This window comes from Erinaceus europaeus, chromosome 17 (assembly GCF_950295315.1).
Source record: "Erinaceus europaeus chromosome 17, mEriEur2.1, whole genome shotgun sequence".
Classification (NCBI taxonomy): Eukaryota; Metazoa; Chordata; class Mammalia; order Eulipotyphla; family Erinaceidae; genus Erinaceus; species Erinaceus europaeus.
The window spans coordinates 60753311-60885418 of record NC_080178.1 but is presented as its reverse complement, the minus strand read 5'-3'; the positions used below and the strand labels follow the sequence as shown (position 1 = coordinate 60885418).

The 132108-nt window shown below is 46.9% G+C and overlaps 3 protein-coding genes across 17 annotated transcripts in view; all 3 read right to left on the bottom strand.

Moving 5' to 3' along the window:
* Positions 1-28990: 28990 nt before the first annotated feature.
* Positions 28991-38464, bottom strand: LRRC32 (leucine rich repeat containing 32). 2 transcript variants are annotated; one of them, XM_007520221.3, is made up of 3 exons: positions 37534-38464; positions 34607-34697; positions 28991-32682 (listed from the first exon to the last, which is right to left on the bottom strand). In XM_007520221.3, the coding sequence occupies exons 2-3, from the start codon at positions 34691-34693 to the stop codon at positions 30769-30771; spliced, it is 2001 nt and encodes a 666-aa protein (XP_007520283.1). In that variant the 5' UTR covers positions 34694-34697; positions 37534-38464; the 3' UTR covers positions 28991-30768. The 2 variants fall into 2 exon arrangements, with proteins under 2 accessions (XP_007520283.1, XP_016042394.1); XM_016186908.2 differs by having other exon boundaries at positions 38277-38464.
* Positions 38465-48580: 10116 nt separating this feature from the next.
* LOC103111037 (guanylate cyclase D-like) lies at positions 48581-87653 on the bottom strand. The gene is made up of 19 exons (XM_007520256.2): positions 87646-87653; positions 86803-87380; positions 84612-84872; positions 83744-84115; positions 83011-83095; positions 82322-82418; positions 82110-82238; positions 80704-80784; positions 77764-77940; positions 77388-77544; positions 77090-77239; positions 72098-72246; positions 67446-67609; positions 66846-67038; positions 62003-62177; positions 59871-59969; positions 56359-56453; positions 53835-53920; positions 48581-48891 (listed from the first exon to the last, which is right to left on the bottom strand). The coding sequence occupies exons 1-19, from the start codon at positions 87651-87653 to the stop codon at positions 48792-48794; spliced, it is 3156 nt and encodes a 1051-aa protein (XP_007520318.2). The 3' UTR covers positions 48581-48791.
* Positions 87654-103332: 15679 nt separating this feature from the next.
* The window catches only part of DLG2 (discs large MAGUK scaffold protein 2), a 1912587-nt gene continuing 1883811 nt past the window's right edge, over positions 103333-132108 (bottom strand). For all 14 annotated transcript variants that reach the window (XM_060176807.1, XM_060176791.1, XM_060176792.1 and 11 more), the window contains 6 exons: positions 125121-125171; positions 124060-124161; positions 118466-118638; positions 115264-115373; positions 109416-109507; positions 103333-107950 (listed from right to left, as the gene is read on the bottom strand). In XM_060176807.1, coding sequence (XP_060032790.1) covers positions 107844-107950; positions 109416-109507; positions 115264-115373; positions 118466-118638; positions 124060-124161; positions 125121-125171 — 635 coding nt within the window. In that variant the 3' untranslated portion in view covers positions 103333-107843. The remainder of the gene's footprint in view (positions 107951-109415; positions 109508-115263; positions 115374-118465; positions 118639-124059; positions 124162-125120; positions 125172-132108) is intronic.

Here is a 132108-nt window from a genome sequence, read left to right as displayed (position 1 = left end):
TGGGCTCACAGCAGTGTTTCTGAAGGTGTCTTTCGAGTACTCAGGTGGAGCCCAGGGCCCAGGAACACAGGAACATCCCTCTGACTTTGTCAGTTTTCAGGTCCAGGAAACCATGTTCATGGGACACAATGACTATGGTTAGGGCTCAGAAGCTCTGAATACCTCAAGATGGAATAAATAAATAAATAAATAAATAAATAAACATTTTTTTTAAAAGAAGAAGAGAAAGGAAAAAGAAGGATGGCTGAAGGAATATCTCACTGGGTAGAGGGCTTTGCCATGTGTAAGCCTGAGGCTCCAGTCCTGGCACCACAAGAGAGTGCCATGGCCCTGGGGGCAGCTCTGGTGTTTCTCTGTCTGAATGAGAAAATACAGCAGTTAAATTGCATGAAGGCTTCATCTTATCCAAACTTCAACCAGGAAAGGGCAACAAGGGTACGTCTAAGCGTGGCATAGCTGCCACCACTGCACTCACAGCCCGCAGTGTCACACAGACGCAGGTATGCCTCACACCTCACACATGGTATAGAGCTCCACACACACTCATGTGGACACACACACAGGCACACAGGCCTTCCTCCTTGGCACTCAACTCATTTGCCTGCATTGAGACAAACCTGCAGAGCACAGACTCACTCTAGCTTGCACAGGTGTGTGGCTCAAGATGCGTGCGCAAACACATATTCATGCAAACAGTGCAAACAGGTGATCTGTATATCACCTTCACCACACACTTTAAAAAAATCATCTTATCTGGAGGTCAGTGGTTGCTAGCACAGTTGTTGATACTTGGGTACCATTTCTTATCTCCCCATCACAGGTGTCTGCAGAGCCTCCTCACCTCCAACTGAGGTCTTTTTCCACCATCGTGAGCCAGAATCCACATAGTCAATGACTGCCACCTCTCCAGATTCAAAGGAGGTCTCGAAACTTTACATCAGGCTCAGCCTGACGCTGTTGACTGGCTACGGAAGAAGGGCAAATGCTAGAAGAAGAAGAAGTGCCCTCTTGACACCCTCCCTTCCCTTCCTCTTGCAGAGTCCTTCACAAGTCTGTGAATAAACAGGTCCACATCCTCAACATCATTGTGAAAAGCCCATACACAGACACACTGCGTGTGTGTGCCCGTACAGTCACTAGCCCAAGTGTCCTCTGTTCACACATATGAATGCGTAAGAACAGCAGACACAGACCCACACACATCTGCCTGTTCAGGCTCCAGCCACACATTCCAGTCATCCCCATACATGTGCAAATGGCTGTGCACACACAAACTCACCAGTGCTGCGGGCCAAGTGTGTACACTATTGCTTCTAGCACCAAGGTCACTGAGCAAACTGCAGATGGGTAGCCACACAGACACCTTGCTCTGCCTCACCCAAAAAGCCCAGCCCCTGAGTGTGTGGAAGGGTGGCCCAGCCACCCCCTGCAGGGGCACAGTGGAAAGTATGACCCAAGTTGACTTTTGCAGTAAGAGCAGAGGTGAGGGTTTTTTCCACGCTATTAGCTCACCTTGTCTGGGGGTGATGAGGACTGACAGGGCTGGTCCATCTGCTGCCAGCTCCTCAACCGTCCAGGACCATCAGAAGACCCCTGAGTCCTTAGTTCAGAATGTGGGGAGCTCACTTGTGCCTGTGCCTCACATGCTGGTCCCTGAGTGGGGCAGGGGGAGTAGAGAGGAGCTGGCCTTGCACTATGTCAGTGGGCTCATGGGGTGGAATGGTCAGTGGGAGACTCCAGTCAGTTCTCTCAAAATTTGTTTGCTTGATGGCTGATGTGCTGCATAAGGTTTCAAATCACCTGTGTGCTAAGCACACCTTATCCATTCACTTACTGCTGCTTCTTTCATTTCTAAAGGATTATATTGTTTGGACTGAAATTCAGTTTATTGTACTAATTTATTCCTTTATTTGATGGGACAGAGAGAAGTTGAGAGAGGAGGGGGAAATAGAGAGGGAGATAGACTGAGGCACCTGCAGTGCTTGCTTCACCGCTTGTGCAGCTTCCCCTCTGGGGAGTGGGGTCTTGAACCTGGGTCCTTGCACGTGGTAAATGTGCTCTTAACTTGGTGTGCCACCACTGGCCCCCAGGTTATTGTGTTTATAACCTCTTTGCAAAGATTTTCTTATTTATTTATTTATTTATTTTTAATTGGGGGGTTAATGTTTTACACTTAACAGTAAATACAATAGTTTGTACTTGCATAACATTTCCCAGTTTTCCACATAACAATACAACCTCCACTGGGCCCTCTGCCATCATGTTCTGGGACCTGAATCCTCTCCCTCCCCACCCCCACACCCCAGAGTCTTTTCTTTAATGCAATGCACCAACTCCTTTCCAAGTTCTGCTGAGTGTTTTCTCTTCTGATCTTGTTTTTCAACTTCTGCCTGAGAGTGAGATCATCCCATATTCATCCTTCTGTTTCTGACTTATTTCGCTTAACATGATTTCTTCAAGCTCCATCCAAGATGGGCTGAAAAATGTGAGATTACCATTTTTAATAGCTGAGTAGTATTCCATTGTGTAAAGATACCACACCTTGCTCAGCCACTCATCTGTTGTTGGACACCTGGGTTGCTTCCAGGTTGGCTATTACAAATTGTGCTGCAGGAATTTCACATAGTCAAAAGCTAAGCTCCCCAAGATAGTTTAGCTTGATAATGGCACTTGGTATCTGTTATTGGAGGAGGGATTTCTGAGAGCATCTTGGAAGTCCTTTCATATGTCAGGCTTTCTGGGCCCACTTGACATCACTACCAAGTGTCCTGCATCTCTGGAGTCCCTTCTATCTTGTTCTGTGATCTCAGCCATGCCCTTCCTTCTCCTTGGGCCTACACCTTCTCATAAAGAAAAAGCTGAACCTGAGGGTCTTGCTACCATTTTTAATGAGACCTTGGAGCTTCTTGTAGCCTTGACCTCTAGTGTGATTGGCCTGAGTTATGGGCATCAGAGAGGTTGCTCACTCTACTAGGAGGGGCCCAGCCCTGCTCAGAAATTAGAGGTATGATACTCACCCATAGTACTTTGGTGCCTCTTCCTAAAGCTTGACATTTCTGAGTCCTGTCCCCAGTCTCAGGGTGAGGGGCCTAGAAGGCTGGGGGTGGGTTGGTGGGTGAGGAGCAGGGAGCTCAGAGCTGCAGAGGGTGGGGCCCACCTCACTCTCCTTTCCTGGTAATACACTCGCTAACCTCATTTCCTTTTTTCTGAAGGGAAATGCCATTGACATCACACCACTGGATTGTGTCTGAACCCAGATGAGAACTCGTGACTCAGGCGGGCAAGAGAAATACACACACCAGCTGAGTGCAAATTTGTCCAGGGATAATTTGGAGAACCCTTGATTGGGAGAACTTGAGCAAAGTCACTGTTCAGTGATCAGAACTAAAATTTGAGGTGAACTGAATAGCACATCCACTAACCAGAGAGAAATTGACAACCACTTTGTCTTTCCTTTGCCATCTTTGTGGTTATCGCTGGAGTTCTGTGCCTGCACTTCTCCACCATTCTTGAGGAACGTTCTCCTCCTGGCAGAGCTGCAGAGCCCCAGTCCAGAAAGGGACCACAGGTCCTGGTCCCCAGCCAGAGAGGAGAGCTAGGCCCAGATGCAAACTCTGCCTTGCAGTCCTGGAGGTACCTAACCTGTCCTCTTCCATCTTTTCTTTGTTTAATGTGTCTCTGGGGAAAGAACCCACAGCCTCAAGCAGGCACAACACTGAGCAACCTTCCTCAGCCTGGCTTTTACATTTACTTATTTTTGTTTGTTTGTTTATTTGTTTTTGAGTGAGACAGAGAGAAAGGAGAGCAGCAGAGATAGCCCATAAAGCTCCTTTGAGGTTGGTCACTCATAAAGCTCCCATGTGATGCCAGGGCTTGAACCCAGGACCTCATATGTGGTGAGGCATGTGCTTCACTGGGTGAGCTGTCTCCCCATTCCCATCTGAATAATGGCACCGATACCCCCCAGTTGTCTCACCAGAAACTGATGTCGGTGTGAACTCTTCCCACCAGCACAGCAGCTACCACCTCCTCTAGTCTGTTCTCAGGCTCACACCAGCTCTGGGCTTCTCTCTCAAGGCCCTGCCCAGTCTCTGCTCAGGTGTCTTCTAATCTCTCCAGCCTCCTGAGTGACTTTACCAAAACAGAGTCCAAGACAGATCTGCCCTTTGCCTTCCTCAGTGCAGACATGACTTGCCACCCCCAAGTTGTTGACTCTTGCTCAGGCTCACCCTCCCCAGGAAGCCCCTCCGTGGAGCACTCAGGATCTGCCCCCATCGCCACCTTGGAAAGAATTGAACTCTTAAAGTCTTCCCCCTTCCTTCTTAACAGTAGCAGAGACAGTCTATGATGGAAATTTTCAGGTGCTCACAGAAATGGAGAGAATGGTACAAAAAACCCTACCTCGAACTCCAGGTCTTACCAATTCAGTGCCATCTCACATCATTTGCCCTCAACTTCTTCCCACTGGATTACTAAAAGCAAATCCAAAACATCAAGTCACCTGACCTGTGAATACTGCTGTATGTACTTCTAAAAAAAGAGCATGCCTGAGTGTCACTAGCACACTTTTATTAAAAAGATGATACCTATTTTTGGTTTTTCTGTGTTGAGGGAAGGCCAGATAGATGCAAAGACTTTGTTGATGTCTTGTATTATTGTTATCTCCTAGTTTTTATTTATTTATTATATTTTTTTTTATAAAAAGGAAACACTGACAAGAACCATAGAATAAGAGGGGTACAACCCCACACAATTCCCACCACCAGAACTCCATATCCCATCCCCTCCCCTGATAGCCTTCCTATTCTTTATCCCTCTGGAAGCATGGACCAAGGGACATTATGGGGTGCAGAAGGTGGAAGGTCTGACTTCTGTAATTGCTTCCCCGCTGAACATGGGCATTGACAGGCTGATCCATACTCCCAGCCTGTCTCTCTCCCTAGTGGGGTGGGGTTCTGGGGATACAGGTCTCCAGGACATATTGGTGGGGTTGTCTGCGCAGGGAAGTCTGGTTGGCATCACAGTAGCATCTGGAACCTGGTGGCTGAAAGGAGAATTAACATATAAAGCCAAACAAATTGTTGACTAATCATGAACCTAAATCTGGATTAGTGCCGATGAAGATTTGGGGGTCTCTGTTTTTAATGCACTTGATGTGTTTCAATCTATTACTGTTCCAATCCTCGTTATCACCTAGATTGCCCCTCTTCTGGCTATGGACACCTATTTAATTGACTCTCTGTCCTTTTGACCTGACCCTAGCAGCTCTTACTCGTTTCCTGAGTTTCTGGTGTGACAAGATATTTGGGTTTGTCTTGACTATTACCTACTCAGATCTGGAACTTGTTATCTTTCAAAGCAGCCTGGGCTCTGTTAGTGAGAGACGGTGTTCAGAGACCACAGACGTGGGTGCACAGTGCTGTTTGATTGCTCTTTGCTTTTTGGTCTGTTTGTGTACAAACCTGGGAAATGTACTTTTCTTCTTAGGAAAAATATATGTCAAGAGTTTATACTGATATTTTGAATAATCCCTAAGCTTATAGGACTCATACTTAATTGGGATTACTGTCAATTTTCTATTTGTATCTCTTTTCTCTGATACTAAATATCTTGTTTCTTAATAATGTCGGTATGATCATTGGTTTGATTTCTCCTACTATATTATAAAAACTTCAGAATAATTACACTAGTAGTATTACTAACAAGGTGACAAATGAAAATGCTACTTAATTTGCTTGTGGCACCTTTACCTTTAGATTGTAGTACCTATTTCTTATGTATTGCCAAATCTTTAGGTCTCTAAATCACTTGAAACTTGAAAAAATGTAACTCTGTATGCTAAAATCATAAATTCAATACACAGGCTTACTGATTTGGGGGCCTTGGAAATTGCCTTTGACTTCTATTTTGATATCGTATTGTCTTATTTTCATGTAAAGAATTTGCTTAGGTTGAGGATGGGTGGTGGTGCACCTGGTAGAGCACACATGTTACAATGTGTAAGAGCCAGGGTTCGAGTCCCCACTTCCCACCTGCAGGGGGAAAACTTTGTGAGTGGTGAAGCAGTACTGCAGGTGTCTCTCCTCTGTCTCTATCTCCCCTAACCTCAATTCCTGGCAGTCTCTAGTCAGTCAATAAATAAAGACACTTAAAAAAATTAAAAATAAAAAAGGAATTTGCCTAGGTCTAAAGGTGCTATATAAAATGAGTAGTATTAACTGAGAAATATTATGCATTTACAAACTATTATATTTACTGTTGAATGTAAAATATGAATCCCCCAATAAAGGAAAAAAAATAAAAATAAATAAAATGATTAGTATTTGGAGAAATCTAATTTCCGCCCCATGTTTTGTTTTACCTTATATCTTCCTTTCTCTAATTAAAAGTTTTTTTAAAAGAAAATTAAGACCAGTGTTTAAATTTTACTTTTGATATTTTAATTGCTTTTAAAATTAAAAACCAGGCACACCCCCTCCCCCTTTTCTTTAACAAGTAGGCTACACATTTTCCTTTACTTTGCTTTTCACTTCACACTGCACCCTGGAAACTAGATCTTTACGGCATCTAGAGATTCTCCCTGTGCTCTTTTCTAGCTGTGTTCACACACCAGGGGGGCAGATAATTCCTACCGGCGGGAATTTGATGGGTGTCTAGCTTTTTACAATTACAAATCATGCCTCCATGAATAGCTTTGCACATATACCTTGTTTTCTTTTTGATAGTGTATCCCTGGGATGAAGTCTTAGAAGTGGGATGGCTGGGTCAGTGGGTCTATTGCTAGATTCCTAGATTGTTTCCAGAGTTTTTTTTGTTTTTAATAACCAATAAATTCTTCCATGTTCATTTGTATCCACATTCTGGATTTTCTCCACCCTAAGACTGATTCCTGGAAGTGGAGCTCCTAGAATCCCAGCAGAATTCAAAGCTCAGGGCTGGGTTTTGGCTGCCTTCAGAGGGTCTGTTAAACTTTATCCCCATGACTTCCCGGTGCACTGAACCTGGCCTGGTTCTCAGAGCTTGTGATCTTAAATAAAGACACGTGTGCACCTGAAGGACTGAGCTGGATGGGACAGAGCCCCTTCAGGATCTCCTGACATTGGTCCCCGTGCACCTTGCCCTCCTGATGCTGTGGACAGATAAATGGGGAGAGATAAGAGGCATTTCGCTCTGGCAAGGTCCAGCCTGGAGGTGGGAGTGGGGGTCAGGCAGGCAGCCATGCTGAGTGGATGTGGTCTCTGTTTTGGGAGCGCTTTCAGAGCAGTGGAGTGGACAGCTGGGGTAGAACTTCCTGTCCTGAGAAGGGCTCCATTCACAGATGGAGGGATTCAGGAAAGCTGCCTATCAATTGCTTTAGTTAGTAGAATAAGCAAGTCTTAATAGCTAGAAGAAGTTGGGTTCTTTAAGCCAGTTGGCAGATCTTTAAAGCTTATCCGATAGGCAGTGAGTCAGAGGAGTGACGGTGTGGGCTCCGCATTAAGGGCAATCCCTTGGCTGCTGTGTTGAATGAGATTATAGATGGGAACCACAGACTAAGGCCAACACTCAGGCAAGAGACTATGAAGAAGCCAAAGACGTCATAGGGGCAGGAAGGAGGGATCAAGACAAAAGAGGGGGCTGGAGACAGTTTATGAGGTAGAACATACACTCATACACTTCACTGTGCTCAAGGACCCAGGTTCTTGTCCCCAGCACCACATGGGTGTTTCTCCTCTGTTCAATGGGAAGGGGGGAAATATCTACCGAGAGCAGTGGAACCATGCAGGTACAATGTCCCGTCACCAAAAGACGAGAGATACAGGTATGTGGTTGACACTCAAAAGAGAGAATTCTTCCTGTAGGCTACAGAGTCTTAGACTGGAATTAAAACACCCTGGGTCTCTGTATCTGTATCAGCTCCACTCTTATAAGCCTTCCAGGGTGTTTAGATCATCTTCCTTATGTTCGCAAACCTCTGTGGACCCTGAGACTAAAATGTCAGCATGGTCTTTATAAAGGGAATGGAAAGAAAACAAGGCTGAGAAGAAAGAGCAGCTGGGGCTCAGGTCTCAGGCAAAATCTCGCCAGTCAGTCCTACAGCTCCCATGTCAGCAGGGTGGCCTGAGTGCAGGCCAGAGGTCGGCTTCAGGGAGGTGGGAATTGTCTGTGGTTCAAGAAATGGAGGGGAAAGAATGCAGAGCTTCCACAGAGCGGTGGAGAAGTCATCAGCCCTGGCTGGCAGCCCAGAGGTTTTGCAACTGCTCCCTGGACTAGAACATCAGAATCGAGCTGGTGTGGGTGCTACAGAGACTGGAGGATTCTAGGAGTTGGGGGTACCTCTGGCTGCAGGTGAGAGCAAATCCTGCCCTCTACCTGCCTTTCTCATGGAATATGCAGGTGTGCAAGGACAGTACTGGCGCCTGCAGAGACTCCTGCTGCACCAGAAACACAGGCTAGTCTATGTCCTCTGGTCCTTAGCCAGCTTGCTCTGTGGTATCATGATGGCTGTCTCTGTCCTTGGGCTAATGACAGCTGCAGAAAGTAGGAGAGTCCATGTATCTGTTCCCTAGGGAAATTCAGGAGAGGACCTCACTCCAATCTGGGACTGTATATTCTTCCAGTTAGAAGGGGGAAACATAGACGGTGTTTAAACTCACTGACAGTCTTGGTGATTGATTTTGCACAATTAGGATCCTGTGTTCAACCTGGAGGTGGGGAGAAGATGGAAGCAGAACTTGGGGTCCTGCAAAGAAGGAAGAAGAGAGTCAAGATGGGATGAAGAACCAACATCCAAGTTACCAGGAACCTCTGCTCCCCTCAACTCATCTGAGAGCCCACCAGGACAGGAATTCGTGGCGTTTGAAGTCAAGGATGCTCAGAGAGGTAGGTTAGCTTGTCTGGGTCACACAGTGGGTAAATGGCAGAGACTGAATGGAAAAAGACAAATACTGGAGCCAGGAGATGACTCACTCATATTTTGCCATGCCCTCAAGACCGAATGAGAGCACCTGCCTGGGAGACTTCATAAGTCAGGGAGCAGTCTCTCCCCCCACCCCTCATTCTCTATTTAAACAAAAAGAGTCTTCCATGAACAGAGGAATTGTGCAGACACAGAGTTCAAGTTATAACTCTTATGACCAAACAAACAAATGAAAAGGTAAGCAAAGAGAGAGATAGGAAGAGAGGGAGAGAGAGAGAGAGAGAGGAAGAGAGAGAGAGGGAGAGAGAGAGAAAGAGAGGGAGAGAGAGAGAGAGAGAGAGAGAGAGAGAGAGAGAGAGAGACCTGCATCTTAGGCTTCCAGACTCATATTGGGACTAATACCATAGACTCTCTTAGACTGGAACACCAGGCTCTGTAGAGCTCATCATATTTGTACTGAGTCTATGCCAACAGTTTATCGGGTTTCTAGTTTTTAATAGTAGGTCATGGAATATTTTTCTCCACCAGGGCTACAGTTGTGGCTCTGTATCTACATGATGATTCCACAGTTCCTGGTGGTTTATTTTTTATTTTATTTTTCAGAGGGAGAGAGAGAGAGGGGAGAGGGAGGCAAAGAGAAGGAGGGATGCCTGAAGCATTGCTCCACCACTCCTGAAGTTTCCCTCCCTGAAGTTAAAGATGGGTCTTGAACCTAGGTCCTCTTGGGATATGGGATTTCTAGGCCTCCATAGTTGCATGAACCAATCCCTCATAATTAATATCTCCATCTGCCTATCTATCTATCTATCTATCTATCTATCCATCTATCCAGATTTAATGTAATTTATCTGAAAAAGTATGGTTAATACAGAGATAGAAAAATTCTCATATTTTTACCACAAAGCAAAATTAAGTAGCATGCAAATAATACATGACTAATTAATATATGATTTTTGTTTTCACACACAGAAGAAGATAAATACACTGCAAACAAGCTAAGCTAGCCACTCTCAGGCCAAGCTACTGGCCTGTCCCTTCAGGCAGGGAAGGGCCTGTCCTCTCCTCTGGAAACCTCCAGTACTGTCCACTGGCAGCCCCCTGTCCCAGAGCTCCCCACTCCCCAGGCCCCAGCATGCAGATACTACTTGTGGCAGAAGACTATCCAAGAGTAGGGGAATCCAAGGCCAGGGTTGTGGGTCTGAGTCCTGGATTGAGTTCTGTGTTCGACTCTTTGAGATGGCACAAACACATCTGGGAGACATTTTGTTGATTGAAGGGCTGTGACCCCATCAGGCTAACCTTCTCTTCATGAGATACAGCCCTCTCTTGGGCCTCACCTGTACTGGAAGTAAGCAGCAGCCAGAGGGTTAATGAAAGAGCCCGAAGTGAAGCCACTCAGCTGCAAATGCATAGTTCCAGCCCACCAGTAGACAAATGAGGGTTATGTCCAGAGAGAGGCAATGATTTGCCCAGAGTAACACAGGACTGCAACCTAGTCCCTGTCACTCAGCCCCACCCTCACTACCTAAATTCTGAGGGCCTTCAGGTCTCCTGCCAGCCTGAGAGGGGGTGGGGCAGCTGTTAAATGCCTGTGTCTGCCAGCACGTCCCTTCACTTCTAGGGGGGGTCATTTTTCGAGGGCTCACTAAGGCGAGGTCACACTTCCCCTTGGGTGGCTTCCTGTTTTGGCCAAACAATGACTTTTGCTGGGATCCAGTGCCAACTGACTGCAGCTGTTGCCAAGGCCTTGAGTTATTGCAGGCAGATGGGTGGGTGGGGGGGGGGGGGCGGTGTTCACTGGTGACCTCCTCAGGCCAGGAACCTCACACCTGGAGTGGCTTTTGGGTTCCACTGATAAGTCATCCTTTCATCTACTGCTACACAGGTGCCCATGGTGTTGATGAGGCTCCATGTGGATGCCCAGAACAGAGACACAGAATATGGAGGTTCAGCAAGTCCGTAAGGCGGAAGGGGCAGACATGCTGCTAGGCGCTATGATGCAGACAGATACATCACACCCTGGAGATGCTAAAACTGCTGTTCATCTTACCTGGGGTTTGCAGAAGCTCATAGTTGGCAGCTTGTCATTTACACACTAGTGTGAATTAGTGCCCTCAACTCTTTCCTCAGCAGAAGGGGTTCGAAGGAGGCAAATGAGTCAAATTGCTGAAGATGCAAGTATTTTGATGACTGTTTCAACAGGTGAGAACAATCAGTATTCAAATACATGAAGGGACATACAGATGGAGGCCCAACCTTCACCCAGGTCTCCAGACACCAAGCCTCACCACCTAGATGCTCTGGAAAAGTATCCAGTCCAACCTGTACATTCATGGGGTGGAGGTACAGTGGGGTCACCCATGTGTCTGTGGGGCCTCAGGGCTCCTGCTGCTGAATGAAATGAAGGGTAACTGGGCATGGCAGAAAGAGCAAGTGCCCTACTCTCTTAAACTCCTTTGACACACACCCCCCCCCCTCACCCCCCTGGTCCTCACCGTTCTTCTAGTCTGGGTCTTATCATCTACATCCAGTGAAAACACCACCTCTTCCCTGGCTTCTCTGATCATCCCTCACTCCGTCTTTTCAAACTGCCCTCCACTCAGCAGTCTAGAGTGGGCTTTCCACAAGCCCTCATCTGGGCTCGTGTCTGTTTGTGTGCTTTTTATTCCCTGGTGGGATGAGAACCCTGGAAAGGGAGGTTCTGGTATTCTCATTGCTGTGTCTTAAAGACCTGACCCCAGGGAGTCGGGCTGTAATGCAGCGGGTTAAGCGCAGGTGGCGCAAAGCACAAGGACCAGCATAAGGATCCCGGGTGCTGTCTTTGTTGATCTCACAGCAGCCTATGACACGGTTTGGCACCGTGGTCTCCTAGTCAAGATCTCAAGATGCCTGCCTCCATGGGTGGCCAACACTATATCGTTTCTTCTCCAAAACAGAAGATTCCAGGTGCATCTGGGTGACAAGTCTAGCAGATGGAGACTTGTCTCAAGTGGTCTCCCCCAGGGCTCTGTTCTGGCTCCTACGCTATTTAATATTTACATCAATGACCTCCCAGAAACTTCTTCAAGGAAGTTCATCTACGCCGATGACGTGCTGTGCAACTCAGGCATCCAAGTTCGACATCCTCGAGGAAACACTCACGAAAGACATGTCTCTGATATCTGATTACTGTAAAAAATGGCGACTAATCCCTAGCACTGCAAAAACGGTATCATCTGTTTTCCATCTACACCATGCCTCAGCCTCGCGAGAGCTTAATGTGCAGCTTGGCGATACGAGAATCCGGCATGAAGCCCAGCCAGTCTATCTTGGCGTTACTCTCGATCGCACCCTGTCATTTCACAAACATCTCATAAAAACTGCAGCAAAGGTGGGCGCGAGGAATCACATCATTGCAAGACTGGCCAGCTCCTCATGGGGCGCGAGCGCTTCCACACTACGATCATCATCTCTGGCATTATGCTATTCCACTGCAGAATACTGTGCCCCAGTATGGTTCCGTAGCCCCCATGTCCACTTGGTCGATTCCAAATTATATTCCTCCATGAGGATAATTTCTGGAACCATCCGTTCCACCCCGGTTCCATGGCTGCCAGTTCTTAGCAACATCGCCCCGCCAGATATTCGTCGGGATGCGGCATCATCTAAGTTCATTTCCCACGTCTACGCTCGACCGGACCTGCCAATATACGCGGATATCTTCGCCCACCCTGTCCAACGCTTGACGTCTCGTCACCCAATCTGGTCCCCTACGCCTACACTGAACTTCTCTGTTCCAGTCTCTTGGAAGCAGAGTTGGCAGTCAGCTGAGGTAAAGAACAAACACCTCATCACAGACCCCTGCAAGCGTCAACCCGGCTTTGACCTAGCACGTTATGATTGGGCCCTCCTCAATCGCTATCGAACAGGCCATGGCCGGTGCACCACTATGTTCCATCGCTGGGGAGCCAGAGACGACCCAAACTGCCCCTGCGGCTACAGACAGACTATGACCCACATAGTCAACGACTGCCACCTCTCCAGATTCAGAGGAGGTCTCGAAACTTTACATCAGGCTCAACCTGACGCTGTTGACTGGCTACGGAAGAAGGGCAAACGCTAGAAGAAGAAGGATCCCGGTTCGAACCCCGGCTCCCCACCTGCAGGGGAGTTGCTTCACAGGCGGTGAAGCAGGTCTGCAGGTGTCTATCTTTCTCTCCTCCTCTCTGTCTTCCCCCCCCTCTCCGTTTCTCTCTGTCCTATCCAACAACGACGACAACAACAATAATAACTACAACAATAAAACAACAAGGGTAACAAAAGGGAATAAATAAATAAAATAAAATAAAAAATATATATATAAAAAAGACCTGACCCCAGAGCCTGGCCATATGCAATGCATTATAGATGTATTTGTTTGTTTGTTTGTTTATTTATATTAATGATTTAGTAGTGGTTTACAAGATTATAGGACTACAGGGTGTATTCTCACCTGCTGGGAGAAGCTTCATGAGGGGTGAAGTAGTGGGGTAGGTGTCTCTCTTTCTCTCTCCCTCAATTTCTCTCTGTCTCTACTCAAAATGAATAAATAAATAAATAAATAAATAAAATATAAAAAGATTAAAGGGTATAATTCTACACTGTACTCTCCACCTTAGTGTGACCTTACACAGCTATCACCACCACAGTTCTCACTGAGTCTTAGAGGCAGTTTGGTTAATTTTCACTTGTCTGTTTGGGGGGGCTTCTTTTTCTTACAGGCACATGAACTTCCTTGAAAGAGGTCATTTTGGCCTGGCCCTCTATGGCTGCTTCCTGTAGACATGCAAAGCTGTTAGGGGATAGAGAACAGTGAAGGCCTGGGGCCAGCAAGGGGAGCATTCAGAAGTCAACAGTTGACTGGGTGCTGGATGGTGGCAGTGGGGCAGAGGTGAGGTGATAGAGAAAGGAGACATCCGTTCAGGCTTTGGGGGACAGCACATTGGTGGACAGTGGGTGTCATGGGAGGGGCATTATCAGCTCCAGAGGAGACTGAAGACAGACAGACGGGGAAATGTTGATTGAGGCTGCCTTCCCAGTGAGAGACACCATAGACCTGAACTGGTGGGCATCTGAGGATGGAGAGCCAGTGAGAGCCACTTAGGAGCAAGACTGGAGGGCTTGATGATTGACTTGATGACTTTTTCCCCTTTGAGGTGCCTGTCTTCAAGCTCCTCCTGCAGGCGCCCTGCTGAGACTTTCCATGATGTCTGTGGTGACATATAGTCACCCACCCCTGGGCCCCCACGACAGCTGTTAGGGTACGGAGAGCCAGCCACCCCCACCCCACCCCAGACAGCTGAGGTTTCTGGTCCACAGTTCAAAATGTCAATTCATGGAAGCAGGTGGTTTTTTGTTTTACCCTTTTTATGTCATTGTTTAAGAATCATTCATGAGTGATATGACTGTATAGAAAAAAAAAATCTGAAAACACACTGCATTGGGTCTTCTGAGGATAAGGTGAAAATTGCTCACAGCAAAAATCATCCTGGATAACTTTTTTAGTGGTAAGACCAGATATATTAAAAAGTCAAAAGACAAAGACTACATTGTATGATACTTTTTTTTTTTTTTCCTTGACTGAGACCTTTGCCCTGAAGCGTCAAAGGCCAAGGCCTAGTTTGAAGTAGGTGACAGGACAGAGTTTGGAGGTGGTGAGAGGGCAAAATTAGGAGGTGGTGACTGGATTCCAAGCTTGAAGGCTACTGGTCCCCTGTATGGAAAAGTCAAAGAAGCAAATAAAAAACACTCTTATCTTTTGATGACTATCCACAACTCCCCCACCTCCCCTAAGCATACCAAAGTACACCCAGTATAGTGACCTGAAGGAGATATGCTTTTGTGCGAGTCCTTCCCCAAAGTGAGACACTCAAATGCAGATCTCTGGATTGTAAATGCAGTGTTCCTGCTGCTAAGCCACTAGTGCCTACCTTCTGCTTTACCTCATTTGTTGCATACAAACGGGTGTGACTCTAGCCCTCAAGGAAACTGGTCTGCATGTTTTTTCCCATTGCTCTCAGTGTTTGGTTCATGTTAATATTTTCACATTGTTAACACTTCAGCAAATTAAACACCACTAATTGGAATTGAATCTTCATTTGTTGTTGTTGTTTTTGTTGCTCATATTTCAGGAGCTGAGAATTGCTGTTCGTTCAGTGGGAACAGATGACCTCAATAAATATCTGACTTGCTTGAACAAAGATTAAAAAAGAAGAAGAAGTGATAACCTAACCAGAAAATCATCAGACAAACCCAGATTGAAATTTTTTTTAAGACTTGTTTTTTTTTTAAAGAATTTATTTATTTATGAGAAAGATAGGCAGAGATAGAAAGAACCAGACATCACTCTGGTACATGTGCTGCCGGGGACTGAACTCAAGACCTCATGATTGAGAATCCAGTGCTTTTTTTTAAAAATATTTTTTTAATATTTATTTTTATTTATTTATTCCCTTTTGTTGCCCTTGTTGTTTTATTGTTGTGTTATTATTGTTGTCATTGTTGGATAGGACAGAGAGAAATGGAAAGGGGAGGGGAAGACAGAGAGAGGGAGAGAAAGATAGACACCTGCAGACCTGTTTCACCGCTTGTGAAGCGACACCCCTGCAGGTGGGGAGCCAGGGCTTGAACCAGGATAGAGAATCCAGTGCTTTATCCATTGCGCCATCTCCTGGATCACCCCAGATTGAAATGTATTGTGCAAAGCATTGATTTAGGGTTCTGAAAATTGTCAGAGTCATGAAAGACAATGGAAAACTGAACAACTACCTGCTGCAGACTAAAGAGGCCTGCCCACAAAGAGAGTTCACCATCTTTGGCTGGATTGTGGGTCAGAGGGGAGATTGCTGGGAAGACAGGTACTGGGAACAGTTAGTGAAATTTGAGTCTTACCTGAGGATTAGGTAATAGGGTAACAGTATTACAGTCATGTTGGACTTTTTTTGGGGGGGAGGGGCATGTTTTTTTATTAGTGATTTAGTAATGAATAACAAAATTGTAGGATAAGAGGGGTACAATTCCATATAAATCCCACCATCAGATTTCTGTATCCTGTCACTGCCATTGGAAGTTTCCCTATTCTTTATCCCTCTGGGAGTATAGACCAAAGATCTTTATGGGGTGCAGAAGGTGGGAGGTCTGGCTTCTATAATTTCTTCTCTATTGGACATGGGTGTTGACAGGTTGATCCATACCCCCTGCCTGTTTCTTTTTCTTTTGTGTTTTTTAGTTTCTTTCTTTTTTAAAAAGATTATTTATAAAATAAAAATTATCAACAAGACCATAGGATAAGAGGGGTACAATTCCACAGAATTTCTACTACCAGAGTTCCATATCCCATCCCCTCCCTTGAAAACTTTCCTATTGTTTATTTCTCTGGGAGCATGGACCCAGAGTCATTATGGGGTGCAGAAGGTGGAAGGTCTGGCTTCTCCACTGAACCTGGGTGTTGGCAGGTCAATCCATATTCCCAACCTGTCCCTATCTTTCCCTAGTGGGGCAGGGCTCTGGAGGGGGGGGGCAATTCCAGGGTACATTGGTGGGGTCATCTGCTTGGTGAAGTCAGGTCGGCATCATGGTAGCACCTGCAACTTGATGTCTGAAAAAGCAGTAAGATATAAAGCAGAACAACTTGTTTAATAATCAGGAACCTAAAGGCAAGAATATAGCAGATGAGATCTGGGGCCTCCATTTTGGAAAAAGCTAGTAGGTCTATTTTAGGTATATTCCAAGGGACCCATGACTTTACTAATTTTTGCCTGAGCCTGACAGCTAATATGCAGGTGAACCAAAGGTATTATCCGGGGAGATGGTGTCAGAGTTGGAAATAGGACTAGAAAGCTGGATCAGGGAAGAGAGTAGCTCCCAAATATGGGAAAAGTATATAGATATTGTTAACTATAAAACCCACTGATTTGATCTGGGGCCAATATTCAGTGCAAGAGCTTGTGTAACCTCTACATCCCTGTAGGGCTGAGCTTGCATTCTGTGGTTATAGCTAGGAACATTCTAGGCTGCAATGGAGCTGGACCCATCTTCCTCAAGTGGTAGAGTATTTTGGCCTAAGCCTCCTTCAGAGAATGGGGCAGCACTTACCATTGTTGATCCATATTGAGGGCAAGGTCCTGTAGGGGCCCACAGAGGGGTCCATAATGTTGTTCCTGATGGAGATGATCAGTGACAGTGGAGAGAGAGATCTGTTAGAGATCTAGGCCCCTCATGTCTCTGTGGGAATCCCAGGATTTCCTGAGTAGGGCCCCAGGTGACAGGGTGGCCTGGTAGTGACTAAAGAGTCATCATTAAAGTATGCCTGTCCCCTTGCCCTTATTCAGTTTTTGTAGTCCTTTCTTTGTCCCCCAGCCTATTTCTATCTTCCCCTAGTGGCGCAGGGCTCTGGGGAGGTCTTCTGTCCAGGGAAGTCAGGTTGGTGTCATGGTAGCATCTGCAACTTGGTGGCTGAAAAGCATTGAAATATAAAGCAAAACAAACTGTTTATTAGTCAGGAGACTATAGGTAAGAATATAGCATATTTGGCACCTTCACATGTTGAACATCTTGATCTTGACAACTGTGCAATTATTATTTATCTTTTCTTTGAAATATTTGAGTTATATATTCTTAAATATTTATTGAATAGTAAATAGCTAGCTGATCAATGTACATAAAATAACTAAATAAAGAAATATTAATATTAAAAATCATATATATATATATATATGTATATCTTATTCTAAATGGTCCAGAAAAAAATAGAGGTAGAAAGAAACAAAGCAAAATGTCAACATTGGTGAATTTGAGGGAGGGATATATGAGAAGTATATATACGTATATATAGTGATTATTGCAATTATTCTGCAAGTTTAAAGTTGCTTCAAAACTATAAGTTAAAAAATCAAGTCTCATTCAAATAAAAACTATTTCTGGGTGGAAAATGTCTTCAAAAAGCATCTGATGTGGAATTTTTCTACCAAAAATTATTAAGAATCAACAAAAAATTCAATCTTCTACTTTACCCCCCTTTTAAATGAATTGAAAAAAGAATAATACCAACTTGTCGGTGAAGATAGAGAGCAACTGGAACTCTTGTGCTTTGCTGATGGAAACTGAAAATTGAGTAGTTACTATGAAAAATATATATTTTAAAATAGAGACAGAAAAGCAGAGAGAGAATGAAAGAGACCACAGCACCAACGATGTCTTCAATGTAGTGGGGCCAGGGATTGAACCTGGGTCTTGCACACTAGGCAAGTGAGCTATTTCTCTGGCCCACTGAAAAATAATTTGGGAGCATCACTGAAAGTTAAATATCCACGTGTTGTCGGATGCACAGCCCCACTCTCAGGCATTTCCCAGGGAGAAATGAAAATCAGGTTCTCACAAAACCTGTATGTGAATGTTTATAGCCGCTTTATTTATGATCCCAGGCCCACATGGAAAGCAACCCAAATGTTCTTCAATAGGTGAAAGATTAGACAAACTGTAGGAAGGAACCTTGAGAGCTTCAACAAAACTGCTGTAGAAACCTCTGATTGCTAAGTGCTGGGGGCAGAATGAGGAGTGATTACAGAAAGCTACAAAGGAACTTTTTAGTGGAAATGTTTGTGTCTTTTCTGTGGTGGTGGTTATAGGGTCAGATGTGTTTGTCAAAACACATAGCTGTTCATCAAGGCTGAACTTTTGCCCTGTGTAAATCAGACCTTAGTTCTACAAACAGAGTTCCCTCAAGTCTCTCCTTGTCCCTGGTTTCCATCCATAGTTGAGAATGTTTTGCTTGCCCCGTTTTGCATTCTCCAGTGGGGCTCAGGGTTGAGCGGATATCCAAGACAGATAAAGGGAAATTCGAGGCCTCCTCAGAATGGAGGTTCTCCTTCTGTCCTTGTCCACCTGGGGGAGACTCATTCAGAGACAGACAGGCACGCAGACAGAGAAGGAGAGACATCACAGCACCGGCGTTTCCCCTAGTGCCACTGTGGTGCTGGGCACCAACATGGATTGTGTACATGGTGATGCAGATGCTTTCCCAGTGAGCTACTGCTCTGTTCCCAGAGTGGAGTCATTTTAATTTGGCATTTGAGCCCTTGGGTGATAGATCACAAGCTTTGGCTCTTGGTCTCACAAGGCAAACACTTTTGTGGTTGTGAATATCTTCACTCGAGGGTCTCCTTAAGGACCTGGAATTTGTGTATTGCACCAAAGTACAAGACTCTGGGGGGGGGGGGTACAGGTCCAAGAAGGACGACAGAGGACCTAGTGGGGATTGTATTGTTATATGGAAAACTGGGAAATGCTATGCATGTATAAACTATTGTATTTACTGTTGAATGTAAAACATTAATTCCCCAGTAAAGAAATAAATAAATAAAAAGGACCTGGGGCACACACCCCTGCTCCTGGCTGCCTGTACCCGCCCTCCTGACGCTAGCTGAGGGGTTCTCCTGTGGAGTCCATCTGAATGGTTGTCACCAACCTTACATCTTTAGATTATTTTCCACTGTAAGTTGTGAGCTCAGGATTTGTGCCCCATAAACATGAAGGAAACGCTATCTGCTTGACAAGTGCTATGTAGGAAGATACAAGGCATCAGAAGTCTCTCCCCATGGAGGACCTCAATCCCCAGCTCCTCTTTGGGGTCAGTGCCTGCCTACTGGGAGGCTGGAGGTGAGCGGAGGGTGCAGGTGACACTCTACCTGAGACATCCAACTGCTTCTGGTGCTGCTGTTTGGGGCTTCCAGGCACTGTAGCAAAATGGAATCATGTTATTCTAACAGGAAATGGATTACTTTTCATGCCATACCATTCTGAGCCTTGTTCATGTTAGTAAACTCACCTCTTTGTTTGTTGTTGTTGTTTTTTTTTTTTTTGCCTCCAGGGTTATCGCTGGGGCTTAGCGCCCACACTACAAATCCATGGCTCCTGTGGCCATTTTTCCCTTTTTTTTTTTTTTTTGGTAGGTCGGAGAGAAATTGAAAGGGGAGAGGGAGACAGAGACAGGGAGAGAAAAATAGACACCTGTAGACCTTCACTGCTTTTGAAGTGACTCACCTACAGGTGGGGACCTGGGGGCTCGAACCGGGATCCTTGTGCATGTCCTTATCCTTCATACTATGTGTGCTTAACCTAGTGCACCACTGCCTGCACCTCCCCCCCCCCGCTTATCTCTTTAATCATACTATTTTATTTGCGTTTTTCAGTTTTTATTTGTGATTCATAGTAGTTTACAAGACTGTAAGCTTACAATGTATAGTTCCACACCACACTCACTACCAAAGGTCTATGTCCCCACCCTCCTGAAGATATTTATTTTTATTTGTATTTTCTTGTAAAAGAGACTTTGCCAATTGTGTAAGCTTTAGGCTTTATCAAAGCTGGCTGAGTCTTCGGTAGTGATAAACATTCTCACGCACAGTGTGCTCTTGGCTACATCTTTATTTCCTTAGGATAAACTCATGGAAACTAGAGTTACTGGGCTAAAGCAGATGCACATTTTTAAGATTCTTGGAACATATTGCCAAAGAACGCTTGAGGGAAAAATGATTGAATTTACACTCCAACCTGCTCTGACCGAGAGCACTCAGAACTGGGCTGGTTTGGGTGGGATTGTGTTTTTTTTTTTTTTTTTTTTTTTCATTGCAGTTTCTTTGTAGCTGCAGTTAACACTTTCTTCCCAAAGCAAGAGTCTTGACCTGATCCCCAGGGGACCTGTAAGTAGGATTCTCAGGGTCTGTGAACTTTGATGAGAAAATATATCACATCTTTATTTATTTATTTTTTAAAGATTTTATTTATTTATGAGAAAGATAGGAGGAGAGAGAAAGAACCAGACATCACTCTGGCACATGTGCTGCCAGGGATCGAACTCAGGACCTCATGCTTGAGAGTCCAAAGCTTTACCACTGCACCACCTCCCAGACCACCACATCTTTATTTTCATCTCTAACCCCCAGTGAGACTAGACCAGTCGATCTCACAAGTGTAGCATTACCAGTAGTTGTAACATTAGGGTTCCATGACCAACAGAATTAGAGTTTTGCAGGCTTCATTGCAGTTGCTGTATTCCTCTTGGCTACTGCTTGTTCTCATCAGTGTTTTGAAATCAGATCCTCCATTTTATTGTGTTATTCAATATGCTAATAAAAGGCATGCTTCATATATTGCAACTATTTTATTTATTCATTCATTCATTAGGTAGAGATTGAGAGAAACTAAGACGGACGCAGAAGATATAGAGGGAGAGAGAAAGAGAGACAGACGCTTGTAGCACTGCTTCACCACTTGTGCAGGTGAGGACTGGAAGCTTGAGCCTGGGTCCTTGCACATGGCGACATGTGTGCTCAACTGAGTGTGCCACCACCCAGTCTTGTATTGCAACTGTTTTTTTTAAAATTTTTTATATTTATTTATTTTCCTTTTTGTTGTCCTTATTTTTTTATTGTTGTAGTTGTTGATGTCATCATTGTTGTATAGGACAGAGAGAAGTGGAGAGAGAAGGGGAAGACAGGGGGAGAGAAAGACAGACACCTGCAGACCTGCTTCACCGCCTGTGAAGCAACTCCCCTGCAGGTAGAGAGCTGGAGGCTCCAACCAGGATTGTTCTGCCGGTCCTTGCGCTTTGCGCCACGTGGGCTTAACCCGCTGCACTACAGCCCAACTCCCTGCAACTGTTTTAAGAAACGTTTTGATAACTATGTGCAAGAAACAGTGATTTAATTTTTTTTAATATTCTTTTTTTCTTTTTATTTTTATTTGCTTCCAGGGTTATTGCTGGGGCTCAGTGGCTGCACCATGAATCCACTGCTCCTGGAGGCCATTTTTCCCCCCTTTTGTTGCCCTTGCTGTAGTAGCCTTGTTGTGGTTATTATTGTTGTTGTTGATGTCCTTCGTTGTTGGATAGGACATAGAGAAATGGAAAGAGGAGGGGAAGACAGAGAGGGGGAGAGAAAGAGAGACACCTGCAGACCTGCTTCACCACCTGTGAAGCGACTTCTCTTCTGGTAGGGAGCCGAGGACTCCAACCGGGATCCTCCTGCTGGTCCTGGTCCTTGCGCTTTGTGCCACGTGTGCTTAACCCTATGTGCTACTGCGCAACTCCCCCTTTTAAAATTTCTTTTAAATATTTATTTATTCGTTTTCCCTTTTTGTTGCCCTTATTGTTTTATTGTGGTAGTTATTATTGTTGCTGTTATTGATGTCATCGTTGGATAGGACAGAGAGAAATGGAGAGAGGAGGGGGAGACAAAGAGGGGAGGAGAAAGACACCTGCAGACCTGCTTCACCTCCTGTGAAGCGACTCCCCTGCAGGTGGGGAGCCACGGGCTTGAACCGGGATCCTTACGCCGGTCCTTGTGCTTTGCGCTACCTGCACTTAACCGCTGCGCTATTGCCCGACACCCTTTTCAAATATTCTTATTTATTATTAGATAGAGACAGAGAGAAATTGAGAGGGGAGGGGAAGACAGAAAGGGAGAGAGATAGAGAGACACTTGCAGTTCTGCTTCACCACTCAGGAAGCTTTCTTCCTGCAGGTGGGGACCAGAGACTTGAACCTGGGTCCTTAGGCATTGTAATGTGTGTGCTTAACCAGATGCTCCATTGTCTGGCCCCAAATGATTTTCTTTATAATCACGTGCTTTATTTATTTATTTATTTATTTATTGCTTGCCATTAGAGTCGTCTCTGCATAACTCCACTGTTCTCGGTGACTATTTTTCATTCAGTAGAAGATAAGAGAGAGAGAGAGAAAGAGAGACACCTGCAGCACTTCTCTATTGCTCATGAAGCTTCCCCACTATAAGTGCGGCCTGGGGACTTGAACCTTGAACCTTACTCAAAGGAGTCTGTAAGTCTGTAAGTTTCCTCACAGTCAAGGGAACCAAAGAACAATAAAAGTTTGAACCTCCACTGTATTGGGATTCTTAACTCATGCATCCTTACAGTCTGTGCATGAAATAGGAGGAGCAGAATTGAATTAAGATTTCATGTGCCTTGTCTGGAGCCAGACCCCTGTCAAGATCTGGGTTATAGAAAGGACAGATTAACCTCTGCCCTCACCCTTGAGAAGTCTAGGGCGGAGAGACACCATTTCCTGGCTCCTGCTACCTGTTTTCCTGTGGCTTGGAGACCCAGGTTCTTAGATTTCCCAGGGTTTTAAGAAAAAGAAAGTTTAAATAGTCTGTGTTCCTATATGAAACAATTCTACTAATTTCTGAATGTTGGCAAGTAATCCAGATTTTTATAAATTACTGTGTGAACTGAATAAAGCATGCCTGAAGACCAACCTGGGCCTAAGGATCACCTGTTTTTAATCTTTATTTTAAGAGAACAGGGTTCCAGTTAGGTTGGAATATATCCATTTTGGGGGGAAAAAAGCAATCGTGGTTCTGAGCCCCTCATTCACACGCACCCTGCCCCTGTGTGGAGTCCTAGTCCTAGTCCTCAGAAGACAGGACATGGGAGCAGAATCCCTGAGGTGGGCAGCTAGGGTCGAGCTCCCTGGCTAGAGGCAGATGCCGCAGTAGTGTGGGCTCTCGGTGTCCATGGGAACCATGAGATAATTAATTAATTTTACACCTACAGAGCCCAAGAGCCTGTAGCAGAGAAACAAGTACCAATGTAAGCACAAAACAAACAAAACCTACCTGAGTTAATAGGAACCATTTATAAGCTCACTGGATCAAAGGCAAAGATATGAAGGCCAAGTGCCTTTCTTTACTTTGACAATAAACAGGTCAAAAAGTGGAGATAGAAAAACAATTCCACTCGCAGAGTACAAAATTATTAGGAATGCATGTAACAGGAAAGACTTGAGACCCATATGAACAATACTATATAGTCTTGAGGAAGGACAGACTACACACTCTGAACAAATGAGAAGATATCCCGTGCTCCTGGATGGGGAGATTTAAGAGTACAAAAACGTTGAAGCATCCCAAGTCAGTTTCAAATAGAGTGAATGTGTGTATGTGAGTACAACTAAATAAAAATACTTTCATAACTTGTTTTGGAAATATGAACCAGGGGCCTGGTGGTGGTGCACCTGGTTAAGTGCACATATTACCATGCACAAGGACCCAGGTTCAAGCCCCTGGTCCCCAACTGTAAAGGAAAGCTTCAAGAGTGGTGAAGCAGTGCTGTAGGTATCTCTGTGTCTCTCTATCCCTAGCTCCTCCTCCTTCCCAATTTTTCTTTGTTCTACCAAATAAAATAAAGTTTAAACAGAAGCCAGAGTTGAACCATTACTCTTTTTTTAAAGTAAACTTTATTAAAACCATATAATAATATCTACATTCAGATAGAATATAGATTCATTGATTGATACCAATTTGACATACATATGCCACAAAGAGCACGAGTACATCAACAGGGATGCTTCTGCATCATGATTATAGTTGCAAGAAAATATAATGTCCATTAATTCATGAATGGCTGAATAAATAATGAACTCTCTAAACTACATAAGATTATGTGCTGTCAAAAACAAATCAGAGTTACATTAGCTTATTCTGGTGTGTGTGGGGGATTTCTTTGGAATGCTTTTGTATTAAAGAAGCAGGTGCAAAAAAGCATGTATGATATGTCCCCAGTTTATGTAACAATAATCAAGCAATACATTCCTCTGTGTCTTTGCATACGATTTAAATGTGTCTGTCAGTGATTATTGACTTATGGAAAAACATACGCACAGAGCCACCTGGGGCTAAAGGGGAGGCTTGGTGAAAGCTGATAAGACTGTATGGAAATGGAAGAGGGAGGAAAACCCATCCTATACCAGAACAACAGAGTTTATGGGGACAACCCCTCCCATTAAGTTTAGTTACAATTTTAATTTGGAACTGGATCTTCTCCCGTTGCAGCCTTGCTAGCCATTGCCTCATCCATGCGTTCTCCCCCTGCCCCATTCTGGGGGTTCTATGGCCTTTCATCCCACATTGCTCTCCACGGGTCTAAAATGGGACAGGAGACAGGCCAGGCTCTGGAGAGGAGGGGAAGCCCTGGAGGATCCCACTATAGGGGAAGTAGGTGGCTTTGATAAATTCATGGGTGTAAGGGGAAAAGGAAGGAAGGGAGAGAGGTAAGGAGGGAGGGAGGAAGGACCACTGATCCAGTCACTCAACTTCAATTAGACTTGCAGATCAGATCCTCAGAGAGCACTTTTCCTAGTCTGCTCATCTTAACCACATCCCTCAATATTCATGATTTCCTCCACGGTATTCCTCACAATGTGTGTGTGTGTGTGTGTGTGTGTGTGTGTGTGTGTGTCTGTTTATTTCTTACATTAGACAGCGAACACCATGACAGAAAGAGTCTGGCCTGAACAGTGCCTAGCGTGCTATGCAACAGGGCTTAAGTGATGTTCTTAAATTTATTAATTTACTTACTCACTTGTTCTCTTGTCCCTTGACTCATGCTTTTATTCTCTCGATCACTGCAGAAACATGCAGTATTGACCATAACTTTCTCCCTGATCTGAGTCTTCTTCTCAGACTGGCTCTTGGGGTGATGTGGGGGTCAGGACCCTACTGCAGAATTCTGGGAATGCATGCACAACTTGGGAGAGCTCTGTGGGGAGGGCTGGGTGACCTCAGCATGCTGGAGGATGGTGGAAGACAGAGTGGGAGTGAGGAGGGGGGAGGCTGAGAGCAGGCCACACCAGGCCCTCATTCAGGCCCTCCCCTTCTCATGGTATGCTGCTCTGCCTAGAAGCATCTCCTACCCTTCTTCCCAAGGCCAGCACAGATGTCCCTCACTCTTCTGGCTGGAAGAGCCATTCCTTGCAGCAAACAAATCCCCTGAGCACAAACTTGGATCTCTCTAGCGCTACTGACCACTTCCTGCTATGCTGTTCTCCACCGTAGTCAGAGGCATTGTCTATCTGTCACATAGCTTCCAAGTGTCCCATACAGAGCACCAGCTCAAAGCACTTGTATTTGGGGAGCAGAGACTACCACCCCATTTTTCAGGTGGGGAAATAGAGGCACAGACAAGCATAGGACACATTCTTGCTCCCAGGGCAAAGCAGTGAAAAGGTCAGATGCCACCTGAGTGCCTGCTCCAGATAGAGCCCAGGCCTGGTGGGAGACTGGGCTGGAAGGTGGGGTGAGTGCTGGGTCCTGAGAACCAGAAGATCAGAAGGAGTTGGAGTTCCTATGGCCAAGTTCAGGGAAAGCACAGCTGGGGAGGAGCCAAGGTATTTATTATGCTTGGGCTCCAGCTCCAAACAGCTGATGGATGGAGCCACTCCAGTTCCTATAAACAGTGCAGGCCTTCCTCCCCTCCACCCCTCCCTGTTCTCAGCCTCCACTGTCCCAGTGGCTTCCATCCCAGAAGGGGAGAGGAGACAGACAAGGTCCTAGAGGTGAAGGAAGCTGGAGGGGAGTGGAGGAAAGTATGATACACTTCCCCCCACCCCTGGATTCCTTCTGTCCCCTCAAAGCTTATCTGAGAAGCCTATTCACCCTACTTTCTGTCTGGGGGTGGACTTAATCCCCACAAACCTTTTTATAAATATATTTTGTTTTATTTTAATGGAGGGAGGGTAGGATGGAGGGAAGGAAGGAGCGAGAGAGGGAAAGAGAAAGAGAGGAGAGAGAGAGAGAGAGAGACCAGAGCTCTGGCTTGTGGTGGTGGTGGGAATTAAACTTAGAACTTTGGAGCCTTGTGCACAAAAGGCTTTTTTTGCATAACCAATATGCTATCTCCCTCCATACACACACTCAATCCCCACACATTTTTAAGTCTCAGAGGGCAGGAGATGTTTGCCCAGAAAACTTTTCTGAGTTCTCTGTGTAGGCTCCTTGGTCTTAAGGATACAGAGAGAGTCCCACTGGAGTCCTCCATGGGACTTTCCTCCCAGTGGTGGGTCAGGCAGATGTCCAGATGCTGTGAGTGAGGACAGCTCAAGCTTAAGGGCAATGTGAAGAGGGAAGGAGAAGAAATCAGGGCAGCTTCTCTGGAGGAGGTGATGTAGGCAAACATAGAAGGAGGAGGAGGAGTTTAGTGGGTGAATCTGAGAGGGTGAGTAAGACATTTTAGGTGGAGGAGTCCCAGAGCTGGGGAAGGTCAGAAGATGATGCTACCCAGTGGTCACAGTATACTGACTACAGGCTGGGGCAAATCTGGGTTCAAGTGTGATGCTGATAGTTTATAACTGTGGCATCTTGGGCTTCTGTTTCTCTAGAATGAGGGTGGTCATATGGGAATCTCGGAACTAGCTAGAGTGAAGTATGACAGTGCTCCCCATGGAACTGCCACATGTACTTCACTTGAAGACAGCAAAATCTGGGTCCTTCGAGGACTAAAGGGTGGGGAGGCTATGAGTGGGCTGCGGGTGCTGCCTTCATCGCCTCCCTGCCATGCCCAGGAAAGCCAGTCCCCCACCTCTGTCCCTACCCCCCACCCCTGGCACACCAGCCAATGGAATGTGCCTGAAGATCAGCAGTTGGGAATATGAGAGGGTCAGAGAGGACCTCCCCTCACTCTGGAGCCTGCCGGATGCTCTGCTGACCTAGTTGGCATCCATGTCCATGTTTGGTTGAAAACAGGAATTTCTGCCTCACCAGGTGAATAAACTCCCCTGTTTGGCAGGAAAAAGGGTCAGGATCCTGGGGGTCTCCCAGCTGTGTTAGAGGCCTGTATCTCCCTGGGCAGAGCTCAGCTCCTGCTGCCTTCTGCCCTCAGGCCCTGACTGAGTATTTACTATGTGCTAATGCCCACTCATTCCCCAGCCTCACTCCCTCCCTTGAAAGAGCTTCAGAATTCTCCCTGGAGAGGAGAAGCTGGGAGCAAGATCTGGGAGATGAGAAGTCACAGTCCAGAAAGAGAGAGCGGGTTTCACCTTCTGAGCAGGAACTTGACTGTGGGGTTGAGGGATGATGAAGAGAAGGTTGACAGTGAGAAGGTTGCTTCACAAGCTTTGAAGCAGGTGTTTATCTTTCTCTCTCCTTTTCTATCTCTCCCCCCCTCTCAATTTCTCTGTCCTGTCCAATAAAATGAAAAAAAAAAAAAAAGACTTTTGGGAGTATTGGATACGTAGTGCCAGCACTGAGCCCCAGCAATAACCCTGGAGGCAAAGAGAGAGAGAGAGAGAGAGAGAGAGAGGGCTGGCAATGGTGGGGTGTCAGACAACTGAGAAAAGTTGATGGGCTCACAGGAGGGCAAACTCCGGGGGTGCAAAGTGGGGGAGGGCAGGGAGACCACTTTACATTCCAGACTGCTTCAGAGTCCTTTGCTTGAAACTCACCCTAAGCTGAAGTAGCTCTTGTCCCCTCCTGGGGTCCCACAACACCCCTCCTCACCTCCCATCTAGGGCTTGAGATCAGTCTTCTGGCCCCTTGGGCTCTTCTTAAAGTTCAGCCTTGATGAGTTCTCCAACCAGGGAGACCATCTGTTCTCTGGATGTCAGGGCCAGACTCAGTGTGGAACTGTGGTGTTAACAGAGAGGCAGGTCTGGGGCGCAGTCCTGGTGGTCCTGTCCAGGATGGTAGTGGAGCAACCTGAGAGGACAGCCCTCCCTGCTGACAGAGTGTGCCCAAGGCAGGGGCAAGATAGGTGTGTGATGGTGAGACTGGGGCCCGAGGGGTCCCTACAGCTGAGGGACCAAAAAGGTGCCATTTGAAAAGTGTAGTGAATTTGCAGAGCCATGGTTGGGCTGGTCACCGGAGGGGCAGAAAGCAGCCTGGGGCTGGATGAGGACTGAGGTGATGTGCTTTTGAACTAAGAGAAAGGGGACAGTCACTCAAGTCTCTTTACTGTTTCCATGAAGGGCAAGGCTGGGTACAGCTGGACTCTGTGGGGAAGAAGAGACTTGAGAGAAGAGGATGAAGAAGTTAGACTCCAGGAGGCATGAAGAAGATGAAGGAGAAGGAAGGGTGAGACCCAAGGAAGGGGGCAGAAGGGAGCAACTCCAGCAGAGAACCAGGGGTTCTCAGTGAGGAATAGGGAGCAGCATGTGGGTGGTGAGAGGATGCATGTGTCCAGGAGGTGATGGTCGCTGGGGTCCACAGTCCAGAGCACTGAGGTTCCCCAGCTCCAGTACCCCAGGGTCTGCTGTGAAGAGACAGAGACGGGAGAGGCAGCTGACACAGTTTCCCGACATCTCTCTTTAATACATTCACGTGGGTGATACAGAGGGGTGAGAGCAGCAGCATGTAGTGTTTCTGAAGATCAGGCGTGGAAGAGCCCCCTGCCCCTCCAAGTCCAAAGAAGCGTGTTTGTGTGCCATGAGCACCTAGGGTCAACTGTCCCCACACCACCAGGGTGCACATAGGACCAGCTCTGACCTGCCCCGAGGCCTTGACCCTCTGTGCCTCCATGTTCGTAGTTAAAAGGGATTGTTCCCATGGCTCACACTTTTCAGAGCAGCCGTGAGCTAGACCTGCGGCCAAGCACAGATAAGGAGTCTGTCCCAGGACTTCCTCTCTTTTCCAGCAGTTCTGGATTCCATAGACATGAATGACAGCTAGTTAGGAGTTCTAGTTGGATGGGTTTCCTGACCCATTTTTTGTCCCCCTAGGGGGAAAAGAATTCCTGTGTGATGAGGTCCAGAGAGGAGTCTGGAGCCAGCACTGTCATGGTGTAATTGAGAAGAGGAAGCCACTAAGCTCCAACCCACTCTCTCCCTACACACACACACACACACACACACCACACACACACACACACACACACACACACATACACACACACACACGATCCAATAGGCAATTTTTTTTCTCAGCCTCAGTTTTTCTCTGTCTGTGCCATGGGCAGGTGAGACTCGGGCTGGGCTCAGTGGAGAGGAGATGTACGGGGCTACAGAGACAGCCAAGGAAGCCCATGCCAATCTGCAGAGGAGTGAGGGAAACTGAGGCAGAAAAGAAGGCCAAGACTGTGGGTGCTCTTTCTCTGCTGCTGGGGATGATGCAGGATGTGTCCCACCCCTGTGCCAGCCACGTGGAACTTCCTCCTGACCGCTGATCAGCCAATAGCCCCTGCAGGATATGAGTGTGAAACCTCATTTGGGACCCCAGAAGGAGACTTTGGGAAGCATTTTTATAAAAACAGGACAGAATGCCGGTCTCAGAGGGTAGTCATGAAGAGGCAGACACAGGCCGGGGTCTGTATCAGCTGCCAAGCCTGGTGCAAAGCAGAACCAGATGCCTGAGATTCTGACTCCTGCTCACCAGTGGGGTGGGGTTGGGAACAGACTGGCCAGGCAGGGAGGGAGAGGGAGCAGGATTTGGTTTGGTGTATGCAGCTTGAGAGCCAGGGAAGGAAAGATCCTGTGGGAGCAGGAACCCAGCCTGGGTCACTAGGTTGCCAAAATGAACCTCTTATCCAAGACCCACCTAACTCTTGCACTTGCCAGGCATGCTGGGCCCAAGACCTCGCATGTGCTCTTGCTCTCGTTTCCAGGCATAAGTGCCTGGTGCTCCACAAAAGCTGAAAGTCACTGTCAGATGTGACGCAGAATCTGCTTGGAAATGTCTCAGACGAATCCTCCTGGTCCTGTATCTGGGGCCCAGCTGGGGCAGAACTCCCTTGGGCTTCCTCATTCTAGGTGATCAAGGCCTAGCCCCTCAGACTGGGAGATGCTTGAGAGCAGGGACCCAATCTTATTCATGGACATTCCTAGCATCCTAGGGCCCCATATCACACAAACAGATGCCTGGACAACGGATTATCTGCTAGGGCGACCTCATTCTCTGAATCTGCCCAACTCCAGTGGTTGGGAAGTGGGTTGCCTACTGATGGAGTAGACAGCAGGGAGGGAGCCATGGGCTGGAACCCCCACTGGGTGATACATGACTTTAGGTTTGTCTCCCCTGCCCCAGCTGCAGAGGGTCTCTGGGCTGAGCCACCCAGCTGCCTCGGTTTCCCTAGGCTTTGTACTGCTGGCTGAATTTCTGCCGGCGCACACAGCAGCAGGTGGCCAGTGTGGTGAGGAGGATGAGGGAGACCAGGGCAAAGGTCAGGAGGAGGATGAGGTTAACGGTCCCCAGGCCTCCCTGCTCACAGTCCTCAGGCCGCACATGGCTCAAAGCCACCTCTTCATGGGAGCCAAAGCGGCAGACCAGGTCCTGGGTGGCGTCCACATCCATACGGCCCTGGTGGAGCTGGGTGGCCAGCCAGCCATTGCCACAGCAGCTGAGCGGGTTGCCCTGCAGGTAGAGGCGCCGCAGGCTGGCCTCCAGGGCGCCCATGGCGCTGCCTGGCAGCAGGCTGAAGCTGTTGTTCCTCAGGTCCAGCACCTCCAGGGACACGGCCTGTGTCCAGGCGGGCAGGCGGCTCAGGCGGTTCTCGGCCAGATTCAGCTGCTTGAGGCAGCTGAAGCAAGGCAGGTCCACCAGCAGCTCGGCCAGCCCATTCCCCCGCAGGGCCAGAACCTCCAAGGAGGCTTCTAGGCCAGCCAAGGCCCCGGGGGCCACCTCCAACCCAGGGTTGGCAGAAAGGTCCAGCTCAGCCAGGGGGGTGTGGAGGAAGGCCCCAGCCGGGAGGGTTTCCAGCTCATTGTCTACCAGGTTTAGGCTGCGGAGGGAGGATAGGCCAGAAAAAGCCACACAGCCTGGGGGGGCTGGAGAACCAGGCTGGCTGGGCCCCAGGCAGACTCTGACTCGGTTTCCCTGCAGGTTGAGATCATGCAGACTGGCCAGGCCAGAGAAGGTGGCCAGGGGCAGGTCCTGCAGGGCATTATGCTGCAGGGACAGAGTCCTCAGAGCCCCCAGTGCCTGTGTGCCTGTCTCCAGGGTCTCCAGCGCATTGTGGCTGAGGTCCAGGAGCACCAGGCTGGGCAGGGAGCCTGCCCGTTGGGCCCCAAAGGCCCGCAAACAGTTGCGACTGAGGTTCAGGAATCGCAGTGAGGTCAGGTGCTCCAGGAAGCCCTCGGGGATGAGCTCTAGCTCATTGTAGCTCAGATCTAGGTTCAAGAGCTGGGAGAGCGAGCAGGTGCTAGCATTCCAGCCAGGGCTGGAGGTGGGTAGGGCTGACCAGCCATCAGAAGATGCCTTGATGTCCCCTCGGTCCGGGGCCAGCCCCATGGGCAACTGAATGAGGTTGTTGGACACATTCAAGTAGCGGAGCCTGGTCAGAGCTGCCAGGTCAGGGAAGTGGAGTAGTTTATTGTCCCGCAGGTCGAGCCAGGTCAGCTGGTACTCGGCCCCGGGCCCAGGCGCTGTCCGGAAGGCCTCGATGCTGTTGCAGCTCAGGTCCAGCACCTGCAGATGTTGGAGACTGAAGTCGGAGATGCAGGTGAGCGAGTTCCTGGAGAGGTTGAGGTGTGCCAGGTGGGGTAGGGCCTCAAAGGCACCATCTTCAATGTCCATGAGCACGTTGCTGTGCAGGTCCAGCCACTCCAGGGCTGGTGTCCCCCAGAAGGCATGGTGGGCCAGGTGCATCAGGCTGTTCTGGGCCAGGGAGAGGCTGCGCAAGGCCGGTGCCTGCCCCAGAAGGCGCTCTACCAGGCCGCTGTGCAGACTGTTCCCAGACAGGTCCAGGGTGGTCACGCGTGGCAGCAGGCCCAGGCCACCCCCGTTCAGAGCAGGGTCCACACCCAGGTGGTTGTGGGCCAGGTTCAGGTGCTGCAGGAGGGGCAGGGCCTGGAAGACACCCGGCTGGAGGAAGCTGATCTGGTTGGAGCTCAGGTCCAAGTGGTGCAGCCCTGTGTAGAGGCTTAGGGGGGAGACCAGGAGTCTCTGTAGCTGGTTTCCAGACAGGTCCAGGGCCTCTATGTCCAGAGGGAGCAGCGAGGGCACCTGCAGCAGGCCAAGACCCTGACACAGGCCTTCCTTGTCCACCTGGGGAGGGGGTGTGGGGAGAGGAGCAGGCATTAGTGGGTGCTGTCGGGTGGGGCCAGACTTGGGCCTCTGGAAAGATGGCCTCACCTTTTACCAGGCTTGGTAATGTTCCGGGTCTAAGATCCAGGAGCTGGACACCCCTCCACTCCAGCTCGGGTGACCTCTACCCTACCCCTTACCCTCTATTGGCACAATTTAGAGCATTAGAAAAGGGCTGAAGGAAATTGATAGGTAGGCAGACAGAAAGATGACAGAAAGAGATGGACAAAAGGACAGATAAAACCAACAATAAGCCTCAGACTGATTGCTTTCCCATTTGACAGGACCCGGAGTTATATATCACCTAGAGTCACCCAGAACCAGTGAGCAGTGGGGGTCACTGGGTTCCTGGTCTCCTTTGATGGGCCCGGACTGTTAAATAGGCCCAGCTGGCATCAGGCTGGAAGCCACCCTAGAAGAAATGTTTCTGAAAGGGGAAAAACACATTTGACACCCCTCTCATCGGTTTTCATTTGGGCCCCCACACTCGGATCTCTTTCAAGCCCTCATTCCATGGAACAGAGCTCCAGCCCCAGAGCCTGCTTTCCTCCCTGATTGTCCCCAGATGTGACCTCCTTTCAGCTGTTGCTCACTGCCACCAGCCCCGTCACTTCCCGTGGACTGGACTAGATCAGCCCCTGAACATGAGGCAGGAGGTGACTAGGGACCCCATTCCTGTGCTTTTGTGACTGTGGTGTTCCCATGTGAGCCTCATCATGTTACAGTGCCACTCTAGGAATCAATCCAGGAATTGGCACCAGCTTCCCCAGCCCCTGTTCAGCATTTCAGTTAGCACTTTGAGGCCCAGGGGCTCCCTGGAACCTCAGGATAGCCTGCCCATCAAATCTCATTGTTCTCACTGGCTCAGAGAGGGTAAGAGAGGATCCCCTGCTGGTGAGGGATAGAAACTGGGATTTGAACCCAGGTCTTCAAACAACCAGCAAGCCCACTTTGTACACACATGGCCTCTGAGGACAGATTTTTTTTCTGTGCATATGCAGCCTCCCACTTGTCTCTCCAGGTCCCTAGGAGCCCTGGCCTCTCCCAGCAGCAGTCACCTGCACTGTCACCTGACTCAGCCCACACCTGCCCCAGCCTCTGTCACCGCTGATCCCCCTGCCTCACCCACCAGCCAGTTGTCCGGTACTTGCTCAGAACCTCCCTTTTGACTATGCTGCAACCTGCCTGAACCCCTCTGTGCAGAGTCCAGGACCCTCATCAGAGCATTCAAGGCTGTTTGTGACCTTGCATAAACAGCTTGCTGTCTGTATAGCCTGTTGGGGCACTCCCTAGGCTCCCCCACCTGGAAAGAGGCATCTAGACAGGAAGAAAGGAGAGAAAGCAGGCAGCCCACAGGCCCTCAGTATGAAGCCATTTCTTTTGACTGTTTTATTTTATTTTATTTTTATTATTTCTTATTTTGGGGGATTAATGTTTTACATCTTTTGACTATTTTAAAAAGCAACTTTTGAGCATACTGTTTGTCTCTGGCAGTTCAGAGATAATAGGACTGCCTGTGATCCATTGCCCAAAATGCTAAATCAGAGAGCCCAATTAGGGAATGAGATTTATCCCCCAAAAGGATCCCGCACAGATAAGCCCACGTTCTGTACACTCAGCTGTGCCCAGGGATATGTGAAGGCAGCTCAGGGAGCAGGGCTCAGTACTAGCACCCACATGCCTAGATGAGCCACCTTGAACAAGATGTTTAGCTTCTCAAAGTCTCAGTTTTCCAACTCTGCAAAATAGGAATGGTGGTACTTAGCTGGCAGGATTAATAACCAACAAGGCATTTAAATGTTCCCCAATAGGTACTCATAAGTTCTGAGGGCTCTAATTTCTGGGGTGGGGATTGTAGGACTCACTGGGACTGGGGGTTTCTTACCACTTTACAGGGAACTTTGTCCTGGTGTTGGGAGGTGGTCAGGCCTGGAATCAGTACAGCCAGAAGCAGCAGGATCTGGTGGCTCATGGCTCTGTGTAGGACAGGGAGGAATGGGGACACTGTCAGATCATGGCTCCTTCCCACTGTCAGCCCCGCCACTACCAGCCTGCAGTGCCTGCCTTTGGTGACCCCCAAGGAGCTGGGCCAGTCCTCTGGGTGGTGAGAGTTTGGAAGTAGTAGGTGACATGGTCAGATTTTTTTTTTTTTGCTTTGTTATTTTTAGGATTTATTATTTATTTATGAGAGAGATAATCAGAGCATCACTCTGGCACACGCAATGCTGGGGATTGAACAGTGGAATTCATGCCTCTGAGTCCAATACTTTATCCACTATGCTATCTCTGGGGCCACCAGATTTGGGTTTTGATATTCCCTACCTGGTGAAGATAGCCTACAGCGAGTGAACAGGAGGCAGAAGGACCCCAAGGACTTTTCTGGGCCAAGATCAGGGATGGGGTGTGTGGTGTGAAGAAGGACCTGGCTCTCTGACTCCATTCCCACCCAGGTCACAAGCAGGTGTCCCCCCAGACCTGGCCTCAAACGGAATTCTTCCACCCCACAACCTGGGCTTCTATTTTGCCTTTTTTCTTTTGATTTTAATTTTCTGGACTCCCTGCCATTGTTTGAAGACTGGGCCTAGAGCCTTGACAGGAAGCCCCACCAGGAGGCCAGCCCTGCCCCCAGCCCTGGACTTCCCCCACAGAGGGCCTCCGCACTTTACTTTCACTGAAGCTACCAGGGCGGATACAGGAGACACAGCCCTGCTCTTGGCAACCAGCTGGGCACAGGGCTGAGGAACACTGACTGCAGAGGCCTCAGCCAGGTGGGATCCCAGTACTGTGAGAGATTCATTCACTGAGGGTCTCAACCAAAAGTGCCAGAAACATACATATCAGTCCATCACATTCACTCACTCGTTCATAGTTGGTTCTGTTCTAGAAACTGGATATAAATTCATAGGACTGAGGAGAAAACATGCACAGTATTAATAGAGAGGGACACAGAAAGTGCTCCCAAGGGCAGTAGGCTCAGAGTCTCCCATGTCTGGCTGTTCCTCAACCTTTGAGGAACAGCTTAGATGTCACTTCCCCCAAGAAGCCTTCTCTGATTCCCCAGGTCTAGGCAATGTATGGCTCTTCCTGCAGTTTTCCATACTACCTGACCTTTCAGTGAGAATAGCACTGAACCAGCTTCGTGGTTTACCCCCTCAGCCTACCTGAAGCACCCCTAGAATATGGTGTGTGTGTGTGTGCGCGCGCGTGTGCGTGTGTGTGTGTGTCTTCCCTCTAGGACCCATCTCACAGCATAGGATGGGCTAGGAAAGTGCTGGAAATTGGCACAGGAGTCTTGGGGGACATGGTGGTACCAAGGAGGAGCAATTGTGCTTGACTGTCTCTTCACCTTGCTGCCACACTCTTTCCTCCCATCGGTGGGTTCTGTTTTCTCTCAGTGATAGGCAGCCCCCAGTTCTGAGAGCCTTTCCTCCTTCACTGTCTGCTCTGCACACAGCACCAGAGTGATGCCAGGATCAAGCAGACTAGGAGCCTGCTGCTTGAGAACCTCCAACAAAGCTGCTCTCTACACAACCACCCCTACCCTCCCCCTTCCTTCACCAAACATTACTTTTCTCCTGGGTTCTGCCCCAAATGTTCTGCCCTTGCTGCTTTCTCTACCTGGAAGCATTCCCCAGATCCTTGCAGCTCACCAAGAACAAGGCTACTAAGTAGGTGCTCATTAAAGCTCTACTAAGCAAAGTAAGGGGGAGAAGCAAGGACTTGACAGTGAGCCAGAGATAAGAACAGAGACCAGCCAGGCTTCAGTTCTGAACCTGAAGGCCTAGCCCTGAAACATGTGGAACTCTGCACCGGCATCTCACTGGAAAAGAGGCCACCAGATTCTGTCTGCAGAGGACACCATGGTAGCACTGAATGGCACTCACTGTCCAGAGGGAGGTCTGGGGTCACTCAGAGCCATCCACTTGTTGTGGGTTCTCGAGCCCTGCTTGCTGGGGCAAGTCCCTTCACCATTCCATGCCTCAGTGTCCCATCTGGAGGGAGATAGCCTGGTCTGGTTGTGTCTCTAGCCATTCCCAACCACTGTGATAAGCCAACTAGGAGTGATTAGGAAGATAAAGGGCAAGCACTATCTTTCCTGGCCAAGATAGTGATGTATACAACCCAGTGGCCTGGACAAGAGGAGGCAGGAGAGAATCAGGGTTCTGGGGCTCTGACTTGGAAAAGTGTGTGTGTGTGTGGCGGGGGGAATAGAGAAGGAGGATGAGAATGGAGCAGGGGATTTGTCTGCAACCATGATATGTCCTTCCCTACTATTTTTTTTTAATTTTATTCATTTATTTTCTTTTTTGTTGCCCTTGTCTTTTTATCGTTGTTGTAGTTATTGTTGTTGTTATTGATGCTGTCGTTGTTAGATAGGACAGAGAGAAATGGAGAGAGGCGGGGAAGACAGAGAGGGGGAAAGATAGACACCTGCAGACCTGCTTCACCACCTGTGAAGGGACTCCCCTGCAGGTGGGGATCATTGCGCTGGTCCTTGTGCTTTGCGCCACATGTGCTTATGCTTAACCCACCGCTGCGCTAGCACCCGACTCCCCTCTTCCCTACTATTTAAAGACATCAGACACTCTTGCCAGTACCTGACTTGTATCATTTCATTCCATTCTCACAACCCAATGAAGTGACATCTATCCCTCTCATTTCACAAGTGATTAAACTGAGGGCTGGTAAGTGCAGTGGCTAGCCCTGTACTTTTGTTCAGTGTCCTGGGATGTAGCCCAGATCCACAGCCACCTGGCCCCACAGAAAAACTTCCTCGTCTTGCCCACTAAGAGGCTGAGAGAGGGGACTTACCCGGAGTCACACAGGCAGTAAACTCAAGTCTACACCACAATCCAATCCGGCTACCTCCAAATGAATAAGGCTCCACCTTGACTGGTTAGTCCAAGTTCTCTTTCCTTGACCCTCCTTTAACCACCGAGCTGCACCGCCGCACACACCCTGCGGCGCCCACAGCAGACAGGCTCACAGTGCCCGGGGCTGTGTGTGCTCGGCTCCTCCTGGCGCCCCGCAGTGTGGGGGCCTGGGAGAGGGCTGCGCGCTGCTCGGGGGCAGTGAATCACCAGGGCAAGCCCCGAGCTGGAGACATGTGCGTCCCACGGGGAATTAGCCCTGAACCCAAAGGAATGCGGTTGCGAGGCGGAATTTCAGGCAGCTCTGGGTGTACGTGTGGGGGGCTCCGTCATCGCCTGCCACCCGCGAGGGAGGCTGACTGAGAGCTCCTGGCAGGGGTGGGGACCGTTCCCAGGGGCAGGTTCTGGTGCGGGGCGGCGGCGGGGGGGCGGCCCAGGGGCAGGTTCTGGTGCGATGAGGTGAGAGACTCTCTCACAGCCCGGGGTCAGACAGCGGTGTGAAATCTGGGTTTCAACCTTTATCGTTGACAAGCTGTGTGCCCCCGCATGTGGCAGCCTATCGGGGAGTCTTGCCATCTGTCAAATGGGACGCTCTGCTGAGATGGGGTCCTGGTGCGGGTGGCCTGGCTCGGGGCCCCGTGCTGGCCGCGGGTGCGGATCGTGGGGGCCAGAGGCAGCGCCTACCTGGCTCAGCGCGGCCGCCGCTCCTGTCCGGGGCAGCTCGGGCGCATTTTGCGCAGACGCGCAGGCCGGACCCGGGGTCCCCGCGCCCTCGAGGAGGCGCTCGGAGCTCAGCCCCGCGGGAGCCGACCTGCGAGGGGGCGGCCGGCTTCATTTAAATATCTCTCCCGCCGACCCGCCCCGGCCAGCCGCGGGGTCCTAGCGCCCGGTCTCCCCCACTCCCTCCGCTGGCAGGAGGGGTGTGGGGGGAGGTTGTGAGGGTAGTGGGGGCGGTGGGCGTCTCCTGCCACTAAGGCCTGGTGGAGGGTGGGCGCGTTCGGAGCGACTGTCGAGAGCGCCCCAACTTCCACTTTTCCCACGTGCTGTTCGTGTCCCCAAGGTCGGGGCTGGGGGGTGGGTGGGGTGGGCCACAGGACCCCAAAGGAAATCCGTCCCGACCACTTTCCCGTTGTCGGCGCCCTGGCGCTTAGAGGAGGGCGACCCAGGGAGGAGGTGATGCGGCTGAAGAGGGAAGGAAATGACCCTTGGGTAGCCCTGGGGCAGCCGCAGAGGGGATTCCCCGCACCGGGCCGCCCCCTCGGGCGAGTCCAGGCGGACCACTTCCCCTCTCTGCTGGGGCTCCAGTCCCTGTGCATCCTTCTCTATCATCCCCAGGACCCGCCAAGTCCCCTGTTACCAGGTGGAGAAACTGAGACTCGGGATGACTGCAGCAGATGTAACTGAACACGAGTTGTCCAGGACAAGTCAAATCCCGGCTTACACACGGGGAAACTTACACAGGTGGGAAGTGAGGGGGGAGCTGCAGCTTTTGCCCCATCCTGGTCTCCTGCTGTCTGTAGGGCTCCGGCTCACTGTGCAGATGGGCCAATGGGGACAACCCAGGACGCAGGACCTCACCTACTCTCAGAAGAGCAGCTCAGGAGGGGTTTCAGCTGCAGTGGTGGGTGAGCAGTGGCACCCAGATCTCCCCTTCCTCTCCTAATCAAGGGCAGGCAGCGTCCCCAAACTGTGTTTTAAGACATCCTTGCCCTTCTCCTGCCAGATGAACCCTCAGTTTCCTTGTTTATTGAACTGGGTGCTGGCGGGGTGGGGAAAGGAGGGGAGAGACATCAACTACTCTCCAGCCCTTCTAGCTAAGTAAGTGGACCAAGTCTGGGTGGGGCCTGCACCCAGTAGTTGCAAGGTGGAACCCCACTGCCTTGACTGCTGTGGTTGATTAGACTCTACTCTGCTAGGCAGTATTTCTTTTTAACATTTTTGTATTTTATTTTATTTTTAATGAATAGAAATGTATGAAGAGAAAGATACCAAGAAAAAGAGAACCAAAGCACTGCTCAGCTCTAGTATAAGATGATTCTGGGGATTAAACCTGAGACCTCAGAGCCTCAGGCATGAGAATCTTCTGCATAAACATTATGCAGAAGAAGTGGTCTCCCAACCACTGGGCAGGCTTCCTTATCCAGATCCTTGTCCCCAGGCCAAGTGTCCAGGAAGTACCTCACAACGTGGATAGAGTGGGTTGGAGACAGAAGTGGCCAGTCCCTGCCTGGGCTCTGCATCACCCCACCCTCCCCCCCCCATGGTTGTGGTTAGTCCATGGGATTCCACCTTGTTTAGTGCTGGAATGGGGCTCCCTGAGAGTTGGAAACAGATGGGTGATCAAGCATGTTCCCACTATGTACCCCTTCCACCCTACCCCCCACCGCAGATGGCTCTTAAGACTGGGGTTTAAAAGCTGGGAACCCCACCTTTCATTTCTCCACTTCTTCAGCCCTCAAGGTGCTATGTGACTTAAGGTTAATTATCTCACTGCTCTGCAAAGGGGAGCTAACAATAGCACTAGATTCGGGCTTGCAGTGAAGATAAAATGCAAAGCACCTGGGGGGTGGAGTCTCATAGTACTTGCTCAGTAAATATGATACTCTTTCCCCAGAGGGTCCTGGATAGTGGGGAAATCAAAATACTCAGGACCTGCCTTGTGCAGACCCTTGATCTGATAGAAGGGGATAGTAGGTGATTACAGCCAGGGATCTTCAAGACCAAACCAGGGTGTGTCAGCTTCATCTGGAGGAGGAGAGGGGAGGAGTGGACAGTGGCAAGTATGCCTGAAGTCAGACAGACAGACAGACAACTTACTAACACTCTCCCCCCACCGTCTCCTCACCAGGGCCTCTTGCCTGGGTGATTTCATGCCTCCAGGCTGACATTTCAGATAGCTAGAGGCAGATGGGAGGAGTGGGGCAGGCTCACAGCATCAGAATTTCTCCTGGTGCTGCAGCACAACCAGGTGGCTTGGGTGGTTGTGCCAGGGCTCCATACACTGCGAGGCAGGTGCCTTCTCTGGTGAGATAGCTCTGTAACCCATAGAGAGTGACTATCATTTTTATTCGTTATTAATAGTTTGTTACAAGATTATAGATTACAATGCATAGTTCCACCCACCACCACAGGTCTGTATCTGAGGGTGGCTCTCTTTTAAAGGCCACCAAGGCCAATTTTCCATCCAATATTGCTTTGTGCCTGCTCTCACACTTCTAGGAATGAGGAGTGAAAAGTTCTCCAGTGGGCAGCACACTTTCCACTGTGCTGATGTTTTTATGGAAATGCTTCTGTCTTTTGTCTCAGGAGGGATGACCTTCCAGAGATGAGAAGACCTCCTTAGCACTCCCAGTCAGGCTCAAGCTTCCCAGGGCAGGATGAAATCCAACAGAAGTGGGTGACCCAAGGAAGCAACGTTCAAATCCTGTGTGATCTTGGACAAGTTGTCAAATCTCTCTAGTCCTCACTGTTATCATCTAACTATAGAAGTAGAGTGGGAAGGGCCATGGCACCTGTAACCCTGACTTAGTTTCACCTTTTGATGAGCACCCACTGTGGGCCAGTCCTTCACCGTATGCAATAACCTAGGATGAAGACAACCGCCAGTGACCTGCCAGCTAGGCGTCTTTATTCTCAATCATACTGACAAACCGTACTCATGAAGTGACTGGTTTAGGCCGCACAGCTCAGGAGCTTGGATTTGAACTTGGTTCTTTAGACTCTCAAGCCAGATTTCCAGGCAAGGATGGCTGCCCTCTTTCTCTGCTGGTGCTTGACACCTGGGTGACCTCTGTAAGTTAGGGACATCATCACTCTCTGTGAGCTCTGCTTTTTCACTTCCCTTGCTCCCTAGGGCAGGCAGGCTCAGACTATCGCCAAGGCCTCTTCCTGGAGAGATATTCTGAGAGAAGACAAATGTTGCTGGGCATGGGAAATACATGCATGGGAAACACATGCTTCTAAGAGCATAGTGATGTGTCCCTTGATTCAAGGACTAGCAAAAACCTAGATGGCATGATGAGGCTAGCAGGAGCAGGCCTGAGTGATCTTCTCAGAGTTGTCACTAAGAGGAGGCAATAACTGTCCCCCTTTTACAAAGGGGAAAAGAGGTTCAGAGGGACCCTTTCACACAGTTCACAGGATAGAGTCCCATTCTCAGCTGAGTTCTCAGTCTTCCAGGTCCCCCTGCTTGACCAGGACTGGCTGGGCTGGCTCTGTGTCCTCAGTGGAGACATGAGTCACCTGTCCCTTTGCTGCTCTGAGGGAAGGTTGGATGCAGGGTTGGACCCGTGTGTCTTGACCCTCACACAGGAGGTTCTGGTTTGGGTCTGTCAAGGTGAATGGATTGAAGAGCCCACCCCCTCCCCAGGAGGTATGCATGTCCGTGTGCGTGTGCGTGTGTATGTGTGTGTGTATGTGGTGGGGGGCATGAGGTGAGAAAAGCCTGGGAGATCTGGTTTCTCTAATTGCTTCCCTGCTGAACATGGGCGTTTGCAGGTCAATCCAAACTCCCAGCCTGTCTTTCTCTTTCCATAGTGGGGTAGGGATCTGGGAAGGTGGGGTTCTATAACACACTATATTAAGGTGGGGTTGTCTGCCTAGCAAAGTCAGGCTGGCATCATGATAGCGTCTGGAATCTGGATCCCGAGCACGCTCTCTTTGGCCCCACTCTTTCAGTAGCTGCACTTGAGATGGGGATGGGTGGACACCATGTGCATGTGGGTAGGGGGCTCTCACTGGGCCACCTCCTCCACTGCTCCTCTGCCCCACATAAAGTGACATGGATCCCTGCCCAGTGAGCTACAGACACGAAGGGATGAAACAACTTTGGTTAATGGGGCTGTGACTCTTCCAGACCAGGAGTGAAACTGCCAAGTAAGTGTAAGGTCTCTGTGTGCTTTCTAGTTGGAAAAAGGAGGTTCTAGTCCAATTTTCACACCAGCAGGAGGTATCTCTTGGGAAACTAAGGCAGGTCCATCAGTATGGACACATCCCTCTCTGATAATTCCATCCCAGTCTTCTGGCTCCTGGCTGTTGTCCCACCATCTTGTCTCCCAGTCAGACCTGCGGAGGCCACCACACCTTTTTTGACTCACTCTGTGGCCTCCATTTTCTTTGCTTCTCTTCTGCCTGCCTCCAGCCCTATCTTTCCAGCAAACCCATCGTTGGCCTAAGCAACCAAAAATGTCACGGACACTCTTCCCTTCCTTGGCCATTGGCTGCATTCTTCACAGCTGCCCACTGTGAACCACCCTCTCCCCTTGGCTCTATGGGCACCTCTGTTCCTGCTCCCCAGTACCTCCTGAATCTGTGTGCCTCTCTCCATCTGCTCCCGGGCCTGCTCCACTCTCTCTCTAGGGAGCTTCCTGCCCCTCTTCCAACCATCCACCCTCCAGTGGTTTCGGTATCTCTCTCTCTCTGGTTTGGGGTGGTCTCCAGGGGAAAGGTAACGGGCTTGTTCTTTCTCGCTCACGACAGGGGTGACACGAAGTAAAAGACACCAGGGGACTCTTAGCGTGAATCTAGAATCTGAGTCCTTAGAATCCCAGAATCCTAGAGTCCGTTTATTAGCAAAGTGGACATGAGTTAAATAGAAAAACAAACAAAGGGAATATTACTGAAATATGTCAGAAATTACAGGTTTCTTAACGGTCAGCATGCCCCTAAGGTAGGGGGCTGGTATGACAGGAATTGATGAGATAGAAGACAGTTATTCTCCATGACGCAAACAACTTAATTATCCAAAGGTATCTGAGAGAAGCATAGGGGCTAAATCCATAGGGTGAGACAGAGAGAAGATGGATATCAAAAAACCATATAGTTTGGAATTTCTATTGTCTGGGGTCTGAGGTGTGTGATGAAGTGTATGATAAGGTGTGTTCTTCTGTGATCAGAAGGTGACTTTGAATACATGAATCTGCGACCATGTGGCCTGCAGTTAATGGAGGGAAGTACTGGGGTTTCTGTGGGCCTGAGAGTCAAGAAGGAAAGAACCAAGTCTGAGTTTCCCCCCTTATGCTCACCTCGGTTGAGAGAGACTTACCAAGAGGGTATCTTCTCAGACCTCCATCCAAGGATGGGGGTGGTTCTCCCTAAGCTCTATCAGGCTTACACATAGTCCCAACACAGTGGCAGCCAGATGACCTCTCTCCACAGTACAGCCCTGACCAGGCCACCCCTCGCTTTATACCCCTTTTGTGGTAATATGGTCCCATGCACATCCCCCATTTTCCTATTCTACTCCCAGGACCAGATTCTATATCATGGACCCACATACAGCCTCTGTTGCCTCCTCTCCTTTCCTGGCCTTTCCTGAATATGGTCTGTTATCTCTGTCCAGCACCTCCCCTCTAGTTCTTCGGGCTCCCCCCCCCCCCCGCCCGAATGCTGAGCCAGTTGATCAATGTTGTGTCTGTTCTATCAAAATTCCCAAGGTTATAAAAGGGAGAAAAAAATCATATTTTCTTGGGATCACCCACAGGGGGTACCTCTATCAGCCTGATCAGCCCTTTAAAAGGCTCCTGAATAGTCGCTGTGTGATGGTACACCTGGTAGAGTGCACACATTACCACACACAAGGACTGGACTCAAATCCCCATCCTCACCTGCAAGGGGAAGTTGCACTAGTAGTGTAGCAGTGCTGCAGGTGTCTCTTTCTCTTTCTCCTTCTTTCTTCTCAATTTCTCTCTCTCCCTTTCTCCATACCCTTCTTTTGAAAGAAAAAAAAAAAAAGAAAGCTCCTGGATAGAGGCTGGGAGATGACTCACCCAGTAGAGTGCACACTTGAGGACTTGGGTTCAGACTCTCAGGTGTACCATCCAAAGGAAAATGAAACTTCACAAAAGTCTCTTTCCATGTCTCAAACTTTCTCTCTGGGAAAACGATCCTGGGGTAGTGGAATCATGCAGATGTGAAGCCTTAGTGAAGCTCTGGTGGCAATAAAATAAAATAAAAAATTAGGCTTCTGGACAGTCAGAGTCTATATGCCTCCTCCTCTGCTCTCCCACTGATACTGCAGGTTCCGACTTTGACCTGAATTGTCACAGCACACTCTCACATCTGCCTGTTCGGCTCCTCCCTCTGCCCTCTGGACACCTGGCTGCTGACCTTGGCTTCCCCTCAACTGCAGCTCCCACTGACTGCCCCATGGCTGGTGACTGAGCGTTCAGTGTATCTGTGCCCCACCCCCCTCCATTCCCTAGACTATGCATGGTCAGCAAGGCCACCAGGATGGGACATGTGGTGAAACTTTGGCTTGCTGGTTGCCCTGACAGGGTGTCACAGACACCATGGGGAGGACACTTGCCCTGCCCGACTGTAGTCAGTCACAGGGTTTCCATCCACAGCAGGTCTTTCTCTTCAGTGAAATAAAATCCCTCCCATGAGCAGCTGCTCACAGTAGGTGCCTTGAGACTGACTCTTTGTCCTGGCTGGGAAGGCCTGACTTAGTTCTCCTCAGAGCTACTGGGCCTTTCACAGGTCTTGTCGTGGCTTTGGGGGTAACAATCAAAGGAGCAGGAGCTGAGGAAGGGAGACAAGGGAGTGGTGGGATAGAGAAGAGAGTGCAGCCATGGAGGGGGTCCATGGAGAAAGAATGCAAAGCTTTGGAGAGGTTTGTGACCTGTAGGGGGGGCTGTTCTCTGGTTCCAGGGAGCCTCCAGCAAACAGGGTTTCTCATGGAGGCCCTGGGAAGTAGGTCCTGGGTATAGGGCATGTCCAAGTCCTGAGTGTGGGCTCTAGATGACATGCCTGAGTGATCCTGGTCTGCTTGCCCCCAGGGCTTAGTTCACTCCATACCCCCACCCCAGCCATGCACATGGTGAAGGTTCTGCAATGGGAAGGATGGATATGGTGACTCCATCCTGGAGTTGGAAATTGTGGCGTTGCTGGAAGGGTGCCTGGTTCTTTCTGCAACAGCTTGCCTGCCCCCTAGTGGACTTAAGGAGTGGTGACCGCAGGGAACACCCCGGGGGGTTAAGAGCCTTGGAGTCTGTCCACCTGTTTCCACCCTGATGGTGAGGAGGCTGCAGCCTGTGCAGAAATGGTTTGTGCAGGGGGAGGTCTGGGACACAGGCAGCACAGTCAGCCTTGGAGAGAGGGCTGGGGTCTCAGGTCCCACAGCGACCACAGTGACACCCGTTCCTAGGACTGTTCGGATGGCTCCGAGACAATGTCTGTATAATTCTCAGTTCATGTGCGGCCTTTCCCTCTTGCTCTGCCCCCTCCCCTTCCCTCAAGCCCCAACCCCTGACAGTGTAGGTCCAGCTCTAACAGCCTAGAGAAAATCTGGATTTTTCATGCAGGCAAACATTTTTTCTGGAGTCAAGGCCTCACACGTATATATGTACTTTTGTTGTTTCTGGCCTGCCTACTACAGAAAGAGAGAGATAGAGATAGAGATAGAGATTGAGAGAGAGAGAGAGAGAGAGAGAGAGAGCAAGCACAGGCACACGGTGTCAGAGCTTACCCTGTGGCTGTAGTGCCAGGACTCAAACCCAGTCGTGTACACAGCAAGGTGTGTGCCCCACCCAGTGAGCTCACTCTCTCTCTTTCTCTGCAGGTACATGTTTATATAGTGAGGTACATCAGCCCTCCACCCCATAGTGACCTCTTCCACCTCCCTTGCTCTATTAAATTTATTCTCCTACCAGGCTCACACACACACACAAAAGAGCTTAACCCCAGTCCTGTCCTCAGGAATCTCCCAGTCTGCTGAACAAGGCAGCTAGGACCTCAAGGACTGAAAAAGAGATATTCTCCCATGGGACTCAAAAGTGGATTCAGGAAGGCTTCCTGGAGGAAGTGACAGAGAAGCTGAAAGGTGAAGGATGAATCAAAGTTGATCAGAAAAGGTGGGAAGTAGAGAAGCATGGAAAAAGCATCCAGGCTGGTGCTGGGGGCAGAAGTGAGTGTGCCCCTCGCTGTTGGTAGGGGTGGTGGTGAGGAGAGACAGAGAAACTGGGGACGATACAGGCTGACGTGCCGCCAGCACCTGGTCTATAGGATCCCAACCAAGCACAGGGCTGAGAGAACTTAGAGGCAGAGGGGAGCAGAGGAGGAAGGAGACTGGAAATGTGGGGGCTGTGCTGCAGGAGGGGAGATGCTAGCAGTCCACTCAATCATTCAGCGTTGGCCTCAAGGGATGGAGCAGGCAGCTTATTAATCCCATGCACGGAAGACTAGGACAGGGTTTCAGGTGGGTCTTGAATGATGTACAAAGTCCACCAAATGTCAGCAAAGGCATGGGGTCATCTAGGTGTGGAAACTAGAAAGAGCCAGGTGCCATAGGCAGCAAGAGGGCCTTTGGGAGGAGCAAAGGAGCAGTCTGGGTGGCCGGAGAAGGAGAAGAGCTGAGGCCAGTGTGTGGAGCCTTGGAGCTCAAATGCTTGTGGTTTTCCAAACTCTGCCTTCAGGTGGAACCAAGAGCCAGTGGTTGCAGACCATGGGGCCCTGTGAGGACTCTCTGGGGTCCTGGGGTCCTGGGCCCCATCTGCTAAGGTCAGATGCCAGGAGTGTCCCATTGCTGTGACCAGCCCCAGGGGACAGTGGGATGCCTCCCTTCCCCCCCCCCCCCCCCCCGACTGTGTGGGGAACTTCATAGGGACCAGCTGGCTCTGACTCATCCTGAAAGTCGCACCCTGGGGCCCCATTTCTGGGGCTCCACCTGGGCATGTGCACGGAAACCTCATGCAAATGCCTGGCAGCCCAACATGAGAGGAGGCCCAGGTCTGAGGGCTCCGTTGGCCTACAGAAGAGAGAGCTGCTGGTCCCTTAGGCCACCCCCCTCCCCTGGGAGCCTTATAGAAATCACTATCTGGGGAGGCAAGGGGGCTTTGTAGCACTGTGTCACCCTCTCTGGTTAAGTGACAGAGCCTGGCATGGACAGTCACATGATCCCCTGGGGCTCAGTTTGCTCATCTGAAAAGTGGCTGCATAATGCCACTCTCAGGGAGTGCAGTGGTGGTGACCAGCGCATGCAGCCGCACACAGTGGATCTGAACTTCACCCGAAGCTGGGCACCTTCATGAGCTCATCACAATGTTTTTCTCCTATAAGACATAAGTTTCATTTCCCCAAGAATCTAAGTGTTAATACTCGCCTCCTTGCTGCTCTTCTGACTTTCAGGGTCCCCAAGTCCTAGACTCCAAAGCAGTGCTCACAGAAATCTGAACATTTAGGCAGGGAGTGCTGTGGCTGAGCCCTACGTTGGAGCTCAGCTTGTGTAGACCTTACCAATGCCCATTTTATTTCTTATTTTCTAAATGCCAATGCCTATTTTATTATTTTTAAGATTTATTTTATTTCATCTTACTTTTTTTTGTGTGTGAGAGAAAGACTAGAACACTGTTCAACTCTGGTTTATGCAGTATCAGGAATTGAACTTAGAGCCTCAGGTATGTAAATCCTAAGCTTTATAACACAGGTCCTCATCCCCTCCCCCCCAGTCCAATGCCTGTTGTGCTTGTGTGTGTGTGTGTGTGTGTGTGTGTGTGCACGTGTGCACGCTAATGAAGCTGGAGCCTTTCATAGGCGTAACTTCACTGTTCTCTGGCCTCTTTTCATTCAGATGGGCAGGTAGGTTGCAGAGACAGAGGGAGACAACACAGCACCGAGCTTCCCCCACTGCTGTGGCACTCCCGTGTGGCACAGGAGTTCAAGCCTGGGCCATGCACATGACAAAGCACGTGGCCCACCAGCACCTGTTTTAAGGAGGTGATGCAATGAAGGAAGTGATGGATGTCTGTAGGAGGTGTGGCTGAGCCTGGCATCCTTTGTCTGCTGACTCCGGCTCCTGTTCTGGTCCCCATCTAGCGTTTGCTAGAAGCAGCTGTGTCACCTAGGCCTAAGGATCTCCCTGACGCCTCCCTCCGCCCACTCCTGTGACCAGGCTTCTCTTTGCTGTGCTATGGGCCAAGCACACTCTTATAACCAGCTCTCAGAATACAGGCAATTTGTTGTTAGGAGCACCAAAGTACTGGAGAGAAAGGGACTATTTCTATTTTTATTGCTTCTGTGTAAGAGGTGAGGTTGTCCACAGGGTTAGTCAGGGAAGGCTTCAGGTAAGGTGGCTCCAGGGCATGAACGAATGCACATGGTAGGGGAGTGGGGGCACACCTGGGAGCTCAGTCAGGAATTCATGCAGGAGTGGAGTGGGCGTGGGGTTGGCTGTGGAGGCAGAGCCCCACCCTGCCCCTCTCCTCAGGGCCCAGCTGTCCAAGTCCTCTGGGGCCCTGTGCTCTGGCGTGCTCTGGCAAAGGCCACCTTGATTTCCTGGTTTATGAGGGCCTGCCAGGGGTCTCTAAGAAAAAAGAAAAACAAGAACATGAAGTTTGCCCCAGAATGATGAGAGGGGACTGAGAGCCCACCACACCATACCTTCTTTGGCTTCTGATGCCTGTGGCCCTACATCAGGCAAGCCAGCTCCTGGAAGCACCTTAGCCAAGACTGCATAGCTGTCGACTTGTCTCTGAGCAAAGTCCAGTTCAAGGCCCCCAACCACATCGCATATAGAACTCCTCACCTCATCTCTACAGAACACCTCTCCTCACCTGGGGAGGTAAGTTTGGGAGGCTAGGAGGACATGGGTAAAGAAGTCTGCATGCACATTCAGGGAGTCTGCCCAGACACCCCTTCATTCCTCAGATGCTTCCCATTTAGGCCTGAGAGGAGGGGTTGGTGGATCTGTCTTTTGTGGAGGACAAGGCACTGGTGACAGCCAGGACCTCACAGTAATCTGACTGGTTGTCAGAGGAGCAGGATGTATGTCCCTGTGACATACACTAGAAGGCATCTCTGTATCTGCTGTTTACCTGTTTGTGGCTTGAGCAGCATATAGACTTGTGCCACAGACAGTAAGCAAAAACTCTTCTTCAGAAGATGTGATTTTAAAAAATCAAGCATACATGCACTTCAGGTAGAGATTTGGAAACATGTACGTACACACACACAGGTACACACACACAGGTACACACACACACACACACACACACACACACACACAGGTTTGACTATTGGTGGTGCTGGGGACTGGACATGGGACCTCTCACAGGCAAGTGCTGTGTGCGGCCATTGTGCTGGATCCCTGTCCAAGTATCAACAACTGCCTTATAAATGCAACCCCAAGACAAATCCCCAACATAACCTTCCTGCATACAGTCTATGCATCTTCCTGCCTGCCTGCAAACCCCTGCAAGCTGAGGAAGTGTGTGTGTGTGTGTGTGTGTGTGTGTGAGTGTGTGTATGTGTGTGTGTGTGTACGTGGACTATATGAGTGTGTACCTGATGCTCATAGCTCATGTAGTGAGTGTCCCTGTGGGCTTGGCTGGGTGCAGGATTGATCCAGAAGTTGGGAAGCTTCCACATCTGGGACAGCTCACTATGCTGGTCATGCCTCTCCCTCCCTGAGCCAACAAGGTGAAACCTCTCTAAATTTCTGTCCCAGGAGATTAGAAAAGGCACGAGGTGGGGACTAACAACTTCCAGATCTATTCTCACCCATGGGAGTCAGGGAGGGCTGGGTTGCAAGGTGTCTGCTCAGCCAGGACCTACTGGAACATAGTACCTGACACCTCACACGTAGACTCCAGTGGTCATGCACCTCAGCCTCCAACCAGGAGCAGGTTCCAGAAATGTGTCAGTAAGAAATATCAGGAGCTGGCAAGTTGTGGGATGGCGTAGAGGGTGATAGTCAAGTTCATTTAGAGTATGTGGTCAGGGCTGGGGACACGGCTCAATGGTAGCACACAGGGCTTGTGTGTCTGAGGCCCCAAGTTTGATCCTCCACCAGATATGCCAGAGATGAGTGATGTTCTGGTCTCTTTCTGTTTTCATTGTCTCCAGCTTTCCCTCTCATAAAAATTGGAAACAAGGGAGTCGGGCTGTAGCGCAGCGGGCTAAGCGCAGGTGGTGCAAAGCACAAGGACTGGCATAAGGATCCCGGTTCGAACCCCAGCTCCCCACCTGCAGGGGAGTCGCTTCACAGGCGGTGAAGCAGGTCTGCAGGTGTCTATCTTTCTCTCCCCCTCTCTGTCTTCCCCTCCTCTCTCCATTTCTCTCTGTCCTATCCAACAACGACAACAACAATAATAACTACAACAATAAAAAAACAAGGGCAACAAAAGGGAATAAATAAATAAAATAAATATTTAAAAAAAAAATTGGAAACAAACCCAGAGTATATAATAAGAGAACCTTGTGATGCTTCAGAGCTAGAAGGGAATTAGGCACACAGGGACAAGAGCACAGATTGTGTGGTAGGAAGAAGTTGAGTATGTTGTATGAAATAGGGAGGAGGCCCCAGATGGGGGGAGGCAAAGCCGAGAGCAGACTGGAGGGAGTAGGGCCTTTAAGCAGCTTGAAAGGTCTTATGAGCCCCAAAGTGGTCGGAGGACCTAGAGGAAGCTTTCATTTTTCTCATTTTTTATTTTGTTTAAAAAAATTACTCTAGGGACCAGGAGATAACTTGCCTGGTACAGCTCATGCCTTACCATGAGAACGATCCTGGGTTTGAGCCTTGACATGGGAAGACCAAGGAATTTCCATGAATGGTGGAGTGGTGCTATCCTGTCTCTCTTCAGCCTTTATCCCTCCCTCTTTTCTCTCGATCACTCTCTCCTCTCTCTGTATTTGTTTACTGGCTTGTTTTTGCAGAGGCAGAACCTAATTCATGCTCAAGGTCTGACTGCTCTGGGGCAACTTTTCATTCAGATAGAGAGTCAGAGAGTGAGATAGACACAGAGCGATGGATAACACAACACCAAGGCTTCCTCCTGTGTTATAATAGCTCCCATGAGGTGCTGTAGCTTGGACCTGAGTGGGGAGATGGCAAGGCTCATGCTCTACCTGGTAGGCTATTTCTCTAGCCCTCTCAAAAAATTATTTATTTATTTATTTATTTATGTTTGTGAGAGACATGGAGGCAAACCAGAGCCCTGATCATCTCTGACATGTGGTGATGCTGGGGCGTCTGGAGTTTCGGGCATGCAAGTCCTACACTCCAACGCCAAGCTATCTTTCCATTCCTCCCACTAATCTCTCCTGCACTTTCTTTAACACAGTGAATAAGTTGACCCAGAGAGGCCACACATCCGTGAGGTCCCAGCACCGCATTAAAAATATGGTAAGAAGGAGAAGGAGAAGAGAGTGCTTTGGCTGCTGCGTGCAGGGAAGTGGTGAATGGGAGGTGGAAGACAGGAGGTGAGGTGGGCTGTGACACCACCAGATTAGAGTTGTGGGTGTGAGAACCTGGCAACTCCAGACTTGCTGAGCAAGGACAGCTATGCCATCACTGAGAAGCCTGTCTGGAGGAGGGTGGGCTGCTGAGTAGGTGACCTCGTGGGGCTGTGGTGCTGTGAGGCTCCAGGAGGGGTCCAGGCCATGGGCTGGACCTCAGCTGCCTGTGTCAGCATCTGAGTGGTCAGGAGATGAGGAAGGAACAGAGTTCGGGTGCCAAGGACACCTCGAGAGAGAGGAGAGCAGAGGGGCAACGTGGCCCAGCAGTTGGGGAGTGGACAAAAACTGCCTGCAAATCCAGTGATAGGGACAGAGATTCCTCATCACAGGGCTTTCTGGTATGCAAGGCAGAATGTTCAGAGAGGAAGGGTCCCAGCAGGGTCGCTCAGCAGCCATATCCAGGCTTCACCCTCACCACACACTGCCCACCAACAAGCTCCTTGTAGTGGGAGGCCCCACTACAAGGAGCCTTTCTGTTCCCAGGAGGCCCACCTGGCATTCATCATGGAAACAGTGTAGCCAGGAGTCTGGAGCCAGCTTGCCCAATAGAGTGCACACTTGCCTATGCCTGAGGCCCCAGGTTCAAGCCTGGCACCACATGGGAGTGCCATGGACAGGAGGGTGACTCTCTGGGTGGTGGAGTGGTGCTGTAGTGTCTCTCTCTCCTATTTAAAAATATTTTATTTATTAATGAGAGGTTCGGAGGGAGAGAGAAAGAGAATCAAAGCATCACTCTACAACATGTATAGTGCCAAGGTTTGCACTTGGAACCTCATGCTTGAGAGTCCAATGCTTTATCTACTGTGCTGCTTTCCAGAACACTCAAAACCACTGGCCCAGAGTAGCTGCCCTGCAGTGTAACACACATGCACAAGGTTCAGGGCTGCCTCTGGACAGGAAGTGACCGGGTACTCTGATCATGGGGCTCTGTCCAGCCTTGACCAAGCACCTGGGCCTCTGGGGTCTCTGGAGATTCTCTTTCTCTTTTTCCTTCTTTCCTTCCTTCCTTCCTTCCTTCCTTCCTTCCTTCCTTCCTTCCTTTCTTTCTTTCTTTCTCTCTTTCTTTCTCTCTATCTCTTTTTATTTTTACATATAGAAGACTTTTAATTTTTAAAATTATCTTTATTTATTGGATAGAGACAGCCAGAAATTGAGAGGGAAGGGGGAACATAGTGAGGGAGAGAGAGACAGAGAGACTCCTGCAGCCCTGCTTCACCACTTGTGAAGCTTTCCCCCTACATGTGGGGACCGGGGGCTTGAACCTAGGTCCTGGTGCACTGTAACATGTGCTCTCAGCCAGGTGCACCACTACTCATCCTGGTCTTCTCTTTTCTATGAAACTAACTCCCAGCTACTGGTACCACTGGCCACTTGCCCTCTGACATCTTGAGGTTGTCGAGTGAGGAAAGGTACATTACAGATACATGACCTCCCTATCCCCCCCCCCACCACTGCCCTTCCTGTGTTGTCTTCAGTGGACAGAAGGCAGAAGTAAGGTGAGGGTGAGGAGGAGAGGCAGTACCAGCCCTCAGGTAATAGTTCTAGGAGAATCTGTTTCACTTGGCACCCAAGCTGTGAGTGTGCTCTGATTTAACACTTCCTCGCCTGCATCTGGATGGCCACACACATCCTGTGATGTTTGTCAATTCATTTCCAGTGTTCACCTCAGAGAGGGAAGATTCTCCAGGCTGGGCAACAAGAGAAGCGCCAGGCTGGGTGTGGCATGTCACACGGTGGGGAGAGCAGCCAGGTAGAGGAGCTGTCAGATGCAAAGTCAGCACCGTCTCACCCACTGCAAACACAGCACAAGCCAGTTGGCAGGAGCTGCACTCAGCGCTATAGCAGCTGCCTCTCAGGAGTGGAAAGATGGCCATTATCTAAGCTCCAAAGAATCTTCTTCTTTCCAAATCATCCACTCTCAGCAGGTCATGCTTTTATCATCAGAAAAATAACAAGGATCCAGTTCCACACATAAGAGACTGTGTTTGGGAAGGAATGTGTCTTACTCACCCTGGTTTGATGTCCAGAGGTGGGGGGAGAGATCTGGGGAAGCCTTCCTTCCCTGACAGCCAGTAGGTCTCCTCGATGCCCTTCCCCTGTGAGGGAGGAGGAAGGACTGAGCAGGTCTGTTCTAGCAGAGATCCAGGGCAGGGATGTCATACCAACAGCTCAGTGGAGACCCAGCCCCGGAGCCTCTAGGGACATTGTCCGGGCCATTGGGAGGCTCTGTGACTTTGGCCAACTGTCTGCACTTCTCTGTGCTTCCATCTCCTCAATACCTGCTATAGCCACTATGGACACTGAGTGCTAAGATCTGTCTGTTAGAGGGCTGCATGGTGGCACACGTGGTTGAGCACACTTGTTACCATGCCCAAGTACACAGGTTCAAGCCCCAGGTCCCCACCTGCATGAGTGAAGCTTCACAAGGGGTGAAGCAGTGCTGCAGATGTGTCTCTCTTTTTCCCTCTCTCAATTTCTCTTTGTCTCTATCTTATTAGTAAATTAAATATATATATTTAAAAATCTGTCAGTTAAAGACATAAATGCATGTTGACTGTTGAATTCTGTCACCAGCAGATCTGGAATGCTGATGCCAGATTTTGGGATCTGTGATTGTCCTCAGCTTTTAAAAGACTCAGGGTACTCCTTTTGGATAGGGTGCAGCTTGCTGGTGATTAGGAGGGAGCCAGGTAGAGTGCACAGGTTACCATGCACAAGGATCTGAGTTCAGATTCCAGTCTTCACCTGCAGAGGGAATCTACTTAAGCAGTGAAGCAGTGCTGCAGGTGTTTCTCTGTCTCTTTTCCACTCTGTCTCCCCTTCCCTCTCAATTTCTCCATATATATATATATATATATGAAGGAGTATATGGAGCATGAGGGTCCCTGAGGGCAGGTTCTGCACCTTCCCCTGGGCCAGGCATGGGCTCAGTGTCTCATAGGGGCGAGCCTGGAGAACTTGAGGTGGGCAGACTGCCGTCCTCACACTTTCTCATTCGGGTTCTCTGAGTTCAGGAAACCCATCACCCTCTCTCCTAAATCAGATTCATGTGTCCTGTCCACCTCACTGTCTTCTAGTCTCAGCCCTCAGAGCAAAGGTGCCCACTGTGCCGGCCTCATAAGCTGTGTGATGGTGCCGGTGCCATCACCTTCTCTGAGCAGGCCCTTCTTCCACCTCTGGGGAATGAAGTGAATCCAAGGAGCACCCAGACCCTAAGGTCCAGCCACAGTTCTGGGCCTTTTTAAAATTAATTTATTTATATATTTTAAACTTTTTATTTATAAAGAGGAAACATTGACCAAACCATAGGATAAGAAGGGTACAACTTCACACAATTCCCATCACCAGAAAACTCTGTATCTCCCCTGATAGCTTTCGTATTCTTTAACTCTCTGGGAGTATGGACCCAAGGTCACTGTGGGATGCAGAAAGTTGAAAGTTCTGGGCCCTTTAAATGCCCAGGCTGCTCTAGTCTTCCCATCAGCCTGACTCTAGTGAGCTGGAAGAAAGGAGAGCGGATGGGGCTAAGAACAAGAACCATTCATAGCAATCTCACACGGTCACCTTGGGTAGGAAGACATCAGTATTAAGAAAACATGCAGGCGGGACAGCTAGATAGCTCACTTGGATAGTGCACTGCACTACTCTGTCATGTGCACAGCCCACGCCCCAATATGCCCCCACTACATTGAAGGAAGCTTCAGTTCTGTGGCCTCTTTTACTCCCCCACCTCCGCCTCTCTGCCTCTACCTTAAATAAAAGAAACAAGAAAAACAAAGCAGGCAGGGCAATCTGGTACAGTGGATAAACTACTGTACTTTCAAGCATGTACTTTCAGGTTCTGAGTTCAATCCCTGGCATCATATGTGCCATAGTGATACTCTGGTTCTCTCTCTACTCCCTATCAGTCATTAATAAATAGCTCTAAAAAGAAAGCATGCAGATTCTGCAGACTCACAAGCAAGTACACCCCAGTGTCACACCTGCGACAGCAAAAAGTGTCTGCACAGAGAGGCATGATCGTTACTGATCATAGGGAAAGGGATACAGAGTGTTCTCTGAACAGGGCAGGCTTCAGGGAAATGTGATTCTCTGCCAGGGTCCTCAGGGATGAGGAGGAGTTCAGGAATAAATAGCATAAAGGAGGCAGAAGCTTTGGGACCACAAGGACCAGGAAATAAAGCTGTATGGATTTGGACAACATTTCACCTCTCCAGCTGAACTCCCTTAGCTAGAAAGCAGGGTCACTGATCCCCCTTTGTTACACATGTGAGTGGCAAAAAGGCTCATGCATGCTGTGTTCCAGTGCACTGCCCAGAGAGGTTATTGGTGGAGTAGTTTCTGCCTGGCCCTCCTCCAATGAGGAGTCATGAGGAAGCAGCCCTTGGAAGAAGTGTTTCCATAGACTTTGGGAAGTAGAAAGGACATACAAAGTGAATTCCATCCTTGCTCCCATCAGGCACTTCCTTTAGGCACACTAACTAGAAACTGCACATCTACGTACTTTCCCATGGACCCCAGGCAAGGCTCATACCTTTAGTTCAGTCTGGCCCCGGATGTCAATTTTGTAGCCTTCATCCAAGCTGAGCAGTGTCTCCATGGTGCTTCTGCTGATGTGAATTCTGTATGCTGTGAAGAAAGGCAGTGAACACAGGTCAACTAGGAATACCAAAGGAGGCCATCTGGAACCGCAACAAGGCATGACTAGAATGACTTCAGGAACCCACCAAACCACCGGTAAGTGCAAACACTTGTGGCTCATGGGCAGGGAGGAGCCTAAGGAGAGACTGAGTGGCTGGTAACAGTCCAGCAGTTTACCAGTTGATATACCAACTCCAGTCTGCTTTACCAACAAAAAGACTGCTGAAGGGAGGAAAGGACTCCCCTAAGACTCACTAAATGCAACTGTGAGTCTGCATTGCTACTGCCCTCACAGGCTGGAGCGGCAGGGAGAGGCCCTGTGCTGACATCTGGGAACAGAGAACTGACCAGGAAACTCAGAATAAGAGCTACACCTCAGTGGCCTAGTAGTGGGGCTGTATAGTGGGAGCCTTTCCATATTGTCCTCCTGATGAGAACATGGTGAATAATTCCCTCAGGACCTATAGACTATATGGGACTTGTTTAGAAACTCACAGGGCCTGGCTTGACAGAGAAGCTGAATTGAGCCTGGGGCTTTGGATCCTTGGGGTGAGAGAGTCTCTTTGCATAACTACTGTATTATCTCCCCCACCCTGCTTTATCTCTTGGTCAGGAGAGAGTGATTAAGCTAAGAAGCCTATTTATAGTTTAAAAGCCCTCAGGCTCCCATAGCCTACAGGGAAGAAAAAGAACAAAAGAGGCTTTTAACAACCTCTTTGCTCCAACTCAGGGATTGAAATAATATTGAAACAACTGTTAATTTCCACAACTGTGAACTCTTTAAATACCTTACTTAGACACAAGTCAATCCAGGCAAGAGTGATCAGTAATTTGAAAAGTACTGAGAGAGGGACCTCTTAACATACTATATAAAATGGTTAAACCAACAAGAAGAAATATTGGAGAAATGAACCAGGACAAGAGTCCAGCTAAAAGCCACCCAAAAGCTGAAGCACAAAATAGTGAGGTCAACATCCAAATGCTTTTTAAGGAAACAGTCACAGGAGTGAGTAAAGAGTTTGAAAGAATTGTCATCAGAAATGCAGAAACAACAAATGGGACTCTGGAAGAAAACACTAATTATCTCAAGGTTATTAGAGAGCTGAAAGCTGAAATAGCTGAGCGAAGAACACAACTATCTGAACAAGCTAAAATAGTATCAGAACAGGGTAACAAAATAGATGAACTCCAGAAAACAGTAGAGGGGAGAGAGAAAAGAATAAACGAGGATGAAGACAGAATTAGCAAGATCGAGGATGAATTAGAGACAACTAAAAAAGAAGTTAGAGATCTCAAAAAAAGATTAAGAGATACTAAAAACAACAACAGAGACCTATGGGATGACTTCAAAAGAAATAATATACACATTATTGGCTTACCAGAAGAAGAAAGAGAAGAGAGGGGAAGAAAGTATTTTTCAGGACATAATAGCTGAGAACATCTCTAGTCTAGACAACATCAAAGACATAAAGGTTCAAAAAACCCAGAGGGTCCTTAAGAGAATTATCCCAGACTTAGAGACACCAAGACCATATTTAGAATGGAAAGGAATAAGGATAAAGAAAGGATCCTGAAGGCTGCAAGAGAAAAACAAAGAGTCACCTACAGAGGAAAACACATAAGATTAGCAGCAGACTTCTCCACACAAACACTACAGGCCAGAAGAGAATGGCAAGCTGTCGAGTGCTCAATGAGAAAGGCTTTCAACCAAGATTACTGTATCCTACTAGACTGTCATTCAGACTAGATGGAGGCATAAAAACCTTCTCAGACTAGCAACAGTTGAAAGAATAAACTATCGCCAAGCCCACCCTGAAAGAAGTTCTGAAAGGTTTTCCATAAATAGACCACCATAAATATGCCATGTATCAGAACACTCTAAAAATCTACAATAATGACGTTAAAATATCTTCAATCTATGGTATCAACAAATGTCAGTGGCCTGAATTGACCTATTAAAAGACACAGAGTGGGAAGATGGATCAGAAAACACAACCCAACAATATGCGGTCTATAGGAAACCCACCTAATCGAACAAGACATACACAGATTCAAAGTGAAAGGATGGAAAACTACCATACAAGCCAATGGCCCACAAAAAAGGGCAGGAACAGCTATTCTCATATCTGACACATTAGACTTTAAAATAAATAAAATTTTAAAAAAGATAGGGATGGACATAAATCAAAGAGTGGGAAAATAAACTTTGCAAATTAAAAGAAAAAGAAAGGCAGTGAGCAGGCCACTACTTGGTGGAAGTGTGCCTAGTATTTGGTGACATCATCTGAAGCCTGTCACAGCCCTGATTCCAAATCGTAATCCACACAGTCCTGACTCTCTCAGCACCCTTTGCCTCTGGCCCCTCCCACAGGTAGTGGGTTACTAAAGCAGAGGCCTCCACAGACTGCTAGGAGGGCCACAAGATGACATGGGAAAACCTAGAATATAACTTCTACTTTTAGGGGAGTCTATGTATGAGGGCTGAGCAGATGAACATTTAGGACTTCCCAGCAGGAGGCAACACACATGAGGCTGCAGGGTGGCACTGGGTGAGCCTGGCATGCTCACTGCCAGACAGCTATGGACAGACGTTACAGGAATCTGACTTCTCAGCTGCACTCACCTAGTCATCAGACGGGCTCTCGCTGACAATCACAGCTTAAAGTAAATTCAAAGATACTTTTAAAATTTTTATTATGTTATTTTTTGATACTATTTTTAATAAAGATTGTAATTAAAAAGGGGGGCAGGCAGTGGTGCACCTGCTAGATCATACATGCTACAATGCTTAAGGACCCAGGTTCAAGCCCTTTCCACCTGCAGGGGAAAAATCTTCATGAATGATAAAGCAATGCTGTAGGTGTCCCTCTTTTTCTCTCCCTTGCTTTTCCCCCCTTCCTCTTGATTTCTTTCTGTCTCTACCTGATAAATAAATAATTTAAATATTAAAAAAAAACCCAAGAGGACAAACCTGACATCACTCTGGTACATGTAATGCTGAGGATCAAACACAGGGCCTCATGCTTAAGGGTCTGATACTTGATCTACTGTGCCATCTTTCCCAGTTGCAGTATTCAGAGGTTTTACAATGAGAGAGAGAGAGAGAGAGAGCCATGAAGACCTTTATTTTTTGTTGGAGAACACTAAGCGAGTCAGCTGCAGACAGGGCTAGGATCCAGATTTCCTGCTCTTTACTAAGTCTCTAGTGAGAATCTCGAAACCTCCATGGAAAGTTGGACATCCCAGCAGCATGCACAATCTCTTTACAGTTGCTTTGCTAACAGTTAAGGCACACTGCCATCAGGTGGAAGTGATCTGGTTACTAAGCACCATTTCAAACAGTCAGGCCACAGGGGTGTTTGACAGAGTCCTCCCCTGGATAGGACAGAAATTAGAGATACTCACGCAGTCCTGTGGATTCCATCCGCGATGCAGTGTTAACTGTGTCTCCAAAGAGGCAGTATCTGGGCATGGTGAGGCCCACCACCCCAGCCACGCAGGGCCCTGAAACCCAAATGTGCCCTGTGAACCCCAGCAGATCCTTGTGATAGTTCTGTTCCTCTCCACCCCCATTGCTATCCCCAGCTCAGACCTGGGCTCCTGCTAGGGGTGGGGGTGGAGATCTTCATGTCAGCCCAGGAAGAGGACTGACCCAGCCTGTAAGAATCTCAGGCAGCTACTCCACTAGGGAAAGACAGAAACAGGCTGGGGGTAATGATCCACCTGCCAATGTCCATACCCAGAGGAGAAGCAATTATAGAAGCCAGAACTCCCACCTTCTGCTCCCCATAAAAAATTTTAGTCCAACTCCCGGAGGGGAAGAAATGATGAGCAGAAGACTCTGAACTCCCATTCCACAAGGACCCAGAGGGAGAGGAGGAAAAAAGGAAGGACATTTGGAAGTTGTAGCAGGTGTAGGTGTGACTTAGATAAGAAGAGAAGGCAGGACCATTAAAAAAATGGGAGGCAAGTATATATAAATGTAAGAAGTTAAAAAAATAATAGTTAGCCTTGGGAGAATTACTACAGTCTCCAGTGGAGGAGACAGAGACACAGAACTCTGGTGGTGGGAACGGTACAAAATTATACCCCTGTTTTCTCATAATTTTGCAAGTCAATATTAAATCACTAATAAAAAAAAAGAGCCTTTCGTAGGTTGGCGTATGAGCATTGTCCTCAAGGAGAAGATGAGTGGGTGGAGGAACAGCTGAGTGTTCCTGGGGCCTGGCAGGGCCGGGGGGATGGGGTGGGATAGAAAGGCAAGGGCACTGGGGACTCAGGGCTGGGAGTTTGGGCTGACTTTATTCCATAGATAAAGTTATGGAGTGAGGCAGGGGTACCCACTCCCTCCCCAGAAGGCTAGATCAGAAGCCCTGAGGTCTTTCCCAGCCCTTCCCATCAACCACTGAAATGTTTACATGACCATAGCAGGTCTTTGCTCGGCCTCTTCCATCAGACTAAGGACTTAGAGGTGCTCCGTAGGTACTGAGACAAAAAATATATATATAAAGAAATAAATAAAAAATAAAAAGAGAAAAGGAAAAACAACCCATAAGGGGCTGGGTGGTGATGCAACCAGTAGAGGGTAGAGCACGCACACTGCCACGCACGAGGACCCGGGTTCAAGTTCCCTGCCCCCTTCCCCACCTGCACAGGGAAGCTTCATAAGCAGTGGAGCAAGGTGCAGGTGTCTTTCCTTTTCTCTCTCCCTCTCTGTCTCTTGCCCTCTATCAGGAAAAAAAAAAAAGGTCAGGGGGAAGGTGACCACCAGAAACAGTGGAGGTGGGGGTTGGGCGGTAGCGCAGTGGGTTAAGCACACGTGGCGCAAAGCGCAAAGATCCTGGTTCCAGCCCTTGGCTCCCCACCTGCAGGGGAGTCGCTTCACAGGCGGTGAAGCAGGTCTGCAGGTGTCTATCTTTCTCTCCCCCTCTCTGTCTTCCCCTCCTCTCTCCATTTCACTCTGTCTAATGCAACAAAGAATGACATCAACAATAACAATAATAACCACAACAAGGCCACAACATCAATAGCAACAAAAGGGGGGAAAATGGCCTCCAGGAGCAGTGGATTCATAGTGCAGGCACTGAACCCCAGCAATAACCCTTAAGGCAAAAAAAAGAAAGAAAGAAAGAAAGAAAGAAAGAAAGAAAGAAAGAAAGAAAGAAAGAAAAAGAAAAGAAACAGTGGAGGTATGCAGGCACCAACTCCTAGTTGTAACCCTAGTAGCTGAAAAAAAAAAAGTTAATCCGAGCCTCCAAGATACTGGGATCTACACTTAGCATAGAATATAGTGGTTACACAAAAGACTTCCATGCCATGAGGCACCAAGGTCCCAGGTTCAATCCCCAGTACCACTTTAAACCAGGACTGAGCAGTGCTTTAGTAAAAACAAAAATACACAGTAACATAGAATATTAAGATGATGGGGGAAAAAAAAAGAAATGTAATTATTTTTTCATTATCTTGTTTTAGAACCTTGGAATTCCAGAGACGGATCACTGTGACTGGGGACACTTTCTGCCCCACCCTACCTGTACCTGAGTGCAGGCCAGCCCTGATCCTGATGGGCACGTCAGGGGCATGCCGCATCCGGAAGTTGCCTGCAGAACTGAGCATGTCCAGGGCCATGTTGGCGATCTCAGCTGCATGCCGGTTCCCGTTGCGCCGAGGCAGCCCTGATGCCACCATGTAGGCGTCCCCGATGGTCTCCACCTGGAAGGCACAGCTCCAAGCTGTAGCACCAAGCACATAGAAGGGCTACCCACAGCTTCTCGGGGCTCTGACCCACCCTGAGCTCTCCGAACTGCAGTGTTGCCTCCACCAGGTCACTCAAGCAACGATGCATCTGTGTGTTTCAGACTCCTATGAGTGACTTGCAGAGGACTGTGCTTGTGTCCTGGGGTCCAAGCCCACAGACATGGTGCCACAGGGTCAGGCCAGGTTTGCCTCCAGAGGAGGATACATGGAACTATTGGTCTAAATCGAATTTCCCAATTTGAATGAAATGACAGTCATGAAAGAACCAGAACCAGGGGTGGCAGGCTGGACAGGCATGATGCCCCAGCAAAAATAAGTAGGAGGTTGAGTTACTTTGCTCAGTAGAGTGTACACAGTACCACATATGAGGACCTGGGTTTGAGTTCCCAGCCACCACCCGACAGCTCCATGCACAGGGCAAGCTTCACTAGTCGTAGAACAGTGCTATGGCGTCCCTCCTCTGCCTCTCACCCTCCATCTGAAGAAGAAAAAATAGACTCCACAACGTGTGGAACTGTGCAGATATGGTGCCCCAACAAAGCCCTAGTGGCTAAAAGAAAAACAGAAAAATAAGTAACTTCAAAAGAACAGAGATGTGAATTCTAACTCTCCCACCGGACTGTAGTATGGCCTTGGGAAGATCACTTACCTTTCAGAGCCTAAGTTCCCATCTTTACAGTGCCCAGGAGTTCAGTGAACTACTTACTCTGTGACAATCTCTGGGACTGGGCAGCTCTTTAGATGCTTAACTAATGGCTGGTGCATCCCATATGTCCTGCCCAGTACCCCCTAGGAATGCCCCCTCACCCTACATCTGCTCCTGTGGTCCATGAATGAGCTGAACACCTCTCACGGTGCTAAAGATAGAATGATCCTAAAGCATAAAGATTTATTTATTTATTTATTTATTTATTTATTTAATCAGAGCACTGCTCAGCTCTGGGTTATAATGATACTGGAGATTGAACCTGGGAGCTGAGACCCTCAGCCTTGAAAGTCGTTTGCATAACCATTGTGCTGTCTCCTCAGCCCTGACCCATTTTACAAAAGGGAACTGAAGATTTGGAGAGATGGAATAACTTGCCTGAGGCTGGGTGGCTGGCTGAACTCCCACCCTCACCCCACCACATACCCTGTTGCTGAGCTGGGCTCTGCTCTGGAGTTAAATCCAAAGTCTTGGAACACTAGGAATGGTCCTACCCTATGACCCAGCAATTCCTCTCCTAGGAGACAGAAACACCTATCAGTAGAGAACTGTGTATACCTATGTTCACTGCAGCAGAGTTTGTATTATGTGTGCTTAATCTGGTGCGCCACAGCCCAGCCCCCTTACAACAGCACAGTTTGTAATTGCAAGAACCTGGAAGAAACTCAGATGTCCAACATCAGGTGAATGGTTAAAAAAAAATGTGGTATAGTTAAGCGCACGTAGTATGAAGTGCAGGGACCAGCACAAGGATAGGTTAGAGCCCCCACTCCCCACCTGCAGGGTGTCATTTCACAAGCCGTAAAGCAGGTCTGCAGGTGCCTATCTTTTTCTCCCCCTCTCTATCTTCTCCTCCTCTCTCAATTTCTCTCTATCCTATCCAACAACAACAGCAACGACACCAAAACTGGGAAAAATGGCCACTAGGAGCAATGGATTCATAGTGTAGGCACGGAGCCTCAGCAATAACCTGGGAGACAAAAAAAATAAAGTGGTACATATATACATGGTGGAATACTACTCAGCTATTAAAAATGATGAAGTTGTCTCCTTTACATCCTCTTGGATGAAACTTGAGAACATCCTATTGAGTCAGAGAAGCCAAAAGGAGAGGACAAATACAAAATGATCTCACTTATTAGCAGGACTTAATAAAATAGGGACAAGGAGGGAGAGCACACAGTGAAACATGGACTGGATATGGTGTATTGCACTAAAGCAAAGGATTCTGGGTAGGGAGGGAGTGGGTGGGTAGGAAGAAAATGCTGGGGGCCTATTAGATAATGAAACCGTATGCATATACCAATGGTTGCATTGTAAAACACACACACACACTCTCTCTCTCCATATATATGTATGTATGTACAGATACAGATACATATATATACCTATATCTCACTCAACACCTGGTGGAGAGATCGCAGGCCTTACAGAACTGATGGCCTGGCTGCCGCCCAGCCTGCTGCAAATAAAGGGTCAGAACCCAAATGTGCTGGGGACGGAGGAGCTGGAGGTGGGGCAGGGAGTGATGAGAGACATGCTCACATAGGGAGGGGGTGTGGTTTTAGTTCACTGCTCTTGGCCAGAGTTCAGAGCAGATGAGGAGCCATGATTCAGAGCAGGCAGAGACATGCGTGATGGGAAGCAGAGGCTGACTCAGGATTCCTCAGAGCCACCTCAGCCAAACAGATGTGGAGTCTGTCCTGGAGGTGAATGGGCTGGGAGTGCACCAGGGGCAAGATGGATATGCAGAGGAGAAAGCAGAGGTCCAGAGAAGGAGTGCCATTTGCCCAAAGTCACACAGAAGCTGGTGGCAAACCCAGGACACGATCAAGAAGTGCACAGGTGTGGTGGGAAATCAGCTCAGCTGGCAGAGCACAGGACTTGTGTGTGCCAGAGGCTCCTGATGCCATATCTACCAGTGAGTTGCTCTCTCTCCCGGCCTCTTTTTTCTTTCTTTCTTTCTTTAAAATGTATTTATTTTAAAAAGGAGACATTAACAAAACCATAGGATAAGAGGGGTACAACTCCACACAATTCTCACCACCAGAACTCCGTATCCCATCCCCCCCACCATAGTTTTCCTATTCTCTAACCTTCTGGGAGTATGGACCCAAGGCCATTGTGGGGTGCAGAAGGTGGAAGGTCTGGCTTCTGTAATTGCTTCCCTGCTGGACATGGGCATTTACTGGTCGATTCATACTCCCAGCCTAATACTCTCTTTCCCTAGTAGGGTGGGGCTCAGGGGAAGTGACTCCCTGCCTCTTTCACATGAAGCTCTATCCCTTGTTAAATTAATAAAGTAAATCTTTAGAGGAGTAAATAAATCCTTAGTGCATTGGTTGCACACCAGATTTGCATACTGGAGGCCCTACCTCCCAGGTTCAGTCTGAAGCAACACCTCATGCCAGAACTGAGTGGTGCTCTGGTTCCAATCTCTCTCTCTCTCTCTCAAATAAATACATCTTAAAATTTTAAAAGAGGGTTGGGGGATAGAATAATGCTTATACAGAAGACTTTCATGTCTGGAATTCCAAGGTCCCACGTTCCACCCACACACACCATAAGCCAGAGCTGAGCAGTGCTCTGGTAAAATCATCATCATCATCATCATCATCATCATCATCATCATCATCATCATCATCATTTAAAAGAGAAGCACAGGGGCCAGATGATGAGTGTCTTAGTAGTTCCACTAATGCCCCTGGTACTTTCCCTAGTGCTCCCTTAGTGTCATCTCTAATCCACTTCCTGTCCAGCCATCACAACCCATCTGTGTCCTATACACTCACCAGACCAACTCTCGTAATCCACAACCTTCACTCTCCTGTTCCCTGTCTGGAGTAGCCACTCGGATCAGACAATGCTCAGAGATAGCAACTCCTCCAGGAAGCCTTCCACACTTACACATATCTTCACAGCTGGATCTGAGACCCTTATCAGTCTTTTCTGCCCGCCCCATCATCACTCTCATTGTTGACCTATAGCAGTGAGAGCTCCCTGGGGGGTAGAGACAGAGTGACTCCTCTGTCCCTGCCAAGCACAGTCTGACACAGAGGCTGCCAGCAAAAACAAAGCAAAACAAGACAAAACAAACACTTGTTAAAGGACGGACAAGGGAACTCCACAGTGGACTAAGGACAAAATGGTCCACTCTTCTCTAGCACACTTGTTCTAATGTGTCTGAAGCTTCTGCCATCTAGAGGAAAATTTATTCCCCACTTCTTGAATGTGGACAGGGTTTGATCTGCTTTGACCAAGAGACTGTTAGAAATAATATCATTGTGCTCTGGGAGGTGGCGCAGTAGATAAACATTGGACTCTCAAGCATGAAGTTCTGGGTTCAATCCCTGGCAGCACATATATCAGAGTAATGTCTTATTCTCTCTTTCTTAATAAATAAGTAAAATATATATTTTAAAAAACAAATAGTATCACTGAGCTGGGGAAATAGCATAGTGTGTGTACAAAAAGACATTCATGCCTGCAGCACCAAAGGCCCCAGGTTCAATCCCCAGCACCATAAGCCAGAGCTAACTAATGCTCTGATAAGAATAAATAATAGCATCATCCCATCTTTGATCTCAGGAAGCCTCTGTGACTCCACCTTCTCTTTCAGAAGCTTCCACATCACGTACACAGTACCCACTAGCCTTCTGGATGAGAGGAGGCCACTTGAAGCTGCAGAGTGTTGTCTCCATCAAGTATTCTGAGATTTGAAAGAGCTCAGCAAGGACTGATGGATTCACACACCTAAGTGAGTCCATCTGAGTCTAGAAAACTTTCCATGTGACCTGCGGACTTGTGAACAGGAACAAGTATGTGCACACTACTGAGTCTGAGGATTACTATTACGCAGCAACAGTGAACTGACACATGCATGAGCCTGTAACACTATTGCAGCAGTAAACTCTCACCTTATACACGTCGTAGCTGCTCAGGATAGCATCAAACAGCGTGTAGAGGTCATTAAGCAAGCCCACCACCTCCATGGGATCACTCAGAGCTGAGATGGTGGTGAAACCCACAATATCACTGAAGTAGATGGTCACCTGGTCAAAGTACTCTGGCTCCACAGCTGTCCCCATTTTCAGAGCTTCAGTCACAGATCTGTAAAGGTGGCAAGGGCCAGAGTCACAGACAGGAAGAGACCCCTGCCACTATCTGGAGCCCACTTGGGGGGAGAGGAGGGTGATCTTTGGTGACTTTCCAGGGATCTAGGAAAGGTATGTGGTGTATTATCCCTTTGTACTGCTACATCCTCTAAGTTGACATGAAGGACACTGTGCTCTGTCCTTGCTCCTAAGGGAGTAAGGCAACAGAAATGAAAAGCTTGTATGGCCAGCACAATGCCTGACACACATTATGGGCTCTGTGAAAATGTGTTGGCTAAATGAACAAAGGGCGGATTGAGTGAGTTCATGGGGCCCAGGTTTCTTGGGCACCTGCTATGTCTCAACTGCTGTGCCAGAGCCTCTGAGGCTGGAAGCTCAGCCCAGAGCTCAGGGGCCACTCACGGGGGCAGCATCTGTGACAGTAGCCTTTCTGTCTTCTGCCTCTCCTGCTCCAGTTCTTCAGTTCTTTCCTGAACCAGGTCCTCCAGGTTCTGGGAGTACGTCTCCAGCATCCGAAGCATGGAGTCAGCAACGCTGGTCTTCTTGCAGGGAGTGAGGCTTTTGAACTGAAGAGGGAAAGCTCAAGTCATCAGTTCACTTCAGTTCTCAGGTTGGAGGTCTGGGCTGTAGACACAGCCCTTGCCTGGAATGGCTGGATCAGTGGGGAACAGATGGCAGACAGGGAGGGCTGGCGGCTCTGAGGGGAAAAGTACGGATGACTGGCAGGGAAAACAGGCCAGCTCTGTGTGGGCAGGCAGACAGGGAGACACTTAGCAAAGGAACCTTTGCCTGGTACAGCACGTAATCCTACTGCATCGACTCTCAAAACACTGTGGAATAGACATGCCCTTCTCTCAATGATAGACAGACAGACAGACAGACAGACAGCCAGAAAATAGACAGAAGGTAGACAATAAATATGCTGGGTTGGTGAAATGAACAGGTGGATGACAGATGGATGAGATGATAAATAGAAAGAAAAGGGGCACAGAGACAGCTCACTGGGTAGGCCAGGTACCTTATCATATGCTTAGCCCAGGTTCAAGCTCTGGCACCATAAGGAAAGTGCTGTCATACAGGAGAATGCTCTGGAGTTGTGGTCTTTCTGTCTCTGTCTATCTGATTAGAAAAGTGGCTTGGAGGGGGTCAGGTGGTAGTGCAGCGGGTTAAGCACACGTGGCGCAAAGCGCAATGAACAGAGTAAGGATCCCGGTTCGAACCCCTGCTCCCCACCTGCAGGGGAGTCACTTCACAGGCGGTGAAGCAAGTCTGCAGGTATCTATCTTTCTCTCCCTCTCTCTGTCTTCCCCTTCTCTCTCCATTTCTCTCTGTCCTATCCAACAATGACAACATCAATAACAACAATAATAATAACTACAACAACAAGAAAACAACAAGGGCAACAAAAAGGGGGGGAAAAGCAAAAAAAGAAAAAAGAAAAGAAAAGTGACTTGGAATGGTGGAATGCTACATGTGAGGCCCCATCTTCACACACAGAATAAGGAAGTATGCAAGTTATATATACATATTAGTATATGTGTATGATTATATATGATTATATGCTATTTCCCTATCTCTATGTTTCTCTTTTTGTTCAAAGAATAGTTTGAGCACTAAGAAAAATAAAGTAATGTCGTAAAAATAAAGTAATAAATGAACACAACAGAAATAAGAATGAACAAAAAAATAGGAAGAAGAAGAAGAAATTAATGGATAGAACAGTACTATCAAATACTAGTTAGTCTTTAAAAAGTCTTTTTAACATAAAATATTTGTTACACTTAGGGTACCCACAGTACAAAATGAGGAACAGAGACTAACAAAAAAATACAAGCAAAATCAGTGAGGAAATTACTATAGAAACCTATCCCTACAAAATGACAGAAGCGAATGGGAAAAGTATCAATAACCTAAAACAACCTTAAAACAAAAGCCAGAATGAATGTAGGTAAACCATATATATCAATAATCACTCTAAATATGAATGGACTAAATCACCTGTCAAAAGACTCAGAGCAGCTAAATGGATTAAGACACATGGTTCATCTATTATATGTCTCCAGGGAACATACAAAGGAAAGAAACAGAAGCTTAATGTTAGAGGTTGGAGCAAGATGCTCCAAGTCAATAGTAGGGGGAAAAATGCAGGAGCAGCACTTTTGTTCTCAGATAAAATATATTTTCAGATAAAGAAAGTAAGTAGAGACAGAGAGGGATACTACATAATGGCCAAGGGATCAATCCAATAAGAAGACATAACTATTATGAATATATATATATATATATATATATATATTCCAAATTTAAGTGAGTCCAAATATATAAAACAAGTATTCACTGAAGTTAAGGAAGATATTGTCTGAAGACTAAATAACAGGCATCTGAATAATACATAGGTCATTGAGGAAATAAAAAAAAGAAATGAAGAATTTCCTCAATATTAATTAAAAAAACCCCAGAGAAAACAGCTATCAGACCCTATGGGATACAGCAAAAGCAACCCTCAGAGGGAATTTCATAGCAATACAGGCCCACATTAATTAAGAGTAGAAATCACTAATAAACCATCTAACAACCCAACTGAGCCAACTAGAAATCCGTATTTCTCCCAGGTCTGGAACTTCTGGGACTTTGCTTGTATTTCTTCATGCTTCTCTTGATCTCCTCCCCTGTGATACAGCTGCTGACCTTGAGACACCATTAATGACACAAAGCTGACTATAAAGTCATTATCTGTGAGAAGAGCTTCAGGTGTATAAATGGAAAATAGACTATGAAATAATTTGCCAAGGATCATGTATGGTGGAGCTGACTTTTAAACCAAAGTCTCTTCCATACTAGTTTTATTGTCAGTCACCCCCATTGAATCAATGCTTCACTTGAGTTTCTTTTTCCATTGTTTTCCTTGAGTTATCTAGGAACATAATCACAGAATCTGCAAATATCAATCATGGTTGCTCTCTCTCCCCCTCTCTTGATGTGAGGCACTGGGTGCTGATCCCAGGGCTTCATGCCTGCAAGATACCACCATTGAGTGATCTACCTGGGCCAGTATTTTTAAACTTACTTATTTATTTTTATATTACAGAATTATATGTCGACAGGGGTTTGAATCCACACCATTCCCACTACCAGAGTTATGAATCTTCAGTCTCCCCACTGCAATCCATCAAGGTTCCCCTAAGGTTGTAGACATGGGCAAACCATCTTCTCTACAACTATCTGTCCACATTTATATATAGTTGCCCGCCTTTTCTTTCTGATTCAATCCTCTCTTTCCCTTCAAACTGTTCATGATAACATAACTACCTCCATATGTCCCTCTCCTTTTCTTCTCTCTCTGGGTGCTGATGGAGCTGGAGTTCAGAGCCTTCTTACCTCCATCCTATCACTTCTCCCCCACTGGGAATAAGGATCAAGGTTGTTTTTGTGGAGCAGAAGGTAGAAGTTTTGGCTTCTGTAATTGCTCCTCTGCTGAGCATGGGCATTGACAGGTTGATCCATACCCTGTTACTATCTTTCCTTAGTGGACCAGAGCTCTGAAGATGTGAGGATTCAGGACACCACGGTGGGGTTGTCTGTCTGGGCCAGTACTATTTTGTATCCTTCATTTTAGAGAGGAAGAGACACAGAGAAGAGAGATACCACAGCATCTTGCTGTCATCTATGGAGCTTCCTCAGAGTTGTCCATGGTGCTCCCATGTGGTGCTAGGGCTAGAATTCCCGATCTCTATGTGATAAGGCACATATACTACTGGGTGAGCTATCTCTGGGCTTCATTGTCTTTCTTTCTAAGAGCCATTTCCCTGTATAATTGAATTGGCTAATGCTCCCAATGCCAAGTGAACCCAAACTCAAGTCTTCTGAAGCCAAGGTCATGCTCTTTCCCTTGTACCTCATTCACCCACACTCTTTCCCCCAGAGAACTGCCACTTTAGTTTTTTAAACTTGGTTATCTCACTTGATAGTCATAACAATCTGGCAAGTTAGGCCAGAGTTAATCTTCCCAGGAAACATCTAAGGAGGATGAGGTCCAACAGAGTATTCTACTTAGCCAAAGCCAGAGAGCAGTGAGTGGGAGCATGGATTTGAATGCAGATGACCTGAGGCAAGGCCCTCAGTGTGATGCAGTTCCTACCTCCTGTGTACTGAATGTGTCCTGTGGCCTTCTGTTCCTTCCTGCCACCCAGCATATAGTCACACCTCAATCAGGGCAAGACCCTCCTTCCCTCCAAGTTCCCCTTGCCACCACCACCACTCTAAGAGGGAGAGGGATAATCTCTAACTCCTGGAGAGATTCCAGCAGGGGTTTTAAGAACTGTGAGGTTTTAAGAACCTCCCTCATAGCAGCTACTAGAGCTCATCTAGTCCAAGTCCAGATTGTCCATCTGTGGAATGGAGTTACTGCCTGACTGAGGTGTAGAGGGGGTGTAAGAAGAGGAGTGGGTGGGTCTCTCCTCTATTGGCTACAGCCAATGAGAGGCCCAGAGAGGTGGCCAGAGGTATGGGGGGGGGGGGAGTGTTGCCTCAAGCATGAGTGGCTGGCCTTATGGGAGCCATTAACCAGTTCAGTCAGGCCCACACACTTCACCTCCCTCAGACATGTACAGACTTGCCTCACCCCTCTGGCTGCAGTCCCTGAGGCAACTTGGAGGGACCCAGACCCCTCACCTTTAATGCTCACTGATGCAGGGGATCCATGCTCTCTCCATGGCCTCAAACAGCCTCTCCACCCTGTGCAGACAGACTAACCTGGGTGTGGACTCCACTTCCCTGTTTCACAATTTCATCTACCCTAAGTGAGTCCCCTCATCTCTTTGTGCCATAGTTTCTCTCCTGGAAAGTCAACACAATGTTTATGCCTCTTTGGAGGGTTCATATGAGGATAAAGTCGGCACAGGGAGGGAATGAAGCAGGGCTCTGGGTTCGAATGGTGGGCCTTTGTCACCTCTCAGGGACTCTCAGCCCCTGGGACAGCACTGGGCTCCCACTGGGCAGTGAGGTGAACTAAGCAGCCTTTCCTGTGAGCACACAGCTCCCTGGGGGCCACTGACCTGGGTGTAGATCTGGTCCAGGCTGGGCCTGTCCTCCGGAGCCTCTTCCCAGCACTGGTTCATCAGCAGGATGCACTCGGGCGGTCCCTGCTCTGGGGACACCAGGGGCCGGCACAGGGGTGGAGGCGACACCAGTTTCCTAATGATTTCTGCAACAGACACCCGCAGATGATGGACCTGAGTTCCTCAGGAAGGCTGGTGGGAGGGGGCTAGCTGAGGTCTTGAGAAGGATGGCAGGCTGGGGTGTTGGGTTGTGCAGGGCTCAGACCCCTGGGGACCCCTGCAGCCCCTGCTCTGGGCTCCTTAGCATGCTGGCTTGTGGGTCCACTCCAGGAGCTAAATGATGAGGGGCTGAGGGGTTGCATTCTGCCTTCTGGACCTGCTCTCACCTCTTCTCTGTGAGCTATGAACTAGTTGATGAGAGCTCTGAGCCTCAGGTTCTCCATTGGTACAACAGGCTTGGTCCACCACCTCCAAGGGAAAGGACCGAAGAAAGGGCTGGTGGGCTTCAAGCCCCTGCCCCCCCCCCCCGGCAGGCTCAATTATACCCAAACCCTCCATTACCACTGCTGTGATCCACACACTGTGCTTAAACCTTCACACAGACTCTCCCTCTCCCCTTCACCTCCAGCCCCCACACCTGGAGTCTTTCTGCTGCCAACTGTCTCCAAGTGTGAGGTCATCATTTCTCTGAGACCACCCTGGCCTGGCTTTCCTATCCCCACTGACATGACAGAGACCACCAGATTAAGACGAGCTCAGTGTTCTGGCACTGCTACGGGTCATCTCTCTGTGTCTCTGTTTCCCTACCTGACAGTGGACGGAAATAACCCCAACTCAGAAAGCTGCTGGGGGGGTGAGGGGGAAGAGACTCATAGGGGCCCTCAGAATAAGAGGGCTCAGGCACCAAGCTCAGGTATGTAGCAGGTCAGGAGTGGCTGTCCAGATAATCTGTGTACCATGCACAAGTCCTGTCAGCTCTGTGAGTCTGTTTCCTCGCCTATGCATAGGATACATAATGCACAGCATGGTGACTGTAGCTGAATTACATATTTGAAAGCTGGACTGCGCTGCACCCAGTAGAAGGCACACACTGCAGTGCACAAGGACCCAGGTTCAACCACTGGCCCCACCAGTAGGATAGAAACTTTATGAGCAGGGAAGCGGAGCTGTTGGTGCCTCTCCTTGTCTGTCCCTTTCTACCTCCCACTTCATCTCAATTTCTGTTTGTGCCTAGCCAGAAAAGAAAAGAAAAGGAAAGGAAAGGAAAGGAAAGGAAAGGAAAGGAAAGGAAAGGAAAGAAGAGAAAGGGAAAGAAAAGGAAAGGCAAGTGGGAGCAGGCATTGAGTCCGAGCTATAACCTGGTTGGAAAGCAAAAAAAAACAAAAAACTGTAGAAATTTGAGATGGAGGAGTGCTCATTCAGTAGAGCACGTGCATGAGGTCCAGAGTTCAAGCCCTGACGCCACATGAGAGCAGCATGGGTGTTGGAGCAAATGCTGTTACATCTCTCCCACCAGTCGGGCACATGCTTTACTCTGTGCAGCTCTTGCTCCCTGCCACGACAGGCAAGCAACACGCGCAGCGTCAGTGGAAGTTTCACGAGTAGCGAAGCGGTGCTGTGCTGCCTCTGCTGCTCTCTCTGCCTCTCTTGCTCTATCTCCTTCTATTTGACATTAGAAGGGGGGAGGACTGCAGGGAACAATGGAGTCATGTATGTATAAGACGCCCACATCCCTGGCACCAAAGAAAAAGAATAAAAAATGCGCTGGGGAAGCCACTCAGTACTATTGTATCTGTATAAGGCCCCAGGTTTGCTCCTTGGCTCTGTACTAAAAAGCAAGCAGAGCGTGTGCTTGGCATGCAGGCAACCTGGGTTCGAGCCCTGATGGCACGCCTACGGTGCTATTAGGACACTGGAGGAAACCGTGGCACCTTCTGCTTCTCTTTCTCCCGCTAACTGAAAAAGTGACCCAGAGTGGTGAAATTGCTCATGCACGAGGCTCTAGAGATTTAAAAAAATTTAAAGTTGCTAAAAGGCTAGATCATAAAAATTTAAATCACAGGAAAAAACATATATATTTTGCAACTCTGTAATGTGATGGATGTTAACTGAGGTAACTATTTTGTAACGTATGTAAATATCGAATCATTATATTGTACCCAAAATGAATATAACATCATATGTCAATTATGCCTCAAAAAAATTCAGTCGATTGAGTTCATTACACCTTGCTTCTGAGTATAGCACATAATGGTCTCCTTGGTATCTGCAGCAAAGAACATTGTTAGTGAACTGTGATCACCTGGTTTCGATAAAGCCTAAGATTACAGCTTTTAAAAATGGGAACAGAACAATAGATATCCTTTCTGAAGTATAGTGGACTACCCTCCTCTGAATGAGTCTGGGACTCTCCTCTCCAGAGGAGGCGGGAACCTTTGGCAACAGTGAGAAGCTTCATTCTGGATCTCAGATCCATCCTCACCCCTCAGTTGGCTTCCTTGGTGGTCACACACGAGTCACTGTCTCATTTTACAAATAAGGGAAACTGAGGTCCCTAGAGAAGAGAAGGTCATCCAGTGTCATCAGGCTAGAGAAGGTTTTCAAGTGGGCCTGGTCTTTCCTCTGCCCAGAGTTTCCTAGCATGCAGATAACAGACCCTAAGGCCTCCTAGAAGGAGTGTGTGTGTGTGTGTGTGTGTGTGTGTGTGTGTGTGTGTGTGTGTTAGCTCATTTAGACAGTGCGCTGCTTTGCCATGCACCTAGTCTAGGTTCAAACCCAACCTCCACTACATTAAAGAAAGCTTCAGTGCAGTGGTCTGTTTTCACTCTGTCTCTGCTTTCTCTGTCTCTATCTACAATAACAATATTTTAAAATAAATTTTAAAAGGGGGGGCTGGGAAACCGTATGTGTTTATAAAGGAGTGTATGCAGATGGGATCAATATAACATCGCACACATGTGTGCCTCTTCCCCCCCAAAGTCTTCAGATGGTGCTGTGATGACTAACACATGAACCCATCTCCAAGTGAAGCTGACCTCAGAGGAGACATGACTGTGGGTGTTTTCTCAGCTAGTGGATATTAAAAGTTAAATGGTTTCAAGTGAGCTCCAACTTTACTAGACACGACAGTGGGTCTGCATATGCTCCCCTGCTGGGCCCAGGCCAGGCTACAGCTCAGGCTTCCTGCACAGGGCCAGGGCCTAAGGCATCACTGTGATTGGTCAGCTGAGCCGAGGGCTGTCTGCACAGCTCTGTGGGGCTGTGGGGCCACAGGACACTGCATCACAGGGGACTCCAGGGAGCAAGCACTCAGCTCAGACCAGGAGACTTAAGCCTAGACACACTGATTCCCCTTGCTGAGCCCCACTTTGCTCACCTCTGAAAAGAATCCCCTTCTACCAGCCCTGAAGGGCTTGGACTGTGGATCTGGAAAGCCTGGTGGCCCTCACATATATAGCATCTTACAGAGGTCATTTTTGTAGCCTTGGAAGTGGCATGGTGGGCAGAGTACCCATCTTGTAAGTATAGGTCCCAAGTTTGTTTCCAGACATTTCTCGTGCCAGAGTGATGCTCTAGTTCTCTCTCTGTCTCTGTCTCTCACAAATCAACAATAAATAGTGACTCAGGAGGTGGTACAGTGCATAAAGCGGCAGGTATTCAAGCCCAAGGTCTGAAGTGTGATCGCTACCATTGCATGCGTGACATTGATGTTCTGGTTCTCTCTGTGCTTCCTCCTCTCTTTCTAATAATAAATCTTTAAAAATAAATAACAAGCAAGTCCTGCTTCCCAGTGGGGAGTCTGGAGAGGACCTTCCTCTCCCACTCCCAAAGCTGCCCATATGGATGTTTCAGCGCCCACTGCCTGCTAGGTAGTTTGGCCAAAGCTGACTCCTCAACCTTTCTTAGGGCCCCCATGCTATAGACAAGCTGAGGCTCAAAACCTGAAAGGCATTTGTGCAAGTCACAGGGTGAATTAGTACAGAGCTGCGCTAGTGTTGGTGTCTCCCAAAGTCGATGTTATCAACATGCACCCTCAGAACCTGGAAGTAGCAGGCTCTGGCCTGACCGCCCCACCTGAGGCTGGCTGAGGACTCCAGGCTTGATGGAGCCCTTGCCTGAGGGCAGGTTTGCAGACTCCATTCTGCCAGTGCTTCCCTCACTATGCCTGCAGAAGAGGATCAGCTGAGGAGTGTTCAGCAGCTGGGCTGACGGATCCCCTGCCCCCCACCTACCACCTCATAAATTCATGTCTGGAATGATCATTAGTCCTCAAGCAGCACTTTGGTGGAGAGAGAGAGTGGGGCCAGACTCCCCTGGAGCTGGTGACTGGTGATTACCCATGGGGTGGGAGTACATGGGGCTGATGGGCTGAGGTGTCAGGGTGTTTGTGTGGGTCAGGCTGTGGTCAGCTGCAGAGCAGCTCAGAAGGGAGGAAGCACTTCTGGATGTCAACCCTGACATGGCTCAAAAGAGAGGGAATGTCTGGGGCCTGGTGGTGACAGGCAAGCTCTGAGCTATTACCCTCCAACTCAGAAGTCTTGGGGTAGAGGTGTCCTTGAGGGAGCTGCACCCAGGCAAAGGATCAAGCATCTACATGCTGGGCAGCCTGGCCACATGGACCAGAAGGAGGCCCTGGAGTTATTATTGGAGTCCGATCTTAGAGATAAGGAAACTGAAACTCAGAGGAGGTGAGTGAGTGGGCATGATGCAGGTGTCTCATGTCTGGAGAAGGACAGGGGTCTGTGAAGAGACAGAATTCATGCTGGGCAGCAGTGGTTAGCTACAAGCACTTGTGCATGTAACAGTGGTTTTGGGGAAATGGGGGAGACAGTGGAGTTTTCACCCAGATGACAATATTCTTAGCTCTGGATTGGTCAACAGCCTGGCTTAAGTCAAAGAACCCTCCAGGTCAAAGCAGGCACTAGGCTGAGTCTGTGTGGCACTTCTAGACGGGTGGTTGGGCAGGGTGTGAAGATGAGGACACTATACCTTCCGCTGGGAGCCCCAAGGAGTGGTAGGGTGGCCCTCGTGCCAGCACCTCCTGCAGGACAATGCCCAGGCTGAAGACATCGCCTTTGAGGGTGCCCCTGATGGGCCCCCTGACTTGGCGGAGCAGCTCCGGAGCCGTCCATAGCAGCTCTGCAATCACAGACAGGACCAGGAGTGTCACATGGTGAGGTCAGCATCCTCCCACCCAGCCTTGGAGGGGAGACAGGAGACACTTACCCACCCACCTGCCTCACAGACATCCAGTTGAAACAGTGGCTCCTGCCTACCCTGCACTGACCTTTGGGGGCTGTCTGGGGCCTGGGAGCCCGCTGGGCATCCAGGAGTGCTGAGTAGCCGTGGTCAGTGATCTTCAGTACGAAGCGTCTGTCTACCACACAGTTCCGGGACTTGAGGCGGCCGTGAGGGAAGTGTCGGTGGTGTAAGTACCTCATGCCCTGGAGTGGAGAAGATCGAGGTACGTCAGGCCTGTCACAGAGGAAAAGGGCTCCCAGAAGCCCCACAGGTGACAGACTGCCGACCACTCTTCTTCCTACTTTTCCACACTGCTCAGGCTTCTGGTGATGGGGAAAGAACCTCATCTGGGGATGGGGGGACCCCGTATCTCATCCTCCCACCACCCATCCCCATTCTCTAGGCCCAGGGAGGCTACTCACACGGATCAAATCCAGCAGCAAGGAGGCCTTGAAGGTCCAGTCCAACCGCAGGGCCTCATTCCGCAGCAAATCCTCCAGACTGCCCCGAGCACAGTACTCCAGCACTAGAGCACAGGCCCCGGGGGACACAAAGAGGCCCAGGAAGGCTGTGATGTTCTCGTGCCGCAGCTCCCGTATCTGTCAAGGCAGGGGGCAGCTGAGCGACTGTCCCCACAGCCCCTGGTGACTGAAGCAGGGGTCGTCTGTGCCAGGTCTTAGCAGCCAGCTGAAGACTGAGCACAGAGACATCAGGAATGCTGGAAGAATGGAAGGAAGAAAGGAAGGAATGAAAGAAGGGAGGGAGGGAGGAGGAAGGAAGGAAGGAAGGAAGGGAGGGAAGAAGGGAGGAAGAAAAAAGGAAGGAAATAAAATAGGGGGAAGAAAGAAAGGAAGGAAAGAAAGAAAAGGAATGGAAGGAAGGTAGAAAGATGTATGGATAAGTCACTGAGTGGATGGACGGAGGATGGATGGATGGATGGATGGATGATGGATGGATGGATGATGGATGGGTGGATGGGTGCAGGTCTTTCTCTTTCTCTTTCTCTTTCTCTTTCTCCCTCTACCTTCTTGATTTCTGGCTGTCTCTATTCAATAAATAAATTAATGCCAACCAGACTTCTCTGGGCAGACGGCCCCACCAATATGTCCTGGAGCCCTGCTTCCCCAGATTCCTGCTCCACTAGGGAAAGAGACAGGCTGGGAGTATGGATCAACCTGCTAATAGTCATGTTCAGCGGGGAAGCAGTTACAGAAGCCAGACCTTCCACCTTCTGCACCCCATAATGATCCTGGGTCCATACTCCCAGAGGGATAAAGAACAGGAAAGCTATCAAGGGAGGGGATGGGATACGGAGTTCTGGTGGTGGCAATTGTGTGGAATTGTACCCCTCTTATCCTATGGCCTTGTCAGTGTTTCCATTTTATAAATAAAAATTCAAAAAAATAATTAATTAAGAAAAGAGGTCACTTTCCTGGGAATAGGAGATAGCTCATCCTTGTTGTTGATAAGGTTTGGGTTCCAGTAGGGAACGTCGTGGATACCACTAGAGAAGCTCCATGGGTGGGGGCGTGGTGCCATGATGTCTTTTCCTCTCTCTAATATGAAAGAAACTGAACTGAGGAAGGCCCTTAGGGTGGCATCATAGCGGTATAAAGTCTTGGGCTTATTTCCAGCATCACATAAAAAAAGGAGTAAGAGAAGAACTCCTTCTACTCACAGGCAGCATGTAGGAGAGACATGATGGAGAGACCCTGAGACTGTACAGAGTAGGAAGAGAGGCCCAGCTAAGCCCTCTATCACGACCACCTCACCATGGCATCAAGTGCATGGGTAAGGCCCTTTTAGGCGCTCTAGAACAGGGTGTAGCAAAATTTCTATTAACAGTCCAGATAGCAAACATTTTAGACCCATGTAGTTTCTGTCACAAATACTCCCATCTGCCCTTGTAACACAAATGTAGCCAAAGGCAAATCATAACTGAATGAGCACAGCTGTGTTCCAATAATATATATCTATCCCGGGTGCCCAATCAGCCTCATTCAAGGCACCTGTGGACCCTGCCCACAGATGGAATCCCTGTGCCTAATCAGCCTCATCCTCAGCACCTTCTAGCCCCCCACATCCCAGGCTGGTTGGTTTATCAGCCTAATTCAGAACACCTGTGTGCTCCGTCACACTAAAATTTTAACTACGAAAACAGTGAGTGGGCCTTTAAGTCAGTTTGCCAGCGTATGCCAGCTTATTTAAAAGATGAATACCACTGAATGACCACCAACCAATAATGCCAAGTACAACCGAAGAATCACTCAGCTGAGCCCTGTGCAAATTTTCTACCCATAAAATAATAAGATACTATTGTAAAGCCCAGCATTTGGGGGTAAGTTACACACTACTTGGTAACAGATAACTAGAATAGCATATTAACATTTCCGAAGTCCTCTGCCTAACCCAAACATTTTCCAAAATGATTCGACCACATATAGGACCTATGTATATAGGAAAAAGTTTCAAGATGCTCATTGGGAAATGTTCAACTTAACCTCCAGTCACTTAACTTCTCTGAACCTGATTTCAGATGATGGTCATGTAGGGAATAATAAAATTCATGGGGGCAGGCAGTGGTGCACTCAGTTAAGTGTACATACACCACTATGCATAAAGATCCAGGTTCAAGTCCCGGCTTCTCACCTGCAGAGGGAATGCTTCATGATCGGTGAAGCAGGTCTGCAGGTCGGTCTCTCTCTCTCTCTCTCTCTCTCTCTCTCTCTCTCTCTCTTTCCTTGTCCTGTCAAATTAAAAAAATAGAACAAACAAAAGGAACTAATAAAATTCACCATCTTTCAAAAGGCACACAGCCTGCCAAAGACAGTTCTGGGTTGATAGTGTCTCTCATCCTGGGCATTTCCCTTGAGTATATCCTCCTTATCTCTGTTTCTAGCAAAGCTAAATGTCTATGGAGACAGAATTCCATCTGGGGTCTTCCTACCTCTGTCCTCCATCCCACAGAGGTTTTCAGGATGGCAGGGATAAGTGACTAGGGGCTTTCTGGAAGAAGGGATCCTGTCTCACTTCTTCACTGCTTTTGCTCCAAACCCCAGGACATTCATTGGCATAGTAAGCACTCAGATGGAGGAGAGGGAGCTTGGAGGGTAGAGACACAGAGTGACAGCTCTCAGTAGTCTTGCTGATGCCTTACGACAATAAGAGAGGGGATGATGGAGAGGATCCCACGGGCACTGATGGAACTTTGGGTATGTTTGATGTGTGGCAGTGATCGTGCATGACTCTGACGGAAGATAGACACCTCCCCATTAAGCTTCAATGGGACCACTGCAGACCATTGGGGGTCTCCTGATAACCCCCCACCCTGCAGGCCTCCTCAGCACCCTCCACAGCCCTACCTTTCTCAGAAGGCCCAGGCAGCTAGGCCGCAGCTCAGGGCTGGAACCCAAGTCAAACTTCTTCAGCCACACCCACTCCCCCTGTTCAAGAAAGAGCGCAAGTTTACCTGCCGCCCTTCCCCAGTGGTGTGACCTCGGGGGCACATCCCAAGCCCCTCCCAGCCTCAGCTTGCTCCCCACAGACGTGTTCTTTCAGTGTGCCCTGGGCTGGATAGAACCTGGTCAGTCACACAAAGGAGGAATGTTGACTGCAACCCAGCTTTGGCTCAGACCTGGCCTCCAATGTTCACACCGCCTCCTCCTAGCTCTGTGACTTTAGGCTGGTGGCTTCAGTTTTCTGAGCTTCACCACCCAGTCATGAAAAGCTAGGCTCTTGTCTGCACCCACATCTTGTGGGGTGGATACAAAGTGTGTCTTTGGTTCCTGTGTGGTCCGGGAGGTGGTGCAGTGGATAAAGCATTGGACTCTCAAGCATGAGGTCCTGAGTTCAATCCCCGGCAGTACATGTACCAGAGTGATGTCTGGTTCTTTCTCTCCTCCTGTCTTTCTCATTAATAAATAAATAAAATCTTTAAAAAAAAAAAAAAAAAGTGTGTCTTTGGTTCCTGACCTGGAGGCTCAGCTGACACCCCAAACCTTATGAAGAGAGGGGGCCTCTGTGATTCTAGGGGAGGTGGGAGGAGCAGGGCCCCTGTTGGGGGCCTGGCCCAGAGCAGGCTGCATTATAACCTCTCCTCTCTCAGCCTCCCCCACAGCCTGTCGGCGACCTCAAAGGAGCAGATGAAATGTGCTTTGTACCCCACTGAGCCTTGCAGCAGAACTTAGGAAGGTGGGGGTTCCCCAGGGGAGAAGGTAGAAAGGACAAAACCTGAGCCTCGGTTTCTTCTGCAGGAAGAATTATCTGGGCTCCTCAGCCGTTAGAACTGGGCCCTCAGTAGGAACACACTATGAGACCACAGCACCTGAGAAACTGCGGTACCTCAGCCACCTTGGCCTCCTGGTCTGACCTTAGGCCTTACAGCCTCGCTCTGGGCCTGTGCCGGCTCGGGGGCTGCCCCGAAGGTGCCCCCCACCCCAGGCACTTGAGCTCTTTGTCTTGAGACAGGCCATGGGTGAACCCTGGTGGTGCCCGAGAGCAGTGGTCAGAAACTGGATGTTCCCCAAAGTCAGACAAAGAGCCAGGCTGGCTGCTCGTGGGGATCTCTGACTCCGAGTTCTAGCCCTGCCTCCTCCTTGCTGTGGGAACCAGGGAAGTCACTCACTGCCCATCTGTGAGCCGCGGTTTCCCATTCTGCAGCAGAAGGGGATATTCAAAGAATGAGAGACGCTGGTACCAGGGATCCTCAGTTCCTCCCAAACAGACCACAGCTCCCTGGCCCGGGCGGGGGTGTGGCAGAGGCCCCTACCTCATATAAGGCCACGTTGGTGGGTTCCTGGGGGGTTGGCTGGCTCCTCGCAGATGCCTGGGCTGCTGATCCTGGGCTACCACCCTCTGCCACACTTCTTGAGTCACTCCTACTATCCACGTGTGACCTCTGCAAGGGGCCAGGCAGGGTCACAGCTCCTACTGGGCCTCAGCCCTAGGCCTGTCCTCCCAGCCCAGCCCTAACCCACCCACCCGTCTGCTGTGGGGTTGATGGATGAAGGTGAGCTCCTGGGCTGTCAGCAGGATCCGGTGAGGGCGCCTAGACAGCCACAGCTGCTGGAGGCCTGACCTGGAGGCGAGAGTGCAGGGAAGGGGATGGAGAAGCACCAGAGAGAGAGAGTCCAAAGCCCTGGGAGCCTGTCTCTGTCCCCCTCTTGATGCCCTAGCAGTTCTAGGTGGGCTGAGAGGGCACCCTGACCACTGCCCCCACAGAGCCTCTTGAATCCCCAGCTGATAAGCCTGCAGGTCCCCAGCTGCAGTGTCCCCAAGTCATCTGAACTCTCATGGGGCAACCAGAGTTTGAGGAGGGAGCTGTGGGCAGGGGCTGCCTCTTCTAGAAGTGGCCAAGGCCCAGGGGGCTCAGAGAGCTTCAGACCTGGAGGTATTTGTTTCAAAGGAAGAAGGTCTTGAATCCATGGGAGCTGAGCCCCCATTTCAAGGCAAGCCTGAAACTCAGGGAGGGACGGCAGGTCTGAGGCCCCAGGCTTTTACTTCATGGCTCAAACAGACTTTTTCAGGGGGGTACTCTGGCTTTGAGGGGGCTGACTGCTGGGATGGGCAGGAACTTGGGGGCCTCTGAGAGGCTCCTGCAGATTGCCAAAAAGATCTTCTCTGGAGAGAGGCCCTCTGGGAGGGGAGTTTAGGTGCAGATGGTGTCTCACCTGACAAGGCAAGCCAGGGTCCCCCCGGCCAGTACCAGGACACATGCCAGGCCCAAGACGAGGAGGCTGCCAGGGGGCTGCAGACCTGCAGGGAGAGTGGGGGATGTGATCCCTCTCAGGACTGACCACCCAAGAAAGGCAGCCCTGTCTCTCAGCTCCTGTACTTGCTTCTTACTCCTGCCTGAAATACAGAGACCCAAATGTCTGCTCAGTCTGCTGTCCACCCCCCCCCCCCGCCTCTCCCCCAGGTTTTAGAAAATTCTACCTAGGAAAGCATGGTATCCATATCAGTGCCCTGCATTCCTGTCTGGGTTTTCCCCTCAGGCTCTCTGCCTTGAGGCCCTATAAATCCCACTGTAGGCCTGACCACATTATGTTGTTGTTGTTATTATTGTTGTTAAAATGGGAGTGTGATCTGTGAATGTTCTAGTCCTGCTCTATGAAGAAGAGGCCGTGCCAGATTGCCCTTGTGTTCAGTCTTCTCAATGGAACTACAGGCATTTCCTTTGCCCCTGTTTCTGCTTCCACATAAGACTGTTCACACAGAGTGAGTGTGTGCAGATGGATAGATGGATGGGAAAATAGATAGGTGGATTGATGGACAGATGGATGACTATATGAACCAACAGATGGATGGATGAGTAGATGGAACAATAAGCAGATTAGCTGACAGGTCAATGGATAGACTCATGGATATGTGGATGGATGGATGGATGGATGGAAGTTTAGTTACCTCTCATGCATAGTGTATTGGGGTCAAACCAGCAGCTGGAATCCCGGGCTGGAGGGGCCCCTGCAGGAAAGTGTATGGCCCTTCCCAGGGACTGAACTTGCCATGAGCTTGTGTCCAAGATATGAGTGGGGACCAGCTGACTTCCTTGACCATCTGTATCCAAGATGACATACTGGGCCAGCCTCCGGCCCTTCTCATCCGTCTGGAGCCGCTGGCTAAAGCCAGACACATCCAGGTTCCCTATGTGATCACCTAGGTGGGCCCCTGACAGCCCTGTCCCCTGGAGCGCAGAGTGGTTCAGAGCATGGGCCAGCAGGACAACAGCATCGTAGATGGTTCCAAAGAGTGGGGACACCTGTGGAGGAGACGTCCCTCAACACTCCCTCCCCTGTGTGCTGGCTCGTCCCCCTCACGTCCAACAGCCTCTCCTTCTGAGCTCCACATCTAGATGCAGAGGAAGAAGAATGGCTGCAGGGAGAGCAGCTGGGCCAAAAAGAGAAGTAGAAGAGTGAATTGGAGCAGAGAAATACAGAAGCAAGAGACACAAAAGAGCAGACTTGGCGAAGCAGGTCAAAGTGAACAGCAGGGGAAACACACACACACACACACACACACACACACACACACACACACACACACACACACACACACCCCGGAGTGAGAGAGTGAGAGTGTACTCAGGGACTGGACAGAAACACTGGATTAAGAGTCATGACCTCACAGTGCAGGTGGGGCCTGTTAGCCATGGAGGCTTGAAACCAAGGCCAGTGAGACCCAGAGAAGAGTAGAACTTGCCACCTGCTGACACCCCACACCTGGGCCCTGTGGCCTACCTCCCCTCGTTCCTGGAGGGCAGCCACCTCTTCACTAGCACTGGCGGCTGCAAAGGCCTCGTCCTGGGGGCTGGACTCCAGGCTGACTGTGAGCACTGCGTCGTAGGCCTCCTGCAGGGGTCCGCTGGCATCCAGGGCGGGGTAGGAGCGGTTGTGGTAGGGCAAGGCGAAGAGCATAGTGTCGTAGGGCAGGAAGACCAGCCTCCCGTCTGCCAGGCCCTGGGCTTTGGCCGCGCTCAGCAGGGCCACCTGCTCCGAGCCCCCCAGGAGCGCCGAGTGCATGCACAGCACCACAGCTGTGGGCAGACGGAGCTCAGCACACAGGCCACCCTGGACCCCCCAGTCTGCAGCTCTGAAGCACCTCAGAACTCTGGGCTGTCCCTCCTCTGTAGCCTTCCCCAGCCCCTCTCAGCGTGGGGAAAGGGGGGCTTTCCCTTCCGCTGGTTCCTGTAATAGCGACAGTGGAGGCCGCTGAATCTGAGTCCAAGCTATTCTGAAACACTCCCTGTGTCTCCCAGCTGTCCCTTGATAGTTCTCACTAGTTCCCCTGTCACCAAATCATCACTTACTGCCAGCTTACTGTGTGTGGTCCTAGGTCCTTTTACATTTATTTATTTATTTAAAATTTTATTGGTTGATTTTGCAAGAGACAACCAGAGCAACACTCAGGAGTATGTTGTATGCTATGTACCTAATGTCTTTGAACTAAGTGATTAAAATTGTTATTCTATTCCACTCTGATTCCCTTCTTTTCTTTTTCTTTTCCCTTCTGTCCTCCCTTCCTTCCTTCTTATTCTCCTTCCTCTTCCTTCCTTCTTCTCTTTCTTTCTTTCTTTCTTTCTTTCTTTCTTTCACCACAGCACTGATCAGCCTTGGTTTCTGGTGGTGTCAGGGGTTCAAACTGGAACCTCAGAGCCTCAGGCATGAAAGTCATTTAAATAACCATAATGCTATCTCCCCATTCTATTTCCATTCCCTCCTTTGCTTCTTCTTTTCTTTCTTTCCTTCCCTTCTTCCCTCCCTATCTCCCTCCCTCCCTCCCTCCCTTCCTTCTCCTTTCTTTCTTCCTTCTTCCTTTCTTTATTTCTTTGTTCTCTCCTTCCTTTATCTTCTATGGACTTTTGATTCACCACATCAGTTTCTTCGTTCAGATGATCTATACAATAGTCTGAAGGCCCACAATCCAGATGAACTCTTAAGTCTCCTTCTGTAGTCCACTATCTTCCAGGTACCCACCCTCTATGCCCCTCCTCCACCCTATATCCTGTTTACCAATCTTTCCCTGGTTAACTACTTTCCTTACACTAGACCAAGGTCTGGAGAGCTAATTCACCAGGTACAGCACAGGCCTCATCATATGTGACCTGTGTTTGAGACACCTCTGTCTCTCTGTCTCTCTCTCTGCCTGTCTTTCTCAAGAAGTCGCCCGTAACAGTGACATCATGCCTGCGTAAGGCCTCGGCACCACAAGAATCCATATGTGCTGCCTCCTCTAAGAAGCCTCCTCCACTTTCTTTTTTTTTAATTATACCTTTTATTTATCTTTTTTCCATTTTGTTGCCCTTGTTGTTTTATTGTTACAGTTATTGATGTCATCATTGTTGGATAGGACACAGAGAAATGGAGAGGGGAGGGGAAGACAGAGAGGGGGAGAGAAAGATAGACACCTGCAGACCTGCTTCACCACCTGTGAAGCGACTCCCCTGCAGGTGGGGAGCTGGGGGCTTGAACCAAGATCCTTCCACCAGTCCTTGTGCTTTGCATCACGTGTGCTTAACCCACTGCACCACGACCCGCCTCCCGCCTCCTCCAGTTTCTAACGACTGCACCCTCTGGGGTAGCCTTGGTATATGTCACAGTCACCTGCTTGGACATGTCCTCAGGTCACCAACAGTGTGCGTCTTGTTTATCCTGCAGCCCTGAAGCCCTCAGGGGACTGACTTGCAAGAAGCCAGCACTGAAGCCACAGGCCTGGGAGGCTCTATCTATCCTGCTGTCTCTCCTAGCACCTGGGTACTGCACAGTCTGCTGCTCTCAGTGCAATGGGCAAAACCGAGATCAAGTTCCTCCCTGAGCCCCGAGCCTCGAGTCCCCTGGCTGTCTGGCAGGCAAAGTCCCTGAGCTTAGAGCCACCCTGAGCCACCGAGGGCTCAGCCTGGGATGCGATAGATACCCACAGCTCATCTCTGGATCCTGACCCCCCCCCCCAGGACCCACATCACTCACTTTTCACGCCCTCAGTGCTGAGCTGCTTCAGGACCTCCATGGCTCCCTGTCCCCCAGGTCCCAGGGAGGTCACCAGCCCCACAGGCAGTCCACGCATCCTGAGGTTCACAGCCACCTGCTGGGCTGTAGCCACCCAGATGTCTTGATGGGAGGACACGATGGCCACGTGGGCCCAGCCAAAGTGTCTCATGACAGACAGCAGTACGTGAGCAGTGGAAGGCAAGGTGGTCACCAGCTCCCGGCCTCCCTCTGGTGCCCCACAGGCCCAGGAGAAGAGGCTCTTGCCCCAGCTTTGGGCCAGCAGGGCCGCAGCTGAACAGTAACCAGGATTGGCTGGACCCACAAAAGCAGCTGCTATGTTCTTGTAGGTCAGGAATGTGGCCAGGGCACGAGGGGTGTAGCAGGCCGTGGGGAGCAGCACGGGGGCCAGCCGAGAGCCCAATGCCAGGGCTGGGTCCTGGTTGACTCGATCTACAGCCAGCTGGACAGCTGCATGAGGGAGGGCCCGGGCAAAGACAGGGTCACAGTCCCAGGGCCCCAGCACCCCCAGGGTGAAGTTGCCTGCCTCTCGGGCCAGACTAGGGAGGAAGCCAGCCCAGAGGCGGACACCCAAAAGCATCACAGAGAGAAATGGCAGGGAAGAGACTGTGCTGAGGTGCCAGAGAGTGGAGCCCCACAGGGCCTGGCAGGCCATGCAGATCTTCTGGTATGGCTGCATCCACTACTGGACTTTAGGATCCAGACCCCTCTGCTGCTCCTGGGAAAGGGAAAGGCAAAGCCTAGTTTCCAGTATTTTCTGCCAGCACTTCCCCTATGACTTTGAGGTGTCATCTCTCCTCATACCTCAGCATTCTCGTCACTACAGTGTGATGTCTGAAGAATCCTCGTCTTGGGGCCCCAACACTATCACCCCCTGCACCACTGACTGACTTACTGCCAAGCTTCACATGATTAGTGGTCCCAGGCTGGGCTGCACCCCCGAACCCCCATTCCTGCCCCTCCAGCCCAGCACCTATGCCACAGTCTTTGACTCTGCAACCCTGGTTGTCTGTCTGTGGGCAGAAAGCCTGTGCCCAGCTCTGCTTCTGATCCCCTCTGGGCCTTTTCTGGACAAAGCTCTTCCTATCTTCACTGTGTAGATGAGGACGCTCAGTGTGACTGAATGAGACGGACGGGTATGGCATGTGGATACGTCCACTCAGCTCACATCCCACCCCACAAGGACCTCGCTGGACTGGGACACGTGGACTGGAAGTCCCCCACCCCATCGTCCTGTCCTGGGACTTGATGCCACTCCTCCTCCCCGGACTCACCATCTTCCTGCTGCACAGCTTAAGGCAGACTTCCACAGAGGCTACCTGGGAGGGTGGGAGAACCCCTCACCGTGGAGAAACCTCCAGCCTGAGCAGAGTCCACAGCACCCCAGCTCAGATTACTGCTGCTGCCTTCGGACAGGAAAGGGACTAATGCAGGGTGGTAACCCAAGGACAAGAGATGGACATTCCTGTCCCAGCAGTGGCCCTTTAGCTCCTGTAGTTGAGTCACCCTCCCAGTGCCCCAGTGAGGCACTTTGTGTCTTCCACCGGAGCAAGACCTTCACCACTCACCTACACACCTGCCATCTGAGCCTCCTCACAGATCCTGAGATGACACTGCAACTGCCACACTCATGTGTAGTGATACCAAGCTCTCTGAGCAGGCTCTGGCCCGAGCAGCCCCCGTTGCCACCTTGCTTGTCACCGTCACTGTCACCACTGCCACTGCCTGCCAGCTTCCTGAGACACCAGCCTGGGCAGGGCCTTCTTCCCCACAGTCCCCTCAGGGGCCTGAAGAAACCATTTGGAAAAATTTGATCAGTTTAGACCTCGCAACTCTGGGGAGTAGAGCACAGAAAGGAAAGAAGGAAGGAAGGAGAAAGGAACTGAGGGAGGTAGACAGAAACAGGCTGAGAGTATGGATTAACCTGCCAATGCCTATGTCCAGTGCAGAAGCAATTATAGAGCCAGAACTGCGACTTTCCGCACCTTCAAGTTATTTTGTAAAATCCTCTTCACACTCATCATTCCTTTCTAGATTGTTGGCAGGTCGATCCACACCCCTAGCCTATTTCCATCTTCCCCTAGTGGGGCAGGGCTCTGTGGGAGTGGGGTTCCATTCTGTGTTTCTCGGTCGACTCCATTTTGTACACTGGGCCAGTAGCCATCCTTTTGAAAAGGCATCCATGTTGCGGGGCCAAGGAGTTAGAGAGGCCACAGGAGATGCAGGAGTAAGTGGATGGGTGCTGGGATTCACACATGGCAGTTTTCCCCTTGACTGTAGAGCCACCCTCCTGGAATCTTGAGTTGCTGTCATCGCAGTGAATGGGATATGGAATGATGTCTGTGACATTTGGATTTCATGCTGAAGTCCCTGCTGAGGTGCATTCTGCTTTGCATCCACAAGGGGGCGACGACAACAACACAGCAACACATGCTGCTGGAGAGACTTGCCTCCATGCGAGGCTACAGGTTCTCACTCCGTCATTTTCTTTAGGAAGTTTACAGATAATTGACAGTCAACTCAAATAGGCTTCCCCAGGCTCTCCTTCATTTCCAGTGCATGGGAGGAGTGTCAGGGGAAGTCACTCAATCGGTAAAGTGCAGGCCTTGCATCCCTGAGCCTCAGGCTCCCCCCCCCCCCCCCCGCCGCCATGGTGGTCCTCTGACTTCTCTGACTCTATTTAACTTGCTCCTGTCTCCTGAAGCAAATTCTCCAAAAGTTAAAGAGAGAGAGAGAGAGAGAGAGAATCAAGTGCAGGGAGCTGTGCTGGAGCTCCTTGGGAGGATTTTAAAACAGCTCAATTCTTCTCCGTCCTTACATGACCAGCTTTCACTGTTCAGTGCTCTGGAGTCAGCAAAGCCTGATTCCCTGTCTAAGTCCACAGCAGGCTACCCTTCTTCTCTGTATTAAGCTGGACTACAGGGGCAGGTGTCTATTTCTCTTGGAATCTACACACGAAATGGTTGTACTAATTGATAGATGTGTTCTATCTGAGACACTTGCACTTCATGCAGGATTCTCGGCTGAGGTGCATTCTGCTTCAAGTCCACAAGGCGGCGACAAAACCACGACAACACATGTTGGCTAGACTTGCCAAGATGCAGAGTCCCAGGTTCTCATCTCTCCATTTTTTTCCCCAGGAAGTTTCCAGAAAATTGACTTGGACATATTTGCTTTTCCATGCTCTCCTTTATTTCCAGTGCATGGAGGGAAATGTCAGGAGAAGTCACTTAAATGGTAAAGTGCAGACCTTGCATCCCAAGCGCCTCTGGCTTCCATCAGGCTCAGGAGTTGCTGTGTTGTTCTGACTTCTGTCTCTAGTCTAACTTGCTCCCTGTCTCCTGAGGAGGAAGCAAATATTCTGAAAGAAAAAAGAGATAAAGGGAAAGGGAGGGAGATGACCTGGGAGCCACTCGTGAACCAACTTCTCCAGAATTTGTTGTTACTATCCTTTCTACTGTATGACGTTCTCACAGGAGTGAAGTGGTATCTCACTGTTCTTTATCTGCGTTTCTATCCCCCACCTTTTGGCACTTAAAAAATACTACCTTTATTTTGGGGACAAAGGAACCCTCCTGCACTGCTGGATGGAATGTAAGCTGGACTAACCTCTGTGGAGAGCAGTCTGGAGAACTTCCAGAGGGCTAGAAGTGGACCTGTCCTATGACCCTGCAATTCCTCTCCTGGGGATATAGCCTAAGGAACCAAACACAACCATCCAAAAAGATCTGTGTATACCTATGTTCATAGCAGCACAATTTCTAATAGCCCAAACCTGGAAGCAACCCAAGTGTCCAACAAAAAAGAGATGGCTGAGAAAGTTGTAGTATATATGCATAATGGAATACTACTCAGATATGAAAAATGATGAATTCACCTTCTTCACCTCATCTTGGATGGAGCTTGAAGGAACTGTATTAACTGAGAAAAGTCAGAAAGAGAAGGATGAATATTGGATGACCTCGACTCATAGAAGTTGAAAAATAAGAACAGAAAGGGGAAATACAAAGCAGAACTTGGACTGGGTTTGGTGTATTGCACCAAAGTAAAGAAATTTAAGGGGTGGGGGTGGGCCTCAGGTCCCGGTGCATGATTGTGGGAGAGGAGCTAGGTGGGGAGTTTTTTTTTTTTTTTTTTTTTTTTTAGAAAACAGAAAGTTTACACATGTACCAACAGCTGTATTTACTATTGAATGTAAACCATTAATCTCCCTTCCCTTAAAAACACTATCTTTAGCATGTAAGAGATCCTACCATCCAACCAAAAAGAGGTGTGTACTCCTATGTTCATAGCAGCACAATTCATAATAGCTAAAACCTGGAAGCAACCCAGGTGCCCAACAACAGATGAGTGGCTGAGAAAGCTGTGGTATATATACACAATGGAATACTATGCAGCTGTCAAGAACAATGAACCCACCTTCTCTGACCCATCTTGGACAGAGCTAGAAGGAATTATGTTAAGTGAACTAAGTCAGAAAGATAAAGATGAGTATGGGATGATCCCACTCATCAACAGAAGCTGACTTAGAAGATCTGAAAGGGAAACTAAAAGCAGGACCTGATCAAATTGTAAGTAGGGCACCAAAGTAAAAACCCAGTGGTGAGGGGTAGACATGTAGCTTCCTGGGCCAGTGGGGGGTGGGAGTGGGCGGGAGGGATGGGTCACAGTCCTTTGGTGGTGGGAATGGTGTTTATGTACACTCCTAGCAAAATGTAGACATATAAATCAGTAGTTAATTAATATGAGAGGGGGAAATCAATTGTATGTCTCAAAGTTTCTCAAAAGACAAACTGAATCTTTTTAATATATAGGCTATGTATCTGATATGCGGACTCTCTCAAAAGCCTAGACCAAGTAGATTAGAAGCATCCAATAGCACAGCTATATACAAGATACTGGGTACTGTACAGCAAACTATAACAAAGGTACTTTTCAAAGTTAACCCAATTAACAAATAATGTGATGATAATATTAACTATCGATTGTCTTTTTGAACCCTAAGACAGCAGGAACCTCACATCTTCACTATAGAGCCCCTACTTCCCCCAGTCCTGGAACCCTTGGATAGGGCCCACTTTCCCGTATGCATCTCCCAATCCAAACCAAATAATATTGCATCCGCCGATCACAACCTAACCAAAGCAACGATTGCCACCTCAACATGCTTTACCTCAGACTGTATCCAGAGACTTCACGTGTGGAATGACAACCCTTCAGCTTCATTACTCGGGTGAGACCTTTCCTTTTATAGTACACTCTAATTTCATCTCAGGTAATTCACTTTCTAACAAAGTCCCATAACCTAGAGATACACCAGTTTCTGTGAGAGAGAGCTTATGTGCACACGTATCCATAAACTACTGCAAAATATATACCTGAAAGCAGAAGTACACTAGAGTTTGCAGTGAGTACCTCCCTAACACTTCCTCTCCACTATTCCAAGCTTGGGATCCATGATTGCTCAACATATTGTTTGGCTTCATATGTTAACTCTCTTTTCAATCACCAGGTTCCAGATGCCACCAGGATGCTGGCTAGGCTTCCCTGGATTGAAGACCCCACCAATGTGTCCTGGAGCTCAGCTTCCACAGAGACACACCTTACTAGGGAAAGAGAGAGGCAGACTGGGGGTATGGACCGACCAGTCAACGCCCATGTTCAGCGGGGAAGCAATTACAGAAGCCACACCTTCTACCTTCTGCAACCCTCAATGACCCTGGGTCCATGCTCCCAGAGGGCTAGAGAATGGGAAAGCTACCATGGGAGGGGGTGGGTTATGGGGATTGGGTGGTGGGAATTGTGTGGAGTTGTACCCCTCCTACCTTATGTTTTTGTTCACTAATTATTTCTTAAATAAAAAATTTAAAAAAAAACCAGAAAAGTTTACACATGTACCAACAGCTGTATTTACTATTGAATGTAAACCATTAATCTCCCTTCCCTTAAAAACACTATCTTTAGCATGTAAGAGATCCTACCGTCCAAGTTCTGCATTCTACCGCTTTGAAAAGACAAAGTAAAACTTTTGGCTGGAATCTTCCTAGAGAAACAACTGAGAGTCAAAACCTGTGTTGCTTGGAGGAAGCCTCACCAACCCCCTGTGATGCCATGATTTTGTCGCCACCCTGTGGACGCACAGCATAATGCACCTCAGCTGAAATTTGTTTGAAATCCACACATTCAGTATCAAGTTAAAGCAGTGAATGACAAGAACGCCAGCATATGGGCAGTTGTCTCCATAGCCGAGGGCAAGATTGCCAGGTGTGAATTCGAGCACCCCCATGTGCTCCCTGCTGCTGTGGCCTTTCTAAATCCTTGGCCTCACTATATGGGTCTCCTTTTCAAAAGGATGCATATTGGCCCAGTGTGAAAAACGAGTCTACCCAAATATGCAGAAACAAAGTCCCACGCCAACACCCTGAGAATCTCTAGTTTATGGTGGTTCTGGAGATTAAACTGGTACCTCCGGGGCCCCTCGCCGGAAAGGCTTCTTTGCATAGCCAGTTCCAGCCAGCATATTATCTTTTTTTCTTTTTCTTTTATTTTGAGACACTGATAAATCAGATTCCAAAGTCCTAGGGTCCTTGGGGTGGGCTGATGCTCCCTGCAGCCCTCAGGAGCATCCAAAGGTTTGAAGCTTTGAGGCACAGCCTGGGTAGTGGCCCAAAGGGTCTCTTATACACTTGGCTTGAGAGTGGCTTCAATGTAGCTCCCTGCACTTGTTTCTCTAGGTCTCTCTCTTTCTCTTTTGGAGGATTTGCTTCCTCCAAAAGGAGACAGGAGCAAGTTAGATCAGAGCCAGAGAGGCCAAAGCACCACAGTGGCAGGGCTGGGGGAATGGAAGCCTGAGGCTCAGGGAGGCAAGCCCTGCACTCTACCACTTAAGTGACTTCCCCGACATTCCTCCCAGGCACTGGAAATGAAGGGGAGCCTGGAAAAGCCCATATATATATATATATATTTTTTTTTAAACCATAGCACTGCTCAACTCTGGCTTATGGCAGTGTGGGGGATTGAACCTGGGATTTGAGAGCCTCAGGCATGAAAGTCTCTTTGCATAACCGTTATGCTACAGCCCCACCCAACAAAGCCAATATGTTTAAGTCGACTGTCTGCAGACTTCCTAGAGAAAATGAATGAGAGTGAGAACCTGAAACTGCATGGAGGCAAGTCTCTCCAGTAGCATGTACTGCCATACTCTTGTCGCCACCTTGTGGCCACACAACAGAATGCACCTCAGCACAGTCTCTGGCATTAAGTACAAATGTCACATTCTTCTTCTTCTAGCGTTTGTCCTTCTTCCGTAGCCAGTCAACAGTGTCAGGTTGAGCCTGATGTAAAGTTTCGAGACCTCCTTTGAATCTGGAGAGGTGGCAGTCGTTGACTGTGTGGGTCATAGTCTGTCTGTAGCCGCAGGGGCAGTTCGGGTCGTCACATTGTGATGACAGAACTCCATGTGTGAACCCCAGCGCCCAGCCACCTACTCCTGCATCCCTGCTGCGGTGGCCTCTCTAACTCCTTGGCCCCACTACACGGGTGCTTTTTCAAAAGGATGGATACTGCAAAATGGAGTCGACTCAGAAATGCAGCAAGAAAGTGAAACTGACTCCAGCTCACTTTGCCATGAGCTCTAAATTCAGAGTCCTTGGGCGGGATAATAACGGTCACAGAGACCCGAGGTCCTCATATCCGAGCCAAGCCCTGTGCTCTATTGTTTGGTTTATTTCACCTGCCACTGTCTGGGAATGGATAGGGAAACTTGGAAAGAAAATATTCAAGTTGTCTGGCTGGAAAAGCCCTAGAAAAAGGACAGAGGGGGCGGGTATTTAGCACCATGATTTGACCCAGGTTTGAGCCCCCACTCCACACCTGCAGGGGGAAACACTTCATGAACAGTGACGCAGGTCTGCAGCTCTCTCTCTTCCCTCCCCATCCCTCTCAATTTCTCTCTGTCTTGTCAAGTAAAAATTAAATAGAAAAAAATGGCTGCCAGAAACAGTGGATACATATAGCTGACTCTAAGCCCTTGTAATAACCTTAGTGGCAAACATAAAATAATAAAATAAAATAAAATAAAATAAAATAAAATAAAGCAAAAGGAAGGAGAGCATGAGAACTTGACACTGTGCATGTGGAGGACAGCCTGGCCCACAGCATGTGGTATTTCCCTGGGCCTTTGACATTGCCTGACTTCTATTGGCTCTCTGTCCTGCAGGTGTGGGTGCTTTTCTAAAGCTCATCCCATAATAATGACTACCTCCTGGTGCTCTCTAAAACGCTCCCTTCACTCGTGGGGGAAATAAACAACAAAACTTCCTCGTTAGGTGACCTCTAATTTTCTGACATAATTTTGTGAGAGAAACAAGTGATGAAAACACAATGGCCATAGCCTCAGATAGTCCTGGAAAAGTGGGGTTCAGGATCCCCGGACCCTAGTCTTCCCTTAAAAACTCTCTCTTTCCGAGTCATTTATTTTCTCCCTACATAAACAAACAAACAAACAAATTCTTGGAAAAGAATCTGACAAACTTGAAGCAACCATGCTATTTAGAGGTAAAATACTAAAGATTTAGACCCAATGAAAAGTTTATTCCAGGTGTGATTAAGGCTGAGAATAAAATAGGGAAGAGGATTCAAGGAGGGGCCACAATCTCTGGCCTTTGTGTGTTTAAGCTTGAACTAGCCCCTTACTCATCAAGTCTGATTCTAAGTACACAATCTACCTCTCTTCTTTGAGATAAAGTTTGCATGTCTTATCCATGGAGTCTTTCATGAGTCTTACGATGTGACATTAGTGAACAGGCCGGAATTTGGATATTGATTCCTAGGTCCGTTTTGGAGTTAGGACCAGACTCCTGCAACAGAGTGACGATGAAAGGCCAGCTATGTGAATAAGGGCAGGAGACTGGCATACTTTAACAATGACTCTTTAGTTACTATCAGGCCACCCCATCAGCTGGGATCCTAGTCAGGGAGTCCTGAGAGTCCCACACAGATATAATGGGCCTAGACCTCGAATAAATCCCTCTTTCCATTGTTACCAGTCATCTCCATCAGGAACAACATAATAGACCCCTTTGTGGGCCGCCATAGGGCCTTGCCCTCAACTTGAATCAATAATGGCAGAGAATGTTCCATCCTCTGAAGGGAGGCTGGACAACACACTCTATCTGCCACCTGAGGAAGATGGGTCCTGAAATTGGGCAGCTTGGAACATTCCTACTCATGACCACAGAATGTGACCTCAGGTGCAGAGGTCACATAGGCTCCTAAGCAGAATATGGGCCCTAGATCAAATCGATGGGGTTTATAGTCAACAATATTCATACACCTCTCCTATATTTGGGAGCTACTCTCTTCCCTGATCCAGCTTTCTAGTCCTTTTTCCAGCCATGACATCATCTCCCCAGATAATAGCTTGGGTCCACATCTGCATATCAGATGTCAGGCTCAGAAAAAGAAGAAAGAAAGAAAAAACCTATTATAGTCATGGGCCCTTTGGAAAATACCCAAAATAGGCCTACTAACTATCTACAAAACAGAGACCCCCCCAACTCTTCATCTGCACTATTCCAGCCTTTAGGTTCATGATCAGTCAACACTTTGTTTGACTTTATATGTTAATTCTTCTCTCAGTCACCAGGTTCCAGATGCTACTATGATGCCAACTAGACTTCCCAGGGTAGGCAACCCCAATGTGTCCTGGAGCTCCCTGTCCCCAGAGCTCTGCCCCTCTAGGGAAAGAGAAAGACAGACTGGGAGTATGGATTGACCTGTCAACGCCCATGTTCAGTGGGAAACAATTACAAAAGCCAGACCTTCCACCTTCTGCATCCCATAATGACCCTGGGTCCATGCTCCCAGAGGGATAAAGAATAGGAACGCTATCAGGGGAGAGGATGGGATACAGAGTTCTGGTGGTGGGAATTGTGTGGCGTTGTACCCCTCTTATCCTATGGTTTTTGTCAGTGTTTCCTTTTTATAAATAAAAAGAATTAAAAAACCAGCTCTGTTTTTAGACTTTTAACATTACCTTAGAAGATGTGTGTCCCAGTGGGTGGGTTGCTGTCACTTTGGTCAGAACATAGTGTCTGCAACCCTGCAATTGGCTCAGTGGGTTAAATGTTTGTTCCACAAGCATGAGGTTCTGAGTTTTATCCCCGGTTTGCCTGAGGGAAGCTCTAGTTCTCTCTCTTTCTCTCATAAATATATCTTAAAAAATAGGGAGTCGGGAAGTAATGCACTGGGTTAAGTGCAGGTGGCACAAAGTGTAAGGACTGGTGTAGGGATCCCAGTTCAAGCCCCCAGCTCCCCGCCTGCAGGGGAGTCACTTCATAAGTGGGGAAACAAGTCTACAGGTGTCTATCTTTCTCTCCCTCTCTCTGTCTTCCCCTCCTCTCTCCATTTCTCTCTGTCCTATCCAACAACAATGACATCAGTACCAACAACAGTAAAACAACAAGGGCAACAAAAGGGAATAAATAAATATTTAAAAAATAATAATATAGTTTCTGGCTTCTTACCTAAATACTTCCATTATTCATTGACCAATCTTGTGTGCTGAAATTCAGGTAGGCATAACTTGCACTTGATTTTTTTTAACTTTCACTTTTTAATCTAGAATCTTGACAGGATAGCTTGCTTTTTGAAAGCTTTGCTGAATCCTTCACTCCATTAAGACATACAAGTCTTTGGTGGAGAATGCTGGCTATGGGAACTGTTTAAAGAAACCTTTAAAAGGAAGTGATATTTTCTACAAAGAAATTGTAGCGCTTCATGGTTGATGGAATGAGTTTGCTGCTGCTTCACAGTGACTGCTCAGGAGTAAACTGGTTTGTTTGTTTTCATTTATGTGTCGATGAAAGGCTGGAGAGAGAGAGAACCAGATCATCACTCTGGCACATGTGAAACCCATAACCGAACGTGGGACCTTAAGCCTGAGCATCAGATGTCTTATCTACTTCACCAGCTCCCATGCTGCTATTTATTTTTGTGAAGTCTTTTCATAAAGGTTAGTGTTTGTTTGTTTATGTATTTAGATTTGTGGTTCCCAAGGTCAACTCTGGGTCAACTTTTTCAGACAGAGTAAGAGAAGGGGGGGGAGAGAGAGAGAGAGAGAGAGGGGGGAAGGGGAGAGGAGAGGGGGGGTGAGAGCTATGGACACCGAGTGACGACAGCACTGATACTTCCCTTGGAACCACAGCATTTGCACGTGCTATACTGGGGCCTCAAACCTGGTCTGCATGCAGCCCTCCCAGGTGAGCTAACTTGCCTGCCCTGACTTATTTCTTTATTCATGTATTTATTTATATTGCCCCCAGAGTTATTGCTGGAGCTGGGTGCTGACATTCCTAATCCACCACTTTCTGTGGCCATTTTTTCTTCTGTTTTGTTTTTCCTTTCTATTTGTATTAGATAGAGCAGATAGGAATTGAGGGGGAGGGGGAGGTAGACAGGGAGGAGGGAAATACCTACAGACCTGCTTCTCTGCTTGTGAAGTGCCCCCCGCCCCCCCCCCCGTCCCCCCGCAGGCAGGGGATGGGGGCTCCAACCCAGGTCCTTGTGAGTGGTAGTGTGCGCTTAACCAGGTGAGCCACCACCCTGTCTCCGATTTATTTATTTTTTATGAGAGAGAGGGAAGTAGTGAATAAAAATCATTTGAGATGTTTATACCAGGTTTAAAGGACATCTATAACTTTCAGGTTTAATCCCCCTCCATCTAGTGTTTTCAGGGCCTTGAGGGCTTTTAAGCAAGTTAACTTTTTACTATTGCACGCCCCCCACCATGGCTTACAGATCCTCTCTCTCATGGTCTGTGTGTACTCTGAAAATGTTAACCATTACCCCACCTTTCTTTGTGTGCTGTTATGGTGAGAAAAAGAGAAACTCCACCAGAACTTGAGGTCCAGAGCTTGTGACGTGAGCTAATATCAGGTCGGTGCTGATATCCTCTGTTTGCCTGCATCCCAGACATCGTGGCTTCTGTTAACTGATTCCCCCTGTACAGGAAGAGCGCCACTCAGCTCTGATGCCTGGCAGTGCCAGGAACTGAACCTGAGCTCTCTAGACTCCAGGCACGCATGTCTGACCCTCTAAATGTTGAGAAATATCCCTGGCCATAGCATTTATTACACACACACACACACACACACACACACACACACACACACACACACACACGCCTAATTTTATAACACACTGGTGGGTGTGTAGCAGGGAACAGGAGAAGGGCACAGAGGCTTCCTCTAAGCTCTGCCGGTAGTGTTCTAGACTGACCTCTTATGCAAGAGTCACAACACTCCATGTTTCAGGTAGATGAGCATTTATTAAGGCAAAGCAGAAAAGAGAGGAAAACACATGCAGATCCCAGAGAGATGTGGGGTTTCAGCGGATGCAGGGGACTGGGTGGAGATTTACTTCAGCCTGTCCCCAGGTGCTCAACTTCCGTGTTCACCTGCATTTTACGGCCTCAGCAGTCAGGTCTTAAGGGAGATAACCGGTGTGCAGTGCAGACTCATTGGTGCTTCTGGCCACTCTTCCTGGCTACCTGCAGGATGCAGGTGAAGGAGTTGATAATATTTTTCTGTCTTGGGGGAGAGAAGCCAGGATGGTCCCTCCATGACTGTAGATTTGTCATACTTAAACTCAACAAAGAATTGAGGATAAAAAGCTGATTTTCAGGAATATTAAGCTTTATTCAGGAAAAGTGAGAACAGATATGCTGGAGTACATGTGGGCAGAGTAGGGGAGAGAAGGAGGAGGAGGAGGAGGAGGAGGAAGAGGGGGTAGGAGAAGAAAAGAGAGGCTTTCTTATATGCAGCAGCTCCCAGGTAGGCAGAGACCACACCTGCCACATCGACTTCATTTCTTTTCTGAGTCACACCCACACTTGTTACCACCCATTTCCTGTGCAACATTTATTTCCTCCCCTCTGGCATTGGGAATATGTGTGCAGGCATGGTGCAGCAAAGTGTCCGTGTTTCCTGGGTATTCCAGGCCTGGCTCTCTCCTGTGTCTGTCTCTACCTATACTGACCCGAACACTTCCTCTGGAAGAGTCTTTCCTTAAGCAAGCCCTTAACAGGTGGTGAGCAGCAATTTGGTAAGAATGGAGTGAAGAGACAGGTTACTTCAGAGTCAGTGTCACCATCACTTGAGAGCTTGCGGGCGACATGACCTGAGGGCAGAAATGTGGAGCCAGAGTGGGGACCAGTTGTGTGTTTGCTGAGGAAGCAGTGGAAGCAGTTATTTGCTTAAGTGCTCTCTGTGCCCCATGGCAATGCATTTCAAGCTTTCTGGATTTAACATTACCTGAATCTAGTCGTTTTGAAAACAATGCAAACCAAGCCAAACAATTGCCAGTGATTAAATCTTCTCTCAGAAGGCCTGTTACTCAGAATGCCTGCTTGAACTTTAGCAGGAATGGACATTTGAAAGATCCAAGACACAATTAAAAAAACCCAACAAACAGTATTTTGGAAATCTGTGATTTCTTTTTAACCACTCCTTCACTCCTGGTTGGTCTATCAGCCTTCGTTTGTTCCTTCCCTCCTTTGTTTCATCATTGTTACTTTCAGTCCTGCACTCATAGTGTCTAATGATGGTATCATTCTGAACTCTAGCCATTTGGCCCAATTTAAGTTTAGAAATTTCCAGTTTCAGTGATAGCTCCAGGCTGCCCTCACTAAGATAGCCACTTGGACAGTGTGCCTGCATTTTAATGTGCATGAGCCAGGTTTAAGATCCCCCACCACCATCTCTTTCTACGTGGAAAAGAAAATGTTGACCCAAAGCTGTGAGCCCTAGTGAGGGAAGGAGGATAGGAGGGAGAGGGAGAGATAGAGAAACAGAGAGAGATTGACAGAGACCACAGGACCAAAGCTTCCTTCAGTGTAGTGGTGACAGGGCTTGGATCTGGCTTATGCACATGCAATGTGAACCATTTGGCTGGTCGCACTTGGTGCTTTTTTTCACCTTAGTTGTGCAGCCATTCTTTGAAATGCTCATTCTGCTCTTCCCCTCTCCTTCACTCCTGCCCAACTTCTAAAGGTTTGTTTATTAATGAAAGAATAAGAGAGACAGAACCAAAGAATCATTTTAGCACATGTGATGCTGGGGATTGAACTCAGGACCTCTGACTTGAGACTTAAATGCTCTATCTACCTCCCAGGCTGCTGCCATTCTGTCCTGAGCTGCTTCACCACTGAAGGTAACTTTAAATTAGAAAATGAGAGAGCCGTCCATCTTAGCCAGAGTGAGCTAAGTTGTATCCTAGTGTGAGGGCACAGAGGGGAGGAAGACAGTGTACATTTCACCTGTAGCTGATGTGACAAGAAAATAGTAGTGTGTTTGTTTTCTCCATTGACATAGGGTTGTAAAATTGGGAATTGGGAAACAAAGTCATGACACCTAGGGGTTACTGGAAAACAGAGTTTTAATTCTTGGTGCGCCAGACCCAGAATTGGTTAACGCCAAAAAGCTTCTGGGCCCTGATGTGCTGCAAGATTTCCCTTTTATAGATAAAGATATAGACAAGTTGATGAAAAAAAAAAGATTCACAATTATGCATACAAGGACAAAGAGATGGGCAGAGGTCCTAAAGGTCAAATGCTGTCAGGACTTCTAGAAACATTAGGAGGAGGAAGAGGGGGTTAGGCTAGAATTTACAGGTGGACTGGAGGAGCCTGGTATAGTTGCCACTAATTTCATTATACCCTACTTCAGGGTGAGACAGAGAGAATCAGTGTGAGAGAAAAGGGAGAGGCAGAGAGGTGAGATAATATGCGGCATGGCTCCACCTCTCATGAAGCTTCCCCCCTGCAGATGGGGATGGGAGCTTGAACTCAGGTCCTCATGCATGCACATGTGTATGCTGCCATGGGAACCACCTCCCAGGCCCTCCTAAGATGTTCAGATTCTGTCATTGGATGTTTAACTTCAGGTATCTACAAAGACCATGGACTCATGGGTCCATAGTCAGAGAAGTGCAGTGCACTCTAGATTTTGCGTGAAATGGTTGTCTAAAACACAAATAGGGATAGCACTCCTGGTGAAATGCATGCCCTACTATGCATTAGGTCCTAGGTTTGGGCCTGGGTAACACCTGGAAGCATGGTGGGTAGCACCAGGGGAGCTCCATGGATAGTGGGCCAGTGCTTAGGTCTCTCTCTCTCTCTCTTTTGTGTCTATCTTTTACCAATCTCACTTTTTCCTCTCTCTAAACTAATGAAAGTGAAAAATTAGGGCCTGGGAGGCTATTTCAAGATTGCATGCATGAGGCCTGAGCTCATTTCTTGGTGCTGCATTAAGATAAATAAATAAAACGCTGCACAGAAATGAAGTAGGACACGAGAAAAGTCAAAAGCTCTCCTCAGTAATTCTTAAAAATAACCATTATTAGTGAATCTGACTCCTCTGTAGTGTTGCCATTAATGTTAAACTTGGTAAGACCATGTAACAAGACTAAAAATGGTGTAATCATCAACATGAGAGGTCTGCCTTGGGCCTGTAGCTATAGCCAGGGTGTCTGCCTCCTTTTTGTGCCCTCAGCTGCTAAGTCCCAGAGACAGTGAGGATCTCGGGCACAGATTCTTGTGGATTCAGCGATGACGCAACAAGTCTGGCTTCCTGAAGGGATGACCCACTTGTATGACAGTTTACAATGAAACAAAACATACTTCAACACCCCCCCCCCACATTTGATTACAAAATCTCGCTCTTTCCAGAAGAGGGATTTGTTGGAGTTCTGTGGTTGACAGAGATGTATGAAGTGTCACTAAGACAAAGCACTTATCTCGCCTGAGGGCAGGCTTGTGACATTTCCTAGTGGAGTCCGTTCCCCAATGCTGACATTGACACTTTCACATATTTGGAGGTGGGAGGGATATTCTGAGGTCTGGCTGTATGTGGATAATAACACTTCCTCCTCAGCTGTGCCTCTCTGCATCACAAGTGTCAGATGGGGGGGGGGGAATCACCTCAATTCTTAGTACCTGCTGGGATCTTGCAATTTTCAAACTGGGGAATTGATATAAGGACTTTTAAGCTACATTATGGACTTGTGACAAAATCAGAAAGCAGGCTCAGATGATGGATATTATTATTATTATTATTTTTGCCAGAACACAATTTATCTCTGGGTTATAGTGGTGCCAGGGATTGAGCCTGCTACCTTGGGACCTCAGGGCTGAAGGCCTTTGGCAATCACCACTATACTCTCTTCCATGCCTGCTAACTAAACATTTTAAGTGCTTTCTGCTCCTCTCAGCAGTGCAACTATTTCTCAAACCTCAAAATAGAAGTGACTGTACTTATTCTTTGTGAAATAAGACATTTATACTTTAAGCAAAAATAAAGATTTACCTTAAGGTGCAAATTTTTTAGTATTTAAATCTTCTAATAAAAGCATGAAGCATTTGTAAACACTCTAGCTCACCCCGCTCACCCCCGCAGTTGAGAACGCAATGAACACACATGGACACCCCGGGTATGAAATATACATCTTGACTTTATATCATGTGTGCTTTATTTTTTTACACAAATGGAATGAAGTGTCAAATATTTACACTTAACAGGAGTGTAAGCTGTGCAGTGTCTCAGTTCGCGCCAGTCCTGGCAAGGAGTTGCCCCATCCTACCCTACGCTCCAGCTCGATAGAGAAGCATCCTGTCCTTCAAAGTCATATTGAGAAGCTCTAACAGGTACAGCCTGGTGCACTCAGAGGTAAAGACACACAGGAGATACAAATTCAAAAAGGATAGAAGGGAAATTTGCCATCCCATCGGGAGTCAACTTTTCATTTGGTGGTACCCAGTCCTGGGAAGTTGCTAGGGAGAGTCTAGGTCACTTGCCTATCTGAGCTTGTCCTTAGCTGCTACAAGAAACTGCACAGCTGTACAAGAAATGGTTTCAGAAGCAGTTCCCAGTGAGGAAGGGTATTTACAGACTGGAGTGTGAGTATGTTTCGGTTTCCATCTACATTCCTTCATTCCAAAGCAGCATGTGCATCCATGGCACACATACCATATGTACCCTACACATAGTAAAGAAAGTGTATTTCCACAGGATTCTGTAGGGAGTCTTCTGGCAAACAAGTTGTCATAGAAGAAACACCACTTATTTCAAGGAAAATGTTCCTCCCCGACCGATAACAAAGTACTGTGATAAACTTAGGAATTAGTCTGAGTCCTTGACTTACATATTTTTGTGTCAATTTAGGCAGGACCAAGACAGGAAAATAGAGAGATGTTATTTCACCAGCAAGTCCATTCCATCTCACCAGAGCAATCACCAGCTGGAAAGCAGAGGGGGCTTCATATGAGAATGACAGGAGGAAAAAAAGGGTTATGCGCAGGAATAAATGTCTCTCTCCAAATCAATGGCAGCATGGCTTCAATGAAGAGGAAGGTTGTTGTCAGAATAACTGTTGGGGCCAGAAATTGCCTCTGTGGATAGGCAGGTCCTCGGAGCCAGGGGACAGTGCTGGGAGGGGCTCTCTTTGGAGACGCCTTGGACAGAGGCACCCAGGTGCTGAGGGCCCAGGCGTGCAAAGTCACTGCTGGGCAGCAGTGCAGGCTGGCTTCGTGAGGGCGCTGGAGCTGCTCCAGGACCGGACTCACGCTCAACGCGGCCATCAGGGCTGCGCAGGTGAAATGTGACCCAAAGTTTTGTGTCATCAATCCAGCCTGTGGACTTGCTGTCTGATTCAGCCACGAGCCCTTAGAGGACAGAAAAAGCAGGAGAGGGTAGCAGGTGGTAAGAGAAAGAGCAAGAGGAAAGAGAGAAAGAGAGATATGAAGGGGAAAGGATGGCGGTTGATCAGACTAAGACAAGGAGCTGGGAGTGAAGGGGAAGGAAGAAAGGCTCGTAGGACAAAGTTAACAACTCAAAAGACAGGATGGAGGGCTGAAAGGAGAAGTACACAAAAGGAGAGACAGAATGACATAGAAGCGGGAGAGGAGAAGGAAAGAATGAGAAAAGCCAGGGATGGTCCTGAAGGGCTGGCAGTAGGGCTGAAGACAGCTCACAAAGCACCTGAGTGCAGCTTCAGAAAGAGGGGCTCACTCAGTGGCGAGAGAGCCAAGGATGGGGGCTGCTATCAGCTTGGCCAGCAAACTCTGTAGGAGGGGAGCAAAGAAGCAACGCCCCTGCAGTGAGCTGCCAAGTAGGATTTATATTTTGGTAGAGCTGAGACCCCTGTGGTGCTACACATTGTACCAGAGCATGACAAATAGCACCAGTGACACGATCTGGCACTTTTCTGGAAGGGCCCAGCATGTGAAGGTGACATTGTGCGCCCTCCCCCGGCAAGCCTTCCAGTTGGAGAGATCTCCGAACAAAGTCTGCAGTGTTAGCACCAGTCTGGCCCCAGGCTCCAGGTGCCTTCGTACCAGATGTCATCTGGGTAACTAACCTTCGTGCCATAGCCATTCAAGTCGTCAGATTCGCTGCAAAATACACCTGTTCATTGGAGCCATGGAGACCTCAACGTTGGGAAGCGCAAGACAACACAACAGATGGAGGTGGGAATTCTATAGGAAAAGACCCTCTCACCAATATACTTGGTGGTTATTCGAGCAAATATATATGTATTTATATTTATAGAAATCTACATAAAAATCAGTGCAAATGCCCATTCTAATTTGAAAGCATCGACACTGGGAAAATAAATAATTATATTACTACAAAACCAAGGGTGGGTGGTTCAGTTTGATTGTACTCAGCCACGGCAATACTTTAAATATTAAATGGAAAAAGCACATCACACAACCCGCGCAAAACATCTATTCATTAAGGACGTCCTTTAAATAAATGGTTGCATGCTCAGTTGAGAAACCAAAGAAGCCATCATGGTAGCCTAAACAGAGAGCTAGGATCCGGAATGGCATTCTGGTGGCAGAAAAACTTCTGGGAGGGAGTTTGATGAAAGTCAGTCTGGACCTGAAACTGGCAAGTTGCAGACATGTTCACATCTTTAACGTTGTGAGCACTCTAAGGAAGTCTCTGGAAATTTAGCTTTCAGGGAGAAAATGCTTTGCTAGCCCTTCTATTGGCAAAGGCAGCCCCAGGCTCTGGGTAGATGTTTGATTTTGCATGGTGCTACTGGTTCTGGTGACTGCAGCTAGGCAGATAATGGTGCCGAGCTCAAGATGAACAAGCCTTGTTTAGGGGAAGAGACCCTCGTTCTGGGCTTTGATGTTCTCACTATGAATAAGCCCCATCATTCTGATGACTCCCTCTTGCTCTCCCACACCAGCCTGCATGCTGGTTTGCTGCACAGTGTGGCAGAATCCCTGCCAGGTCTGGATGTACCCCAGAAATAAGGCGATGGGGCTTAGTCTGAGCATGCGTACAGCCCAGACTTGAGTGTTTTTGAGATCACTGAAAAGTCTCTCTCTAAACACTGTGGGCACAGGCAATGCTGACATTACCATCAGTTCTAAAGTGGGATATAGGCTTTGGAAAATTTCTCTCTTACTTACTTTTTTTTAGGCCATCACTATTATAATTGCTAAAGAATAAACTGGATCCAGGTGGAGCCCCGAGTAAAAGCAGTTCAATTGAGCTCTAAGTCATTATTTGTTTCTTCTTGTGGTTCTACTGCTTTGCCCCATATAAACAAGTCTCTACCTTTCATCCCCAAACCAGTTAATTCTCTCTCTCCTCCTCAAAGAAACAGTGCATCTTGGGCTAGATCTCTTCATGGCTCTAGGCCATCTTTGACTGTCACAAAACCCTTGGTTACTTGTGAAACAGACACACTCAAAAAATCCTAATTACTCATGACTGGCCAAAATCTTAAATGATTTTCTAAATAATTTTATGTAAGTAACTAGGAATAAAGTTATTGAACTATTTGCATGGCAGGCCCAGGTTGTTTAATATGAGAAAGCATAAAAAAAAAAAAAAAACACTTCCTTTTAGGCCCTTCACAAGTGAGTTTGTCTCTAAAAGCCATCAGCTTCAAGACACATTAACTAAACATCTTCCAAAAATATCCAGAGGACAACTCATTAAGAGATGTACTCCATGAAAGTGCATCACTAAAATGGAAGGGAGATCATGTGTGGTGAGTGAGGGAGAAGTCTTCGTCAGACTTTGGAAGGAACTCAGATGCTCTTAATGGATCACTGGCAACACAAAGGAGAGTGTAACTTTCACTTCTGGAGCTGGATCGTCTGTGGCTACTGCATCTTTCAATTAGTCTTTAGAAAATAGTTCACAAAACTTTTTTTTTTAACCTAGAGAAAGTCATTTCTATACATTTAATATAGTTTATTGTATAAATTATTCTCATCTTTAGTGCCTGCTTTCAGTTTATAAATGGCAAAATAAACAATGAACAATCATAAAGCTAACCTCAGGTTTAGCTTAGCCTCCTCTCAGGAAGGCCAGTCCTCCATCCACCTGTAGAGTCTATGAAATGCTCATCTTTACAGATGCCGGTTCAAGAAACCACACACTTTGCCTTTCCTGTTATTTTGCTGCCTTCGAGGGGGTTCCTTTATCCCCCCATTCTTTTGTTTGTGAAGAAATCAAAGGATGTGCATAGTTAGTTATAAAATTCAAAGGGTATCAATCACAGACATGGCAATGGAAAGGTTGGTAGAGTTCAAGTGCTGGCAACTTTTCTGTTAAGCAAGATACACAGAGAGCTCAGCAGCTAAGTCAGCTCTAGACATCTGCTGGGGTGAGGAGGCTGCCTGCTTTCTGAGCAAGAAGCCCACCAGAGGTTCATCCCTTCACCTGGCACTTTGAGCAATCCAAAGCCTTCTCGCACATTGCAGTGTCTTTTCTGTCCCACCTTTTGGCCCCTCCTTTTCCTTCATGGCTTCACACAGTTTGTGTTGTACATTCATAAGAATTCACATTGACTGCAAAAACATAAATGCAACAAAAACATAACAGCTTCCAAGTAGTATAGTATATCTATATATATATATATATGTATATTGTTCTTCTAAATGCTCTTCCGCCATTGTCAGAGGCGTGTGAGCTAATTTATAACTTTTCCTTTGAGGGGATCCAGATGAAAGGCCCAGACTGCTCTTCAATAACAAGCTTGCACTGGTTATATATCTCTTCTAAGGTGTCTCCTTGGACAATAGCTATAATAAAAGCAAACACATCTTGAGTTAGGAGTCATTCCTTGGGTGGGATAGAGTAGTTATCAATCATACAACAGAAGCTCAAATGAGTGACAGACAATAAGAATCTTTCTAGTCTTTTCAATGGGGAAGGGGCGCAGAGGAGCAGGAAATTCACTAAGCAAGGTCACCTTGATGATTTTTTTTTTTAAAGTGTTGATCTAGATTGGTAAGAAATCCTTTGTATACATCTGTCTGCAGTCCCAGATGATAGGTCATCATGTACTTTTCCGGAGTCAGGCATTGATCAATTTGATTAATTTTCATACTGGTAACTTCTTGCTTAAAATACACATTGTTTTTTTTGTTTGTTTTTGTTTGCCACCAGGGTTATCACTGGGGCTTAGCTGTACTCTGAATCCACTGCTCCTGGTGGCCATTTTTTTTTCTTTCTATGTTTATTAGACAGGACAGAGAGAAATTGAGAGGGGTGGAGAGATACAGAGAAGGAGAGAAAGACAGACACCTGCAGACCTGTTTCACTGCTCATGAAGTGTTTCTCCTGCAGATGGGGAGCAGGGATTCGAACCCGGGTCCTCGTGCATGGTGATATGTGCACTTAATTGGGTGTGCCACTGCTTGCCCCCCCCCCATCGTTTTGATTTTATATTCCTATCTGGATATTCTTTTAGGATAAATCATAACTCATATATATATTTGTCACTAATAGAAGTCTTATTTCAGATTATGCCTTTCAACATACTGGCAAATTGCTAAGTTACTGGCATTTTTATACTCTAAGTATGCTAAAGAAAAAAAAAAGTATTATTACATCTGGTAATCCAAGAAGAAAGATGTTTCTAAACCATTGATAATTAGCTGTAAGGCAAATTCCACAAAGTTATTCTGTACATTTGATCAGTGTTTCATGAAAGCATATATGAATAGAGAACCCAGGATAGTCAGGAAGAGAAGATCTACCTTTGTTCCTTGAACTTTGTGTGTTCAAGGAAATAGTTAAAAAAAAAAAAAAAAGCAATTTTGCTTATGTGAAGATTTCCCATGGAATTAACTGAAACACAGGAATCAGGTTTCAGTACCTTGTACAAGCTCTGCTTTCAGAGACAGCTCACAGAAGCCAGAATACAAACGCTACTCTTTGGACACCGTTCATCCTGAGCCCTACAAGCATCTTCTAATGACATCAGGGAAAGCATGCAAAGAGGGAGGGATGCCTAAAGTCTTTTTAGTAGCAGCGCCTTCTACCCTTCTGGTTTTAGCTGCACTCAGTGGAAATCTGCAAGTCGATGGTGGCTAAACCCAGAGATGAGGGAATGCAGAATTCCAGAGCAAGTGGATGAAGAAAGGGGGAAGTTAGGTATTCTCAGCAAGAATGTTTTAGGGACACTGAGCTGAGGGTCTTCTCCTACAATATATGTCAGACAACTGATCTTCTTTCTCAGAGTCCAAGAATCAGTGACCTTACCTGTAAAATATTCTCCAAACTCTTGTTCTAGTTTAATTGCACGGTCATAGGTTTTCTTGGCTTGCTCTTCTGTTAGACGCTTATTCATCTCCCTGGAAAAATGAGGGATTAACATAAGAACACACAGGGGATACGCCAAATCCTGAAAAATCAAGATGTCCACAAAGATAAAATCCTATGGGACTCCTCTTTGCTGGAATAATTTACATGATAAAGATGTCCTCTCAGGGAGCCCACACCTTCACAGGGCAGTGTTTTGGTGCCACTGTGAATGGGAGGCAAATCTCTTTATGATCTCCAGTCACTGTCCCTATTCTGTCCCTATGGTCTTAGAAGGCGTAAACTTCCTTCCACCCTGACAGACACCAGGGTACTTAAAGCAAGTGTTTTTGTGTTCCCTTAGATTTCTACTCCTTCACTTCCTGTTTCTACTCCCTCCACTTCCTGTTCTACTCCACATTGTTTCTCTCATTGGATATGACATTCCAGTTCTAACCTTTCTGAACCTTAGGCTTTGTTCTAGTCCATCTCTTATATGTAGGATGTAGACCTGAATGAAATCTCCCAGGGCTGGTCAGAGAGAAGAGTAGGAGAGAGGGGAAGGCATACTGCATTCACTGGAACTCCTGTTATCTGTGAGAGCTTAACTTGACTCTGGTCATGACCACTCAGAACCACTACTTGTCTTTCCCAAGAGTTGCTATTCCTTTTTAATGTTTGACAAGAAACATGTAGGGTGGAGAAGCATAAAAAGCACTTCCATAGAATTGTAGAAAGTAGGACAAGGCCCTTAGGCATGAGATTAAGTAATTTTATTTTATTTTTTTCAGGCTATAAAAGCATTCTGCACTTCTAGCTATTCGGCTTCTGTGAAAAGAAGCCCCAAAGCTCCTGTTTATATAATTAAATGTCATCTCAAGGAGCTGCTGAAGGAAGCTTGAATTAAACTGGATACAGTGAGAATGTAATGATCCAAAGTGCTGGGACCAAGATATTTCCAAATGCCTTATAAACAAGTAATATAAAATAGTGATCCAGGTAGAAAAAATTGGTAAAAAAGAATTTTTATGCCTATTTTCACAGTTTTGTTTTGAAAGAAGAATGGATTCTGACAAAGATTGTGTGGAATATTCTTCCCTAACTTCCTGGTAGTATGTATCCTTGGTATAGCATTAATCATGTGCTAAATAATCTTAAACCAGTTTTAAGATTATTTAAATCCAACCTAGTTTCAAGGATAGAAAAAGAACATAACTTAATCTACAGATTTCTAGTCAGTGGTCACTTTACCCCAGGTTTTCTAGAATATGTGAATTTTGTTATTTCTTTCTTTCTTGACCCACCAGGGTTTACTGCTAAGGCTAATGCCTGCACAGCTCCACTGCTCCTAGCAGCCATCACATTTACTTTTTAAACCTAAATTAAAAAAATATATTTTGGGGCCACATGGTGGCGCACCTGGTTGAGCACATGTGTTACAATGCTCAAGGACCCAGGTTTGAGTCCCCAGTACCCACCTGCAGGGGGGAAGCTTTGCAAGTGGTGAAGCAGTGCTTTAGGTGTCTATCTGTCTCTCTCCCTATCTTCCCCTTTCCTTCTCGATTTCTGACTGTCTCTTTCAGTAAGTAAAAAGATTATATATATATATTATTTTGATCAGCACACTGCTCAGTTTTGGCTTATGGGGGTGGGGACTGGGATTGAAGTTGGAACATCTGAGCTCTGAGCTTCAGGCATGCAAGTCTTTTTAAATAAGAACTACGCCATCTCTCCAGCCTGCCTTCCTTCCTTTGATTTTTCATTATTATCTTCCCTTCTCCCTTTCTCATACTATAAATTTATTTTATTTTAATGAGAGAGAGAGATAGAAAGATCGGAGCACCGCTCAGCTCTGGCTTTTGATGGTGCTGGGGATTAAACCTGGGACCTTGGAGCCTCAGGCATGGAAGTCTTTTGCGAAACTATTATGCTGTTTCTTTGTTCTTTACTACTTTTCTTTTGAGACAAAGGATGAGAGACAGAGAAAGAGAGAGAGAGGAAGAGAGAGAGAAGAGAGTAGGAGAAGGGAGACTGCAGCACTGCTCCAATACTCCACAAGTTTCTTTCCTACAGGGGTCCCCATAATGGTGGGTGGCCTAGGGTTTGAACCTGGTTCCTTGCACAGGGTTAACACTTGCACTTTACTGGGTCACTTTATTTTTATGATATTCTGGGAAGGAACTGAGTGAGTAACTCCCCCTGCCCCACAACACAGCATTACTCCATCATCTACGGAGCTCTGATCGGTGCTATTCAAAGGGATTTTCATGTGGTGTTTGTGCTAAAACCTAGGGTCTGACTGGTCTTTTCTGAATTCCCCTTATACTCCTTGTAGGAATGATGGAATTCAGATATTCATCCTGTAATCTATGAACTTGTGTTTGAGGGTAGAGGCTGTGGCTTGTTTCTCAGCATGTGGCCTGGAGGCTGGTTCAGTACTTATTTGTTGAAAGACCAAGTGAGCAAATGGGAAGCAAGGCAAACAGACACATTGAGAGGTAAACACAGGTTCTCCCGGGAGCAAGAAGGTTAAGAGGAACAAGAAGGTTAAGAGCAGAGCCGGATCTGTGGGGGGAAGAGACACTGTTTCTCACCATCAGGGGTGGGGCCAGGAACAATTCACACGGCTGCACAATAAGCAAAGGAATCTCTCTTCATGCCCTTGGCTTTGCAGTTATGCATGTGCTAGTTAGTATTATGGTTTGATGTGGGTGCTGCTCTGGAAAATATGGATGTGAGGATGTGTCACTGCCTCAGTGGGATGGCTGTCTGGCTTCTGTTCTAGCTGACCTAGCATTCAGTACTCCCTGAGGACTGGGCTAGTATATGCTACTTTATTCCTCAAGTAAAACCCTGGAAGAGTAAATTAGAAAGGAAAAATCCAGTATTTGAATACATTCCCATCACCTGAATGTTACCATGGTTGCACAGACACTGTGAACAGTCATGTCAGATTCACTGCCCTCATGGTGGCATCAGCTATGGTTCATTGTCCTAAGTGATAAGTGGTTGTGACAGAGCCCTATGGCAACATGACAAAATTCTTCTCAGAGCTGCAGAAGGGAGTAGACCATCTCTAACTGAGCACCCCCAGATATATGAACGCTTTTCCCAAGTCACACTGAATGAAACATGCAACCTCCCGTCTCCTTGGGAAAAATCAGAATGCCTTTCTCTAGCTGAAAAACAAGATGGGAAGAGAAAACACTAAGCAGAGCCTGGACTGGAGCTGGTGTATTGCACCAAAGTCAAGGACTCTGGGGTGGGTGTGTGGGGTGGGGGAGGGGGAGAGTACAGGTCCCCTAGTGGGGGGTGTATTGTTATGTGGAAAACTGAGAAATGTTATGCATGTACAAACTACTGTATTTACTGTCTAATGTAGAACATTAATCCCCCAATAAGGGAAAATAATTTAACAATGCCTTTATTTCTGAAGCAAGGCCTTAAAAATGTTACTGCCAGAAGGCAAGGCCTGGGCCATTTCCCCCAGATTATTAATGGCGGCATCACCAGTGCTGATGAGACACAGTGCAGTTTCTTTTTCTTTTTCTTTTTCTTTTTCTTTTTCTTTTTCTTTTTTTGCTACCAGACTTATCACTGGGGCTCAGTGCTGGCACTATGGACCCACTACTCCTGGTGGCCATTTCCCCTCTTTTCTGTTTTCTTTTCCAACTTATTTGATAGGATAGAGAGAAATTGAGAGGAGGTGGATAGAGAGTGAAGAGAAAGAGAGCCACCTGCACTGCAGACCTGATTCACTGCTCGTTAAGCATCCCTCCTTACAGGTGGGGAGCAGGGGTTCAAACCTGATCTTTGCACATGGCAATGCATGTGCCCGACCTCCACACTTTAGAAATTCTAAATCACTCTTGCATAATGAAATTCAGGGCTGCTTAATTCACTTAGTGCCAGGCACAACATGGTACTCTACAAGAGGAGAAATTTAATACATGCCGGTGAGAAAAATACCATCAAGAGTCATTATTTAACCATCAGCACTCCTCCCACCCCGTGTCAACTATGGACACAACTCTTTATAATTTTGTCCTTAAATTTATGGGGCTGGTGGTACTGCCAGTGTCCTCCTGATTTTTTTCATCCTGGTCAGAGTCATTTTCCAACTTTTATTTATGAGAATGTGTTTTGTTTTAAGATGCAGCTCTGGCAATTTCCCCAGAGACCTGACTATGTTTTCAACGTAATTCTCTTGGGTTGTAATTCCAGCCCAAGTACTCTCTCGGCTTCTTCCTTCACAGAGAAGGTGGGGGACAGCTCGTTAATATCTTTTGCAAGGAATTGCCTTCACCCCTGGAACTAAATAATTTCATTTTCTTTGAGTCTTTGTGGTTCATTTTTGAACCACATGGTAGTTTGCCCAAAAGGCAAACATTTGAATAATGTTTGTTTTTTTTTTGGCAAAAGATGGGCCAGATGGTGGCACACCTGGTTGTGTGCACAAGTTACAGTGTATAAGGACCCAGGTTCAAGCCCCCAGTCCCCACCTGCAGGGGGGAAGCTTTGCAAGTGATGAAATAGGGCGGCAAGTGTCTCTCTATCTCCCTCCCTCTCTCTCTCCCCTTTCTCTCTGGAATGGGCCCTCATTACCACATGGGAGTACTGTGACTGGCGCTGGGTGAGTTCCATGGCAGAGCGCATGTGTGAGCCCCTGTCACCACGTGGGAGTACCACGATTGGCGCTGGGTGAGCTCCATGGAGGGAGTGGTGCTGAGGTGTCTCTCTTCTCTCTCTGTCCCACTACTCCTTTCCAATTCAAATAATGAGAAAACTGGGGAAGGGGGCTGGTCGTGCTTAGGGTCTGGAGTTCATGCCTCTGCATTGCATTACAATTACTAGAAAAAACATATTTTCCCCCTTGTCAACAAATGTCATAAGTGTAGCATCACTGGTTGGAGTTACTGATGTTTCACTGCAATCTCAGTAAGAAAATTCCCTACTAAGGGTCTATAGGTTTACATGCCTGAAACTTCAGGTAAGAGACATCTTTTTTTTTTTTTTTTTTGCCTCCAGAGTTATTGCTGGAACTCAGTGGACATTATGAATCCACTGCTCCTGGAAGCCATTTTTTTCCCCTTTTATTGCCCTTGTTGTTTTATCATTGTTATTATTGTTGTTGTTATTGATGTCATTGTTGGATAGGACTGGGAGAAATGGAGAGAGGAAGGGAAGACAGAGAGGTGGAGAGAAAGACACCTGCAGACCTGCTTCACTGCTTGTGAAGCCACCCCCCTGCAGGTGGGGAGCTGGGGGAGGGGAAGCTCGAACTGGGATCCTTACTCTGGTCCTTGTGCTTCACACCATGTGCGCTTAACTCACTGTGCTACTGCCCCACCCCCGAGACATCAAAATTCTGTGATAGAACATAGTGAAATGACAACGAGAGTCTAAAATAGTGTCTTGTCTGTTCTCTCTATAATAGCTTACACATTTACAAGATTTACCCAGGGGACAGCTATAGGAAGTTAAGAGACAATTCAGAGATGATTGCTTCTAAACCAAACCGATCTAGCTTGTGTTTTAATTTGCCAAAGAATGCAGGGAAAAAAAAAAGTCACAGACACAAAAGCCTGTGGAATGAAAATAAAATCAATAAAGGTTAGGAGAAACATTTAAAGGAATTATTGATATATCACTAATAATACACAGAAACATTATTGTTTTTAAAAAGGACAGCTAACGAAAAGTTGACAGTGGTATCTTCCACTTGTAACCACTGTGACAGTGCTATTAGCTGCTTTCTGAGGAATTTAGGATGAGGGCTAGAGGAAGGTCCCCTGTGCTCTCTACTTACATCAGAGGTTCCAGAGACTTGGGCTTAATGAAGATGGCGATGGGATAGAGCTGGGCAACTTGTAACCGCTTGATAGCATTTCCTGATACATCAAGTATACAGTGTTTGCCCTGGTAGAGACAGAGAGAGAAAAGAAAAACATGTAAATGTAAAGAGAATGGCTGTAATCCCACACCAACAAAAATGTTCTCAACTTCTAAAGGTTGAGAAAAGACCATTGCAAAACAGGTGAAAGCTGATATTCAGAGTCATCACTGACTGCCTGGAATGCATTACATTCGCTAAGCCCTCCTGAGTCTTTGCCACATGAGAGACATCTGACATGTGTTATCTGCTAGTTTAATTTTCTGAAAGGGTCACTTACCTGATCCTTTGCACAAAGAATACAATATATGTGTGATTGAGTTCATTTTCTCTCTGTCTTTTGCCTCTGGGGTTATTGCTGAGGCTCGTGCTGGCACTACAGTCACAGCTCCTGAAGGCCATTCCCCCACACTTTAATTTTTTCCATTTTATTGGATATGATAGAGAGAAATTGAGAGAAGAGATGGAGATAGAGAGGGAGAAAGACAGACACATGCAGACCTGCTTCACCGCTTGTGAAGCAGACCTCCTGCAGGTGGGGAATTAGGGGTTTGAACCCAGTTGCTTGAGCTAGTCCTTGCTCATAGTAATATGTGTGCTTAGGTTGAGTGCATTCCCCCTTTTCTGTAAAAACAATTTATTCAATTTGAGAGAAAGAGAGAGAGAGGGAGAGGGAGAGGGAGAGGGAGAGGGAGAGAGAGAGAGAGGCCAGAGTACTGCTCTTAGTTCTGGTTTATGGTGGTGCTAGGGATTGAATTTGGGGGCTTGGAGCTTGAAGTTTTTTGCAGAACCATCATACAGCTTTCCAGCCCTGAGTTCATTCTCATGTATCTTAGAAATAGTTTGAGGCCAGTTATCAAGAATAAATTCCCAAATCAATGTATTATCAATTACCTTTTGCAGATGAGGAGGCTAGATTTAATATACCCAAACTCTCTAGGACTCAAACCCAAGCCTTGAGCACTGACAGAATTGTGGGTTGGAACAGACACCCTATTGTCTCACCCTGTCCAAAATTAAATTTGATTTTTTGAACAATCTCATTAACCTGTACTGAGTACTTACAGGTTATCTTGCCCTCCCAATGACTAGTATAGCAAACACAGAAAAGTCACCTTATGTAAACTTACATGTATATGCTGAGGTAGGGAGTGGGGTGAGAGGTAGGAGGAAGAGAAACTTACAGTCTACAAACAAGTTTCTTGTTTGTTAACAAACAAAAGTCCTAATACATTATAACACTCCTCTTGTAACTTAGCTTTTGCTGCAATGAATGCTTAGAGCGGCTTTATAAAGTGTTTCTGGAAAAGGAGATGCATTTGCTGTACACAATATTCTGCCTCCTGCAGAGAAATAGCCTCATTAGCATAAGGCTAAAAGAACATTACACAAGATGAGAGAAAGCATATTGTGCAGATAGGAATAGTCCTAAACCAATAGTAAGAGGGGGGGAAAACTCATTTATAATCTCCACATAAAAGAACAAAACCCACTGAGTACTAGAGGTCTTATCAGAGAAATGTCCTAGGATGTTCGGTCATTATCTCTTACAAAATAAATTCCAAGTTTGAGCTCTGAAGGGCAGCAGCTATTTAGAATATGTAAGTGCCGTCTGATTATTCACTGACCAGGACATTTTGCATTAACAACCTCTGCAGCTACATGCTCAAGGAGAACAAATGCAATCACCCAAGAAACTGCTCAGAAACAGTATATGATATAGCAGATACAACAGAACTCTCAAGATACAGAAACTAGCAGCAATTTATTAGTGCATTTGCAGATAGGCATAAACATTTGCTGTTTAAATTTTCTTTTCCATCATCATTATCACTGGGGCTCATTGGTGGCCATTTCCCCCCTCCCCCTTTCTTTTATTTGCAGGACAGAGAGAAACTGAGAAGAAGAAGAGGTAGAGAGTGAGAAAGAGAGACACCTGCAGCACTGCCTTTCCACTCCTGAAGTTTCCCCACTGCAGATGGGAACTGGGGGGCTTGAACCTGGGTCCTTACACATGGTAACATGTGTGTTCAACTGCATGTGCCACTGCCTGACCCCCCCACCCTTGCTTAATTTTTATTCATTTTAATAAGGGAGGGATGGAGAGAGAGAGAGAGAGAGAGAGAGAGAGAGAGGTAGCAGAGCTCTGCACTGCTCAGCACTGGTTTATAGTGGTGTTGGGATCTCAGTGTTTGGCATAACAATTATGCTGTTTCCCCAGTCCTTGTTTAATTTTTTTTAAACCAATATATCAAAACGGAGGAAAAGTTTATATAAAATTAAACCAGCTAAGTAGATATCAATTACATAACAAATAGGACTGAATTTTAACTCTCTTCTCTTTATGAGGTTGCTCCTCGGTGTTCACTGGAGATTACAAGCTCTCTACAGGCAACTTCTATGGCACATTCAGGTGCCTTTCCTGTGTTTTCTCTCGAGTATTTGAGCATCCGCCCATTTTCCATGCCACTAAAACTACCAACAAGAGAGACAGAGAATGGGAAGGCTATCAGGGGAGGGGATGGGATATAGAGATTGGGTTGTGGGAATTGTGCGGAACTGTACCCCTCTTATTCTATGGTTTTGTTAATGTCTCCTTTCTTAAATAATAATTAAAAAAAACTACCAACAAAAAAGGAATCACAACATTTGTACCTCCTCTAAATTGGAAGTTCTACCTTTCTATCACAAAGATCTTAAGATCTCTGGGAGAAAAACTTAATTCCAACTAATAAGTGAGGATTGTGATGGAAACGAGTACGAATAACACAGACCTTCCTTCACGAATTCACTTATCAGGGTCAAAGATAAGGGAGTTAGACTCCATAAACTTCTAATCAGTTTGCACCTCTTGAGTATTTGAGCATGTCTATTTTCCATGCCATTAAAACTACCAACAAGAAGGGAATCAAAACACTTGTAGGTTTACTGCCCCACCCAAACCAGCCAGCATCTTTTATAGCGATCACAACAAAGATCAATGATCTGGCTCACAATTCTCTGTTTAGAGACATCTAGTCAAAGTTCACAACCTCAATCAGGAGACCCACAAATGTAGTTTGCCACCATGGACCCCTCTTCAGGAGAGCTGGAACATAACTATAACTGGTGAACATACCCTTTCTGCAACAAATCTCACAGACTGCACACTGGTTCCATATAAGTTGTCATTGTATTGGCCAGCTTCAATAAACTTGTGCTCTTGGATATCCTTCTCCATTTGTTCTCTGGAGATGACAAAGTGATAGTCTCTGCCGTCCACTTCGTAGTCACGCTTTGGCCTTGTAGTATCTTTTTACAAAACAAATGAGAATAAAATGGAACTCAGATAAGTTTATGCCCATAAATTTCCTCTGTACTTACTTTCTCTATCACACTCCCTTGTATAGTTACATTAAAACATGTAACATGAAGGACTGTGACACAGAGCCATGTCTTCTGTGGTAAACAACTATAAAACTGAACAAAATACTACAACAATGATTTTCAGGAGTCAAAGAGCAGGCAGTGCAAAAAATGTAGATTTTAGATATGAAACACACGAAGGGAACTTAACATTCAACTTGTCTCCATTTCCAGTTAAGTTGAGAGGCACCCAGTATATATAGTCACATGTCCAAAGTTTCCTAACGTGTGGGTGAGGGCTGAGCACTTGAACTTAAGCATGGCAATATGTCTGTTCTACCAGATGACCCTCTACCTGACTCCTTACTAAAGGATTTCAAAAGACATAAAAAGAGAATTTTACAGTTAAGTTGGGAGCAGTTAAGAACATTACAGTTAAGCTAATTGTATATAAACTTTAAGTATGGCTAAAGGTTACCAAATTTCTTGGTTAAGAAGTCAATATGGACAAAGATGTCTTTGACTGAGATATTCTGAAACATATTGTAAAAATGATAAAAAAATTCCAATATAGTTGTATCCTTAAAGCTTTTCAATATATAATAGACAGCTACAGTAATTTAATTATAATAGTAAAAAAGTAGAGACAAAATGCTCAATAAGTGGGGAATAAATGGTCAATAAATGGGGTGGGGAGATAGCATAATGGTTCTGCAAAGAGACTCTCATGTCTAAGGTTTTGAGGTCCCAGGTTCAACCCACTGCACCATTATAAGTCAGAGCTGAGCAGTGCTCTGGTAAAAACAAACAAACAAACAAACAAAAAACACAGACTAATGATGACATTGTATTGTTATGTGGAAAACTGGGAAATGTTATGCATGTACAAACTATTGTATTGACTGTCGACTGTAAAACATTAATTCCCAATAAAGAAAAAAGATAAAAATAATTTTATTTATATAACATTTAAAATAATGTTAAGCAAAAAAATTGTATATACAATCAGGATAAAATGCACACACAGAAGGGTATGTGGTGGCTCATGTGGTTATCATGAATGAGGACACAGGTCCTTCTGACCTTCATCCTCTACCTAAGAGAAAAAAAAAAACCAGTGGGCAAAAGGAACAGTAGAGGCATGCAGGTACTGAGCCCTGTTGATAACCAGGGTGGCAAAGAAAAAAAATCCACACATAAAAAGAATAGATGGAAATCTACAAGATAATATTTCCATTTGGTCCATGGCTTGGGAGAAAGCTCCAGGGTGATGATAAATTTACCTAGTGGCTTCTAAAAATATGTAACAGTGATGTTATCTCTGGGGATTGAGTGAAATTTTGTATACCTTTAGTTTTTCTTATTCAACTTCTTTTTTTAATGCTTCCCAAGTTTTATACATTGAATATATATTGATAATTTAAAATAGTGCTATCCCAAAAAAAGAAGGAAGTTCACATGGAAACAATGTTTAAGAACTGTCTTTTTATCTTTCAACATGGAAGGGAAAACAGACATGCTATAAAGGGCTAGGGACAGAACCCACCATTTCTATCTGCCTGTGTTTTGTGGAATATCTCCCCCATAGCCCTTGCTAGGGATAGTTTTGTGAGCTATAGCAATCACTCCAGTTCCTTTCTGTCTATACAATGTGATTACTGCTACTTCTATGCCCTCTAAGAGACATGTGCATTCCTAAAATGTAAGTAATATTTCAGAGCATAAGGCTTAAAAGATAGTGTGAGAAGGAAAGGCTTGTTGGAATGAGCTTTAAGAGCTCAGTTTTCAGATCAGTTAGAACTTCTGGGAAGATTTGTCTACACACATAAAAGGCTGTTATATATTTTTATGTGACATTGTGAGAAGAGGATGAATTTAAGTGAATGGTTCGTGCAGCGAAGTAGATGGGGAAATCTTACAGGCCTACATTCTTGGGGTGGTGGGAGACCAGATGACTGTCACAGTGACAAGAAGGCAGATTAAATTCTGTTAAGATTTAGAGGATACATTAAAGTTTTCTATACCTTCTTGTCTTCATCTTCTCAAATGGTACTGTTGGAATATGGGGAAGGCTGTTCTGTTTTGGGATTGAAACACAGCTCTAAGTCATGATGAGATCATTTTAATGTATAGCTTTCTTCCTGGGCTATCTGATTGGATGGGAAAAGCTGCTTCAGAGGAATTTAATCTACTCATAAGGACACACTGGTGCAGATCATAAATCTACGCTACTTTAGATGCTTATGGGAGTTTCAACAAAGAAATTCATCTTGCCTTCTTGGAAACTACTGTCAGTTTGTAAACTATTGTTACATGGCCACACTGATGAAAAGCATTGCACAGAGAAAGTTAAGCAAGATGCTCTGATGATAGGTAGCCAGTTCTATTCAGAAGTGAACCCAGGGTTTTATGTTTAGGTTTGACCACAACTGAGCAGCTTCCCTGGGCTGAATTTTCTTTTTAATCTATTTATAAATTTAAAAATATTGACAAGGAGTGAGACTTCTGGAGGCGGGGCTACAGAGTAGCAACAGCTGTGTATCTTTCCTCTCCTCTCCTCTCCTCTCCTCTCCTCTCCTCTCCTCTCCTCTCCTCTCCTCTCCTCCTCTCGCTGGTCAACTAGGAATATCAAAGGAGACCATCTGGGACTGCAACAAGACAGGACTAGAACTACTTTGGGAACCCACCAAATTACCAGAGCATCCAGAGACCACAACTCTGCCTAGACCTCCAGCTTTACCCAGTTGAGAAACTTCTCTAAAGAACAAGGAATATCAAAGATTATCTGAGACTGCAACAAGACAAGAGTAGGACTACTTTAGGAACCCACCAAGTCACCGGTGAGTGAAGACACATGTGGTGCATGAGTAGAGAGGAGCCTAAGGAGAGGTTCCTGGGGCTAAAGCCCATATCTACTCCTGAGCTGCTGATAACTGTCTGGTAGTTAGCCAGTTGAGAAGCCACCTCCAATCTGTTTTACCAACAAAAAGACTGCTGAAGGGAAGATAGGACTCCCCTAAGACCCACCAAATGCAACTATGAGTCTCCATTTGCTACTGCCCTCAGAGGCTGGAGCAGCAGGAGGGAAGCCCTGCGCTGAAATCGGGCTGAAGGCAACTGACAAGGAAACTCAGGAGAAGATCTACATCCCAGTGGTCTAGCAGTGGTGATGTATAGTGGGAGCCTTTCCACATCGTTCTCCTGATGAGAACATGGCGAATAATTGCCTCAGAAATTACAGACTATAAATGGATCTTGTTTAGAAATTCACAGGGCCCAGAAGTGCTGCCTGATTTGGCTCTGGCGGCCAGCAGAGGAGCTGAATTGAGCCTGGAGCTTTGGTTTCTTTGGGTTGGGACAGTCTCTTTGCATAATCACTGTATTATCTCTCCTCCACCCTGATTTATCTCTTGGTCAGGAGTGAGTAAGCTAAGAAGCCTATTTATGTTAAAAAGCCCTCATGCTCCCATAGCCTACAGGAAAGAAAAAGAACAAAAGGCCCAGAGGGTCCCTAACAGAATTAACCCAGACTTAGAGACTCCAAGACACAGCGTATTTAGAATAGAAAGGAATAAGGATAAAGAAAGGATCCTGAAGGCTGCAAGAGAAAAAACAAAGGCTCACCTACAGAGGAAAACAATAAGATTAGCAGCAGACTTCTCCACACAAACACTACAGGCCAGAAGAGAATGGCAAGATATCTATCGAGTGCTCAATGAGAAAGGCTTTCAACCAAGACTACTGTATTCTGCTAGATTGTCAGTCAGACTAGATGGAGGCATACAAACCTTCTCAGACAAGCAACATTTGAAAGAATAACTATCACCAAGCCTGCCCTGAAAGAAGTGCTGAAAGGTCTCCTATAAACAATCAGACCACCATAAATAGGACATAAATCAGAACATTCTAAAAATATACAATAATGGCATTAAAATATCTTCAATCTATGATATCAAGAAATGTCAGTGGCCTGAATTTACCTATGAAAAGGCACAGAGTAGGAAGATGGATCAGAAAACACAACCCAACAATATGCTGTCTACAGGAAACCCACCTAACTCAACAAGAGAAACACAGACTCAAAGTGAAAGGATGGAAAATTATCATACAAGCCAATGGCCTACAAAAAGGGCAGGAACAGCTATTCTCATATCTGACACGATAGACTTTAAAATAAATGAAATTGAAAAAGATAGGGATGGACATTTCTTAATGCTCAGAGGATCAGTCAATCAAGAGGACTTAATGATTAGCAACATCTATGCATCCAAGGAGAGGCCATCTACATACATCAAACATCTACTGAAAGAGCTATAGCAATATATTAACAGCAACACAGTAGTAGAAGGGGACTTCAACACCTCACTCTCTCAACTTGACAGATCATCCAGGCAGAAAATCAATAAAGAAATGAGGGAGCCAAATGAAGAGATAGATAAACTAGAACTATTGGACATTATCAGAGTAAAAATGATGATTTCACCGTTTCCAGCCCATCTTGGATGGAGCTTGAAGAAATCATGTAAGTGAAATAAGTCACAAATAGAAGGATGAACATGGGATGATCCGATTCACAGGCAGAAGCTGAAAAAGAAGATCAGAAGAGAAAACACTAAGCAGAGCTTGGGCTGGAGTTGGTGTATTGCACCAAAGTGAAAGACTCTGGGGTGGGTGGGAACAGGTCCTGGAACAGGACGGCAGAGAACCCAGTGGAGTTTGTATTGCTGTGTGGAAAAATGAGAAATGTTATGCATGTACAAACTATTGTATTCACTATCAATTGTAAAACATTAATCCCCCATTAAATAAATAAATAAATAAATAAATAAATAAATAAAACTGATAAGACAATAGGAGAAGAGGTGTACAATTCCACACAATTCCCACCACGAGTTCCGTAACCCATCCCCTCCCTTGAAAGCTTTCCTATTATTTATCTCTTTGGGGGCATGTACCCAGGATCATTCTGGGATGTAGAAGGTGGAAGGTCTGGCTTTATATAATTGCTTCTCTGTTGGACCTGGGCATTGGCAGGTCGATCCATACTCCCAGTCTGTCCCTATCTTTCCCTAGAGGGACAGGGATCTGGAGAGGTGGGGCTCCAGGATACATCAGTGAGTTCATCTGCCTGGGCTGAATTTTTAACCTATATTTTAGAGAGAGGAAAGATGGGGAGACAGACAAAGGAGAGAGAGGAAAAGACACACACTACAGCATAGCTCCACCACCCATGGAGCTTTCTTAGTGTTGTCCATGATGCTCCTATGTGGGATCAGAGTTCATATCTGGCCCCAGAACTACGTTTTATCTTCTGCAAAGGAACCAAGATTGTTTATCTAGAGAAAAAAAAAATGAAATGATACTTACGAGGCACACAGGAACCAAACTTATCGGGAAATTCTGATATCAGGTCATCATTGATTCGATCCTTCATGGGGCCCAGGATGATCACTGGTCGGGTATAAGTTACTGGAGAAAGGCAGGGAAGATGCAGATGAGGGGAGAGACTCGAAAACCACGAAACTGTCCTGAAAGAGTGACTCTTTAGCTTGCTTCAGGCAGAACTGCTGAGGACATGATTGTGTTGGATTAACTGCACTGATGTTTTAATACTCAACTGTGTTGGCTATACCTATTTTCTAGAATTTACTAAGAGAGAAAAACAACAAAAAACACTTGACAGGTTTTTGCTTGCCCTCAGGTTATGCCTACACAATGTCAAAACAATGACTGAATTTAGTCAATTGAGTGGGAGAACTGATTCCAAAGCAGCTGTTTGACCATTGTTTAAACAACGACTTTGAAAGCAAAGTATTGGTAGTAAGGACAACTGACATTTATGTAACTCTTCATTAGTTCCAAATATTTTTCCTACTCTGCTGGGGTTGCCCCAGTTTCTTTGTGTTCTGAGGTTGGAAGGAACTCTAAGGCTTATTTGGCATGAACTCATTCATTGAATGCTTTTCTCTGCTACATTAGCTCCTACAAAAATGTCTCCAGAGGCAGGGAGCACAAAGACTGGGAGTAGTCTATAGACATTATTTTACGGTCTGTATCTTAAGACAGATGGGTCTGTTAGCAAGCCCTTCCTAGTACTGGTGCTCAGTCTCAAAGGAGATTTACTCCACTGGACCTGTAGGTGGTAGTAGGGGGGAGGTACTCTTTAGGGGACTCACAAAGCTTCCTCCTCACTGAGAGCCCTGTTATGGTGCTGCTCATTCTTTTGGTAGCTGTCACTGCTGATGCTTGGCAGTGAAGGTATCTGCTCGGTGATGGGATGGATCAAAGAGAGAGCAAAGCCTGGTCTGAGGACAGCCGAATAGTAGACAGACTTCATTTTCCCGAGTCACCCATCCCTCCCCTTCTGTCAGAGCCACCTTACATGTTTTGGAAATCAGAAGCCAAACTCCCCATGCTGGGAAACTTACTTTCCTGCCTGGTGACAGGTTCATAAGACAGAATGAAATCCTCTTGCCCTCCTGGGGAGAGAAGAAAGGAAAATTACAGTGGACTAATGGCCAATTAAGATAGGATGGTTACATTCCCTGTCCTGGAACACAGGAAGCAGACACAGTTCAGGGTTAATCTTGTTTACTCTCTCTCTCTCATTCTCTCTCTCCCTTCAAACCATTCCCCAAATCCCTTCACCCTGCAAGCCTCCTTAGCATTATTATAATTTCAGGTTATTGATGGTTATAGCTCTAAGTAATGTCTGGGAGTTAGCTCTCTGTAATTCAGTAAGGCATTGAACTACAAGACTACTTTCTGTCTGACAATGTAAAACAAGGCTCTCTGGCCTCTGTATTGACAATGACTACTTACAGTAAACACTCAAGGGGGGCCGGGCTGTGGCATGCTAATTCAAGCACACATATTATTATATTCAATCACCACCCGTAGGGGCAATGCTTCATGAGTGGTGAAGCAGGTCTGAAAGTGTCTATCTTTGTTTCTTTCTCTATCTCCCCCCTTCTCTCACTTATTTCTGTCCCATCCAATAAGAATCAATCAATCAATCAATCAATAAAGGAAAAAATGGCCTCTAGAGCAGTGGATTTGTAGTGCTGGCATGGAGCCACAGCAATAACTATCTGGTAGCAAAAAAGAAAAAAAGAAAACGAAAGAAAGAAAGAAAGAAAGAAAGAAAGAAAGAAAGAAAGAAAAAACAAAACAAAACAAAAAACCAATTAGTCTCAAGGAGCAGGACCATCTGACAGTTTGTGCTACATTATTAGAATGTCCGAGTCTTTTATTTTACTATCTTATTTCCTGAAGAACTATTGTTCACAACATTTGCTATCTGTTTGCTGAACTTATGATACTATACTTCTTCTACATTGCAGGACATAGTGGATTTTCCTCTTACTGAATCATCAAAAGAAATGTTGAGTCATGTTAAGAAGATACAAAATTGAGTGGGGGGGCCTTCATCACTGGCTATAATCACTGCTAAGCTGAGCCTAGAAACCATGGAAGGAGAACTAAAGAAGGAAATGCATTCAAAGTACAGCAAAAAAAAAAAAAAAAAAAAAAAAAGTCTTTTATGCCATTTGTTAAAAGCCATGGAACTCATGTCAAAAACCAAAAACCAAAAGCATGCAAAAGAAACTGGTTTCAGACAATTTTTTTTCTTCCAATTAGGTGCTGAACTAGTTACTAGATTACCCAGGTTTTAACTACTGATCCAGAAGGGTCTACTCTTACTTGTATTAAGCTTCTGCCTGACTATTCTTTGGTGAGGAAATGGTTTAAGGGTTGTAGAAGAGAATCTCTTATCTGCCTTTCTATAGAAGAGGATTATAATATAGTTAATTTTTCCTAAAATCAAAGATCAATGCATCTTATTGCTTTATGCTTTTCTCACCCCTACGCCACATCCTACCTATCAGTGTCATGTGCTCCTCTAGTTAGAGCCGTATCAGGAGAGGGGAGTCCTTTCATAAAGGGGTGAACATTAGTTTTCATAGTGACCACTGATTTGAGGAGATCAAACAGTATTTGGATAAAGTTGTAAAGTACACATGTCTACTGCTGAAGGCTGGGTAGGTGGAGTGGGGTGGGGCTGGCTACCTCTGACTCCTCTAAGCCAGAGAAATGATCCCAGATCTGTTTTCATCTTGCCTCTCTCTCAAGCAGGGCCCACTTACAAAATGGCACCCACCACTGGACAAAACTGTCTCCTAAAGACCCAGGGAATGGATAGCCTTTGATGCTTCTAAACAGCGATGTTTGCAGCTGCCCCCAAAGGGGTCAGGGTACTCCCCATATCTGGGCAGAATTCTCTTTCTCTTTACTCAGCCCTGCAAAAAGTGATTGGTTATTTAGTCCCAGTTATGGAAAGCTGAGCTATACAGAAGTGATAGGGATGTAGAAGTTTAGTGTAAAAATCACTGAAGTCAAAAAGTGTAGTTTTCAAGCCTGATCCCCGCTGCATTGGAGGACGCTTCGGTGTTAGACTTTCTTTTTCTCTCCCTCTCTGCCTCTATCTGGAGATAGTCTGAAGCAGTGAAGCTTTAGAAATGAGCAAAAACAAAAACAAAACACAAAGTATAGTTTAGGGCAGAGTTATGGCAGCCTACACTGTACTGCAGGGCTGTAACTGTCAAGGTGCTCCTCATGCCTCCCCTCTAGACTGAGAACTCCATAATGACAAGGGCTGAGCTCAGTGCTAAGCATAAGGAAAAAATGTCACCCAATTTGTACTGTCATATCAGTGCTGAGAAACAGGCTGAGGGCTCAGACCAAGGAAAGGTTGCAGATGCCTTGGGTTTCACTTCCGGAAGTGTGGTTAGCTCTTAATAAACACAGCAGTTCATCTGCCCACAGGGGTCTTTTCCAATGACCTTGAAATTCATTCTGTTGAATATTCTGAAGATAAATGGAAAATAGTGTATTTGGTGCTAGAATCCTTAACTCATGATTCAGAAAATGGACAAAGCAACATAGCTTGCACTTCATTTGAGACTGCTATAATTTTTGTTGCTTATTCATTGTTTTTAGTTTCCTTTCTAATTTCAAAAGGCACTGGCTCCTGTTTGGAGAAGACTTGCAGATGGCAGTAGCAACATCCTTTATGTGAAGATTTAGCCCAGTTGGGTACTATGGAAGGGAATCTTCAGGGAAGCTATGGAGATATTACACCGTAGCTGTGAACTTCACACCTCAAACCAATTTTCACTTTCATGTTCAAGAATGGAAACGAATCTATGGGCAATGGGGAGGAGGATAAGAGGAGAAAGAAACAAATCACAGTAGTGAAGGAAAGATAATTTACATTTGCTTGGCATTTTACAGGTAATAAAAGACTTTCACATCCACCAGCTGCCATTTTTCAGAGCCAGTTCCCTTGAGGAATGGCTCTGATGATTCTAGTTTCCTAGATGAAGAAGCTGAAAGCCACACATTTTCGTCTTTCTTCCTCAGTTAGTAAGTAGTGGAGAAAAGTTGGTTTTTTTTTTCATTTATTTACTTATTTAAATTTTATTTATTTTAGTATTGGATAGAGACAGAGAGAAATTGAAAGGGCAGGGGGAGATAGTAAGTGAAAGAGACAGAGAGACACTTGCAGCCCTGGTGAAGCTTCCCCCTGCAGGTGGGGACAGGGGGCTTGAACCTGGGTCTTTATGCACTGTAATGTGTGCTCTTAACCAGGTATGCCACTGCCTGGTCCCCGTGGAGTCAAGTTCTAAAATGACATATCTGACTTTTTGTTTACATTGCACTGAAGCAAAGAGATAAGAGACGTGTAATTTTCATTGAGTCCAAAGGACTGTGAGTAGGTGGGCAAATCTTACAAATGAAGAAAGGATGGCTGACATAGATAGCAGCCAGACCCAGGCTCTGGTGCTCCACTTATAAACATCAATGTACAAACTACTGCTCTGCCATCTGTGCAAGTCATCCTTAGTTATAGCTCTATCTTTCTGCTCAGGAAATAACAGCAGAGAGACAAAGGTGCAAACTATGACTTGGTCTTGTCTTGGCAGTGCATGACTGGAAGTGGGAGAGTGACATGGTGCTGCGGGTGGATGTCTGCAGCTATCAGAAACTCTGAACAGTTGCCACGAAACTCTCTGTGTTTCTGTGGGAAGCAAGTCACAGAAGGGGGATTCAGAACATCACTCTCATAAGCTCTCATGATAGAGAAATGCAAGTTAATGTTCTCTAGGAACATTTGGAAACTGAAGATAAGTGACAATGTATTTCAGGTTTTAAGTTGAGTGTTTCGTGCTTTCTTGTGGTGATCATTAAGAAACACCTTTGGGGCCAGGTGGTGGTGCACCTGGCTAAGCACTCATGTTACAGTGCGTAAGGACAAAGGTTCAAGCCCCTGGTCCCCTCCTACAGGAGGAAAGCTTCACGAATGGTGAAGCAATGCTGCAGGTGTCTTTCTGTGTCTTTCCCCCTCTCCTCTCAATTTCTCTCTGTCTCTAGCTAGTAAATAAATAAATAAAGTATTAAAAATAAAGAAAAAAGAAATAAAAAAAAAAGGAACACCAAGTGGTCTGGGAGGTGGCGCAGTGATAAAGCTTTGGACTCTCAAGCATGAGGTCCTGAGTTTGATTCCCAGCAGCACATGTGCCAGGCTGATATCTGGTTCTTTCTCTCTCTTCCTGTCTTTCTCATTAATAAATAAAATCTTAAAAAAAAAGAAAGAAACACCTTTATAGTTGGCATTATGCACTAAGAAGCCCTGTGGCTCATAGAGGGTGTATGTACCTATGTTGTCACTTCCACATCCCTGACAAACACTACAAACTAATTAAGAGCCCTCAATACTTTTCTATATAGTTTCCAGTGACTTTTTTTTTTTTTACCAATTAATCATAGTTGGAATATTGACTAAATATAATTGCAATCTCTGCTTTAACCTGGGAAAAATCTATCTATCTTATATATGAGAGAAGTGAAGTTCAGGGCTACATAGTGGACTAGAGGTTCAGTGTCTCCACAGGATATTCAGAAGATTAAATCAGACAGTATAAACAGAACCTTGAAATTAGGCTTAGTACAGAGTTAATAAATAAATGTTGATGCTGGTATTAATTTGATAGGTGGTATAGAATGGTTGAAATGTATTAAAGTGTGAAGAGCCTTAGATTAGATGGATTATATAAAGGAGATTGGGATTCAGAGTTAATGTGTTGGTTAGATTTGAGATGCCACCATGTGAATAGGTAAAAAGTCTCTTAGAGTTTCTTTCCCCCAGAACACTGCTTAGCAGTGGTGCAGAGGATTGAACCTGGGACTTCAGAGTCACAGGCATGAGAGTATCTTTGCACAACTATTATACTATCTACACCCACCCAGCCTCTCAGTTTCTTCATTATTATGTGTAAAAATGGAGTACTAATATAAAATATACCTCATAGTTTTGTTGTATCAATCCAATCAGATAACAGATATAATGAAATGTCCTGTAATGGCTAAAGAACTGGAGAAAAAGGGCCACTACTTGAGAAAAGTAGAGAAAAGAGATGAATATTGGTGACATTTTGATTGATTGGTGACAGCTCACTTGAGTAGCGCATCTGCTTTGTTACACACATTACCTGGTTCGAGCCTGGCCCCTACTGCATTGATGGAAACTGTGGTGTATCTCTCTCTCTGAAAAAATCAGATGACAAAGATGACCAAAAAAAAAATAATAATAATAAAATCAGTAAAAAAAAAATCTTGCTTTGGGGCCAGTAAATAGCTCACCCTTGGGTGTGTACATCGGCCACGCCTGGTTTGAACCCTAGGACCACATGGGAGCATGACACCACTGTGGGAGATGGGATTGGGAGTCCAGTGCTATGGTGTCTTTCCTTCTTTGTTTGAAATAAAAAAGAATGATAAAATTGACCTAGGGGTGGTGAATATCCATGTATGCAAATCCCCAATGCTGGAAAAAAAATTCTTACTTTGTTTAGACAACCTAATTTAAGAGATGATCCTGAGTTCCTCCATAGCCATAGTTCCAAAGAAGGTAAGTGAATTTTAATGAAGGCAGGCTTTCGGCTACAGAGATCTGCAATACTATTTGGTCTTTACTGTCTTCTAATAAAAGAGCATCTGAAAGTTATAGTACAGAACAATTGCAAATACAAATCTGTACTTACTTTAATGAAAGAAGCAATCTGGAATTAGTTCATAACTAAAATAGTTTTGAGGTAACATTTTGCATAATTAGACAATGTGCTAGGTGATTAACTGCACTTTAGTTAGTTCTTAATAAAGATGAACTTTGAAAAAAAATACTTATAATGCTTCTTGTAAGCAAAAGTCTAACTTTTTTATTTTAAAAATTGACGTTTGTGTAGATATGTAGTGTGTGTAACTGTATGTGTGTATGTTTTTGTAAACCTGAGGTTTTCAAGTAAGGTTGGCACAATATATAACTTCAGGATGAAGTGACTAGTACCCTCTGCAGTGTGAAAAAGTGGCCTGGACATTGGTTTCTAACCACTGATCAGTTGTTAAAGTCATTTTGTCCCCAAAGTGAACATGGAGTGGCTACTACTAATAACTGGACAAAGTATACTTCTCACATTTGCTTATATTGATATTCATTAAGCACAAAAACTAGTTTTAATTACAGCAAAAATTAGGCATTCAGTAGGAAAATGACACCTATTTTGATTTCAAATAGAGTATTCCCTGGAACTAGAAAACTACTTTATACTCTATACCTCTATGCCTTTCATCATGCCAAAGAAATTTCTGAGCAGTTTTTTTCTGGATTTTTCTAGCAGGCAAAAGCATCATCTTTCTAAGTCCAGCTACTTCTTCCTTGAAATCATCTCTGAAGTCTTCATCATTCTTGGCTCAGACTTTCATCCTAGAAACTGTCTCACTCTGTTTATTTACTTATTTTTTTTTAATGGATTTCTTTCACTCATTGTATGTGTACTGATTTCCAGAGTTGATTGACATGATATTGGGTACACAGCTTGGCATGAAGTAAACACAGAATGTATAAGTTAATTTCCCTCTGTATTTCCTCACATTTCCATCATGGAGAAGGAAAAACTATTTCTTCCCTCCAGCTATGACAAAGACTATTATTGTTCATTTGTGAAGAAAGCATTAGGAGTAATTGACCTTTCTTAACGTTAGAGAAGACCCAAGTTAATATAGATTACTGGAGTCCACATTTCTCTAGTAATGTCATGGAGTCCAACTCTTCTTTTTTATAGATAACTCAAACTCTTTGCAAGTGTTTCCTCTTTTTACCCAATAGACATTTACAAGCACCTACTATTTGAGTGACTAGTACCATGAGCATATCACTTCAAAACCTGTCAAGTACTTGAAAGTCTTGGGCCAATTTTAATAACTTAATGTTTCTGAGAAAAACATCCCTACCACTGAAAGAGGAATAAAAGGTCTCTTTAAAAAAGTCTGAAAAATATTTCTAAAAGAAAAGGTAGG

Bases quoted from the DNA above. Each gene is read 5' to 3' on its own strand.
- LRRC32 (XM_007520221.3), bottom strand. From the start codon at position 34,693: ATGAGCCACCAGATCCTGCTGCTTCTGGCTGTACTGATTCCAGGCCTG. The intron at 32,683-34,606 runs GTAAGAAACCCC...CCCCCTCCCCAG, and splicing joins ACAAAGTTCCCTGTAAAGTG to GTGGACAAGGAAGGCCTGTG.
- LOC103111037 (XM_007520256.2), bottom strand. The intron at 77,545-77,763 runs GTGAGTAGCCTC...TCTCCACTCCAG, and splicing joins TGCTGCTGGATTTGATCCGT to GGCATGAGGTACTTACACCA. The intron at 62,178-66,845 runs GTGAGAGTTTAC...TGTGCCTTCCAG, and splicing joins GCAGCTACGACGTGTATAAG to GTGGAGACCATCGGGGACGC.